The 144179-nt window shown below is 43.7% G+C and overlaps 1 protein-coding gene across 3 annotated transcripts; it reads left to right on the forward strand.

Moving 5' to 3' along the window:
* Nucleotides 1-2269: 2269 nt before the first annotated feature.
* On the forward strand, nt 2270-58434 carry CGA (glycoprotein hormones, alpha polypeptide). Of its 3 annotated transcripts, none has more exons than XM_075340152.1 (5): nt 2270-2354; nt 46453-46601; nt 54611-54717; nt 55602-55789; nt 57337-58434. In XM_075340152.1, the coding sequence occupies exons 3-5, from the start codon at nt 54618-54620 to the stop codon at nt 57412-57414; spliced, it is 366 nt and encodes a 121-aa protein (XP_075196267.1). In that variant the 5' UTR covers nt 2270-2354; nt 46453-46601; nt 54611-54617; the 3' UTR covers nt 57415-58434. The 3 variants fall into 3 exon arrangements, with proteins under 3 accessions (XP_075196267.1, XP_075196268.1, XP_075196266.1); XM_075340153.1 differs by lacking the exon at nt 2270-2354 and adding an exon at nt 3738-3840; XM_075340151.1 differs by lacking the exons at nt 2270-2354; nt 46453-46601 and adding an exon at nt 46757-46826.
* Nucleotides 58435-144179: the final 85745 nt, after the last annotated feature.

Below are 144179 nucleotides of genomic sequence, written 5' to 3' on the forward strand. Positions count from 1 at the left end.
AGTGAACTGCAGAAAACAGGAACTGTCAGCCCGTGGATTCTGATTTACTTGCCAGTGTGACAACTAAACCCTTTCAAGATTTGTTTGTATTTTTATTTTAGGATTCTTCCATAAAAAATAAACACAAGCATAAATTATTTTCAATATGTTTTTTTAAATATGTAATTTTTCAGTTTACCGTATATTTTCCATTTGAGGTTATTTATTATTTTTATTAGTATTGTTTCTATTGGGAAAAAAATGAAAGCTTTACTGACAAACTGGTAAAGCTTTGAACACTAAAATCCACTGAACCGACAGGTTTAGGGCCCATGCACATCCAATATTATGGATCTGTGTTGTATGGATCCATAATAAGCTGCAAGAAAACTGCCATTGGTCAAAACTGTAACTAATAAGATTTTTTTTTCTAATTTGCAGTAGAAAAATGGAAACCTGAATTATTTTAATTGCTGTGGGCATCTGTTCCACTTATTGTCCATTCCAGTTTTCTACAAAATATTACTATATGACACTACATAGGGTACAATCCAATATGCTTGTGGTTAAATTGTACATTTTCTAGATCTGAAAATATCTTCTAGGAAAGCAATTAAAACATAATCTCTATAATGATCCAAAAAAAGCTTCCAATCAAGTTTTGTAAAAGTGCAATGACAAACAGAAAAATAAAGTCAAGTTTTTACAGAGCACTTCCCATGTATATTACCATTTAAGATGGATGAAAAAACGTAGGCCTTGATTCATTAAGACTGACGATTTTAACACTGGTCTTGATGAGGGGTCTGTTGGGAGTCAAACGCCAATGATTCATGAAGAGGCACATGCTTCTTTATGAAACAGGAGCGCCTGAGAAGTAGTGTACAACTCCATGTTCCACGCTAGAAATCTTACTCCAGTCACTGAAGTTTTCTGGCATAAGTTTTCTTGAATCAGATGAGCTGTGGCATCCTGCCCACATCACACCACGGACGTTCTCCAGCTCTGTCCCTTTTGGTGGAGCTGGGAGTAACACAAAAAAATGCGCAACTCCAAATTGCACAATTTTTTTTTACTTTTCAAAGATTTGGTTTACTGGTGTAAATATTTTATGAATCAGGACCTCACGGTTTGAAAGTGGTTACCGTTTGAAACTCACATGTCTTATCTCTGCCTAACTCACTAGGCCTACAGATTCCACTGCCCAATACTTCAAAAGCCAAAGATGCCAGGAGTGACTAGACCAAATACAAATAAAAAAGGAAACAGCAGCCAACTGGATCCACATTGAAGATATCCTCCATGCATCTACACGTATAAGAAGGTACTTACTATGTAGGGAACCAAACTAGTGTCCCAACACCTCTTAGAGCACAATGGAAATCTTACATATTACAAGTCTACTGCAACTGGCCTGTGAGATATCCAGGTAGGCCACCCCATGACCCTTGGAATCAATTGTGTCGAGCATGCTTACCAATAGCGATTACTTGAAAAAAGTTATACTTTCTGTCTAGCCAGGCCATAAACACTTCACATGCTAAACTAGAAAACAGTATTACAGCAAGATGAAGATCCTTCACAGGCCTTCTGCCAAGTAACGAACATTACATTATAACACGCCAAAGAAGCTTTTAGGGTTAAGAAATGGTTATTTTTGAAGATGTTTTTCTATATCGTAGTACCTGTCCCAATGAAACCAGCAAATGGATTATGTGCTTTTAGGAGAACTCTTGCTTGAAATGGGCCCATTGGTTCCATGTGTCATGTTTTCACTTTGCAGGATCTGGCGTGCCAATTTCTTTTCTCATTAAATCCGGTTACATAAAGAAGGCAAGGCTGCAGAATTTCCTTATCCTAAGCTCATACAGCAGCAGAGTAATGCAGGCTGGGCACAAAAACCCTCCCGAACCAAATGCTGTTCTGCTCTTTCTTCCTTGTTCTGTCAGCAGTATTCCATTCACACGTCTTAAGGCCAAGTAGCCTGCAAGTTTGTGCTTCCAATATTTTCAGTCTTTGTAGAAACATACTCATTATTGTTTTATTTTGCCATTTTCTTTCCAAAGTGGGAAGAACCATTGTAGTTTCAGCAACCCAAAGTTTCAACTTCATCATTAATGGATTCCAATTTATTGCTGATGGCATAGACAAAATGCATAATTTTCCCTCCTCTTCAATTACTTCCTAGGAGCAGGCACCATACGTATGAAGCAAGCTGGTCTATCCCCTTCTGTTTCCTGATCTCCTGATACTGTGTCAGAGAGAGGTGGGGCCACATATTTCTGGTCTTCAGCAGTTTCCATTACACACAGGGCTGGAAAGGATGACGACCTGAATGGCAGAAGAACATGATAGCTGGGGAAACTGCAAACAAGGCAAGGTCTGAGAGATTGCAATGCAAGGAAGAGCAGGAAGATTTCTTTGTCTAAAAGGGTGAAGAGCAGTCTTTCCACTTTACTGGAAAATTTCCTGATTTTCTCATAGACTTCAGTGCTGTGCTCAGGAAATAGCTTGAAAGTGAATATTCTGCTTGTTAAGGAGGTGTTTGGGTGGTCGAGAGAGGAAGACAGAAGACTGCAGAGTAGACAGAGAGTCGGTAATGAAGTGAAAGAGCTGGGCTGTAAAGGAAGGAGTGGCTACCCTGTGGAGAAGGAGGAACACAAGGGAGGGGCTGTGTGACATGGTGGACAACTATAGAGGGGATAGTAGTCAGTAGGGGCCTAAACTGTTCATAAAGAATGGAATCTGAACTTCCTTTAAAACAGATGCTTACGAGGGCAAGTACAATACATCCAGTATACCTATTGGTCACAATTTAGGACTGTTTCCAACCTCAAGATGTGAAGTGGTTTTGAGAACTCCTCAAACGTCTTAAAAAAACAGCTATACATAGTGAATGTTCAATATTTTTATGCGTAAACACAGTTTTAGGTATTCAGTTATTATTACACGCATCTACGATGCAATTCTAACTCTTCAGCTAACACGAATATGTGGAAAACTAACCTAGGAGACGTTTACAGAGCTGTATATGTAGACCACCCTCCAGGCTGCACATTTGAGGGGAAAAAACAAGACCCTGTAGAAGGGAGACAGAAATCCTTTTCTAAATCAAAGACTTCCATCCATCTGTCTGCTAGGACTGGGTTCTAGCTTTGGACAGAAAACTGATCACTAATATGGCTGTGTCAATATGAATTTATAGAGTGCAAGTATAGGAGAGAGAAATTGGGTATCATGTTTAATATGTATAATGAAAATTGGAAAGAAGGTGGTTTCGAAATGGACAGTTAGTCAGACAATGGGTTAAATATGACTAAAGAGATCAAACATCTCATTGGACCGAAGAACGGCCATAGTGTAGGAAATCTCACGAGTCTGAAGAGGTTGATGACATTATGCCTGCTTGTATTGTTTAGAGGCATTGTGATACAATATTTCCGTGTGATGCATTCTTAGCTTTTTTTCTGATGGTTTTGTTTTCATAAATAGAAATATTTAGATCTCATAAAATAAAAAATCAAAACAAAATAATTCTCCCCATTAGAAGAAATCTGTAAGTAAAGACGTACAAGGAGCCAGATTTATAAAGGCTTTTCAGAGCTTTAAATAGAATCACTGTGGCTAGCTGATCTGGGCAAGGACGCAGCTTCAATATCTCCCAGCAGCTTTCCCTTCTCCGCTCTCTGGCAGTGCACCAGATCGCTGGCGCAGCTTGTCATCTCAAACATGTTGCTTAAAAAACAGAATTAAAGAGCTGAGGTTATAGCTTGTTACAACCAGCCCGTGTCACAGGCTGTACATTGATTTCCTTGATCAATCTATTGCTGACTGCATCTTTGAAGAGCAACTAAATGAGTGGTAAGAGAATATGACAAGTGATTTTGCAAATTACTAGATCTGTCCCTTTTTTCATGCTGTCATATTAGTAGACAGCATATCTGGAGGAGCTGAGCAGATTAATAGATTGTTTTATCAGAAAAGATTTTGTATAACTGGTTATTGCTTGATTAAAATCCAGCATCATGTACAAACGGCTGTCAGTCTTTCAGCGATACTGCACTACAGACTAAGGCTCTGATTAACCAATGCTGGTGTTTTACATGTGAGTCTTAATGAAGAGTTTCTAAGAGTAGAGATACGCGAACCTAAGGTTCGGTGTTCTGTGTCCCTACCAAATACAGATTTTACCAAAAAACAGTTCGGCTTCGGAGTTCGGGTGCTTTATGTATGCAAACCACTCTGTCGAGCATCTCTGTGCTCAGGTACGTTCGGTGCTCAGCAGAGTGTGAGCCACTTGCAGTGTTTGAACGGTTCGCACTTGGGGTAACAACAGCATGACTGGATGTAGTGTGCACCAAACAAAAAAAAAATGGAAAATCCCTGCACACCCGTCTCAGAACTGATCTGTTTATGGCTGACTACATGTGACTAGAGAACTGAACTGCCCAATTAGAGACTTCAATTGGGGTTCAGGCCAAGTCTGAATCCCAAACTGAACTTTATCTACAGTCCAGCTAAACCCAATGAACGGAACTTCCACGGGTTCGCTCATCTCTAGCTAGGAGTAGTGCACTTCCTAATGACTGGTGCATCTTTCAGCCATAATACACTTCTGGCCCCACTGCAAGAAATGTTCTCGAGTCGCTGCTTGGAGTACATTTCTATTGTAATTTACTCTATTTTAGTGGTGTAAATTACGTTGGATTTGTTGCCCGCCTTCTGCCCATTTTTCATAATGTCAGCAGAGCTGACCAGGACTGGCGTGGAAATATTAAAAGTTGCAACATTTTTGCAAATCTGAATTATGCAAACGTTTTGCAACATGTCAAAATTACTTTGAGTATGTTCATACTTTAACTTGTGATCCATTAATTTCAAGTGTTGTGAAAGATCTGCTCATCATTTATGGATCTATGCTCTTTGCACGATTAGTAGGCAACTCGTAATTTGTACTTTTGATGATTCATTTTGTTACTGAACAATTGTAGTTTTGTCGGTCAATTCAAAAGAAACCTAATACCTGAATGTTTAAGAATTTAAATGTGAGATTTTGTCTTTCTTAAAGGGAATCTGTCAGCAGGTTTTTGACACCTAATCTGAGAGTAGCATAATTTAAGCAGGCTTTACACGCTACGATTTCGCTACAGCGATCTCGTTGGGGTCACGGATTTTGTGACGCACATCCGGCCGCTGTAGCGATGTCGTAGCGTGTGACCCCTAGGAGCAATTTTGGATCGTTGCAAAAACGTCCAAAATCGCTCCTCGTTGACATGGGGGTCTGCTGCCAGTTATCGCTGCTGTCGCAGGGGCGAAGTTGTTCCTCGTTCCTGCGGCAGTGCACATCGCTACATGTGACGCTGCAGGAACGAGGAACATCTCCTCACCTGCCTCCGGCCACAATGCGGAAGGAAGGAGGTGGACGGGATGTTACGTCCCGCTCATCTCCGCCCCTCCGCTTTCATTGGGCGGCCGCTTAGTGACGTCGCTGTGACGCCGAACGGACCGCCCCCTTAGAAAGGAGGCGGTACGCCGGTCACAGCGACGTCGCTATGCAGGTAAGTATATGTGACGGGGGTGCCAGATTTTGTGCGCGGCGGGCAGCGATATGCCCGTTTCGCACAAACGATGGGGGTGGGTCGCATGCTAGCGATATCGGGCCGGATATCGCAGCATGTAAAGCCACCCTTAGAGGCAGATATCTTGATTCCAGCAATATGTCACTTACTGGACTGCTTGCAGTAGTTTTGAAAATTCCCTGCTGATTACACAGTGATTTTATCATTAGAGGACTGGTTGGCTTGCTGCCAGGTAGTCAATCATATTTATGAGCTCAATATAACTTCACCCCACCACTGATTGTCAGATTTCTGTGTACACTGTATATGTGCAGAAACCTCCAATTAGGGCTGTGGGCAAGGTTATAGAGCTCCACATTCAAATAACTGCAAGATCTAAAGCAGAAAAAATAGGGAATTTATCAAATTGACAGCAAACAGCTCAGCAAGTGATAACTCGCTGGAATCGGGGTCTCTATCTCTACATTATGCTGCTCTCAGATGGGTTAGAAAAAGCTGGTGACAGATTCCCTTTAAGACAATATATATGCAAAATTATTAGACAACTAAGATTGTGCAAAATTATTAGGCAACTAAATGAAAAACGTAAATTTTCCCATCTCAATAAGTGAGAATAATAACCAAACAAGTCAAAATATACAAAAAAATATTACCATGCTTCTTTTCAACAACAGTTATAAGCGTTCGATCCAACAACTTTTTCTTAATCTGTTGACATCTTTTTGGTCAGCACCAACCACAGCCTCCCAGATGCAGTTCAGAGAGGTATACATTTTTCACCGTAAATCTTCCATTTAAGAAGGGCCCAGAAATTCTCAATAGCGTTTCAGTCAGATGAGAGGAGGGTCAATTCATTATTCCCTAATCTTTAAGGCTTTTAATGGCAGCCAAGCAGTAGGGACTTCAATGCATGCAATAGAGCATTGTCCTGTATAAACATCATACTTTTCTTGAATGATGTAGAGTGTTTCATGTATCATTGCATGAAGAAAGTATATTCTATAAACTGGCAGTAAGTTTAGGAGTTGACTTTGAGTCCATATTTATGGAGATCCAACTAGCTCATATTTAATAATTCCAGCTCATAGCACTACCCCACCTTCATCCTGCTAGTGTCTGAGTTAAACTGGACATCTATTATTGATCCAACCACAGGCCCATCCATCTGGTCCATAAAGAATTATTTTCATCTCATCAGTCCATAAAATCTGTCTTCAGATATTTCTTGATGTTTCTACTTTAGTGTCTTCTTCGGTGGTGGTCGGGTGTCAGCCTTCCTTACCTTGGCTATGTCTCTAAGTACTGAACATCTTGTAGTTCTTGGCACTCCAGGGAAGTTGCAGTTCTGGAATATGACAGCACTGGAGTATAAAGGGTCCCTTGTCGGTTCATCTTTGATTCTTCTCAAATCTTTAGCAGTTAATGTGTGTCTTTTTTCCCTCAACACATTTTTTTTTTACCATGTTCACTATTTGGAAAAAAACTTTTCATGGTTCTGTGATCACGCCCCAATATTTGAAACATTCCTACAGTTATGCATGCCTATGTAAAACTTCTACCATTTTTTGACTTTTCAGATCTAATTGTATCACTTTTTTTGGTCCATTTTGCCTGAGGACAATAAGCTATCTAATCATTTTGCATACCTTGATAAAGAGTGTTGATATCCTTAAGGTGGTGTCACACATAGCGACGACGACAACGACGTTGCTGCTAAGTCACCATTTTCTGTGACGTAGCAGCGACGTCCCGTCGCCGTCGCTGTGTGTGACATCCAGCAACGACCTGGCCCCTGCTGTGAGGTCGCCGGTCGTTGCTGAATGTCCTGCTTCATTTTTTGGACGTTGCTCTCCCGCTGTGAAGCACACATCGCTGTGTGTGACTGCGAGAGTGCGATGAACTGAAGCGAGCAGGGAGCAGGGAGCCGGCGTCTGGCAGCCTGCGGTAAGCTGTAACCACGGTAAACATCGGGTAACCAAGAAGCCCTTTCCTTGGTTACCCGATATTTACCTTAGTTACTAGCGTCCGCCGCTCTCACGCTGCCAGTGCCGGCTCCCTGCTCCCTGCACACGTAGCTGGAGTACACATCGGGTAATTAACCCGATGTGTACTCTGGCTAGGTGTTACGGTTGCTGTGGCACTGGAGACTATGTTCGGATTTCTTGCTACTGCACATGTGCGAGCACTGGAGACTATGTTCGGATTTCTTGCTACTGCACATGTGCAAGCGCTGGAGACTAAGTCCTATCTTGGAGCCATTGCACATGTGCGGGTGACATCATCGCTGACACGAGGTCACATGTCTCTGACACCTTCTAAGCTGATTGGCCGCTGGTCATGTGCTTGTGACACGTGGTCACATGTCTCTGACACCTTCTATGCCGATTGGTCGCAGGTCATGTGCTTGTGACGCTTTGCTCGGTGATAGGCCAGCGTGACATCATTGCTGTAATTCTGGCAGCGGATTGGCTCTGGTGTCCTCCATCTTGGATGAGGCACAGAGTCTATATAAGACCCTGATGCACGCCGCCCGGCGCTCAGTCCTCTTGGTTCCTACATAGGGGTAGACGCTCTGTGCATGTCCCTTGCGGCACCTATTCTATCTAGGTGAGCGTTATCGGTAGGGTAACGCTCTTGTACCTTGCAGCTTATGCTGTGGTCCGTATCCTCGCACCTTAGTGGAGCGGACATAGGCAGGTGCTTGCTGCACATGGTCTGACTGGGCCTTGTGGTTCTACTTTGAGGTGAGCGCTATCGGTAGGGTAGCGCTCCTGTACCTTTCAGCCGTACTGTTGTCCATGTCCTCGCACCTTAGTGGAGCGGACATAGGTAGGTTAGTTGGTCGTTGCCTTCTAGGGTAACGCTTCACTACGCTGCCTCCTGCAGCAGTCCGTATCCTTGCACACTAGGGGAGCGGTCATAGGCAGGAGTTTCAAGCTAGCAGCCTTGCTGCTGTCCGTATCCTTGCACCACAAGTGGAGCGGACATAGGTAGGTGCCATATTGCCACACTACACCTAGTCTCTGTGACTGTTAACTGAGACAGGTGCTTTCACGCTCACAGACTGTGAGACTTCTATGCACTTTTATTTTGTATTCCTCACTCTTTTGCATTTCCACTCCTATGTTATTCTAATAAGGTAGTCGCTGTGACTTAAACAGTATACGCCACAATTGGTCTTGGTGACACTGTGACGCAACAGTGTCAGTACCGCTTTGGTGGTAAAGGTTTCCCCTATCCTCTGCCATACTCTGCAGCAGAGCTCTGCACGGTCGACCCTGACTGTCGGATAGCCTTCCATTCCCTTATTATCCGACAGCCCCCGTAACACTAGGAGTGCAGGGAGCCAGCGCTAAGCTGTGTGCTCTCACGCTGCCAGTGCTGGCTCCCTGCTCCCTGCACACGTAGCTGGGAGCCAGCACTGGGAGCGTGAGAGTGGCGGACACTAGTAACCAAGGTAAATATCGGGTAACCAAGAGAAGTGCTTTCCTTGGTTACCCGATATTTACCTAGTTACACTTCCACGCGTCGCTGCTGGCTGGGGGCTGGTCACTGGTCGCTGGTGAGATCTGCCTGTTTGACAGCTCACCAGCGACCATGTAACGACGCAGCAGCGATCCTGATAAGGTCAGATCGCTGGTCGTGATCGCTGCTACGTCGCTATGTGTGACACCACCTTTAGACCACATCCTCCCTCACTGCACAAATACACATCACCTGATCTGCTTCATCCAGGTTTATGTAGCTTGGAGTGGAAAATCTGCAGAAAAATGATGATATGGTCAACATAATCACTTGCCAAATAATTGTACACATAGTATACAAGATACCACATGCAAAGAGGGCAGCATGGATAAAATGACAGGTTTTATTCAATTAAGATTTTTTATTTAATTTTCCCTATCATACATTAATTACATTGAATCAAAATATCCCCTTCTCATCCCTTTCTCTTTAGAAATTACCCCAGGATTAATGTGGATAGGAAAGTAACATTTATTCAGAGACACTGTATATAATACAGTTTGCTGAGAAGAGTTGTTCTCAAAAGGATTTCCTTGATGTTTAAAAATGGAATTTCCCTGTAAATATTGCATTTTGTGATTGTTATCATAATAGCAAGGACAGATATATGTACAAGTAATAAAACCACGAGGAGTTAGAAAAACATTGTAAGGATAAAAGGGTAATGTTCACATATGTATTTCCTGAGCCAACTAAGCCTAATTTAGAAGAGTTTCTTTAGAAGGAAGCTTGAATTTCCACTTATTAGGAGGATGAAAATGTATAAATAATTATTTTGTCACCATGTCTTTTACAGTTTTACATTAGGAACCCAGTTGACAAAATAATGCACTTCTGTAATTTCATTAACAATGTTGTGTAATATTTGCCCTCTAAAAGAGCGCTATGAGATTATAATTGTTGAGGAACAGCGGAATACTGAGATGCTAAAGATTAATTCAGTGTAAAAGTAATCAATTTTCTTTCCAAAATAAACACTATAAGAAGTGCAGATGCACCTGAGCACGTTACATATTGACAGGCCCAGACAACATTCATCCATGGGCATTAAGGGAGCTAAGCTTAGTTATCACTAGAATTTTGTCTATTATTATCTGAGTAGACCAGGAAGCTCAGGCCAGTGAGGAGTAGGGAAGCCTGAAAACAAATGCTGTGGGGATCACTGAGAGTATTAGTTATTTTATTAATTTTAGGCAGTCTGAGTTATTAGCAAAATAATTTATATTTCTAGATTGAAAGCAAACATAATAGACAAAGGAAAGATTTAGATATTCTGGTTAAAAGAAAATATTTTTTCTCATAAACTGTGGTAGCTAAAAGTTTTGAGTCTGACACTAAGTTTGGTTTTCAGAAAGTTTGCAATTTTATTAGATGCCAGAAAAATTAGCTTTATTACATTTCAACTGAATTTCAGCACTGCACCAAAATCACATGCTTACATCATTTCATTTATCTTTTCTTTAGCTCAGGAAAAAGTGTTAACAAGGACAAGGCAGCTGATACCACTCTGACATGCTAATTGAATTATGAGAGCTTTAAAAGGAGACTGGAGCTTGAAATCATTATTTTCTGCCACTAATTATTAGTCAATTCCAAGGAAATGGCTTCAAAGGTAATGACATTGCTGCTTGAAACATTGCACTTAAATCAACCATTTATAACATCATCAAGAACTTCAAAAGGTGGTTCAGTTGCCGCGAAGAAGTCTTCAGGCCTCCCAAGAAAGTCCAGCATGCAGAAGGACTGTCTCCTAAAAACACATTCAGTTACAGGATCCGGTCAAATACCATGCAGAATATGTTCAGGAATGGCAGGAGGCAGGTGTCAATGTATCTGCATGCATAGTGAGAGAAAGGATTTTGGAGGATGGCCTGGTGTTAAGAAGGGCAGAAGGAAGTCAGTTATGTCCCAGACAAACATCAGTGACAGACTGACATTCTGTAGGAATTACTGGAATTGGACTGCAAAGAAATCGGTAAAGTTGTTTTTTATGATGATTCCCACTTCAGATTGTTTGGGACATCTGGAAGAATGATTGTCCAGAGAACAAAAATTGAGTACTATTAGGAATCCTGTGTTTTGGCAACAGTAAACCATTTTGTGACCATTCATTTGGGTGGATACTTTTCATTCAAGGGAATGGACTCACACCCTTTTGCCTAAAATACCGGCATAAATAAAGAACCTATCTAATCTAACTACCTATATATCTGCCAAGGATAACTTTTATCAACGATTCAGGAGAAAGTTGATGATCAATGCTTTTTCAAGCATGATGGAGACCATGTCACAAGGCAAAAGTGATAATAAGTGATAAGTGAGCCTGCTTGTCATTGCTCAACACTAGATTGAACATCGGGTTGCTGGGACACACTTGTTACTCGATTGAGTATCACTGATGCTCAAGTGAAATCTCGAGCCCTTGCTCTGCATGTTTTGCGACTGTTAGCCAATCAACATGCAGCTATTGCAACCATACACGTTAATGCCGTAGCCATATTGGCAACTGGAATTACTCTTATTGGCCTGCTGCATTGGGTCATCGGGTCTTATATGAGATCCAGGGTGCGATGCTCAGCACACTGTCCTCTGAAAGCAGTTTAGGGAGAGCTGATGTAGGAGGGAGAGCTTAGATTAGAGCAGACATATAGGCAGTGTTGTACACTAGCTCCCTTTAGGGCCTTTCATATGGCAAAAATGATGTTTTTAGCCTTATTTAACTTAATAAACAAATAAATTTAAAAAACTACATGGGATCTTCCCTATTTTTGATATACAGCCAAGCAGACAGCTGTGAGCTGATATCAGGCTGGGAAAACCCTTCCCAGCCTAAAAATATAAACCCACAGCCGCACCAGTATTATCGCATCACATTAGATGTGCCAGTTCTGGTGCTTGCCTCTGCTCTTTCCAATTGCCCTGATGCATTAACAATCAAGGTAATATTTTTGGGGTTGACGTCAGCTGTGTAGTGTCAGCTGGCATCAGGCCTAGGGGATAGTAATGAAGAGGCAAACTGTATATCAGACACACCCATTATTAACCCAGTAATTGTAAAGTAAAAAAAACACGGACACACAGAAAAAAAAATAGTTTATTTGAATAAAGGCTCCACCACCCTTGCTCTCATTTACCAAACTATTATTTAAAAAAAAAATTCGACGAAGGTAATCCATGGTGTGCTGGTCCTAGGATGTCCCAAGAATCAGTACTCCAGCCTCTGGAGTCTCGTTCGGAGAACGACACTCCAAAGGTCACTCTTGGTCAGCGCCAGACTCGGAATTTCTCACATGTAATGACATCATTAACTCAGTGATGTCAGCGCGCATGAGAAATTCCGGGTCTGATGCTGACCAGGAGTGACCTATGCAGTCTTGTTCTCTGGATTTTTTAAAGATAACAAATTGGTGAATGTGGATAGTGTGGGGGAGTCTTTATTCAAATAAACTATTTTTTCCTGAGTGTGTTTTTTTCACTTTACATTTACTTGGATAGTAAGGGGGTATCTAATAGACGTCTCTTCATTACTAACCTCTGGGCTTGATTGCAGCTGACAATTCACAGCAGACGTCAACCCTCCAAAATATTACCCTGATTGCCACCGCACAAGGGCAATTGGGAAGAGCAGAGGCAAAGGGCCAGAATTGGTGCATGTAATGTGATGCACCAATTCTGGGTCAGCTGTGGACTGGTACATTTAGGCTTGAAATGACCAAATTAGCATGTACTTTCTCAGCCTAATACCAGCCCACAGCTGTCTGCTTTACCTTGGCTGGCTATCAAAAAAAGAGGGGAACCCATGTTATTTTTTTAAATTATTTATTTACTTCCCAACAGCAAATGGGAGTCAGAGATGCATCCAGGCATCTTCCCATGCTGTTACCATTCCATTTGAGCCCTATTTCCATCAATTTGAGCCCTATTTCTTGTCCCCCCAGCCCTCCTAGGGGGCTGCTGGAAAAATGCTTGAATTTCCCCTTATACTGATTACTCAAATGTAGCCCGTCAAAGCATCAGACCTGCTTGATTCGGGGAAGAAGCACTCGAGCAGTGATGAGTCATCACTAGTGATAACTAAGTGGCTGCCTAGCTTTCAGTCCCATTGAGCCGTTGTCACTTGTCAAAAAGTGAAGGACAAACAAAACCACAGAAAATATGATAATTTACCATGCACTGATTAAGCAGATATAAGCTGATATCCAGAATGCTAGGGTGAATTGCAGAAGTCTTGAAAAATAAGGGTCAACGCTGTAAATATTGAGTTTTTACATAAACTTGATGCATTTGTCAATAAAAGATTACAAACTCATGAAATACTTATATTTGTCCTTACAGTAACCATAGAAACATCTGTTTAAAAGGTCTAAAAACACTGAAGCAGCAAACTGTGTGAAAACCAAAATTTGTGTCATTCTGAAATCTTTTGCCCATAACTGTTCATACAGATACAAAGTATTGGCACATGACATCTTTCCAAGGACTCTACAAAGGACCAGGAGACATTAATGAAGTGTTGAGAAAAGATGATTTAGATGCCAGTATATTAAAGGGTTCTTAATCTTTACTGATAGAATAGTCAGATTATAGAGTGCTTTTCCCCATGAAGTAGGGGAAAGAAAGGTGTAAAAATTCCAAAACTTACCAGTGGGGCTTCTCAAATATTTTCTATATGTGCTTTGCCAGGCAATCCATGTTTATGCCAAGACCTTACCAAAAGCTATTGCAGTGCCTGTATCACTCCCAGCAGCACCTGCAAAACTGTACCATGCCGAAGAATGTTATTCCGACCAGCAGCACCACATAATAGTATAAAACAACTAATTCAATGAGGTAAACATACCCTCTCTGGAACTAACCAAATACCATGATAGAGCACAAAATACAGTGCTTTGACTTTCAGCCCCCCATGAGTCAATACTTTGTAGTGCCACGTTTTGCTGAAATTACTCCTGCAAGTATTTTAGGGTATATCTCTTTCAGCTTTGCACATCTAGAAGCTGAAATGTTTCACCATTCTTCTTTGCAAAATAGCTCCAGCTCAGTGAGATTGGATACAGATTCTAAATGTGATTTCGGTCTGGACTTTAACTGGGTCATTCACATACATGAATAGGCTTTAATATAAACTTTTCCATTCTACCTCTGGCAGTATGTTTAGGGTTGCTGTCCCACTGGAAGGTGAGTATATGCCTTAAGGCCCCATCACACGCAGCGACGTATCTAACAATATATCGCCGGGGTCACGGATTCCGTGACGCACATCCGGCATTGTTAGCGACGTTGTTTCGTGTGACACGCACGAACGACCGTTAATGATGGAAAATACTCACCAAATCGTCCATCGTTGACACTTTGTTCCTTCTTAAAAAATCTTTGATTGTTGAGCATGCAGGTTGTTCGTCGTTCCCGAGGCAGCACATATCGCTATGTGTGACACCGAGGGAACGACGAACTACAGCTTACCTGTGGCCGCCGGCAATGCGGAAGGAAGGAGGTGGGCGTGATGTTACGTCCAGCTCATCTCCGCCCCTCCGCTTCTATTGGGCGGCAGCTTAGTGACGCCGCTGTGACGCCGCACGAACCACCCCCTTAGAAAGGAGGTGGTCCGCCGGCAACAGCGATGTCGCTAGGCAGGTAAGTCCGTGTGATGGCTCCTAACGATATTGTGCGCCACAGGCAGCGATTTGCCCGTGACGCACAAACGACGGGGGCAGGTGCTTTCACCAGCGATATCGACAACCCCTTTAATCTCAAGTTTTTTGCAGTCTCTAACAGGTTTTCCTCCAGGATTGCTCTGTATTTAGCTTCATCCATATTCCCATCCTCTCTGATCAGCTTCCCTTTTCCGGCTGAAGAAAAGCATCCCCACAGCACGATGCTGTCACCATCATGTTTGATGATGGGAATGGTACTTTCAGGTTGATGTGCAGTATTAGCTTTCTGCTACTCAAAGTGTTTTCCATTTAGCCGAAAATGTTCTACTTTGGTCTCATCTGACCAGAGCACCTTCTTTCACATGTTAGCTCCGTCCCCTACATGGCTTTTTGCAAACTGCAAAAGGGACTTCTTTTGCCTTGCTTTCAAAAATGGCTTTCTACTTGTCACTCTTCCATAAAGGCCAGATTTTTGAAGTATATGATTAAGGCTAAGGTCCCACAAGCATTTTGCATCTGATGCGAGAGTATTGGATGCATTATGCTAATGACCCCTGGCTCCTGCTCTTCTGCGAGTGTAAGGGGTACTTCACACACAGCGAGATCGCTACTGAGATCGCTGCTGAGTCACGTTTTTTGTGACCTCATTAGCGATCTCGCTGCGTGTGACACTGAGCAGCGATCTGGCCCCTGCTGTGAGATCGCTGCTCGTTACACACAGTGCTGGTTCGTTTTTTTATTGTTGCTCTCCCGCTGATAAGCACACATCGCTGTGTGTGACAGCGAGAGAGCAACAATCCTGAATGTGAAGGGAGCAGGAGCCGGCGTCTGACAGCCTGCGGTTAGCTGTAACCAAGGTAAACATCGGGTAACCAAGGTGGTTACCCGATATTTACCTTCGTTACCAGCCTCCGCAGCTCTCACGCTGCCAGTGCCGGCTCCTGCTCCCTGCACACGCTAAGTTAAGCGGTGTGAGCTGGTAACTAAGGTAAACATCGGGTAACCATACCCGATGTTTACCTTAGTTACCAGTGTCCGCAGCTTCCAGACGCCGGCTCCGTGCAAGCGCAGCGTCGCTTGCACGTCGCTGCTGGCTGGGGGCTGGTAACTGGTCGCTGGTGAGATCTGCCTGTTTGACAGCTCACCAGCGACCATGTAGCGATGCAGCAGCGATCCTGACCAGGTCAGATCGCTGGTCGGATCGCTGCTGCATCGCTAAAGTGTGAAGGTACCCTAAGCCGAGTGTCATTATACTGTGATGTGATCCTGCGAATCACAGCTGCAGTTGAGAGGGAGGGACTAATCTCCATTATCAGCTGATGTGATTATCGCACTGCACTTCAGTGTCATCTGAGTGCAGTGCGATGTTTCTCTTGTACCCATAGACTTGTATAGGTGCGAGTGAAAATGGGCAAAAAAATTACACACAGGTTTACTAAATGTGTGACTTATGGAGACAATTTGTGACTCAGAATTATATTTGGGGGTAACAGACTACAGGGGGCATAATATAAATGTATGTCCCAATTTTCAGCTTAACATTTTTAAAATATTTAGAAAACCATGTATGATTTCCTTTGCAATTCACAAATATTTGCTACTTAGTGTTGCCTATCACATACAATCCCAATTAAATAAATGTAAGTTTGTTGGTGTCACATCATAAAAAGATTATGGGGTATGAGTATTTTTTCAAGACACTGTTCCTTCACAACTGTGCAAAAAAAGCAATGGAGCACAAAGTACATGTCAGTATTGCTAAACATAAAAAGTGAAGCAGTATTGACAATAGAAATAGCAATACCCAGAGAGGGCATTTTATCTGCTGAGCTCACACCGGAAGCAGGATTTATTTATTTTTTATGCTTTGCTTAATAGTGCCAATATCTTCCGCAGTACTTTTAAGGCATCATCATCACTGTCCCCGTACTGTGCGCCTGCTGCGTACTTCTCCATAGTCAGTGTGCATGTGCAGCAGCATGGTTAGGATTCGGGCACTGCTCCTTGTTGCCAAGTCTTTGCTGTCAGAGTCAGGGAACTGCTCAGTAGGCAAACTGAGGTGGGGCGTAAAGGTGTACTAAGCTCTTGGCCACACCAAGGGTGCACCAAAGCCCCCTAATCTACATATGGAATATAAAACATCTTCAAACTAATTACAAAAATAAAATTGATACTAAAATGATCTTTATAGGGACTATGACCCCTAAATATCTGTTTTTCTAGTTTAATTTTCATTTTGGGGGTGACTGACTCCATATCAATACAAATAGGCTGAAGACATGGCGAGAAAAACGGAGCGAGTGGAATGTGATAAAAAATCTCATTCCACCCGGACCCATGTTACTCTATGGGCCCTTTCCCATCAGTGATTTTTTTTCTCAGCCCTAATCGGACCGAGAACACAATCGCAGCATGCTGCTGGGGGAATACGATTTGTTTTCACTCACACCCATTCAAGTCTATATGGTGTAAAAGAAACATCGCATTGCAGTCGCATTACATCGGTCTAATGCAAGTGCAGTGCAAGAATCGCATCAGCTGAAAATGGAGGAGATGGTGAGATTAGTCCCTCCCTCTCCTCCGCAGAACCCGCTCTGTACTCCATGGCTGTGCTCCGATCGCAGGATCGCAGTGGCTCGACAGTCGCATGACACTAGGCTTAAGGGTACTTTACATGCTGCGACATCGCTAACGATTTATCGTCAGAGTCACGGTGTTTGTGACGCACATCCGGCGTCGTTAGCGACATCGCAGCGTGTGACACGTACGAGCGACCTTTAACGATCGCAAAAGTGGTAAAAATCATTGGTTTTGGAGAGGTTGTTCAAACACCAAATATCGTTGTTTGGGCACTAGCGATGTTGTTCCTCGTTCCTGCGGCATCCCACATCACTATGTGTGACACCGCAGGAGTGACGAACATCTCCTTACCTCCGTCCACCAGCAATGAGGAAGGAAGGAGGTGGGCGGCATATTGCAGCTGCTCATCTCCACCCCTCCTCTGCTTTTGGACGGCTGCCGTGTCACGTCGCTGTGACGCCGCACATACCGCCCCCTTAGAAAGGAGGCGGTTAGTCGGCCTGAGCGACGTCGCAGGGAAGGTAAGCCCGTGGGACGGGTGTTAGCGATGTTGTGTGCCATTGGCAGCGATTTGCCCGTGACGCACAACCGACGGGAGCGAGTACACTCCCTAGCGATATCGGTACCGATATCGCAGCGTGTAAAGTACCCTTTACCCTGTCGCTTATCCATGTTATGTAAATAAAAGCTTATAACCTGACTTTAAATTCATCCATTGGTTTTATAAATTACTCTTTTGAAACCTGAAACCCTCCCAAATTTGGTTTAGGTTATTAAAATAAAGTTGCTGCAAAGCTGAAATATTGATCATTTAATGAACACAAACAGGTCAGATTTTGGCAAGAGAAAAGTTTTGTCGCGTTGTCATATAATGCACCCAATCATAGTTTACATTCTCACCTGTGCTCACTAAATGATCGCTTAATTAGTGTGTGTGTATAAAAGGAAACCCAGCACCCCAGACCTTCACTTGAACTGCAACTTGATCTCTGACAACATGCCAAAAATCCACCCTGCGACCAAAGCCTTGATTATCAAGAGGCTGAAGACAGATCCAATGCAGAGGTGGCTGGCACCTTTAATGTGTCTCAGCATCAAGGACAAAGAATTAAAAAAATATTTGAAGAAACTGGAGATGTTTTTGACAAGCCCAGGTATAGCAGACCCCGCAAAACAACTGCTCAGGGGGAATGTTTGTTGGTTAAAAAATCTCAAGCCAGCCCCTCTTCCACTGCAGCAGAGCTTCAACAGGCCTGGTCACCTCAAGTCCCTGTGTCAACTAGAACAGTTTGTAGGATTCTGTTTCAAAATGGCCTCCATGGTTGAATCAGTGCCCAGAAGCCAGCACTGAACAAAAGGCAATTAAAAAAACGTGTGGCATTTGCCAAGTCCCACAGCCTGCTAAACAGATGGATGCTGGAAAAGTGGCAGAAGGTAGATTTCTCTTATGAATCTAGTTGAATTACACCAAAGCCGCTGCAAATACTGCAGGAGACCTACTGGAGCCCATATGGAGCCAAAATACACCCAGAAAACAGTTACGTTTGGTGGTGGAAAGATTATGGTCTTGGATTACATTCAGTATTGGTGTGTGTGAAACATTTGAAAGGTGGAAGGCAATATTAATAGCCTAAAATATCAAGAAGTATTAGCTACCTCTTACATTCCCAATCATAAAAAAGGTCAAATTCTGTAGCAGGATGGTGCTCCATCTCATACATCCATCTCTAAAACAAAGTTCCTCCTGGCAAAGAAGATCAAGGTGCTCAGGGACTGGCCAGCCCAATCACCAGACATTGAGCATGTTTGGGGTAGGATGAAAGAGGAAGCTTGGAAGACAAAACCAAAGAATCTAGATGAACTCTGAGAGGCATGTAAGACTGTATTCTTTGCTATTCCTGATGACTTCATCAATAAATTGTATGAATCATTGTTGAACCGCATGGATGCAGTCCTTCAAGCTCATCGAAGTCACACAAAAAATTAAATATGGCTCTAATAGCACCACAACTTCATTCACCAATATTATGCAACATATCTTTGTATTAGAAGTTAATTATTTGTTTGAATTTCACATTACTTTCTGTGGGCAGCAAAACTTTTGTCTTGCCAAAATATGACCTTTCTGTGTTCATTAACACTAGAATTACTGAGGTAGTCATTTTGACTACTTTGCACCATGTATTTCTATATAGGTGTCACGAGTCCAGTAGTTCTAGTGTTAAATGATCAATATTTCAGCTTTGCAGCAACTTTATTTTTTTAACCTAAACCAAATTTGGGAGGGTTTCAGCTTTCAAAAGAGTAATTTATAAAACCAATGGATGAATTTAAAGTCAGGTTATAAACTTTTATTTACATAACATGGATAAGCGACAGAACTTCTGTCAGGGAGTATATCTGCAGGAGAAGGGACAGTGTTTTATAGCATCACAGTATCTGCTAGTGTAACATTATACCAACAGTTTTTTTCAGGGCTAATTCAAATAGATTCTATACTATTATAATACTGATGTTAGCTGCAATTAGTGTAGGGTTAGGTACTAGTGTAGAGATAGTGTATTTATAGTATATGAGGCATTTAGGCAGTCTTTGATGCTGCAACTAACAATACTTTTTTAGGGCTAATTTAAATACATTCTGTTCTCTAATAATACCACTCTTAGGGTACCGTCTCACTAAACGACGTACCAGCGATTCTGACCACGATATGACCAGGTCAGGATCGCTGGTGCGTCACAACATGGTCGCTGGTGAGCTGTCATTTAGGCAGATCTCACCAGCGACCAGTGACTAGCCACCAGCCAGCAGCGACTCGCGGAAACGATGCTGCCGAGTCTGCGCTTGGTAACCAAGGTAAATATCGGGTAACTAAGCAAAATGCTTTCCTTGGTTACCCAATATTTACCCTGGTTACCAGCGCACATCGCTTAGCGCTGGCTCCCTGCACTTGTAGCCTGGGTACACATCGGGTTACTAAGCAAAGCGCTTCATTTAGTTACCCGATGTGTACTCTGGCTACATGTGCAGGGAGCCAGCACTGGCAGCCTGAGAGCGGCGTACGCTAGTAACCAAGGTAAATATTGGGTAACCAAGCAAAGTGCTTTGCTTGGTTACCCGATGTGTACCTTGGTTACCAGCGTCCGCAGCTTCCAGACGCCGGCTCCCTGCACATTCAGATCGTTGCTCTCTCGCTGTCAAACACAGCGATGTGTGCTTCACAGCGGGAGAGCAATGAGCCAAAAATGAACCAGCACTGTGTGTAATGATCAGCGATTTTACAGCAGTGGCCAGGTCGCTGCTTAGTGTAACACACAGCGAGATCGCTGATGAGGTCACTGGTACGTCACAAAACCTGTGACTCAGCAGCGATCTCTCTAGCGATCTCGCTATGTGAGAAGTACCTCTTAGTCTACAGTTAGTGCAGGGTTAGCTTCTAGAGTAGAGATAGTAGATTAGATTCATTTAGGCAGAGTTCATTGCATTATACTCCTTAGTGCAGCCAAGTGCAACCAATAGTCCTTTTCAGGGCTCATTTCAATACATTCTATTCTCCAATAGGCCATATCAAACTGAGTAGCCAAACACATGCATCATCTAGAACTAGCTTCCTGTTCCACATTGCGGCGGGGTGTGGGATGCCCACTGTTGAAGCTAGATCAGTGGGAGCAGGTTGTGGGTTGGATGGCAGATAATGTTTCCAGTCTGTTTTCCCAGCACCATCTTGTCTTCCAGATGGTCCAGTCTCACTACCAAGGGTCTTGACCACATAATCATTACCCTGCTCCTCCTTCCTCCCACCATAGCGAGTCCCAAGAGCAAGAGACCCCACACTTACATGTTGCGCCCCTGAGGCTTCAGTCGCCACAGGGTATGGCACCTGATTTTAGGTGCTGTGCTCATCCCGGATTCCTGGGTGATCAGTGCCGGTTATCTCACAACACCACATCCCATTATTAGCTCACACATTAGATCAGGGCTGGGGCAGGTCCCATTAATGCATTGCAACCAGTAACCTGGGTATGGTACTTAATCCCCATGCACTGTATTTAGAACCATCTAGTGGGTGGAGCTTAGTGGGCGGAGCTAAGTTGGTAAGTGAGAGTTGACAGTTGAGTGAGTCAGACAGGAGTAGATGCAGAGAGTGAGGAAGGGACTTTGGTCCAATGAGGATCTCATTTATTGACTTCGGTTGAAAAAGTAGTACGGTCGCTGGGAAAGTACAGTATGGTACTCACGGGACCGAGCACAGATGGGATGTAGAGCCCTCGATTAGGGAACACTTTAGGCTCGCCTAATAAATCTACCAGGAGAGAAGATTTTACGTTTCTCGGCCTACCAAAGTGTCTGGGGCACAGCAGCAGACCTAGAACCTGGGAATTGGGACAGAGGTCCAACCCATTGAGAGGTTTGCGCTGCCTGCATACGGACCGGAACTTTTTACACAAAAGACCAGGAGGGGACCCCAAGTAGCTTCAAACCACGGGGACCAGGAAACAACAAAGTGCTTTGAGGAAGGGCCCACCAGTCACAATACCAGCACCGGCATCCGAGGAATTTGGGATCGCCTGGAGCCCATCCTGGTGGAGACCAGCACCCTGCGGGCAATCAGACAAAATGTGAGAAAAGACATCTTGAACCGCAGCCCTTGTGTCGCCTACTTCCCGCGCCCTGTCAGTCCTGAAGAATACAGCTAGACGCACTACAACTCCCAGACATCCCGCTCCTGCTGCTGAAGTTTACTTGATCCCTACCATTGATTCTCCTAACGTTTGCCCCAGGGTTACCCGTTCCACCTGTGAGGAGCAGAAATACCTCAGCTGCCATAACACCATCCCCGGGGGTCCCACAGCCACCCCTGGAAATTGCGCATTGTTTTTTACCGCCATTTCCAGGCGCTTTACCCGGCTCTTCCAGCAGCCGTGATGGCGGTGGCATGCAGGGTAATTCTCAAAAGGGGTTTTTCTCAGCTTGTACTAAGCCTGAAATTCATGGTGTCATGCCAAAGTAGACATGGCCACCATGAATTTCTCGTAAACAGTAAAAAAAAACCCACAGCACATAGAATTTTTTTTTATTAGAAATAAAACAAAACATTTAGAGACTCCATTTTTATTATAAAAAACTCCTTAGTCCGACATAGTCCACAGGGAGAGCCATGTCAGCTCTGCTTCATCGCTCTGTATAGACAAGCATCTATGGAGAGAGATAAGCAAGGAGAGTGTGCGCTGTGCCAGGTAATACCGTGGGAGACTCGCACAGTGACAGTCAAAGTTCAATCGAGTCCAGGGCTCATGGACTCGGGTGAGCCCTGACATCACTGCGAACACGGCTGAAAACAGCCGAAGACTGCCGAGTGACGAGCAGTGCAGTGAATACCCTCGGAAGGTAATGATCGGACCCAGAAGCAAAAGCAGCTGGGAGACAGAGTCTGCAGGATACGTCACGGCAGCAGTAAGTATAATCATAATGTTTTTTAATAGTGTGCTTTTTTTTACAGCCCCTGGACCCAAACTGGACCTGAACTGTAACACAAGCTTCCCAGATAGCTCCTGTTCGGGATTGTGTGCACGAACACTACGTGTTCGGTACGGAACCCAAACTTTACAGTTTAGGTTCGCCCATCACTATTTGTTAATATTATTTGTGTTTTTATTAGATTAGCACTATTACATTGATATTACTATTATTATTGCTATGTATTGTATTGCTAATATTATATCTCTGGTAATATATTATACCTTTCTTTATAGTACTACAATACTACTTGTACTTTTATAATTAGATTGTTAGTATTACTATCGTAATTATTATATTATAACTATTATTACAGTATATGTTATATATGGCTAATGAACTAATGCTGTGATGCTCTCTATCCCTAAAGGCCTAAAGGTGTGTTGATACAGAAGAAGATTTAAACCACTGGACCAATTCATGTCACAGAAAATAATTAAGTCTTGACTCCAGGATAAGACGATTAGTCCTAGAAGCCTGTGTCTAGTCCGCTAATGTTATTTATAGGTTTTATCAATCATTATCATATAACTATTGTTATCATTATGGCTCTTATAATTGTCATGTTATATTCCATAACAGTACATTTATTAACATTATACTAGTCTTCTATTACTACATTTTCATTCTACTTAACCCATCAATTTTTAGACTTGTATTATTAGTTTTAAAAAAGAAAAACGGTTTACTTACAGCGCCTTAGATAAAATTTCAAAGTTTAAGATAGCAGCTTGTGATCGAAACAATTTGTTTTTGTCTTCTTTTTATTCATTTTTGGCTTTGAGTGCCCAGAAATTTTATATATTTGTATGAATTAAATGTGGAAAATTTATCTACGAAGCTGGAACTAAACCCTTTTGCTTTTTCTTTGACTTGGTTACGTTGGATCAGGACAGAGCTCTATGCACTGGGACTACATTGAACTTTAATTGTAAGCTGGCTATTTTACTATCCTGCTTTCTCCATTATTACATTTAGTTTTTCTATTATCATAGCTATTACCAGTGGTGCAACTAGTCAACTAGTGTCCTATGAGTCCCAGGGTAAGACCTAGGTCCCCCCCACAACTACTAAGTCAGAGGCGTATCTAGGGGGTACTGGCGTGGCATTTGCCCCGGGCGCAACTGTGAGGGAGGCGCTGTCGGGCTGCCTGATTCAGTGCTGTGAAAGTCTCCCCGTGGGCTGCGGTTGCCGCTCTGTAATGGGGGCCGCCATTCTCTGAGTCTGAGTGTGACAGCCGCTTTCATAGAAGCTACAGCGTGCAACTCCCACTGCTCAATTGTCCTTGTATCTGTCAGACGCGAGGACAATTGGAACCATGACGCCAGCGCTGACTTCCGGGTCACAGCGGTGGCTGTCATGGGATCAGGTCAGCTGATCACACTGCTGACCCGGAAGTCAGGGCCGCAGCGCAGAGAGCGCTGATAAGTACTCCAGTGTGGAGCTGAAGACATGGACGGAGGAACATTATGGGATGAGGGGGGAAGTATCTATGCACACGGAATGGGGGAACAGAGGGTGGGGAGGGGGAAGACAGACACATTATGAGGGGATAGAGGTTGGGGAGGGGGCAGTATCTATTAGACAGTATGGAGGAGAGAGGATGGGAAGGGAGCAATATCTATAGACACAGTAGGGGTCAGGGGGAACGATCTTTTGACACAGTATGGTGGGAAGAGAGGTTGGGGAGGGAGAAGCATCTTTGAGCACAGTATGAGGAGAGAAATGATGAGGGGTGATGTATGAGGAGAGAAATGATGAGGGGTGATGTATTGCGAGAGAAATGATGAGGGGTGATGTATGGGGAGAGAAATGATGAGGGGTGATGTATGGGGAGAGAAAGGATGAGGGATATGTATGGGGAGAGAAATGATGAGGGGTGATGTATGGGGAGAGAAATGATGAGGGGTGATGTATGGGGAAAGAAATGATGAAGGGTGATGTATGGGGAGAGAAATGATGAGGGGTGATGTATGGGGAGAGAAATGAGGAGGGGTGATGTATGGGGAGAGAAATGATGAGGGGTGATGTATGGGGAGAGAAATGATGAGGGGGTGATGTATGGGGAGAGAAATGAGAGGTGATGTATGGGAAGAGAAATGATGAGGGTGATGTATGGGGAGAGAAATGATGAGGGGTGATGTATGGGGAGAGAAATGATGAGGGGTGATGTATGGGGAGAGAAATGATGAGGGATGATGTATGGGGAGAGAAATGATGAGGGGTGATGTATGGGGAGAGACAGGATGCGGGGTGGTGTATGGGGAGAGACAGGATGCGGGGTGGTGTATGGGGAGAGACAGGATGCGGGGTGGTGTATGGAAGAGGGAGGATGTGGGGTGATGTATGGGGAGAGGGAGGATGCGGGGTGATGTATGGGGAGAGGGAGGATGCGGGGTGATGTATGGGGAGAGGGAGGATGCGGGGTGATGTATGGGGAGAGGGAGGATGCAGAGTTATGTATGGGGAGAGGGAGGATGCAGGGTGATGTATGAGGAGAGGGAAGATACGGAGTTATGTATGGGAAGAGGGAAGATGCGGAATTATGTATGGGAAGAGGGAGGATGCGGGGTGATGTATGGGGAGAGGGAAGATGCGGAGTTATGTATGGGAAGAGGGATGATGCGGGGTGATGTATTGGCAGAGGGAGGATGTGGGGTGATGTATGGGGAGAGGGAAGGTAAGGTGAGGGGTGATGTATGGGGAGAGAGAGGGTGAGGGGTGATGTATGGGCAGAGGGAGGGTGAGGGGTGATGTATGGGGAGAGGGAGGGTGAGGGGTGATGTATGGGGAGAGGGAGGATGCGGAGTGATGTATGGGGAGAGGGAGGGTGAGGAGTTGTATATGGGCAGAGGGAGGGTGAGGAGTGATGTATGGGGAGAGGGATAGTGAGGGGTGATGTATGGGGAGAGGGAGGGTGAGGGGTGATGTATGGGGAGGGGGAGGGTGAGGGTGATGTATGGGGAGAGGGAGGGTGGGGATGATGTATGGGGGGAGAGAGGGTGAGGGGTGGTGTATGGGGAGAGGGAGGGGTGACATATACAGACATGGTATGGGGAGCAAATGGGAAAGAAATTTTGAGGACACAGAATAAAGAGTGACATGGTATGAGGAGCAAGTGGGCAAGATGGGGAGTGAGGCGGAAAACTATATGGACACACAGGATGTCGTGAGGAACACAGTAAGGGATGAGAATAATGTGAGGGGGCACAGAATAGAGACTGGGTAGTAGAGGGACGTGGTATGGAGAGGGGGCAGAATTGGAGGACAGTGTGAGGCCATAGCAAGGAGAGGGTGGGATGAGAAGGCACAGTATAAAGACTGGGCCATATAGGGTGATACAGTGAGAGGACAGTGTGAAGAGTAGTGTGGAAAGGAGAGGGAGTGTGGAGGGCATGTACCATAAGAGGGACAGTGTGGGTCATATTTTGTGCAGAGAATACAGTGAGGGGCCATTACTTATTCTGGGGCACAGTGTAGGGCAGATATTTTTGAATAGAAGTATTATAATCATTCTGCTATTTTAGGGGCATTGTTATGGGATGTGCTGCAGAAGACCGGAGAAGAAGGAAATCTGAAGGGATGAGATGTGAATGTGAAAAGTCATCATGGCGTCAGGACAAGGTGAATAGAAAGAAACGACTCAGAGGCAACATCATCTATAAGGTACCTGAATGTAAATGTTTATTTGTGATACTAGGTCCCATTATTAGGCCTTGGTACCACTTGCGCATTGTTTCTGATGTGAGCACAATGGGACTCCCACTGATCAGCTGTTCTTGCTGCAGGTGGCCGGAAATGCTTATTTCTGAATCTGCTCCGTCCTCTGATAGTGTCCGCGGCCGGGTCCTCCACATCCACCACTTTGATTTTAATAGGAGACTGCTGCCACTATCAGAAGATGGAGCAGATCCAGAACTGAGCACTTCCAGGCATCTGCCACCACCGGCACGGCACCTAGAACAGGCGATTGGCGGGGGTGCCAGGTGCTGGATGCTGACCAATCAGACATTGGTGATCTATCCTAAGGAGAGGCCTTCAGTGTTAAAGTATTGGACAATTGGACAATCTCTTTAATAAAGTCTTGTGCCGTCTGACAAGTTAAGGGTTACTATGTTTTTATTTATGTTGTTAGGAGCATTAAAGGGGTTGTCCAAGTTTGTGATGAGTCTGCAGTCACTCCTTGTGTCACTCTATGTGACTGCAGACTTCTGAATTCTCACAGTGTGCACACTGCACGATGTCAGGATTCTCTGGTGCTGGCGGTGACAGTGGGAGGTTACGAAGCTGCAAGTATGCGATTTACATAGATGTGGTCCCATGCTGAACAGACATGCTCAATGAAAATTAATTGACTGAGGCTGGACACATCAAACCAGAATGTGGCCAGAAGTCTACAAATCTCATACTTGTGCTCACATGATCATCCATTCTCGTCACTGGCACCGGAGTATCCTAAACGTGTGCAGAGCATGCATTGTAAGAATTCAGAAGCCTGAAGTCACGAATAGATTCACTGCAGATTTTCATCTCTAATCTGGACAATCCCTTTAATTACAAAATTAAGTAGTGTAGTATCCTCAGTTCTAACAGCGCGTAATATACCCACTGTCACAATTCAGCTCTGCTTGCTGGTCACCACATGGCCACTCCACTCATACAGTCATATGAAAAAGTTTGGGCACCCCTATTAATGTTAACCTTTTTTCTTTATAACAATTTGGGTTTTTGCAACAGCTATTTCAGTTTCATATATCTAATAACTGATGGACTCTGGAAAATCTGTGGGATGATTTGAAGCGTGCTGTCCATGTTCGGCGACCATCCAACTTAACTGAACTGGAATTGTTTTGTAAACAGGAATGGTCAAATATACCTTCATCCAGGATCCAGGAACTCATTAAAAGCTACAGGAAGCGACTAGAGACTGTTATTTTTTCAAAAGGAGGATCTACAAAATATTAATGTCACTTTTATGTTGAGGTGCCCATACTTTTGCACCGATCAAATTTTGTTTAAATGCGGATTGCACATTTTCTGTTAGTACAATAAACCTCATTTCAATTCAGAAATATTACTCAGTCCATCAGTTATTAGATATATGGAACTGAAATAGCTGTTGCAAAAACCCAAATAGCTATAAAGAAAAAAGGTTAACATTAATAGGGGTGCCCAAACTTTTTCATATGACTGTATGTGATTTTCATACTTGCATGTGACAACTGGCTTTTCTTCATACGTTTCTCAATGAACATTGAGAGAATTATTGAGAGAAGCTCGTCCTCACGTGACTAACTGTGCAAATCGAAACAGCAGAAAAAAAGTCTTTAAATTTGCCTTATATTACATCATATCCCATGGCCCAAGAACCACCAACACCAAAGTAAGTTGCACATAGAAAAACTTTAATTGGTTGGGTCAAGCATATAAATATTACATGGGATATAAAAAAATTGTGACAAGTAAGAAGGTTAAATGACACATAAGAGCGAATAAAGAACCCCATGTGGGGCTACATGGATCAAATTAGGTGCACACAAAAGGGTGTACTCCCAGCAGGGCCAGTGTAAGTGCCTTTTACAAAACGCAGGTTCACCTAATCAAGAACTCTAGGCACATTACAAATAAATGAACAGGAATATATTCCCAGCAGAGCCAGTGTAAGTGCCTATACAAAAGATAAATTCACAGTCAGTGACAGAATAACACTTTAATAGATGACAATATTGTAGTATTGTCATCTATTAAAGTGTTATTCTGTCACTGACTGTGAATTTATCTTTATCTAGAGTTCTTGATTAGGTGAACCTGCGTTTTGTAAAAGGCACTTACACTGGCCCTGCTGGGAGTACACCCTTTTGTGTGCACCTAATTTGATCCATGTAGCCCCACATGGGGTTCTTTATTCGCTCTTATGTGTCATTTAACCTTCTTACTTGTCACAATTTTTATATCCCAAGTAATATTTATATGCTTGACCCAACCAATTAAAGTTTTTCTATGTGCAACTTACTTTGGTGTTGGTGGTTCTTGGGCCATGGGATATGATGTAATATAAGGCAAATTTAAAGACTTTTTTTCTGCTGTTTCAATATGTCCCTGAAGTTGTTGCCTTTTACCTTATATAAGTCTGCTTTAACTGTCCTGGTTGTTGCTAACTGTGCAAATCATATATGAGTGACTGGTCACATGACGACCACCCAAATTGCTTGGTGGGGATGGGGGGGGAGCGCCAAACTGAATTCTTGCCCCGGGTGCTGGAAAGCCTAGATACACCTCTGACTAAGTTGTTGCTCTGATGTGGGCCCCTTTGAGTCTGTTAAGATCTTTAAGTAGGATCTGTAGTCTGCAGATTGTCTACGTCATATGCGGTGAGTAACTTGTGGCATTAGGAGGAAGGAGACCTGATCGGCATTAGCGTGATCCTTGGCTGTTGACTGCAACATGGAGTGGAAATAACGGTGAAGCTATAGACTAGTGATGGCCAACTTTTTGAGTTCGGTGTGTAAAAATTTGTAAAAATAATGAGCATAACTTGGGTGGTGTGTCACTTCTAGAAAAAGCCATAATTTTGTGATATTTGAAGCTCTAATAACAAAAAGTTATATTTTAATATTTGTATGGTATTTATTAATAAAGCAAAAAAAAATATTTACCTTACTTGCTTAGTGACTTTTTTGTTGCTGAATTTCATTGACTAAATCTTCACTTGAAGGTTGGTATTTCATACACTTCAAGCCTAAGCCAGCCCCTCCCTCCCCATCAGTCATTATTTCCTCTCTCCCTTCTTCCCCTCAGCAGTCATTATCTCCTGACCCCCTAGCAGTTGTTAGCTCCTCTCCCCCAGCAGTCATTATCTCCAGACCCCCCTCGGCAACAGCAGCACTCTATAAATGTGCTAATGTGTGGACTTACTGCAGCAGTCACACTGGCGCAATTTAATGCCGCCCAGCTGCTATGGCGCCTATCTTCATGCTCCGCTCCAGAGGGTTAGAGAGAGGTGTGTTATATACTGTGTGGTATGTAAGCATGCCTCACTAAGGACCCTGATTAAAAGGTACAGAACACAATAGTTAAATCACCGGTGGCCACATCCATATCTATAAGACAAGCCTCGGCCGCTGGTGATTTAACTAGAACTGCATGTGTGGTCCCCCTTGGCTGGTCATTTCATAACCATTTAGGGCTACACATGCAGTTCTAGTTAAATCACCGGTGGCTGCGGCTTGTTTTATAGATTGGGATGCGGCCATCTGCCTCTGCCGTGTGTCAGCAAGAATGCCTCAGCATGTCACCTCTGACATGCGTGTCATAGGTTAGCCATCACTGCTATAGAGCAATCATTGACATGAGGGGCCCCAAATAGTAAGAGCTGTAGGACAGGACTCTAGTGGCCAAGCCCATAACCGTCAAAGTAACCAGTTAATACTGATTGGCAAGTGAATATAGTCGGCTTGCCCTGGCGGATTCTCCCCAATCGTCTGAGAGCATGCGTCTCTGCTCTGACATATTGGCAAAAAACCCATATCACCTCCACTACTAGGAGAAAAGCCGTAGAAAGGGAAGTGACTGTCACAAATTCTACCGTTATGATGCACTGGGTTACACTGGGAGTCAAAGGACTAGTTACAGTTAGGTCCAGAAATATTTGGACAGTGACACAAGTTTTGTTATTTTAGCTGTTTGCAAAAACATGTTCAGAAATACAATTATATATATAATATGGGCTGAAAGTGCACACTCCCAGCTGCAATATGAGAGTTTTCACATCCAAATCGGAGAAAGGGTTTAGGAATCATAGCTCTGTAATGCATAGCCTCCTCTTTTTCAAGGGACCAAAAGTAATTGGACAAGGGACTCTAAGGCTATGTGCGCACTAGAAATGTGAAGCTTCTCAAGAAAATTTCTTGAGAAACTTCTGCCAGTGAAAGATTTCCGGACCTGCGGAAAAAATCCGCACCAAATCCGCATGCGTTTTTGCCACGGATTTGCCGCGGATTTGCCGCGGATTTGCCGCGGATTTACCGCGGATTTACCGCAGGTTTGTCCCTGCAATAAATAATAAAGATAATCGATAGACAGATAATGGATAGAGGGAAAGATGGATAGATGAATAGATAGATAGATAGAGGGATAGATAGATAGATGAATAGATAGATAGATAGAGGGATAGATAGATAGATGAATAGATAGATAGATAGAGGGATAGATAGATAGATGAATAGATAGATAGAGGGATAGATGGATAGATAGATAGAGGGATAGATAGATAGATAGATAGAGGGATAGATAGATAGATAGATAGATGAGAAAAACCTATATAATGTTCCACCTCCCTGCATTTTCTAAGCTAGCACCCTTTAGTGACTTTCATGTGGCACTTAGGCTACTTTCACACCTCCGGTTTTTACTATGCGGCACAATTCGGCACTTTGCATGAAAATCGCAACCGTTTTTTTTTTGCTGCCGGTTGCGATTTTCCTGCATAGACTTTAATTAGTGCCGCATTGTGCCGCATGACCTTGCGTTCCGTCCGTTTTTTGCCGCATGCGGCAGATGTAGCCGATGCGGCGGCCGGATGGAACGTTGCCTGGCACGTTTTTTCGTGCGGCAAAAAAAACCGCATTGCGCCGCATTCGGCCGATGCGGCGCATTTTTCAATGCATGCCTATGGCGGCCGGATGCGGCGCGATGCGGCAATAACCGCATCCGGCCGCCGCATGCGGTTTTTGCCACTGCGCATGCTCAGTAGCATGCCGCAAGCGGCAAAAACCGGACTGGCCGCACAGGAAAAACTTATGCAAAGGATGCGGTGTTTTCACCGCATCCGTTGCATAGCTTGCACAGCCGGATTGAGCCGCAGAGCTCAAGCCGGATGTGTGAAAGTAGCCTAAAGGGTGCTTAGCCTTGTATTTAGCCATAAAATAAATAAATAATTAAAAAAAAATGACGTGAGGTCCCCCCATTTTTTGTAGCCAGCTAGGGTAAAGCAGACGGCTGCAGCCTGCAGACCACCGCTGGCAGCTTCACCTTGGCTGATAATCCAAAACAGTGGGCACCCCACGCTGTTATTTTAAATTATATAAATAATTTAAAACAAAAAACGTGGGGTCCCCCCCATATTGGATCACCAGCCAAGGTAAAGCGGACAGCTGGGGTCTGATATTCTCAGACTAGGGAGGTCCACTGTTATTGGACACTCCCCAGCCTAAAAATAGCAGGTCGCAGCCGCCCCAGAAGTGGCGCATCCATTAGACGTGCCAATCCTGGCGCTTTGCCCCAGCTCATCCCGCGCCCTGGTGCGTTGGCAAACGGGGTAATATATGGGGTTGATGCCAGATGTGTAATGTCACCTGGCATCAAGCCCTGGGGTTGGTGAGGTCAGGCGTCTATCAGATACCCGACATCACCAACCCAGTCAGTAATAATTAAAAAATAGACAACAAAAAAAGTTTTATTTGAAAAAACACTCCCCAAAACATTCCCTCTTTAACCAATTTATTGAAAAGAGCACAATCAATTCCACGTCCTGCGTAATCCAATAAGGGGGGGGGCACGGCAATCCATACCATAGTCGCTGTCCCAGTCAATGAAAAACAGAATGTTCCCCATTGGCTGGGAGAGCAATGCAGTGACCTGAGCTAACATCAATAGGTCAGCTCAGGTCACTGCAGGGGATGACGAGCGCTGCCATCAGGAGCATAGATGAGATTATTACCTTCTGTGATCATCTCCTGTACTGCTGACGTCAGCGCTGTGTGAGACTGTGACCGGGGTTATCTATGACGGCCGGTATGTCTCGCCCCGGTTGTGCTCACTCCATGATAGGAAGTGAATCCACTATAGGGTTAATGCTGTTTCCCTACAGGCTGAGGGAAGGGTTAAATAGAATCAGGAACAAGGGCAGGTGTGCCGGGTGTGAGGGGGTGAACAGAACTCCCTGAGTTTTTCTGCTGGAGAGGCACATGTATTGTGTTATGGACTTTTGTTTTGGACATTAAACCGTGTGCTGTGAACCTTAATGCCTGGATCCCGTGTCTTCTGCTGCGCAGCCGACCACGCTACCTCACATATGGTGGAGAATGCGGGCAGCAGCCGGTGAGGTGTAGCATCCATTCCTGGTGACCCAGTAGCACATGTCCTGGATTCGAGCGGCTATACTACAGCCCAAACCCGGCGACGCCATGGAGGACATACTAAAGCATTTGGCTCAGGCTAATGCACAGCAGCAACAAACCAATGCACACCTGCTCCAATCCTTGCAAATGCAGGAAAAAAAAATTCCAAGAACAGATGGATCAGGCCAATGCACGTCAGCAGCAATCCTTGCAAGTGCACCAAGAACAGATGGAGCAGGCCAATGCACGTCAGCAGCAAGCCTTGCAATTGCAGGAAAAAAGGCACCAAGAACAGATGGTTCTCCTGGCCAAGTCGATCCGTGCCAGACCGGCAGGAACAACCCCGGGACCGGATGACGACGGCAGCGTCCGGAAAGCGGTGAGACAAGCGTTGCAAAAGATGACCCCGGGTGATGATGTGGAAGCGTTCCTGGCGGTGTTTGAGCGGGTGGCCGAGCGGGAAAAGCTGCCGACCCCGCAGTGGGCTGAGGTATTGTCACCCTATCTGACGGGGGAACCCCAAAAAGCGTACCTGGACCTCTGTACCGAGGACGCCATTGACTATGTGACCCTGAAAGCCGAAATACTGGCTCGGTTGGGGGTGAATACCTATGTACGGGCTCAGCGGGTAAATCAGTGGTTCTTTGAGGAAGCCAAACCTGTACGCTCCCAGGCCTATGACTTGTTGCATCTTGTAAAAAAGTGGTTGCAGCCTGACACTCTGAGCCCGGCGCAAATGGTGGAAAGGGTAGTAGTGGATCGTTTTGTGCGCACTTTACCCGTCACCGTTCAACGGTGGGTCGGACAGGGTGACCCGAGTACCCTGGACCAATTAGTGTCTCTGGTAGAGCGGCATGTGGCTACACAGGACTTGATACGGGACACTGAGACTTTGCGTACCGCCCGTCGGTCCGGCCCCTCCAGGCCTAGGGCCAAGGACCCACCGCTGACAACGGTGCAGGAGTCCCCTACCGTCCCGTCTGAGGCCGTGGCCACCATTCCTGAGGTCCGGAAGGTTCTGTACCCTAAACGACAACCCGTCAAGGGGGTTTCCGTCCCCATTAGATGTTGGCGGTGCCAGCGGGTGGGACATATGGAAGCCCAGTGTCCACTCACCACGGAGCCCATGGATTGTGGGGTTACCCGGCGGGGTTCAATGTATGCTCAGGTGGTGTGTACCGCTGACCGGGTCTCCCCAGAGACGGAGCCCCACTTGTGCCAAATACAGGTGAATGGATGTCCGGTTACAGGATTGTTGGATTCCGGAAGCTTAGTGACCCTTGTGCGATCCACCTTGAGGGCTAAAGTAAAGACCACAGGACGCACCGTGGGGGTGGTTTGCATACATGGGGACCGCCGCGACTATCCCACGGGGATTGTCACCATCACAGCACCTTGCGGGCAGGTGCAACATGAGGTGGGACTTCTTACCACTCTTCCTTATGACGTGATCCTAGGAAGGGATCTGCCCTATTTTTGGACTTTGTGGAGGGGACCCCCTAAGTCCCCTCAGATATCGGTTGATCCGGGACCTGAGCCCTACAATCCTGAATCCGGGACACCTGCCGTAGGGGTCACCATGTTAGGGACAGAGTGTGAACCCGGTAGGTCACCCCTAGAGGTATTGGCAGGAGAGGCTGAGACGGTCGAGCCCATCCCGGAGTTGGAGGCGTCCCCGGATACGTTTGGGACAGCCCAACTCCAGGACCCTACGTTGATACATGCCCGGAGTCGGGTGACAGTAGTTGACGGGGTGGCACAGCTGCCCGGTGCCCAGGTAAGGTACCCCCATTTCGCTCTTAAGCAGGATTTACTCTACCGGGTAGATGAAATACGGGGCGTGGGGGTAGAACAGTTGGTGGTGCCCCAGCCGCATCGCCGGCGGGTCCTCGACTTGGCTCATAAACACCTGATGAGTGGCCACCTAGGGGTCAAGAAAACGCAGGAGCGAATATTGCAAAGGTTCTATTGGCCCGGGGTCTTTGGGGAGGTAAAACGGTTCTGCGAAACCTGCCCGGAGTGTCAGCTTACCGCACCCCTGACCCATTTTCGCAGTCCGTTGGTACCGTTACCCATTATAGAAGTCCCGTTTGAACGGATAGGGATGGATCTGGTGGGGCCCCTCGTAAAGTCCGCTCGAGGGCACCAACACATCCTAGTGATCGTTGACTATGCCACCCGGTATCCCGAGGCGATACCTCTCAGACATACTGCAGCAAAGCTTATAGCTCGGGAGTTGTTTGCTGTGTTCTGCCAGGTGGGGTTGCCCAAGGAGATCCTTACGGATCAGGGGACCCCATTCATGTCTAAAGTGACCAAAGAGCTATGTCGGCTACTCCAGATCAAGCAGTTGCGTACGTCTGTGTATCATCCTCAAACGGACGGTTTAGTCGAGCGTTTCAATAAAACCCTGAAAACCATGCTTAGAAGGGTGATTTCAAAAGACGGGAAAGACTGGGATATGATGCTTCCCTATTTGATGTTTGCCATACGAGAGGTGCCACAGGCATCCACGGGGTTTTCGCCTTTTGAATTGTTATACGGGCGACATCCCCGGGGATTGTTGGACCTGGCAAAAGAAACATGGGAACAAGAGCCTACCCCCCATAAAAGTGTGATTGAACACATTTTAGGTATGCAGAACCGCATAAGCGCGGTCATGCCAATTGTGAAGGAGCATTTACAGGAGGCTCAGGCCGCGCAAAGCGGCCGCTACAATAGACAAGCCACCGTGCGGACCTTTAAACCCGGGGATCGGGTGTTGGTATTAATCCCCACGGCGGAGAGTAAATTCCTGGCTCAGTGGCAAGGCCCCTACGAGATAAAGGAAAGAGTCGGGGTGGTTAACTATAAAGTATTGCAGCCCGGTAGGCGGAAACCTGAACAAATATACCATGTCAACCTTTTAAAACCTTGGCAGGAACAGGAAAGCCTGATGGCTGTTTTTTCCCCACCTCCCTCCTCTTCGGGTCGTTCACATCCGGCTCCAGCGACCTCCGGAGAGGACGAACCGGAAGTAAGGATTGGAGAAGCCCTCACCAAGACTCAGAGGCGAGAGGCCAGACGGTTGGTTCAGCAGAACCCCGATGTCTTCTCCGAGCTGCCCGGTAGGACCAGTCTGATACGACATGATATTGTCACCGAGCCCCACCTGAAGGTACGCCTGAAGTCATACCGGGTACCGGAGGCTCGACGACAAGCCATATCGGAGGAAGTAAAGACAATGTTACGCCTGGGGGTCATCGAAAAATCCCGGAGTGAATGGGCTAGTCCGATTGTCCTAATACCAAAACCCGATGGCTCCTTAAGGTTCTGCAATGACTTTAGGAGATTGAACGAAATATCCAAGTTCGATCTCTACCCCATGCCCCGGGTGGATGAGCTGATTGATAGGCTGGGACAGGCGCGATATTTTACCACGCTCGACCTGACCAAGGGGTACTGGCAGGTGCCACTAACAGAGTCCGCCAAGGAGAAAACCGCTTTTGTTACGCCGGAGGGTCTCTTCCACTATGTTGTCTTGCCTTTTGGGTTACATGGCGCTCCGGCCACGTTCCAGAGGTTGATGGACTTAGTGCTGGAACCCCACCAGGCGTATGCATCGGCGTACCTTGATGACATCATTATTTACAGCTCCGATTGGCAGACCCACTTGGAACAGGTACAAGCGGTGGTGGACGCGCTTCGAACAGCCGGATTGACAGCCAATCCCAAGAAATGTGCGTTGGGACTCACGGAAGCCCGCTACTTGGGCTACGTGATAGGCCAAGGAGTGATTAAGCCCCAAATTAACAAGGTTGAGGCGATCCGGAAGTGGCCTAGACCCCTGACCACGAAGCAGGTTAGGGCCTTCCTGGGTATCGTGGGGTACTACAGGAGGTTTGTAAAGGATTTTGCGGGACTATCAGCCCCCTTGACGGACCTTCTCAAAGGCAAGAAGTCCGTCATGGTGCACTGGACTCCGCAGGCCGAGGACTCCTTCCGGGCCCTGAAGGAGGTCCTGTGCGGACAGCCCGTTCTGGTCAACCCTGATTTCCGGAAGGAGTTCATTGTACAGACTGACGCCTCGGAGGTCGGCCTGGGGGCAGTGCTGTCTCAGGTGGTTCAGGGGGAGGAACACCCCGTCACCTTCTTGAGTAGGAAGCTCACCCCTCCCGAGCGGAATTATAGCGTAGTGGAGAAGGAGTGCCTGGCGATCAAGTGGGCCTTGGAGTCCCTACGCTATTACCTGCTGGGACGGCAGTTTCGCTTGGTGACGGATCACTCTCCACTGGTCTGGATGAGGTCCGCCAAGGAACGGAATGCCCGGGTTACCCGGTGGTTCCTTTCTCTGCAGAACTTCCGGTTTACGGTTGAACACCGGGCCGGTAGGTTGCAGGGCAACGCCGATGCCTTGTCCCGCGGCCCGTGTTTGATGGCTGGAGTTCAACCCCGCACGCTTGAACTGAGGGGGGGGGGTATGTGAGACTGTGACCGGGGTTATCTATGACGGCCGGTATGTCTCGCCCCGGTTGTGCTCACTCCATGATAGGAAGTGAATCCACTATAGGGTTAATGCTGTTTCCCTACAGGCTGAGGGAAGGGTTAAATAGAATCAGGAACAAGGGCAGGTGTGCCGGGTGTGAGGGGGTGAACAGAACTCCCTGAGTTTTTCTGCTGGAGAGGCACATGTATTGTGTTATGGACTTTTGTTTTGGACATTAAACCGTGTGCTGTGAACCTTAATGCCTGGATCCCGTGTCTTCTGCTGCGCAGCCGACCACGCTACCTCACAGCTGTCACTGACTTATCGCGAGAGCCTGTGACGTCACCGCTAGTGACAGTCTCGGGCCGCTCGCGAGACGGGCATAGACAGCAGTGACCGCGGTGACGTCAGGAGGCAGGAGATCGTCACAGCAGGTAATGATCTCACCTCCTGACAGCAGCGATCGTCATCCCCGCGGCTCCCAGCACTGCAGGATGTCAATGTCTGCCTGCGCTGCCGCGTGACAGGCTGCTGACACTGCGGGCAGACACTGACACTGCAGTGCAGGCAGCCGCGAGGCCGGAGCAGGACACACACTGCACGGGCACCTGGAGGTCGCACGGAAGTGCTTCTGTGCGGCGTCCAGGGAGTGTGACGTGTGTTTACTCTGCTCCTCTTCCTGGCATAATGACATCGCTTCCTGCAAAACCGCAGGCAGCGATGGGCATTACCGCAGGTAAATCGCGGCTATTCCAGTGGTATACCGCACATCATTGCTACCTGCGGAATACCCCCGGAATACCGCAGGTACCTGCGGAAATTAATGGACATGCACATTTTCTCAAGAAAGTTTCTCGAGAAAATTTTCTCAAGAAATTTTCTTGAGAAAAATCCGCACAGTGCGCACAACTATTTTTTTTTCTCAGTGAATTTCATGGGAAATGTCTGCACAAAGATTGCAGACATTTCTCAAGAAATTTCCGGGGCAAATCCGTGGGTAAATCCGCGGGAAAAACGGTCTAGTGCGCACATAGCCTAAGGGCTGCAATTAACTCTGAAGGCGTCTCCCTCGTTAACCTGTAATCAATGAAGTAGTTAAAAGGTCTGGGGTTGATTACAGGTGTGTGGTTTTGCATTTGGAAGCTGTTGCTGTGACCAGACAACATGCGGTCTAAGGAACTCTCAATTGAGGTGAAGCAGAACATCCTGAGGCTGAAAAAAAAGAAAAAATCCATCAGAGAGATAGCAGACATGCTTGGAGTAGCAAAATCAACAGTCGGGTACATTCTGAGAAAAAAGGAATTGACTGGTGAGCTTGGGAACTCAAAAAGGCCTGGGCGTCCACGGATGACAACAGTGGTGGATGATCGCCGCATACTTTCTTTGGTGAAGAAGAACCCGTTCACAACATCAACTGAAGTCCAGAACACTCTCAGTGAAGTAGGTGTATCTGTCTCTAAGTCAACAGTAAAGAGAAGACTCCATGAAAGTAAATACAAAGGGTTCACATCTAGATGCAAACCATTCATCAATTCCAAAAATAGACAGGCCAGAGTTAAATTTGCTGAAAAACACCTCATGAAGCCAGCTCAGTTCTGGAAAAGTATTCTATGGACAGATGAGACAAAGATCAACCTGTACCAGAATGATGGGAAGAAAAAAGTTTGGAGAAGAAAGGGAATGGCACATGATCCAAGGCACACCACATCCTCTGTAAAACATGGTGGAGGCAACGTGATGGCATGGGCATGCATGGCTTTCAATGGCACTGGGTCACTTGTGTTTATTGATGACATAACAGCAGACAAGAGTAGCTGGATGAATTCTGAAGTGTACCGGGATATAGTTTCAGCCCAGATTCAGCCAAATGCCGCAAAGTTGATCGGACGGCGCTTCATAGTACAGATGGACAATGACCCCAAGCAAACAGCCAAAGCTACCCAGGAGTTCATGAGTGCAAAAAAGTGGAACATTCTGCAATGGCCAAGTCAATCACCAGATCTTAACCCAATTGAGCATGCATTTCACTTGCTCAAATCCAGACTTAAGACGGAAAGACCCACAAACAAGCAAGACCTGAAGGCTGCAGCTGTAAAGGCCTGGCAAAGCATTAAGAAGGAGGAAACCCAGCGTTTGGTGATGTCCATGGGTTCCAGACTTAAGGCAGTGATTGCCTCCAAAGGATTCGCAACAAAATATTGAAAATAAAAATATTTTGTTTGGGTTTGGTTTATTTGTCCAATTACTTTTGACCTCCTAAAATGTGGAGTGTTTGTAAGGAAATGTGACAATTCCTACAATTTCTATCAGATATTTTTGTTCAAGCCTTCAAATTAAACGTTACAATCTGCACTTGAATTCTGTTGTAGAGGTTTCATTTCAAATCCAATGTGGTGGCATGCAGAGCCCAACTCGCGAAAATTGTGTCACTGTCCAAATATTTCTGGACCTAACTGTATATCAGGAGCAACATCAATGGGAACTAAGACTGTGTGTGAGCATGGTTTGTACTGAAGAAATGATCTGTAAGTTATGTGCCAGCTATCTCATGTATGAAGTTGCTATTGAGAAATTGTAAAGAGTTGTTTAAAAATGAGCATTTCATCATCTGGTCCTAGCAAGCTAAAATCAGCTGCAGGAGACGGCCTGTGCTTGTGGATGGCCCACACGACACAAGTACATACACCTATCCAGGACCATGTCTTTGATATAGCGTGCTGGGGCATCTGGAGTCAATTACTTGCCCACAACTGCCACCCACTTTACAAAAGCAGTAAAGATAGATACAGAGAATCATTGCCGACACAAAGCAAAAATAATTCAACAATATTCTTCAAATACATAAACAATAAGAAACTCACAAATGATTGTGTTGTCCCCCTCAAAAATGATCTTGGAGAACTGGTGGAAGAGGATGATGGAAAGGCCAATCTGCTAAACGCCTTTTTCTCTAATTAAGTATTTACATAAGAAAATCCTATGACACACGATATGATCAGGCATACTAGAATTTATCCATTAAATGTCACCTGCTTAACTTAGCAGGTGACATTTAATGGACTAAAACATCTAAACTAGACAAAACACAGAGCCTAAATGGCATAAACCCAGGGGTGGACGCTTGCCGTTGCAGAGGTTGATACCACAACTGAGTCCGTACTGGAGGGAGCCTGCTCACATCAGTGCCTATTTCATCTAGATTAATATTCGAGGATGAACACTCAGCCGAAGTGTTTAGCAGTGCAGAGGCCCATTGGCTCTCTGTACGTTTACAACACCATCTGCCAATCAGAGGCCGGCAGCTAATGTCGGTGAGCATGTCACAAGCTGTGCATGTCAGTGACATCATGCACTGCCAATGGCAAGGATGCCAAAGTCAGATGCTGGCCTCTCTGCTGGCTATGGAGAAAGCTGCATGTTGCGGGAGTGGGGAAGATGAGAATAATCTTTTATTTTTTAAATGTGTAAAAGAGCAGCAGAATGGGGGACATTATAAAAGTAAATGGAAGAGGTGGGGGGACATTTCTTACAGAATAAAGCCCAGGATGGGGACATTATTATAGAAAAGGGCCCACTATGGGGACATGATTACAGGAAAGGGCCGGAGAGAGGACAATATTACAAGATGGGGCCCATGATGGGGAATGTAATTACAAGGGAAGGGCAGGATGGAGGACATTATTACATGGGGGTTATCACATATATCTTTATAGAATCTAGAACACTGCAAAGGCCCATGCATCTGACCAACATGCAGATAGGGGCCCAGGTTCAAAACTGGGACTATCCTGCTGTAGCTATGCCACATTATACACCTCAAAGTACTGCAAGAATTAAGGACCATGATAGAGAGCCTATTATTTTTAATATTCATAGATTCCATAATAACAGGGTCTGTGCCACTGTACTTGCGCATAGCAAATATGGAGACAAAGGGGACAAATTCTGAGCCTGAAAATTATAGGCCAAAAAATTTAACTTCTCCTTTGGGCAATCTTTGAGGATTTTCTAGAAGATGCTGTTCTAAAGTATCTCAGTAAAAATAACCTTATTACCCAACATAAACATGGGTTTATGAGGGATTGGTTTTGTCAAACTAATCTGATCAGCTTCTATGAGGAGGTAAGTTCCAGACTGGACAAGGAACCCCGTGGATATTGCCTAGCTGAACTTTTATTTAATACAATATCAAACAAAATATTGGTAAATAAAATGAGAGAAATTGAACTAGGAGAAAATATATGTAACTGGGTTAACAACTGGCTCAGTGGTAAGAAACAGATGGTGGTTATTAATTGAACAAACGTGGATTGGGTCATAGTTAAAAGTAGGGTACCACAGGGGACTACAATGGTATCTAAACGTATTGACATTTAGATACCATTTTTTTCATGGCAGTGGTCTTAGGCAAAACTGTTAGGGAGACTAGAGATGAGTGAACCTCTTAAGCTTCAGTTTGCCAAGCTGAACCAAACAAGCGGTGCGTTCGTTGAACCTTTATCGAACCGAACTTTGAACCATTATTGAACCTTGCCAAACCCTATTGAATTCAATGGGAAACCAAACGTAAGGCAAAGAAAACATCTTTGGGAGGTAGGAAAGCTTCCAAAACAGCAAACATACATATTACAGTGCAGCACCACTGGTTTGGCATAGCCATTAGTGTCCTAGACTATTTACATAAGAAATATAGAAGTGGATGAGAGACAGGTGTAGGGCTGGTGCTCCCATACCCCTGCCAGTACAGACAAGAGACCACTTTGAGACCTAGCTAGTAGTCTCAACATTCAAAATCCTTTCATGCAGACAGCAGTACAGTAGCATCAATTGCCCCCTCCACAAAGGGCATTAAAAGAGCAGGGAGGTACGGTCCATGTGCAGCACCCAGGGGGAAGGGGGGGTTAACCTTTTACTCGTCGCCGGGCTGGGTGATGTCGAGTCTGGGGATGTCACGGGTGGCCTGCCGGCTTCGTGCCCACAATGAATGGGGAGTAAGAAGTGGATGATTGTCGTGACGCCACCTGTGGTACGTGGCCAGGGATTAGCTGCCGCTGCTGTCACTGTCCTCTGGGGCAGATGGTAATAGCAGCAGAGATGGTATCACTCCCCACAGATGGAGCGGGCCCTGGGGAGGATGATGAGAAGAGTAGTAGTGGTGGCGGTGGCTGTTGGCGACAAAGCACGGGGTGCCGGCGTCGGTAATAAGAGTCCGAGATGGCTGCTGCAGTTCCAGGTGTCTTTACTCACAGTTCCTTAAGTAGCCCGGTTGCTGCTGCAGAATCACTGGTCACCGCTGTGATGGGCCCCGTTGACTTCGGATAAGTTTGAAGAAGCCACCGGTGTTTGGAAAGTGTGCTTTTTAAGAGTTGTTCCTTCAGTAGTGATGAACCCAGGCTGAGCATTCCGCTCCAAGCCTAGGCCCCGTGGAAGAAAAAGATGAGGAGAAGATGGTGTCATGTCCCAGAACTGAAGTCCTGGATAGACTAGTGATTCTGTGAGTTTGCTCCTATTTCTACCCCAAGTGGAATCCACCCCCCAGGAGGCTGTCCTAGTGACCGGGACAGTCTCAAGCTTTGTGTTGGCCAACCCCCTGCCTACCCTAGTCTAGCTCCCCAGTGAGAAGGCTCCTAAGCTTTATGTAAAGTGAGAATGGGGAACACTGGGGATTAAACCCCTCCTTACCCGAGGTGAATATCGCACCTTAAATAAGGTGCAATACTCTGTGGTGACTGGAGCCTCAGGGGCGCCATACATGCCACACACAGGCTGTGGCCCGGAATTTTAATTTTAAAAATGAAGACATGTTTGAGTGGCAGGTGTAGGCCTGTTCCTCCAAGAAGCCTGTCACTACCTACAAGACACAACTCTGAGACCCTATAGGGCATTAAAAGAGCAGGGAGGGACAGTCAATGCAACACACAGGCTGTGGCCCAGCATTTTAATTTTAAAAATGAAGACATGCCTGAGTGGCAGGTGTAGGCCATGGGACTTTATGATGTCCCTTTATATTATGTTATATACAATGTTGCTCCTTTTTATACAGTATATTCCCTTATATTTACAGTATTTATGGTATGTATTAATTTGGGGTGTAATGAATTGTAATGAATTGGGTCAAACAGCATACACTGTGAGTCAAATGAACAAAAAATCATAGTCAGCTCACCCCTCTTCACTCTCAGACTCCAACCGATGCAAGGAACGCCCTGGCCCGGGCGGAAAGACAGCTTCAAAAAGGCAGATATCCAGCATCAAGGAGAGTAGTAGATTAAAACTTGCTTTTATTTGGACGAGTAAAAACAAAATGTAGTCCAGTAAGCACAGAGGCACAAGTATTAGGCGGTTTACACACCTAATACTTGTGCCTCTGTGCTTACTGGACTACATTTTGTTTTTACTCGTCCAAATAAAAGCAAGTTTTAATCTACTACTCTCCTTGATGCTGGATATCTGCCTTTTTGAAGCTGTGAGTCAAATGGTATGGATTGAGCGATTAATAAATGCACAAAGTACAATAATTTTTTTGTGCAGCACAAAATGAGGGTTGCTTTTTCTTTCTGGGGGTGTGATGAAGGGGGCACAATTTGTCACTTAGTCCCAGCCCTATCAACATCTTAAGGTGTCTTCTTTTGTATCTTTGCTATTGGGACTCATGAATTAACTTAAAACAAAGATATTTCTTAGGAGCTGTAACTTTCCCAACAGTAATTGAAAAGGCTGGTGTAAATGGACAGTGATTTGGTTCTAAAACTGTAAGAAGGCATTATATAGATATTGTCTTCATGAGACCACTTTTTTTATTTGTGCACCATGTTAAATAATATGATTACATGAGCTCTTTCTAGATGTAATCATAAGTAAACAGTAAAAAAACTAACAAGTACAATTTAGTTGCATGATATGAAAATCTTCATTATGCGTCAGATTCATGAAACATTTCGAGGGACCCATCACTGCAACTATTTATTATTTCGTACTTTATGGACAAATATACAATAGTTTTCCACTCTTTCATTTGTTGCAAATGTTACTGACCTTTCATTTCACTTTTTTTTTTTTTTTTTTTTTTAAATGAGTGATTTTCAAGAATGTTGTCCCACTCTCCTAGATCTGTAACACAGGTTCTCTCCCCAAAGAGATTGTTGTACTGACAGGCATTCTTCTAGGCAGAGCTTCTGGCATAACCTAATAGATACTTATGGTAGATCTGCGGTCCATTGTGAGCGCTTGTCTACCATAGAAAAACATAATTACCCCACAACTGTGATGGTCAATGCTGGGCATTGAGAATGTGTAGCATTAAGGGGCACTTTGCACACTACGACATCGCAGCTGCGATGTCGGTGGGGTCAAATTGAAAGTGACGCACATCCGGCATCGCTGGCGATATCGTAGTGTGTAAAGCCTTTTTGATACGATTAACGAGCGCAAAATCGTCGTAATCGTATTATTGGTGTAGCGTCGGTCATTTCCATAATTTGGAATTGACCAATGTTACGATGTTGTTCCTCGTTCCAGTGGCATCACACATCACTGTGTGTGAAGCCGCAGGAGCGAGGAACATCTCCTACCTGCGTGCTGCGGCTCACGCCAGCTATGCGGAAGGTAGGAGGTGGACGGGATGTTTACGTCCTGCTCATCTCCGCCCCTCCACTTCTATTGGCCGCCTGCCCTGCGATGTCACTATGACGCTGCACGACCCGCCCCCTTAATAAGGAGGCGGTTCACCGGCCAGGGCGTCGCAGGGTAGGTGAGTGCATGTGAAGCTGGCGTAGCGATAATGTTCGCTATGCCAGCTATCACGATGATATCGCAGCTGCGACGGGGGCGGGGACTATCACGCACGGCATCGCAGCATCGGCTTGTGATGTCGTAGTGTGCAAAGTGCCCCTAAGAGTTGCAATCTTCTCTAGTGCTGCTATTAAAAAGTGCCCCATTGTCACATCTCTACCTGGACCAGCTTGTGCAACATCTTCTCCTTTAACAAGGCGCTGTCATGTTCATTGTGTGGACAGCGCTGGGGATGGGAGAGACATCATGGCCAGAATCTCTGGGCATCAAGAGCTCTGTCCAGCCAGAAATACTAGTGTGGCCAGGACCTGTATAGCTATTCAGTATGGCAGCATGAATTTGTGAGCTATCCTGAAGGAGTAAATTAGCTCCCTGATCTGGCCAATGGGACAGCATAATACCACACTTAACTCTCAGCATACTGCTGTAAGTTGCCAATTCTGGTTCACCCGTTTTTCATATATTGTTCAGCCGGTTTGATTCCCATTTCTGATCTTGTCCCATTATTAGACTATGCTTCTCCCTGATGATTCTGTTCCTATTCTGAATATCCTGTGAATGCTGCTGATTTCTGACCACCCTATTCCAGCTCGCTCCATGGGCCAGCGGCCACTATGTGGACCCAACCCCGGGGCCCCTATGCAATTCCAGACGTCTGTGCAGGTATTAAAGGGAAAAGGCCAGAATACTCCTGGGATCTGCTGTATGGTGTGAGTAGTGCAAAACCTATTGTGCAAGCCCTATTAAGTGATCCCTGACACTCAACAGGACACGTGATCTCAGCTACCTGACTGGAGTAACTTCAGGAGCAGGACCCAGCAGATTGTCCCAGAAGCAGCATTTTTAAAGGGTTATCCCATGTTTTGAAAAGTGTTGCATACATAATATAAATTTTGATCATGGATATGCCTTCAACCAGAAAGCAGGGTTCTCGTACATCTACGTGAGTAATTAATAGTACCTATTTCGTTCTTAAAATTATTCTGGTCCATTGACAAATAAAAGCAGGAGTTTAGTTGGTTGCCTTGCCCAACTATTCCACTTTATGCACAATTTTAATATAATGTTTTACACCACTGGGTTTGCAGGAACTAGCCACCATTGTGTATATAGTTCTTACAGCTTTCCAGAATCTGTTACGACACAGGTTGAACCAATCCATCACAGCCTCTAACAGCAGCTACGGCACCAGAACGAGCAGTCTTATATTTCTTGCCTATGTAATTTAAAAATTTATTTTCCAGACCAATCTCTACACAGTTCTAAATTGTTTAACCTAAACCTGCCACAAGTAACACATCACAGGAAGGACATGATGCAAGCCGAAGATTCAGAAATTAATTCTGTGCCTGTACATCTTGATAACAACCTGACACCGGTAGCGCAATAGCAGGTAAATTTAATATGAATTTTAAAAACACAAAATGATTAAGTGGATATAAATTTAATTACTTCAAGAGCTACTCAGCAGTCAACAGACAGGGACTTGATCCCAAGCTTATCTGGTACATCTAGTGTTATTGGAGCAGGCAGATATAAAAGGGAGAACAGAATACACTAGACAGTAACTGCAAGAGAAATCCTGACTTCTGCTGTACCCCTGCCCCTGAGGATACAGGTACAAAATGACTTTCTTACTATTTTGTATGAGGCATATATTGCATATAGAGCTCTCATTTTAGTAGTCACTCTTTGATGAATAGGACTTCACCTAGTCAGCGGGAAAACTGTGAACTGTTCTAAATGGGCTGTGGGCAATTTGCCTGAAATCATACATATATACTCAGCAGGTATGAAAGATGTGTCTAGGGTGTATTTACACAAGTAGGTTATGCAACTTTATTTTTTTTTGAAACAGTAATTGCAAAATTGCAGGAAATAATCTCATTTTGTCCATATGATGAATGCATTTTTCAGCCCACATTACGGCCTAGTGTCCCTGTCTTATAGTAGATTGAATGACCCATACTGATATTGGAGCCTCATAATGGCATGAAAATACATCAATATCACACTTGTAGGAAACCGAACTTTGTCATGATTTTGCAGTAAACACCAAAAGCCACAATCCATATAAACGGGCTACTACACAAAAATCAAGAATAAACCCAAGGAAATGCAAGCACATCAAGTAAAAAAAAATCTTTTTATTAGTAAGATATTAAAAAGTCAGAAGGCATATAGGTGAGTCAGAAAAGGTAAGGAAAACCGTAGAAAAATTAGGGGACACCTGGTTAATATTACTAAGAGTAAAAAGTAAACAACGTACCAACATGCAGCTCATAAATCAATAATCAACCTAGCATATTTATGATATAATAATAAGGTTATTATTATTATTTATTTATTTATTATTTATTATAGCGCCATTTATTCCATGGCACTTTACAAGTGAAAAGGATAGACATAAAAACAAGTTCAACAATCATGAACATTACAAAAACAGACTGGTATAGGAGGAGAGAGGACTCTGCCCGCGAGGGCTCACAGTCTACAGGGAATGGGTGAAGGTACAATAGGTGAGGACAGAGCTGGTTGCGCAGTGGTGTACTGGACTGAGGGTTATTGTAGGTTGTAGGCTTGTCAGAAGAGGTGGTTCTTTAGGTTCCTTTTGAAGGTTCCACTGTAGGTGTGAGTCTGATATGCTGGGGTAGAGCATTCCAGAGTATGGGGGAGGCACGCGAGAAATCTTGTATGCGATTGTGGGAAGAGGAGATAAGAGAGGAGTAGAGATTGTGTGATTGGATTCCAGAATGGTATGCCTCCTATGGAAAAATGCCAGCAGTGGCAAAACGCTTGCAAAGATACCAAAGAACGTAAGGTATAGGAAACCAGTCCATTTGCTAGAAATGTTACCGTGTAGAGAGGCAAAAAATAGCCTAAGGGTAAATCAGTAAAACATAATGCATTAAGTAAAGATGGAGCCAGTCACATGGAGGAGTAGAAAATCAGTATCCCACTGCCCCCAAAGCGCATTTCACATAGAAATGCTACATCAGGGAGTTGATACTTTGTTTACTTTGTACACTTCGCAATATTTGCCAGGTGTCCCCCAATTTTTCTACTCTTTTCCTTACCTGTTCTGACTCACCTATATGCTTTCTGGGTTTTTAATGTATTATGAATAAAAATATTTTTTTACTTCATGAGCTTGCATTACCTTGCTTTCTTTGTGGGTTCATGACTTTGCAATAGCTATGCCACAAAAACAACATATGTACAAACCACCTAAGGCTCATTCAGACGTGCGCATTATCATGTACGCATTCTAGCTGTGATTTTCACAGAACATGTACCCATTATAGTCTATGTCACAGTTAGCAGGTTGATGTTTCTTTTTCTGGATGGTGTGTCTTTGCAAAAATCACAGAAAGTTCATTTTTTCCAGAAGCACAGATGAAAAATACCATTACAAGCCTATTGGGCTGTGAAAATCACAGACAGCTCATGGCTGGCATCGGTGTGCTGTCCGTGACTATCACATGTATAGGAGAAGCTTTGTCATTTATTTATTTATTTTCTCACTGATTAAACACGGATAGTAACAACTAAAACGCGCTCCAAACACTGATGAAACTCAGATCAAAAAAACTAATGAAACTTGGATCAAAAACACTAATGAAACTAGGATCAAAAACACTAATGAAACTCGGAGCAAAAACACTAATGAAACTCGGAGCAAAAACACTAATGAAACTCGGAGCAAAAACACTAATGAAACTCAGAGCAAAAACACTAATGAAACTAGGATCATAAACACTAATGAAACTAGGATCAAAAACAATAATGAAGCTAGGATCAAAAACAATAATGAAGCTAGGATCAAAAACACTAATGAAACTCAGATCATTGTTTTTGCAGACTTGAACCAACACAGACGTCTGAATAAGGCCTTTTATAAACCTCTGTAATGCCGTGTATCTAGGCAAAAACATCTCCATAGATAACACACAATGCAGAGCCTAAAGGACGTTTCACAGTGTCCATGTTGATCTATACAGGGTGGGCCATTTATATGGATACACCGAAATAAAATGGGAATGGTTGGTGATATCAACTTTCTCTTTCTGGCTCATTAGTATATGGGAGGAGCGAAACGTTTCAAGATTGGTGGTGACCATGGTGGCCATTTTGAAGTTGGCCATTTTGGATCCAACTTTATTTTTTCCAGTGGCAAGAGGGTCATGTAACACATAAAACTTATTGAGATCTTTACAAGAAAAACAATTGTGTGCTTGGTTTTAACGTGACTTTATTCGTTCATTAGTTATTTACAATTTTATGACCACTTAAAAAATGTGTTCAAAGTGCTGCCCATTCTGTTGGATTGTCAATGCAACCCTCTTCTCCCACTCTTGACACACTGATAGCAACACCACAGACGAAATGCTAGCACGGGCTTCCAGTATCCGTTGTTTCAGATGCTGCGCATCTTGTATCTTCACAGCATAGACAATTGCCTTCAGATGACCCCAAAGATAAAAGTCTAAGAGGGTCAGATTGGGAGACCTTGGTGGCCATTCAACTGGCCCATAATGACCAATCCACTTTCCAGGACACTGTTCATGTAGGAATGCTCGGCCCTGACACCCATAATGTGATGGTGCACCAAGCATTCCCATTTTATTTAGGTGTATCCATATAAATGGACCACCCTGTACTTAGAAATTAGACCCCCAGTTTAAGAGTTCATGCAAACGGAGTAAAAACAGCTGTATAGCTTCTAAAAAGCCATGGATAATCTTGACTATGTTATCCTAAATGATGATAAATAAAATATACTTTTTATAGAGTCTAGAAATATGGTAATTACAAGTTGTAATGGTGTGATACCAGGAGAAGGAATAGTTACTCTTTACATCACAATGTTTTTTGAAAAAAAAAAACAACAAAGGAAAAAAAACAAGCAAACAAAAAACCATGCTAATAAGCTCTCTTAACATTTGCTTGTTAAAACTCCAGAATTGCCGGAAAACATTCTTGAAAAGCCTGTCTACAATGATCAAGTAGATCAAGCTACTCTTCCACTTATTTACATGCATGTAGATTACTTTGTGACCATTAGGTGGCAGTATATCTCTTCTTCAATGTTCAGGTGAGCATCCTAAAAAAATAAAACAGCCTACAAATATTGATTTGTAATAAGATATGTAGCGCAAATCTGAGCACATCACATTATTTGGAGTTTATTAGTTATTAGGCAACTTCTCAGACACATAAATCGTACAACTTTGTAAGCTATTTGTTTTTTCTGCCTATCGACAGTATACAAATACAAGACATTCGTTTTTATAGATCTGAAAAATGTAATTTATTTAAAAAGTCAAACACATCCAATGGCGGAATGCTATCTTTAGTAATATAAAGGATAAAGTTTATAGATGAATCATATAATGGCTTGTTATAAAGTAAGCTACTGCAAGCTCTCAGGATTTAATATATTGTAAAAGTGCTGTGCAGCAGAGAAACAGGACAACTCATACAAGTCTATAGTTAGGTAAAATACAAGAACAGCATGTGATGTCTGAAAATAGGTAAAAATATATTTGATATAATCTGCATAATAACATAATACTAAATGTAGAATAAAAACAATGAGCAGATACTCTGCAGTAAGTAAATAGTAATAGTACATGAAAATAACATATGGTACTTAGTTGACACTATATTGATCAAAACAGTGTAAAAGCCATTAACCACAACAAGGTGTAGCCCAAACCGGATAGTCCCAAAGCCATTAACCACAACAAGGTGTACCCCAAACCGGATAGTCCCAAAGCCATTAATCACGAGAAGATGTACCCCAAACCAGATAGTCCCAAAGCCATTAACCACGACAAGGTGTACCCCAAACCGGATAGTCCCAAAGCCATTAATCATAACAAGGTGTACCCCAAACCGGATAGTCCCAAAGCCATTAATCACGAGAAGATGTACCCCAGACCGGATAGTCCCAAAGCCATTAACCACGACAAGGTGTACCCCAAACTGGATAGTCCCAAAGCCATTAACCGCGACAAGGTATACCCCAAACCGGATAGTCCCAAAGCCATTAACCACAATAAGGTATACCCCAAACCAGATAGTCCCAAAGCCATTAATCACGACAAGGTATACCCCAAACCTAATAGTCCCAAAGCCATTAACGACAACAAGGTGTACTCCAAACCGGATAGTCCCAAAGCCATTAATCACGACAAGGTGTACCCAAAACCGGATAGTCCCAAAGCCATTAACCACGACAAGGTGTACCCCAAACCGGATAGTCCCAAAGCCATTAACCGCGACAAGGTGTACCCCAAACCGGATAGTCCCTAACTCCAGTATCTCACCTTGCTACGTGCCAGCAGGCTTCAAATTAGACGGGTGGCAGAGCAGGACCCAGGCCTAAATATTTCACACCTGCCCATGAAAAGCCAAATAGACAAGATGCACAGCCCCAAAAAGGGGAGCCACTCACTTATATGTACAAAATAGAAGAAACTAAGGCAAAAATGAAGAAATGGGCACAACTGTTGGTATAAGTGCAATACGTAGGTGAACATTCACACTGTGTCCATTAAAAGACAAAACTTAGGATAAAAACCATAAGAAAATAGCCTGCAGTAAATAGATGAATAAATAGTAGTGTATGTAAATAACAGTGGACAAAGACCCTGTGCACACAGTATGTTTTTATTTGTGTTTGTGATGCATTTTTAAGTGCAGTTTTGTCGCAAAACTGGATGCAAATCATTATGCCAGCAAAGTCAATAAGAATCCTGAAATTTTGTGCACGTTGCTTTTTTTTCTATCCCTTACAGATTTGGTGCAGAACTAAATCTACAGCATGTCAATTCTTTCAGCGTTTTTACAGTGCTTTTCCTCCCCAAAATGCATAGAAAACACGTGGAAAAAACGCATTACAAACACGCGGGTCCAAAAAGGCTTGTTTTTTTCTGCCAAGAGACAGAGATTTGGTGCAGAAATTTCTGCAACCAAATATTCAGCAAGCACACATAGCCTTAATTTACATGATTTTGATCAAAATAACATAAAAGCCATCCCACTGCGACAAGGTATACTCAATAAGGATGACCCCTACCTCAAGTTGTTCACCTCTATGCGTGTAGCAGGCTTTAAAATAGAGACAGAGGAGGACTCTGACCTGACTATTTAAGGCTATGTGCGCACTTTGCGTTTTTACCCGTGTTTCCGCTGCGTTTTTTGAGGCTGCGTTTTTGTGCCAAAACGCATGCGTTTTTGTTTTCCAGCAAAGTCTATGGGAAAAGATGAATTTCTGTCCGCACTTTGCTTTTTTTTCTGCAGCGTTTAATTTGCATATTTGTGGTCAAAAACCATGCAGAAAAAGAAGCAGCATGTCAGTTGTTTTTGCCATTTCTGCAGCGTTTTGCAAACATTGCAGTCAATGAGAAATGGCAAAAACCAAGAAACTTCAAATTTCCTGCGTTTTACCTGCTTTTTAGGTGCAGAAAACATGCGTTTTTGACAAACAAAACGCATGCTTTTCTAACATTAAATTAATGGAATAATATGTCCCTTTACACACACATAATCAGACAAATAAATTAAAGAAAATTATGATTTTCTTGCTATTTTTGGAATTAATATGATAAAACCGCTATATTTTCAAGAAATATATTTTTATATATTTTTATATATTTATTTATATTTATATTTTACATATATATATATATATATATATTATATAACTATTTTCTTTAATAATTCTAAAATTATCTATGTTTTGCTTTTTTTTCTCTTTTTTCATTCTGTTTGACTATTTAATCTTTATTTAGCAGTGTCTTGATGTTCAAAACGCATCTGTGAATACGCATGTGGAAATGCATGGAAAAAGCGCTAAAAACGCATCTAAAACGCGGTAAATACGCATGCATTTTTAGCGCTAAAAAATGGTTAAAAGCCATTTTGTCAAAAAACTAAGGGCTTTAAAACGCGCAGAATAAACTGCAGGCACTACAACGCAAAGTGCGCACATAGCCTAACGCCTGCCCATGGAAAGTCATATAGACCTAATGCACAGCTCAAAAAGGGAGCCATACCCTGTATATACAATATACAAAAAACTAAAGCAAACCCAAGAAGTAAACTGGTTGGTATAAGTGCAATGTATAGTTGGCTATTAATAGACAGAAGCTAGGATAAAAACAAAATGAGCAAATACCCTGCAGTAAATAAATGAATGGTAATAACCGTTCATGTAAATAACATAGGGAATGTAGTGGACACTAGTTTGATCAAAACAGTGTAAATATCATCCCACCGCGATAAGGTGTACAGAATCAGGATGGACCCTAACTCTAAGATCTCAACTCACTATGTGCCATGGGCAGGTGTGAAACAGTCAGGTCAGGGTCCTGCTCTGCCCCTATGTATTTTTAGGCCTGCTGGCACATTGCGAGATACTAAGTTAGGGGACATCCTAAAAATGTACACCCTGTTGTAGTGGGAAGACTTTGGCACTGTTTTGATCAAAATAGTGTAATTTAAGAGCCCTATGTTGTTTACATGCACTAATACTATTCATTTATTTACCATACTTATTGCGGGGTATTTGTTCATTGTTTTTATTTTAGGTTTTGTTTGTTAATGGCCACATTGTGAATTTGCATGTCTATATTACACTTATACCAACAGTTGTGCCACCCCATTTCTTTGAGTTTGCTTTAATTACATAATACTAGTAAAATGAAGATCAACCTGTCAGACGATTCATACTGCCCAAATCATGAGCAGCATGAATAAGACATTGGCTGCATGATTGCGGCCAGGTATATTTTTCTCTGAAACTCTGAAGCATAAGAACATCCCAGCACTGCTCCAGGTCTCTTGCCATGGGACATACACTGACGAGCAAAAGGGTAACAATGTTTTGAACCTTTGACTTTCATGATTCATATCTTCATATCTTTTTACATTATATATATACATATATATATATATATACATATATATATATATATATATATATATAAAATGTAAAAGGTATATCAAACTGTATTATTCATTATATAAACAAAGGTTGACATACAGGAAAAACACCTAAGAGATAGAGACAAAACCAAAAGGAGGAGTCAACAGATAAGATACCTGATATATAGAAAGGATATTCAAAAATGGTGCACAATCATGGAGCCTGCAATGAAAGTGATGTAACGGGAACGCAATACGTACAAATCAGAGAGACAAATGACCTTCACTCACAAAAAAGGGAATATATATATTTATTTTCTTTGTAGGACACATTCATTTTTCTGCTGTTTATAGCCATCATATAGTACATGTTATTGATTGTTGCATTTGTACTTTTTTTTTGCTGACTTTAATTTGGTATGGTGTATTGATATGTGATATGAAACTATTTCCCATTTTTTTTTCCAGGAAGACTATGGATTGTTATGGCAAGTACATAGCAGCTGTCCTGGTGTTTGTCGCAGTCTGTATGCATGTCATTCATTCCTTTCCTGAAGAGAACCTATTGGCTCCAGGTAATGATGTTTGTCATCTATTTTTTAAATAGTTAATAATAAATCCATATATTCTGAAAGCTACACCTCCCCCAATTTTCCAATGAAATGTAACCCAATCCTGACATTAACAGCTGCTCAAGGACTTTGGCAGATCTATCAATAGTTTGGTTAATGAGACGTAAACTAGTATTAATAGGCAAATTAACAGTTAATAAGACTAAAAATATATGTTTATGGACTCAGTTCAATAGTACACAATGAAGCTTGTCTATATGAATTGTGTTTAAAGCATAACAGCAAAATAAAATAACAGTATCAATGGCACTAGATACATTTATAAGATTTATATCGATGACAAGAAAAGCGACAATATACAAGGTGTATCGCAAAAATCCAATTACCCAACAAATGTAAAGAAATGCAAAAACAATTATACAGAAAATAGAAGCAAGTCTCTATTTTCATGGAAGAAAAGGGAAAACAGAAGCATGAACTGTTTATAAAGAGACTGGTGAGCATAGAAAGGGCAGAAAAGGAGAGAAAGGAACCAGGTGAATCTCATGTGAATATGGAATCCAACACTCCCGTGTCTCCCGCGGCAAGTCAGAAAATGTAACATTTATCATTAGTCAAGATGTTCCTTATTTTAAAAGTTCAAAATGTAACCATTTTCCAAGATCTGGTAACTGCTCGAAGCAAATGTTTTCTGACAGTGTGACACATTAAAGATATTTTTCATGAATTGTGAGATATTTTAAAGAATAGGACTCAACATGAGACGACTCAAATTAGTGACAGATTTCATCCTAGGGATGTGGTTCATGAAAGGCCCCACTGTTTTGTAATAGAAATATTAAAAGCTGACTTGGCTTGTAATAAAACTGTCATTTTCTCTTTGCCAGGTTGTCCAGAATGCAGACTGAAGGAAAATGATTTTTTTTCTAAAAAGGGGAAAGGACCAATATTTCAGTGCAGTGGATGCTGCTTCTCTAGAGCTTACCCTACCCCAATGAGATCAAAGAAGACAATGCTGGTGCCAAAAAACATCACTTCTGAAGCCAAGTGCTGTGTGGCCAAAACACAATACAGGGTAAGGGCTTTGGTAAATGTACTGTCACACGGAGTTTTGCACAAACTTCGCCGACTGTCATGGCAGCTTCGGGCTTTGTTCAAATTGCAAATTCTGACACGCCACCCGATGATTTGTCTGGTGTCTGGGATCAACACAGGGTGACTCAGGCATCAATCTGCCATGTGCTGATTCATAGGCAGGTTAGCAAAGAGTCAATCTCTGCTGGTCTACTTGCTCCTTTGATCACATGTCTTTGGGAAGCCTATCACATCTGCTCCCCTCCTATTTATGCTAGTTGAATCCTTTCACCCATGCAAGCAATAGTTTGTCTATTTTGGTGTGGTCTCTCAGACTTTCTGGTGAAAGTTATACTTTTTGCTTGGTGCGGTTGTGGAGTTTACTCCTGTTTTTTGTAGCTTCCTTCCTGCTCTTAGTTGTCCTCCTGAATCTCTTATTATCTTTACCGTTGTGTACATGCTGTGTGACAGAGTTTTACGTTTCCCTTGTCTGTATGTATCTGTGGGTTTCATCACACTACTTTCCAATCCCTTCCAGGGAAGAGGGAGAATCAGTTCAGGACTGGTCATGAGCAGGGCCAGGAAGGAGATTCAGGCATCTCCACCATCAAGAGAATTCCTGAGAGTAGGGATAGCATACGGTCCCCTATCTTAAAGGTACCTTAGGAGCACTGGTTCCCTGCTATCCCATAGTCATCGTGACATGAACGTGGGTTGACAACTAACTTTTAAGAAACTTACAGCTGGTTCATTATGTGATCCAAGTTAAGTATGCTCAAGGGCCTATGCTGTTCATATTAGCTACACAGTGACAGTGCCTATTTACTGTTAAAGGCCCACACTTTAATTTTATCTTACAGCTTAACACAGAAAACGTGTAGCTGTATAATATAACAGAAAGGGACTTGGTGACCTGTCTACATGGCTTTCCTATGTACATTGGTCCATTAAGAGTTATTTCAAAAGTCACAAGTTGTGCCCTATCCATAGACTATGGTATAACTTTCTGAATGCTTGAGGGCCCATACACCTGCACCTTCAGAAATCCCCAGATCAGGGTTCGACAACACCAATAATTGGACTTTGTAGCTCTGTCTGGAACGTAGCAAAGGTGCGCATGAGTTTTGTGCAAGAATTTGTGATTTTGGTAATATCCCCTTAACTAATATAAATCTGGGGAATCATATTCTAAATATTCCCCTCTGTAAAGTCAGGATATGTACAAAAAGAAGGTGTAACACAGTATAGATGACAGAAATCATGAGTTCAGAAAATAGTCTAGCGTCTATTGGTTCCTGCACAGGTGTACTGACTTTGGCCACATCTGAGCACTGCGCATGCATCAGATGCCATTGGACTTTTCTCCACACTCTTCTCTGATACATTACATACAGGGATATGAAGATTAAAGGTGGAGACCTAGGACTGCACCCTGAGGAAGCTTGACAGCAGAAAAAAAGAAAAGAAGTCAGAAAATGATACACTGAATGAGTGAATTCATCATTTACACAGTATCATTGATTAACATTGATTTCTTTAATTTTACAGGTGACGTTAATGGACACTGTAAGGATTGAAAATCATACTGCTTGTCACTGCAGTACATGCCTATACCACAAATCCTAAATGTTACAGCTTACATGGAAAGTCACTTCAAACATCTCTTTTGTTTAGTTTTTTTATAACTTCAGTAACATTCCTAGCCCAATGAGTCTGCACGTCAGTACATTTCTTCTTACTCGCTATAATTGCTTTCAGTGCATTCAAATAAATTGGAAAATGCCTTTCTGCATAAAATAAGATAGAAATGATATTTTATTTTAGGTTTCTTGGCTTTATGGGGAATGTGGTAATGTAAGCCTCTGATGTGTGTTTTGTACATCTCCATAACTTGTCGTTGTCTGCATTTGCAAATTATGGCGCAATATTTCAGGGAAAAACTGGATGATACAGACATAATTCTCAAGGGGGGTGCGCAACAAACATTTGAGTATGCACACACGTGTCAACCATTTACCCATCAGGGAAGAGTTTTCAGCAACTTGTAACTCTCCAGCTGCTGCAGAACTACAACTGCCAGTATTCCCCTATGGACTGGTTGAAGACCACCTCTATAGGTACATACTATCTGAGTCTCAGCCATCCCAATGTTGTACATTTCTGGTAAGTTCACATGTTCAACTTCTGTAACCTAAGGGACATTTTCAATATGACTTTTGCCAACTTTTGTCAAACTACATTATCAATTTTTAACATTCTTTTTAATTGAGGATTTTTGTATTATGGGTAGTCCAATTATGCCATTGGTAGTGGAGTCAGCATGTAACACAGACATATTTCCCGATCAGGAAAAAGTAATGTACCATAATATTATGTTTGAAAGAAAACTCTATAAGAAATCGCTAACCTCGTAGTGCAAACACTGTACAAATATCTAAGCATTTACATATCGTTTAATCCTCAAAACGCTGATCACTTATACTCACCATCTAATCATCTCAAAGTGTGACATACATTGTCACATTCAGTGACCGTGTCCCTTTAGTCTTACGTTTGACAGATCAGATTTTACCAGTGGGAATATTCAGGTTAGCCATGTTTTGCAGTCTTCTGATGCATATATCATTAAACATCATGTGTCATTATCATATGTCTTTGCTTTTTTACTGTACTGTATCAATAGTTACAAATCAGTAAGGTACATTAGAGCGAAAAACTCGCCTTTACAACTCTTTTTACTTGAATGCATGAAAAAAAAAGAAAAAAAACCTCAGGTTGACGTCTCCTGTTATTTTATGTTTGTAGTTCCTATGCAGATGTATTTATTTCCAGGGGAATATAAAATATACACATCTATGTAGTGTCATGCTTTCAGGGATGGTGAGCGCATTTAGACCAAAAGGAGTCTGATGTACAACGAAAAAAACAGTAAAACAACACCACAAACAAGGGGGGACACCGGTGAAACAATAACAACAGAGGGCCCTGGTGTCTGTGAGAGGGGTAGATTGGACACCTCCTATCCTCACCTGTAACTGTCCCTACTCTCCTAGCCACTCCCTATACAGTCTCCGCAACTGTCACCGAGCAGCACCCTGAGGCCCTGGGAAACCCTATAGATGCCCCGACTAGTAAGAGGCCGGGGAGGTACACTAAATCCACTGCTGCACTAATAAGATAAAAAGGTAGGAGAGGCAAGCAGGGGAAAAACTGCAACACAAAAGGATAAAGGTCGACTTGGAATGCTTCACCACAGCTCCTTCCACCATTGGGGCCAGTATACAAATTATTATTATTATTATTATTAATATTATTATTTATTATTATAGCGCCATTTATTCCATGGCACTTTACATGTGAAAGGGGTATACATAATAGGGACAAGTACAATCATAAACAATACAAAACACAGACTGGTACAGGAGGAGAGAGGTCCCTGCCCACGAGGACTCACAATCTACAAGGGATGGGTGAAGATACAGTAGGTGAGGGTAGGGCTGGTCATGCGGCGCTGTATCAGATAGAGGGTTACGGCAGGGCGTTCCAGAGTAAGGGGGAGGCATGCGAGAAATGTTGGATGTGATGGTGGGAAGAGGAGATGAAAGGGGAGTAGAGAAGGAGATCTTGTGAGGATCGAAGGTTACGTGCAGGTAAGTACCTGGAGACTAAGTCAGAGATGTAGGGAGGAGACAGCTTGTGGATGGCTTTGTAGGTCATGGTTGGGGTTTTGAACTGGAGTCGTTGGGCAATGGGCAGCCAGTGAAGGGACTGGCAAAGAGGAGAGATCGCGGAGTAGGTGGGGGACAGGTGGATTAGTCGGGCAGCATAGTTTAGAATAGATTGTAGGCGTGCAAGACTGTTAGAAGGGAGACCACAGAGCAGGAGGTTGCAGTAATCCAGGCGGGAGATAATAAGGGCATGTACTAGGGTTTTTGCAGCTTCTTGGGAGAGGAATGTACGGATCCGGGAAAATTTTTGAGCTGGAGGCGGCACTTTGTGAAGAGGGCTTGGATGTGTGGCTTGAAAGAGAGATCAGAGTCTAAAGTTACACCCAGGCAGCGAGCACGTGGGACTGGGAAAAGTGAGCAGCCATTGACATTGATGGATATGTTAGGTGGGGGGGTTGAGTGAGGAGGAGGAAGGACAATCAATTCTGTTTTGTCCAAGTTCAGTTTTAGGAATCGAGCAGAGAAAAAGGATGAAATAGCAGACAGATATTGTGGGATTCTGGTTAGTAGGGAGGTGATGTCAGGTCCAGAGAGATAGCTCTGCATACCATCAGCGTAGAGGTGATACTGAAAGCTGTGGGACTCTATGAGCTGTCCCAGGCCATAGGTGTAGATGGAGAACAGCAGGGGTCCTACAACTGAAACTTGGGGACACCGACAGATAGGGGGCGAGATGAGGAGGTAGTGCGAGAGTGGGAGACTCTGAAAGTTCGGTCGGTTAAGTATGAGGAAATCCAGGATAGGGCCTAGTCTGTGATGCCCAGAGATGAGAGAGTTTTGTAGTAGAATGGAATGGTCTACTGTGTCAAAGGCAGAGGACAGGTCCAGGAGGAGGAGGACAGGTAGTGTAGCTTGGCTTTGGTGGTTATTGCTGAGTTAGTTAAATGAGTTTACATAGTTACATAGTTACTTAGGTTGAAAAAAGACCTAGGTCCATCTAGTTCAACCTTCCTCCACCAGTTCTACATTTAGTCACCAAGTCATTTATAATCAACAATGTTTTGTGTACTGGGGAAATCAGCCAGCCCTTTTTTAAAAGCTGTTATAGTATCTGCCATTACTACCTCTTGTGGTAGGGTATTCCACAGTCTGACTGCTCTAACTGTAAAGAACCCTTTCCTATTTAGCTGTTGGAATCGCTTTTCTTCCACTCGCAGTGAGTGCCCCCTGGTCCTTAGTACTGTCTTTGGAAGAAATAAGTCATGTGCCAGTCCTTTATATTGACCACACATGTATTTATACATATAAATGAGATCTCCTCTGAGACGTCTTTTTTCTAAGCTAAACATATCTAACTTTTTCAACCTGTCATCATATGGGAGGCCTTCCATCCCTTGTAATAGTCTAGTTGCCCGCGTTTGAACTGACTCTAACTTCTGAATGTCCTTTTTAAAATGTGGAGCCCAAAACTGGATCCCGTATTCCAGATGTGGCCTTACAAGTGATTTATAGAGGGGTAACAATACGTTGGGATCACGGGATCTAATCTCTCTTTTTATACACCCTAAAATCTTGTTTGCTTTAGCAGCTGCTGCTTGACATTGAGTGCTGCTGCTCAGCTTATTTGTAATGAGAATACCCAAGTCCTTCTCCTGTTCTGTAGTCCCGAGTTTACTTCCATTTAATGTATACGCAGCTATAGGATTACTCCGTCCTAGGTGCATTACTTTACATTTATCAACATTAAATCTCATTTGCCAAGTATCTGCCCATTCTGACATCTTATCCAGATCTTTTTGTAATATTGTACTATCCAGGTCAGTTTTTAATATCCTACATAGTTTGGTGTCATCGGCAAAGACTGACACTGTACTATCAATCCCATCCACAAGGTCATTAATAAAGAGATTAAAAAGAATTGGTCCAAGCACAGATCCCTGCGGCACCCCACTGCTGACTATAGCCCATTTAGAGAATGTACCATTTATGACTACTCTTTGTTTCCTATCTTTTAGCCAATTCCTTACCCAGTTGCATATTGTGTCCCCTAGTCCTTGCTTCTGGAGCTTTAGAATAAGGCTATTATGTGGTACAGTATCAAATGCCTTTGCAAAGTCCAAATAAATCACATCAGCTGCATTACCAATATCCAGGTTTGAACTTACCCCCTCATAGAACCCCAACAGGTTCGTTAGACACGACTTATCTTTCATGAATCCATGCTGTTTGTCAGTTATCATATTATTTTCTGCAATATATTTTTGCATGTCATCCCTTTAAAATGCCCTCAAAAACTTTGCATACTACTGGTGTCAGGCTTACTGGACGGTAGTTGCCTGGATCTACCCTCTTACCTTTCTTAAATATCGGTACCACATCAGCAATCCTCCAATCCTGAGGCACCAACCCTGTTGCAAGTGAGTCTAAAAAGATGAGATACAGCGGTCTGTCGATTACGGAGCTCAATTCCCTCAATATTCGTGGATGAATGCCATCTGGCCCTGGGGATTTGTGAATGTTTAATTTACTCAGACGTAGGCGTACTTCATCTTGTGTTAAATTAATTATATCGGGTGGTGAACTTTGATTTTTTACTTGTTGAATGATCCCTGGTACAGTCAGTTACTTGGTGAATACAGATGAGAAATGCCTATTTAATATCTCAGTCCTTTGTTTGTCCTCTATAACTAACTTGTTATTATATTTTAAGGGGCCGATACTATCCTTTGTTTTCCTTTTGGCATTAATGTATTTATAAAAGATTTTGGGATTTATTTTAATGTCATTGGCGATTTTTGTTTCAGTAGCTAATTTTGCTTGTTTGATTTCCTTTTTACATTTCCTATTGATATCTTTATACTTCTGAAATGCTATTTCTGTATTCTCAGCCTTTAAGATTTTAAATGCCCTTTGTTTTTGTTTTATTATACTTTGTACAGTCTTATTTATCCATAGTGGTTTCTTTTTATTCCTGGACATTTTATTACCAGAGGGTATACGTTTTTTACAGGACTCTAGTAGTATATCCTTAAACTTACCCCATTTATGTTCAGTATCCCCAGTTATTATGACTTTGTCCCAATCTACACATTTAAGCTCTTCCCTTAATTTGTTGAAATCAGCTTTCCTAAAATTCCAGGTTTTAGCATTCCCCCTTTGAAATGTTCTATTGAATATTATGTTGAAGCTTACCATATTATGATCGCTGGTGCCCAAGTGCTCCCGGACCTGTAGATCTGAAATTGTATCCGGTCTATTTGACAGGACCAGATCTAGCAAATTATCTCCCCTGGTCGGTTCACCTACCATCTGAGAGAGGAAATGGTCTTGAATAGTAGATAAGAACTTACAGCTTTTAGCAGAACCAGAAGATTCTATGTCCCACTGTATGTCTGGATAGTTGAAATCCCCCATAATAAGAACCCGATTATTATTATTAGCTGCCTTTTCAATTTGTTCCAGCATTTCACCCTCTATTTGTTGAGGTATGTTAGTATCTTCAGCAGGGATTGCTAGGTAATACCTCTATTTAAACCTTAAGGGCGTGACTACAAAGCTACGGCAAATGAAGCACTCAGCTAAAGACTGCTGAAGAAACTGCCAGCAGCAAAACTGACATTAACCGTTTAGTCTCCAAAAACAGGGAAGCTACATTCCCATGATTAGCGTTTGGAGAATTTTTGATGTTGCACTTTTTCTGCAGCATTTTTACACCTATTAGGCTACTAGTGCTTTTTTATTGCATTTTTGAGTGTGTATTTGATGCTACATTTTTTTTAATGTTTTTTGTATGTTATGCTTTAAATGAAACTGCTTTGCTTGACAGTGGGGGGAAAAAAGTATTTTGTCAGCCACCAATTGAGCAAGTTCTCCCACTTAGAATCACAGAATCATAGAATGGTAGAGTTGGAATGGACCTCCTGGGTCATCTAGTCCAACCCCCTGCTCAAAGCAGGATTCACTAAATCATCCCTGACAGATGTCCGTCCAACCTCTTTTTAAAAACTTCTATTGAAGGAGAACTCACTACCTCTTGTGGCAGCCTGTTCCACTCGTTGATCACCCTCACTGTCAAAAAGGTTTTTCTAATATCTAATCTGTGTCTCCTCCCCATTAGTTTCATCCCATTGCTTCTAGTCTTTCCTTCTGAAAATGAGAATAAAATTGATTCCTATACAGTGTGACAGCCTTTAAGATATTTGTAGACAGCTATTAGGTCTCTTCTCAGTCTTCTCTTTTGCAAGCTAAAGAATCCTAAATCCTGTAACTGTTCCTCATAGGACATGGTTTGCAGACCAGTCACCATTCTGGTCACTCTTCTCTGAACTTGCTCCAGTTTGTTGATGTCTTTTTTTCAAAAAGATGAGAGAGGCCTGTAATTAACGTCATAGGTAAACCCCAACTATGTGAGATAAAATGTGAAAAAAAATCCAGAAAATCACCTTGTCTGATTTGGCAAGATTTTTTTTGAAAATTATGGTAGAAAATAAGTATTTGGTCAATAACAAAATTTAATCTCAATATTTTGTTATATATCCTTTGTTGGCAATGACAGAAATCAACCGTGTAATCTTCATAAGGTTGGCACACACTGTTTGTGGTATGTTGGCCCATTCCTCCATGCAGATCTCCTCTAGAGCAGTGATGTTTTGGGCCTGTCGCTGGGCAACACGGACTTTCAACTCCCTCCAAAGGTTTTCTATGGGATTGAGATCTGAAGACTGGCTAGGCCACTCCAGGACCTTCATATGCTTCTTACAAAGTTTTTACTTACAGTAAAAAAGGCAGCAGTTGTACACTGCCCAGGCCAAAAACTAATACTCTAGCAGGATGCAGCTAAACCTCCACTAAGTGGAGGCATCACAAGTGCAGGAAGAGCAAATTACACACACACTTCCAAAACATGGAGGGGGCGATTGTTGGATGATAAAACTGCACATGTGGCGCCCATGAGGCTTCAGTCGCCACAGAGTATTGCATCTGTCTTGAGGTGTAATGATTATCCCGGGTAAAAGGAGGTTAACCACTCGTTTTCACTTACACAATACAATTACATAAACACCTAGTTAGCCAGCCAGCACTTACATTACTCAGGAAGTCAGGCTGGGGAATTCCTGGGCAGGATGGGTCATCCCAAGGATGGCGGCTGCCTGGGAAGTTAGCGAACATGCTTAGTTTCACTTTAGAAGGAGTTTGACCTCAGAACAGTTTGGGAGCAGAAGAGAGCAGGCAGCCTTAGGAGAGCAGCATTTAGCAGACTGGTCCTGGGGATGGGAGGCTGGAGGAATTAGTCCCAGGACCAGAGGCCATGACACCGCACTGAGTTTGCACAGGACGGACTGAGAGAAGCAGGAGATGACCAAGTGGAGCTTTGAGACAGAGGAGCAACTCGATAGCCAGAGGGTGAGCCCCTAACAGCCCTTTCGGGACCGGCGCCAGTCAGAGTGCAGAGCCCTCGATAAGGGGAACCTTCATGGACTCTAACAAATCTGCAGGGAAAGGGGATTTTACGTCCCATTGCCCACCACCACAAGTCAAGGGGCACAGCAGCAGATAGAGACAGGAGCCATTGCCACGGTCGGGTCCATAACAAGTTTCGTGCTGCCTGCGTAAGGGACGGCAACTAAAGCCAAGGACACTGGGGTCCCCAAGTAGCTTCACGCCACAGGGATCCACACTACAAAGCGCAAGGAGGAAGGTCTCACACGCTTCACAACACCGGTGGTGACCTCTGATTCATCCGGCATCGTTTGGGGCACATCACAGCAATGAATGGTACTCTGCGGGCGCAGCAGACGAACTGTGAGTAAAACACCTGGAACCGCAGCCCCTGTGGGAGACTCTGATTTGCAGGCACCGCCGCCTTGCGTTTCGGCACCAACGGCCCTTCCCCCATCACCACTGTCCTCCCTGGGGCTCGCTCCACATGTGGGGAGCTGGACTATCTGAGCTGTGGTAACAACAGCTCAGGAGGAGAGCGTCATCTCACAGCGGCGGCTAGTCCCTGTCCGCACACCATGGGTGGCGCTGCAAAGCAAATCCCCATTCCCTCCTTTTTGACTCTCTCTTTGCCTGTAGCCGAAGGGGCCATGGAGCCGGGTCAGGCCATTCACAGCAACCCCAAAAAATCACTGGCCCGCGGACAAGTTATGCCCTGCAGGTCCCGTGAGGTGCTACACACACTGATGGCTTGCATAGAGCGCTGTTCATACATGCAGATGCACAGTCACAAGCCCGCAGCCTATTAGTCGACGCCCATACTATTAGATCAGGCGGGGTGCCAAGCCGTACTCCATCTGTGCACCATACAGGGACAGGAACTCTAATATGCAAGGCCTTACAGAAAGAGGCCTGGCTGCATCATGTATAAAAAATATTTGAGGTTTTAGTTGGTATTGTGGCCAAGTACGGAAGCCTACAACCCTCGTCACAGGACCTCATGCTTGTAAGTCCCTACACTATATATAAAAAATAGCAACATAAAGATGCATAAATATCCCCCAAAAATTAAGCATTTACTTACAGCAAAAAAGGCAGCAGTTGTACACCGCTCAGGCCAGAAACTAAACTCTAGCAGGATGCAGCTAAACCCACACTAAGCGGAGGCATCACAGATGCAGGAAGAGCAAATCACACACACACTTCTAAAACATGGAGGGGGTGATTGCTAGATGATAAAACTACACACTGATGGCTTGCATAGAGCACTGTTCACACATGCAGATGCACAGTCAAAAGCCTACAGCCTATTAGGTAAATAAGCCGCGGAGACACCATCACGTGTTTCTGCGTTGAGAAACACGTGATGGTGTCTCCGCAGTGGATATGTTGATCTCCCTAAGGTCAACAATGCTTGCTTAAGTAGTCTTTTACTAGGCATTGCCCCCACTAGCCAGATTCCTACTCCACACTGATGAGGGGCAAATACCCCGAAACGGCTGTCTGTGGATGGATACCATGTTTGGTATAGGTGGTCTCCTTGACTGGAGACTGCCCTTCCCGTGGTTGTTCCTTCCCGGTGAAAGACCTGGCTAGTTTCCTGCCAGCGTTGAGAAACACGTGATGGTGTCTCCGCGGCTTTCTTATTTGCATACTTCCCAGGGGGCAATGCTCTAGAATCACTGCGTTGAGAAACACGTGATGGTGTCTCCGCAGTGGATATGTTGATCTCCCTAAGGTCAACAATGCTTGCTTATGCAGTATATTAGGTGACTCCCATACTATTAGATCAGACAGGCTGCCAAGCCGTACTCCATCTGTGCACCATACAGAGATAGGAACTCTGTAATACAAGTAGTTGAGAAGAACTTGGGGCACTGTTAACTAAATAGCGCTTTTTTTCCAGATCACACAAAATCTAGTGTGCTGTCATATGCTGGTTACAAAAAACTCCAGGCAACTCCTTAAGCTAACCGGGGTGCTCAATCAGAATTAAAGACATATCCAATACTAAAAAAAGGAGAATTGACGGCACTCACCGGTATATGCTGTGCAGGAAAAAACTTTATTTTTCGGTGGAGGTTACATGGAAAGGTTTGCAGGGAGGGGAGGAAACACCAAACCCATCAGACGGGTTTGGTGTTTCCTCCCCTCCCTGCAAACCTTTCAATTAACCTCCACCGAAAAATAAAGTTTTTTCCTGCACAGCATATACCGGTGAGTGCCGTCAATTCTCCTTTTTTTTATATTGAAGACAGGAACTCTAATATGCAAGGCCTAACAGAAAGGGGCCTGGCTGCATCCTGTACAAAAAATATGAGGTTTTAGTTGGTATTATGGCCAAATACGGAAGCCTACAACCCTCAAAGCCACTCCTTTGTTGCCCTGGCGGTGTGCTTGGGATCATTATCATGCTGAAAGACCCAGCCACGCTTCATCTTCAATGCTCTTGCTGATGGAAGGAGGATTGCACTCAAAATCTCACAATACATGGCCCCATTCATTCTTTCATGTACACGAATCAGTCGTCCTGGTCCGTTTGCAGAGAAACAGCCCCAAAGCACGATGTTGCCATCCGCATGCTTCACAGTAGGTATGGTGTTCTTTGGATGCAACTCAGCATTCTGTTTCCTCCAAACATGAAGAATTGTATTTCTACCAAACAGTTCTACTTTGGTTTCATCAGACCATATGACATTCTCCCAATACTCTCCTGGATAATCCAAATGCTCTCTAGCAAACTTCAGACAGGCCCAGACATGTACTGGCTTAAGCAAGGGAACAGATCTGGCACTGCAGGATCTGAGTCCCTTTCAGCATAGTGTGTTACTGATGGTAGCCTTTGTTACGGTGGTTGCAGCTCTATGTGGGTCATTCACTAGGTCCCCCCGTGTGGTTCTGGGATTTTTGATCACTGTTCTTGTGATCATTTAGACCCTACGGGGTGAGATCTTGCATGGAGCCCCAGATCGAGGGAGATTATCAGTGGTCTTGTATGTCTTCCATTTTCTTATTATTGCTCCCACAGTTGATTTCATCACAACAAGCTGCTTGCCTATTGCAGATTTAGTCTTCCCAGCCTGGTGCAGGGCTACAATTTTGTTTTTTGTGTCCTTTGACAGCTCTTTGGTCTTCACCATAGTGGAATTTGGAATGTAACTTTTTGAGGTTGTGGACAGGTGTCTTTTATACTGATAAATTGAAACAGGTGCCATTACTACAGGTAATGAGGGGAGGACAGAGGAGCCTCTTAAAGAAGAAGTTACAGGTCTGTGAGAGCCAGAAATCTTACATGTTTTTAGATGACCAAATAGTTATTTTCCACCATAATTTTAAAAAAAAATCTTGCCAAATCAGACAAGGTGTTTTTATGGATTTGTTTTCCCATTTTGTCTCTCATAGTTGTTGTCTACCTATGATGTCAATTACAGGCCTCTCTCATCTTTTTAAGTGGTAGAACTTGCACAATTGGTGGCTGACTAAATATTTTTTTCCCCCACTGTAGATACTTCCTAGTATTTGGCTTTGACAAAACTTTTCATGTGTGCGTATTACAAGCATTTTTAGTGCGCTTCCACAAGAGAAACGCACAAAAACGCATATAATTTTTAAGCCTGCGGATTTTACTCATCTAATGTAATTCAATAGGGAAAATGCATAGATAAAACTCAATGTTCCTGCAAAAAAATGATGTTGCAGATTTAAAACACGCACCTCAGATCAGTTTACACTGAGTAAAAAAAGATCAGTGGAAACAAGATTTCTATAAATCCCAAATAATTTATTGAAACTGTAAAAGGCTGCGTTTCTGATGCAGCAAAAATACACAGCGTCAAAAACCACTAAAAACTCCTATAGGAACACAGCCTAAAGTTATGCAGTTATGTTGCCTGATAATATTCACTAACATACAACTGATGAGTTAGAGAAAAGTAAAAAAGATTACTTGTTGTTTGGTACCACTGAAACCTATAAGTTTGTGCAGGCGCTGTAGACACAAAATGATTATTATTAATTTTACTGACAAAATTCCATTATCTTTTTTATGCTTTGGAAAAATGATGAATTAAATTGTCAAGGTGAAGAAAGCCTTTAAGTAAAATAATAAAGCAAATCCCCAATAGAAATAATTCCTAAAGATAAGATATTCTCATATGCATTTTTAGGCCCTGACATCAGTCTTAATGGACGAGACAAGTTGCACCTAATTCATTAAGATGTGCATACCACTTATTAAATTAGACGCGTCTTATTAGTGCAGTGCGCCTCCAGTCAGGGACTGAAGTATATCTCTAGAGTTAATTATGCCATCAAAGTGGTGTAACGTTTTATGAATTTGATGGGCATCTGTGGCTACACCCCATGACAATCTCCACCCAAATTGGTATAGTTGACCTGTGCTGGCGTGAAAACTCCAAAAATTGAATAATTAGTTCTCAACTGAGTTGCACAAACATAGTGCGACTTAGGGTATGTTCACACAGGGCTTTTTTAGTAAGTTTTTGCTGCGTTTTTTAGCTGCAGATTTGCCTTGGTTTTATGCAAATCCATGCTAATAAAAAGCTGCTTTTTACAGTACCAGCAAAGTCTATGAGATTTCTGAAATCTCCTGCACACACACAAACACCTACAAATTTTCCCTGATTGTTTTGTCAAATACCTACATTTTTGCTGCAGATTTCAAAGAATGAGCATGTCAATTCTTTGCAGCGTTTTTGCAACATTTTTTCATTGATACAACCCATTTTGTAGAAAAAACGCACCAAAACGCACCAAAAGCGCATAAAAAACGCCACTAAAAATGCACCAAAAACGCAGATAACTCAAATGAGATTTTCTGCCACAAGATCAGGTTTTGGTCAGGGGAAAAAACTAACCAAAAAAGCCCTGTGTGAACATAGCCCTTTGTGGTTTTTTCCACAGAACTCTGGTGTAAACACCTTAAGGCTATGTCCGCACTTTGCGTTCTCGTACTTGCAGTTCTAAATGCACGTTTTTGCCTTAATTGATTTTGCCAAAGTTGCCTTTTCCAGAAATTTAGCGCTAAAAACGCATGCGTATTTATTGCGTTTTAGATGCGTTTTCAGCGCTTTTTACATGCTTTTTCACCTGCGTTTTGACAGATGCGGTTTGAACATCAAGACACTGCTAAATAAAGTTTACACAGTCAAACACAATGAAAAAAGAGAAAAAAACCCAATACATATATATTTTGTGAATTAATAAAGAAAATAGTTATATTTCATGAAATTCTAGTGGTTTTATAATATTTAATGCTAAAATAGCAATAAAATCATAATTTTCTTTAATTTAATTGTTGGACTATGTGTGTGTGTGTGTAAAGGGACATATTAATCCATTATTTTAATGTCAGAAAAGCATGCGTTTTTGAAGTTAAAAACGCAGTGTTTCTGCAGCTAAAAAGCAGGTAAAACCCTGGAATTTTGATGTTGGTTGGATTTTGCTACTTCTCATTGACTTCAATGTTAGCAAAACGCTGCAGAAATGGCAAAAACAATTGACATGCTGCTTCTTTGAACGCATGGTTTGTGCCACAAATTATGCAAATTAATTGCAGCGTTTTAAAATGCAAAGTGGCGTCAGGAAATCATCATTTTCCATAGACTATCATGGAAAACCAAAACGCATGCATTTTGGCATGTAAACGCTTCAGCTCAAAACGCTGCGGAAACGCAGGTAAAAACGCAAAGTGCGGTCATACCCTAAGGGATGAATAAATGGATATCTGCAGTGAAGAAATCCGATCTTTGGTTGCTGAATCATCTTCCTCTAAAGTTTTTATGATGCCTTCATCCGTGCGTGCATCGAGGCAGAACTTGAAGTAGGGTCTTCTTCTTCTCCGCCTCCCCGCCTGCCTCTTATATCTTCTACAGATCCACTGATTATTCAGTGACCTAGCTTCTTTTTGAAATTCCACCGTCATGATTGCGCTGGGCATTTCATGTGCAGTGTGATTGTGTTGACAGTCTGCAGGTCTTCAATAAAATGGCATCAGATGCGGCGAACATGTGGACCGAGATTTCAGCTCAATGATCTCTTCATTAAGCCAAAAGCGCAATCTATTCCATCGGCACCATTATGTGGAAGACCATGTGTAGTGTGAGTCTTCAGACTATCTTCAATAAAATGGCGCTAGACTCGGCACGTGCGCAGATCAAGATTTCAGCTTAATCAAGAGGCCATTAATCTCAAATCTCAGTTTGCGTATGTGCCGCATCCGGCATTATTTTATTGACGACCTGCAGACCTACCGCAGAATCACACTGTGCACGTGCTACCCACTGCAATCATCGCAGTGACAGCACATTTCAAAAAGGAGGCAGGTCACTGAAGGGACCTTCAGAAGAAAGAGAAGAGGCAGGCGGGGGGGAGGAGGGGGTTACAAAGAAGAAGAAGACCTTACCCCCAAGTCTTGCTTTGATGTACAAGCGATGCACAGGTGACATCATCATGAATACTGTAGAGGAAGATTATTCAAGAACCACGGATGACATTCTTCACTGCAGGTATCCACTTAGGGTATATGGGTATATGTGCACGTTGCGTTCTGCCGTGACAAATATCCTGCAGCATTTTGTTACTACATGTGCGTTTCAAAACGCAGCCAAAATGCTGCGTTTTGGCTGCATTGTGAATACAGAATGGATGCAGAATTCATGCGTACTGGATGCTTGCTCTGCCATAGACAGAGTGGGAAAAGCATCCAAAATTCACAAAATAAGTCATATGCTGCTTTTTAGAACGCATCGATTTTGTAAAAAAATTTGGCATCCAAAATGCTGCATTTTAAAACACAACGTGCGCATTGAATTTGCTTAATTCTCATAGACTTTGCTGGGGAAGCAGAACACATGCGTTAACGCTGCAGTTTAAAACACATGAAATAATGCGCGCACATAGCCTTAATCAGAATAACAGCACCATTATGACTATGTATTTACTTTAGGGTTCTTTTCCATCTGCGATTTTCATGGGCGAGTGCAATCCGATAAAAAATCGGATTGCACTCGCACCAGTATTAATCAATGAGGCAGTTTACTCTGTCCTGTTTATTCTCCGTACGAATCGTGCTCTCGGTGCCATCGCAGCATGCTGCGTTTTGCAGCAAGTCTCGGCTCACGCGTGTGTAAAATCGCACTGCACTCGCATGTTATGCAACTGCAGTGCGGTGCATGCAGAGATTGACAACGGAGGAGATGAGAGAAAGTGCTCCTTCCCTCCATCTTCTCTGCTCCTGTGATGCAATCGCAAGATCGCATCACAGCCGCATGACCCTCGGCTGACACCGCAGCAGAGGGTCATTAGCATATCGCTTCCAATGCTCCTGCATCGGAAACGGTACGCGTGTGGTTAAGAGCCCATATAGTGGTAATACCTACTGACAGGTTTTCTTTAATTAATCGGCCCCTAAGTATTTATCTTTCTTTTTACTCCTGCTAAAAAAAAATGAAAGGAAATCATTATGAAAGGGGAAGTAGAAATATTTATTTTTAGGTTCGTACTTTACTTCATGTCATAGTTCAAATTTACTCACTAAAAAAAATTCTTTAAGTTTCTCTGATGGCAGCACATTAAGGATTAAAATTCCTCCTTCTCCCAGCTTGGGCAGAAAAAAGGAGGGTATTGGATGCAAAACAACACCAATTAATTAACTACTTGCATACTCCTTACATATATAAGCCACCATTTAAATATGAGCATTAAAATATTAATGGGGGAAAATGTGCTGCCTTTGGACTCACAGAGAGTAAATTTGATCTTTTTTTTATTGTCCTCAGGCAGGATATGAAGGGAAAGCAAAGCAGTAGAAAGAAAAACAAGGAGAGTTGGGAAGTTAGCTAGAAGCAGTTACAAGTACTTTTCTGCCAAAGAATTTCTCCCCAACAGTTAAAGTATCCAAACTATAATGTCTGATGAAAGTGCTGTAGGATTAGCAAATAGCCATTTGGCATATCTGGTTCAGGGAGACATAATTCTTTTCTCTCTAAGAAGTAGCTACTATGTGGACAAGCCAGGACGTCACAGGTACTACAACAACACACCCCATACCCCGGCTAGGCACATCGAGGTCAAACAAAAATCCTTGTTGCCTCCCTCCAGGGGCTGATGTCCACACCAGGGGGTGGAGCCAGGCGGTTGGCCCCACCCACCGAGGAGTTCACAGTCCTGGAGGCGGGAAAAGGAAGGGAGATCAGTTTTGGAGTTGGAGAAGTGAAGTGGTAGTGGAGGAGACTGACCGTGTCCGGGTACGTGGCCCGGGCACATACAGCAAGGTTGGCAGACGGTGGTGACCGTCTGCAGGAGAGGCTGATTGACGTGAACCGTAAGGGACCGGGGACGGGCGGTGGCCCGCCGGTACCGGATCGGGGAACGAAGAGAAGCCAGCACCATTCGGCAGGGCTTACGGACCCCGACCAGGCTAGGAGTCACCGTAAAACCGGTCAAATCCGTTAGCGAAGGGAACCTCCGGGGTTTCCCAGCAGTCAAGACCCGATTGAAGGCAACAGCTCAAACTGTGAAGGGAAATACAGTCACCGCCAAGGCTACAGTTCCCAGGGCCAGAGCTTGCGGGCAAAAGGGGCTCCCTCAGCATCCATCCAAGCTGGGGAGCGGGTTACCAGTGGGAAGCCACCAGAACCAAGAACATAACACAGGTGCAGGGAAAGGCAGTCACCAACAACCTACCGGGAGAAGAACAACCGCAGCCGTCTGTGGGACCCGTCCATCCATCCATTTGTTTTATCGGACACTTTGCATTCGTCATTGGCTAAGTGAGTACCACTGTGCCGTGCGGCACCGCGCTGCCCCCGCGACCCTGCACCTCACCAGGCCCCGTAACCCGCCTGCCGTCCCTACCTCACCGGGCCCCGGGACAACCAATCCCCCTACCCACGGAGGGGAAGAACAACACCCAAGCTGCTCCCTGTCATCGCTCCCGGGATCCCCGTCCAGAGCAGCAGTGGTGTCACAACCTCACCACAACCGTGGGTGGCGTCACGGACAATAAATCCCCAAAACCATTCCCCTTTTCACTCACGGGCGAGGAGCGCCGCTCGAGGCCCTGGGATCCGGCCCACCGCTCGAGCCACCGAGCAGCGAGCGAAGCAGCAGCAGTAGCCGGACCCGAGCAGTGGCTGAGCGCAGCGTCCCCTCCCCGCCCGCGACAACTACATATCTAGCCTGGACTTTCAGATTGTTGCTGAGGCCACACAATGATTTGTGTGAGTGCTCGCAAGACACTCGGCACACGCTCGCCGCACAGCGGGAGCTGAGTGTCATGCGAGTGTCATGTGACTGTGGTCCGATCATGCGATCAGACCACAGTTGTGGAGGGGAAGGCCGGATCTGCGGAGGGGCAGGCCAGAGCTGAGGAGGGGAGGGAGGGATTTATCTCCTTATCTCCTCCGTTGCCAGCTGATGCGAGAATCGCACTACTCTCGCGATACACCGGTGTAACGCGAGAGCAATGCAATGTTTCTCTCGCCCCATAGCCTTGCATGTCTGCGAATGGAACAGGATCGCATTCCACTCGCAGCATGCTGCAACTGTTTTCTTGATCCGATTAGGGCTGAGAAAATAATCACTCATGGGAGCGACCCCATAGAGTAATATTGGTCCGAGTGAAATGCGATTTTCCTTAGTATAATACAGTTTGATTTAGGGTTCTTGGGCAGACAAATTTCTGACCTGCTCTGCGCACTTAATTGCTGCAAGAAAAAGGGTTTTCCACGTTAAAGGACAAAGCAGCTAAAAGAGAGAAGCAGGACCTCAAAAATCACAGACCCTATAGCATTATGTATATGAGATCTCAAATTCTTCATGACTGGAAAAAAAAATTTGTAGAAGAGGTAACCTCAAACATACCGGCAGAAATAGAATTAAGTGGAAAAAATGGGCTTTTAAGGCATTAAACTTCAGAACAATATTGAAATCTGCTTGTAAAAATTGTAACGCGAATGATGCTCACAGAATGAGGTCTCCACTGCTTTGATCCAAGTCAAGAATTTGGACTAGATTTTCTTATACTTTTTGGATGTATAAGGTTTATGAGCCACAAAATCATAGAGACCTTTACTTGCAAGATTCCTCCTGACAAACTTCATTTTTTTAGTTAAAGAATCTATGAATTTCGATAGTGTGTCCCTTTTGATGAAGATAATTCCTTAGAGAAGTTTCCAGAATTTCCCTTTCAACATCTCTAACTCGAGTGGAAACCAATTCCTGTTGGGTCAAAATGGTAGTACTGCAATAGGCTTTGTCTTCTCCAACTTGATTTTCTGGAGTACCTTCAGAATAAGAAGCAGAGGTGGAAACACAAACAACAGGATTTTATTCTAAGTGATTTTCAAGAGCAATTGGATATCCTTCTTTGATTAGAGAGCAAAATTTGTGAACTCTCACATTCTGAGCTTTTTCAATAGCATCTAATTGAGGCATTCTAATTAGGAGTGTTACTTGCTTAAACACTTAAATATTCAGGCTCCATTCACTATGATTAAGGAAGTTCCCACTGAACAAATTTACATGGTGATTCAGGTCACCTTTAATGTGAACTTGTCTTAAATCTTGTACATTGTTCTACAGTATGCCGAAGACATGTTCTCTGCATTGCTGAATGAGAAGAGGACTCCTGGTTCCCCCACTCTGTTCACATATAATACTATTATAAGTGATCCACAAAATACTTTTGCCATATTCTCTGACTGTTTGAGGACTCTGATGGTTAACAGCCTGAGAGAAATGGTGCAGCACCACATTTATAGCTCTGAGTATGACCTTCAGGTTTGAAACCCTCTGAGGAAACAAGGTAAGTTACTCAGCCAAGATAAAGCCGACAGCTGTGGGCTGGTATTTCAGGCTGGGGAAGCCCATGATTAATTAATGGGACCCCCCAGCCTAAGCATAGCAGCCTGCAGCCACCCCGTAATTGTCGCATCCATTAGATGCGACAATCCCGGCGCTTTACCCAGCTCTTTCCAATAGGCCTGGTTCGGTGGCAATCTAAGTAATAAGGGGTTAATGACAGCGCAAAACTGTCATCAAGCCCAGAATTAGTGACTGGTAAGGGTCTAATCCTATAAGTAAAAGTAAACAAAAAAAATACAGAGAAAAATTCTTTATTTGAAATAGAATATAGCACCCTTTTTCCCCTCTTTATTAACCTCCAAAAGACCCTTGAAGTTCTACCATAATCAACATGAGGTCCCTCGACGGTCCTGGCTAGGCTACATCCAAGCCTGGAGAGAAAACATGTCCAATCTCTCCAGGCTCTGGGAAATACTGACAAGGAGGACCTAGCTGGCAGCAGTGGTTTGTGTTTATTTCTTTTCACTTATAGGATTAGTGATGGGGGTTCTCATACACCTCTACCCATCACTAATACTGGGCTTAGTGACTGCTGTTATTAACCCCTATTAGCCCAATTGCCCATGCACCTGGCAATTGGGAAGAGCTGGATAAAGGACCTGGATTGTCGCATCTAATGGATGCGACAATTACAGGGCGTCTGCAAGCTATTATTCTAAGCTGGGGGTCCCAATAACCATGGGCCTCTCCAGGCTGAGAATACCAGCCCCCAGCTGTCAGCTTTATCTTGGCTGGCTATCAAAATAAGAGGGACCACACATCGTTTTTAACCCCTTAACGACCGCGGGCCGTAAAATTACGTCCTAAATGACATAATCTTACTGCCTGCGGTCCTCCGGCGGCAGCATGCCGCGATCGGCACACATCTCAGCTGATTTTCACAGCTGAGATGTGTGCCTGCTAGGCACGAGCAGAATCGTTATCTGCTCGTGCCGATTAACCCCTTATATGGCGCTGTCAATACATGACAGCGCCATTATAAGCGCGATCGCGGTAATATTTACCTTACCGCCCGATACCGGAAGTCACGTGACGCAATCACGTGACTCCCGATAGTTGTCATGGTAGCACAGGGTCATGTGATGACTCCTGTACTACACCTGACTTGGTTTCACTTTCGCTGTGCCCGGGGCACAGCAAAAGAGAAAGACAGCGTATCTGCTGTTTACAGCCTTCCAGCTGTGATCAGCAGATACTGCAGAGCGATCGGAATGCTGATCGCAATAGCCCCCTAGGGGGACTAGTAAAATAAAAAAAAAAGTTAAAAAATAAGTTTTAAAAAATTAAAAAAAAACAAAAAAACCTAAACGTTCAAATCACCCCCCATTCGCCCCATTGAAAATGAAAGGGTTAAAAAAATAAAAAATATACACACATTTGGTATCGCCGCGTTCAGAAACGCCCGATCTATCAAAATATAAAACCAATTAATCTGATCAGTAAACGGCGTAGCGGCAAAAAAATTCCAAACGCCAAAACGACGTTTTTTTGTCGCCACAACTTTTGCGCAAAATGCAATAAGAGGCGATCAAAACGTAGCATCTGCGCAAAAATGGTACCGTTAAAAACGTCAGCTCGAGACGCAAAAAATAAGCCATCATTGAGCCTAAGATCCCGAAAAATGAGAACGCTACGGGTCACGGAATATGGCGTAAAACGTGCGCCACTTTTTTCGGACAAACTTCCGATTTTTTTTTAACCCCTTATATAAAAGTAAACCTATACATGTTTGGTGTCTACGAACTCGCACTGACCTGATGCATCACACCCACACATCAGTTTTACCATATAGTGAACACAGTGAATAAAATATCTCAAAAACCATAGTGCTATCGCACTTTTTTTGCAATTTTTCAGCATTTGGAATTTTTTTGCCATTTTCTAGTACACAATATGGTAAAACTGATGGTTTCATTTAAAAGTACAGCTTGTTCCGCAAAAAATGAGCCCTCACATGACCATATTGACTGAAAAATAAAAAAGTTACGTCTCTCAGAAAAAGAATGGCGAAAAAAAAAACCGGAAAGCGAAAAATCGGTCGGTCGTGAAGGGGTTAAAAATATATTTATTAATTTATTTAAATAATTGATAAAAACAAAGCAGCATGAGGTTCCTCTTATTTTGATACACTGCTGGGGGCAGCAGCCTGTAGCCGTGGCTTTATCTGTGCTGGTATCGGTATACAGGTGGACCCTACGCTATTTTTTAAGTTATTTAATTTATTTTACAGTGCAGTATACGGCCGCCAACAGCGCCTGTGATTGCAGCCACTCACACGTGCTGTTAGAGATGGTGGGGGCGTGGTCTACCAGCAACCAAGCAGTGCCGCCAGTGGTCTGGGAGAGCAGTGAATATGTTTGAGCACTGATGAGCGGACCCAGAAGTAGCGTTACTGCTGCGGGGAGGCTCAGTAAGTATATTGATACTGCTTTAACCCTTATTTTTTTCTTTATTATCAGGGTGGCCGAACCCGAACTGTAACACAGAAGTCTGTGTCTGGGTCCGGGACTCGAACACCTGCTGTTTGGTACGGATGCCGAACTTTAGAGTTCGGGTTTGTTCATCACTACTCAGATCTACTTATTTCTCAGGCCTAGACCTCATCATTTTCAAAATGTCTGCTGAATCATCACTCTGATCAACATAAGTGATCAGACAGTGCAGTCACAAACGTCACTTAAGGGAAGTGGTAAAATCAATAAAAATGTAAAAAAAAAAAAAAGTTTTAATAAATATGGAAAAAGCCCCCAAAAAGTTCAAATCACCCCCCTTTTTCCCCATTGAAAGTAAAACAATAATAAAATCCCCCCACATAGTTGGTATCACCACATTCAAAAATGCCAGATCTATCAAAATATAAAATCAATTAATCTGACTAAAGGTCGTAGTGAGAAGAAAATCAAAACCTTAGAGAGTTTTTTTGGTCGCCGGAACATTGCATTAATATTCAATAACTGGCGATAAAACATCGCAGCTACCCCAAAATGGTATAATTTCATATGCCAGCTCAAGATGCAAAAAATAAGCCTCCACACAGCCCCAGATCCCAAAAAATGAGAATACTATGGATCTCGGAAAATGGCGACAAAAGACTAAGGGCGGCTTTGCACACTACGACATCGCAGGTGCGATGTCGGTGGGGTAAAATCGAAAGTGACGCACATCCGGCGTCACTTGCGATGTCGTAGTGTGTAAATCCTAGATGATACGATGAACGAGCGCAAAAGCGTCGTTATCGTATCATCGCTGCAGCCTCCGACATATCCATAATTTCGCTGCAGCGACAGGTACGATGTTGTTCCTCGCTCCTGCGGCAGCACACATCGCTGTGTGTGAAGCCGCAGGAGTGAGGAACTTCACCTTACCTGCCGCCGGCTGCAATGAGAAGGACGGAGGTGGGCGGGATGTTTACATCCTGCTCATCTCCACCCCTCCACTTCAATTGGCCGCCTGCCGTGTGACGTCGCTGTGACGCCGCACGACCCGCCCCCTTAGGAAGGAGGCGGGTCGCCGGCCAGAGGGACGTCGCATGGCAGGTATGTGCGTGTGAAACTGCCGTAGCGATAATAATCGCTGCGGCAGCTTTCACTAGATATTGCACGTGCGACGGGGGCGGGACTATCGCTGCAGCATCGGTAACACATTGTTACCGATGTCGCAGCGTGCAAAGCCCGCCTAATTCCTTTTTTTTGTTTACAAGATTTCTGAATTGCACTTTTTATTGCAATTTCACTGCACTTGGATTTTTTTTCCCATTTTCCAGTACAATATGAGGCAGAATGAATGGTGTTATTCAAAAGTACAACTCGTTCTGCAAAAACAAGCCCTTATATGGCTATTTTGAAGGGAAAATAAAAAAGTTATGGCTCTTAGAAGAAGGGAAGGAAAAAACAAAAACGAAAAACTTCCTGGGCGATGTAAAGTGGAGGGGTCATTATAATGTAGAGTAGGGAAGTAGTAAATCTATTGTTAGTGTTTCTCTGCAGTGTGTATAATACACACACACAGCTCTGCCACATGAACACTACATGTACTGTACATTTGCAGAGATACACAGCTTTGATAGATGTACAATTACAGACATACACAGCCCTGCTACATGTACATTTACAGACATAATCTGTAGTGCGCTGCACATGAGGTAATAGACATAGCTAATCAGGAGAACTACACTACATTTCTAATTGGAGGTATTTGCTAATATTATTATTGTTACTACACCTACTACATATTGGTATGGGATCTTGGAGATGGGAATACCCCTTTAAGTTTTCTTTTAAGTATGTTAAATGCATGCTCAAAGGGGACTTGACCATTGCAGAATATTCCACTTCTTTGCATTAAAAAAATCTCCTGGGTTACTTATACAGTATGTTTTGGGTCATTGTCCATCTGTACTGTGAATCGCCGTCCAAACAACTTTGCTGCATTTGCTTGAATCTGAGCAGAAAGTAAAGCCCTGTACACTTCAGAATTCATCCAGCTTCTTCTGTCTTCAGTCACATCATCAATAAATACTAGTGACCCAGGACCATTAAAAGCCATGTATGCCCGGCTATCACACTGCGTCCACCGTGTTTTACAGAGGATGTGGTATGCTTTAGATCAAGGGTGGGCAATTAATTTTCCCATGGGGCCGCATGAGAAATTGGGATGGTTTTAGAGGGCCGGACTAATATAATTAACTCGGTTCTACATATATATATATATATATATATATATATATATATATATATATATATATATATATATATATACATATATATGTATATATATATATATATATACACACACAAACACGCATATATACTGTGCGTGTATAATATATATACACATACACACAATGTATACATACACACACAATCCCCATATACTACATCACTACACCCGCCACATACTACACCTGTAATATACATCAGTATACACTACACCTGTAATAAGCTACACCTCTATATACTATACCACTATATATTACATCACTACACCCCTATATACAACTGTAATATGCTACATCACTATATACTACACCTGTAATAAACTGCAGCACATCACTATATACTACACCTGTGATAACCTACATCACTACACCCCTATATACTACACTTGTATTATACTACATCACTACACCCCTATATACTACACTTGTATTATACTACATCACTACACCCCTATATACTACACTTGTATTATTCTACATCACTACACCCCTATATACTAAACTTGTATTATACTACACTCCTATATACTACACCTGTATTATACTACACCACTACACCTCTATAAATACCTGTATTATACTACACCACTACACCTGTAATATACTACACTACTACACCCCATATACACCTGTAATATACTACACCACTACACCCTTATATACACCTGTAATATACTACACCACTACACCCCTATATACACCTGTAATATACTACACCCCTATATACACCTGTATTATACTACACCCCTATATACACCTGTATAATACAGGTGTATATAGGGGTGTAGTGGTGTAGTATAATACAGGTGTATATAGGGGTGTAGTATAATACAGGTGTATATAGGGGTGTAGTATAATACAGGTGTATATAGGGGTGTAGTGGTGTAGTATAATACAGGTGTATATAGGGGTGTAGTATAATACAGGTGTATATAGGGGTGTAGTATATTACAGGTGTATATAGGGGTGTAGTGGTGTAGTATAATACAGGTGTATATAGGGGTGTAGTATTATACTACACTCCTATATACACCTGTATTATACTACACCACTACACACCTATAAAACTACACCACTACACCCCCCATATACCACACCTGTAAAACTACATTCCCATATACTAAACCACTACACCCCAAATATTTGTCAAAAGTTACCGCTCTCCCCCAGCCCCCCGCCTGCCCGCCCCCATTAACCCCGCAGGTTACTAGTAACCACTCACCTCTCTTCTTATCGTTCCCGTCCTCAGACACCTCCGTACGAGCCCCCCGCTGAGCTGCTTCTCCTTCACATGGCCAGGCTGCGCCGACGCTGTATTCCTAGGAGCCCCCGCCGCTGCCTCTCTCCATACGGCCCCCGCCTCTGCAGCTTCTCCTGCCAGGCGGGAACTTTTCAAATGACACACGCGTGCCGTACTGACGATATCAGGATGCGCGTGTGTCACAGAGAAAAGTGTCGGGCAAGGAACAGAGGAGAGATTCCTGCGTTCCGCTGCCTACACTGTGCGGAGCTTCAGGATCTGTCCTCTGTTTCTTGCCCGACACGCAGCGTGTGATGAGGGTCAGGGACGGCTCCAGGTTTTTGTGGGCCCCGGGCGGAAGAGTCCCAGTGGGCCCCATCAACACGCAGACACACATACGTACACATACATATTTAAAGACAAACTCACAAAAATACATATAGAACGGACACATCTATACAGCCATATACACTGACATACATAGATACACATTATACATGCCTACAGACACACAGCTCTGCTTCATACATACAGACACACATAGCTCTGCTACAGACACACATAGCTCTGCTACAGACACACATAGCTCTGCTACAGACACACAGCTCTGCTGCATACATACAGACACACATAGCTCTGCTACAGACACACATAGCTCTGCTACATATATACATAGCTCTGCTACATACATAGCTCTGCTACATACATACACACATAACTCTGCTACATATATACATACAGACACATAGCTCTGCTACATACACACATAGCTCTGCTACATACATACACACATAGCTCTGCTACATACATACATACATAGCTCTGCTACATACATACACACATAGCTCTGCTACATACATACACACATAGCTCTGCTACATACATAGCTCTGCTACATACATACACACATAGCTCTGCTACATACATACATAGCTCTGCTACATACATACATAGCTCTGCTACATACATACACACAGCTCTGCTACATACATACACACATAGCTCTGCTACATACATACACACATAGCTCTGCTACATACATAGCTCTGCTACATACATACACACATAGCTCTGCTATATACATAGCTCTGCTACATACATACACATAGCTCTGCTACATACAGACACACATAGCTCTGCTACGTACATAGCTCTGCTACATACAGACACACATAGCTCTGCTACATACAGACAGACATAGCTCTGCTACATACATAGCTCTGCTACATACAGACACACATAGCTCTGCTACATACAGACACACATAGCTCTGCTACATACATACACACATAGCTCTGCTACATACAGACACTCATAGCTCTGCTACATACAGACACACATAGCTCTGCTACATACATACACACATAGCACTGCTACATACAGACACACATAGCTCTGCTACATACAGACACACATAGCTCTGCTACATACATAGCTCTGCTACATACAGACACACATAGCTCTGCTATATACAGACACACATAGCTCTGCTACATACATAGCTCTGCTACATACAGACACACATAGCTCTGCTACATACAGACACACATAGCTCTGCTACATACATACACACATAGCTCTGCTACATACAGACACACATAGCTCTGCTACATACAGACACACATAGCTCTGCTACATACATACACACATAGCACTGCTACATACAGACACACATAGCTCTGCTACATACAGACACACATAGCTCTGCTATATACAGACACACATAGCTCTGCTACATATATACATACATACACATTGCTCTGCTACATACACACATAGCTCTGCTACATACATACACACATAGCTCTGCTACATACAGACACACATAGCTCTGCTACATACAGACACACATAGCTCTGCTACATACATACACACATAGCACTGCTACATACACACATAGCACTGCTACATACAGACACACATAGCTCTGCTACATACAGACACACATAGCTCTGCTATATACAGACACACATAGCTCTGCTACATATATACATACATACACATTGCTCTGCTACATACACACATAGCTCTGCTACATACATACACACATAGCTCTGCTACATATATACATACAGACAGACACACACGCGGCTCTGGGGCCCAGCACATACGGCACCGGGGAGGGGGGGGTTGGGGGGTTTGCAGGGAATACACCTAGAGGGGGAGAAGAGCCCATACAGCTCACCAGGGCCCATAAATCGGGGGGTGGGGAGGGCACATACCGCTCAGGTCACGGTGGAGAGGGGGCCCACACAGAGCCGGAAAGAAGCACTGTGCTGGGGGTCGCTGGCTGGCACTGCAACTCTCATCTGTGGGATGAGCAGGACGCCGGCCGGTAGCTCCGCCCACAGATGAAGTTCAACCAGGAAGTCTTTGCTCCTTAAAGGGATGGCGCCGCAGATTCCTGCCGAGGACTGCGGTCCCCGGAACTCGGCCCGGGGGCAGCAGAACTAAGGCGAGTGGGCCCCGGCCAAGGGGCACCAGAACTGACGAGGCCGAGTGAGCCCCCCCGGCTCTCCAGGGCCCCGGCATTTGCCCGGGCACTGATGAGGGCAATCTGACCACGTGCCTCCCGGAGCCTGGAGCTCCGGACAACAGGTCAGATTCCCCTCATCAGTGACCGGCCAGCAAGGACGCCCTGAGCCAGGCGGGCCGGTCACAGAGAGTAGGCGGGCCAGATGTGGCCCGCGGGCCGCCCCTTGCCCAGGTCTGCTTTAGATCATGAATCGTTCCAAGTCTTCTCCATGCTTTCTTCTTCCCATAGTTCTAGTACAGGATGATCTTAGTTTTATCTGTCTAAAGATTGCTTTCCCAGAATATGGCCGCTGCTTTGGATGTTTCTTGGCAAAGTCTAATCTGGTATTTCTATATTAAGACTTTTTAATGGTTTGCACATTGTAGTGAACTCTCTGTATTTGCTTTCATGAAGTCTTCTCTTTGTGATAGTTAGATACCGAAACAACTACTGTACTTCCTTGAGAGTGTTCTTCGCTTGGGTGCATGTTGTAAAGGAGTTTTTCTTCACTGTAAAAAGGATTCTGCGATCATCCACCATTGTTATCTTCAATGGATGTCCAAGTCTTTTTACATTTCCAAGCTCATTAGTGTTCACTTTTTTTGCAGAATGTACCAAACTCTTGATTTGGCCACGCCTATCATTTATGCTATCTCTCTGATGGATTTCTTCTTTTTTCAGCTGTTTCTGTCTGTCTGTTTCTCTTCCATTGAGATATCCTTATACCACATTTTTTGGGTTCACAGCAACTGCTTGTAAGTGCAAATGACACACCTGGAATCAGCTCCAGACCTTTTACCTGCCCAGTTGTGATGGATTAATAAGGAAAAAGCCCATGCAGTCCATTAAAGAGATTTTGAGATAATTGTCAAGTTAACTTTGTTTCCTTGAAAATAAGGTAGCTGCATAGTAAAGAGCTGTAATTTCTAAAATCCTTAGTCCAATTAGGATGTGAATGTCTTCAAATTAAATCTGAAAGTCTGCACTTCCCCTTCACCCCCGGACACAAGTGTATTTTTGTTTCTTCTTCCCCTTCTTCCAAGAGCCATAACGTTTTTATTTTTTTTGTCAATATAGTCATATGAATGCTTGTTTTTTTTGGGGGGGGTCGAGTTGTAATTTTTAAGGACTCCATTCATTCTGCGAGATGTGGTAGAAAAAAATGCAATTCCATAGTTGTTTTTTTGGTTTCTTTGTTTTCCTGGTTTACCGTGTTCACTATATGGTAAAACTCAATCAAGAAATAACATCTGGAACACCATTCTAAAGCCCGCTTTACACACTTCAATATATCTCACAATCAGTCGTTGGGGTCAAGTTGTAAGTGACGCACATCTGGCATCGTTTGTGATGTATTTGCGTGTGACACCTACCACCTACCACCTAGATCTGTGTGTCATTGGCATACGGATGATACTGAAAGCTGTGGGACTCTATGAGCTGTCCCAGGCCGAAGGTGTAGATGGAGAACAGCAGGGGTCCAAGAACTGAGCCTTGGGGGACACCGACAGATAGGGGGCGAGATAAGGAAGTGGTGTGAGAATGGGAGACGCTGAAAGTTTGGTCGGTTAGGTATGAGGATATCCAAGATAGGGCCAAGTCTGTGATGCCCAGAGATGAGAGAATCTGTAGTAGGAGGGAATGGTTTACTGTGTCAAAGGCAGAGGACAGGTCCAGGAGGAGGATAGAGTAGTGTCACTTGGCTTTGGCGTTTAGTAGATCATTGGTGACTTTGGTTAGGGCAGTTGCAGTAGAGTGATGTGGTCGGAAGCCAGATTGTAGCCGGTCAAAGAGGGAGCAGGAGGAGAGGTATGAGGACAATTCAAGATGGACATGCTGTTCCAGTAGTTTTGAGGCATAAGGGAGAAGGGATATGGGGTGATAGTTTGACACAGAGGATGGGTCAAGGGAGGGCTTTTTGAGGATGGGTGTAATTGAGGCATGTTTATAGCATGAGGGGAATACACCACTTGTTAGTGATAGGTTGAAGAGATGGGTTAGGGCTGGGATGAGGACTGTGGTGATGTTGGGGATGAGATGTGATGGGAGCAGGTCAAGTGCACAGATGGTTAGATGTGATCTTGAGAGTAGAGTGGAAAGATTGTTTTCTGTCATGGTGGAGAAGCTGGATTTGGAGGAAGAGTGCTGAGTAGCTATGATGAGGGGCTGTGGTGATTGTGGGCCAAAGATTGCTCTGATGTTGTCAAGCTTCTGCTTGAAGAAAGAGGCAAAGTCTTCAGCTGATATGAGAGGAGAGGGAGGTGGTGCTGGGGGACAGAGGAGAGAATTGAAAGTGTTGAATAGCTGTTTAGAGTTCTGAGAGAGATAAGATATGAGGGATGAGAAGTAGGTTTGTTTTGCAGCAGTGAGTGTGGACTTGAAGGTGGTGAGGGTCTCTTTATATTCAATGAAGTGCTCAGTGGAATGAGACTTCTTCTATCTGCGCTCAGCAATTCTGGAAGCCTGTCTCAGTTGTTTAGTCTTCCTCGTGTGCCAGGGTTGCCTGTTGATTGTACAGGTTTTGGTGTGTGTGAGGGGGCAGCTGATTCAAGAGCTGCAGAGATTGTAGTGTTGTATAAAGTTGCAGCAGCATCTGTATCGTGTAAAAATGTAATGTCTGTGAGAGGAAGAAGGGACTCAGAAAGTGCGTGTAAATCAAGGTGTTTGATATTTCTGTGAGGGTGTGAAACTTTGTGGAGGGGGGTTGCGTACTTGGAGAAGAGAGGGAGGAGAATGTGAGTAGGTTGTGGTCAGACAGGGGGAGAGGCGAGTTAAAGAGGTTAGATAGGGAACGGAGGTGAGTGAAGATGAGGTTCAGCGTGTGGCCATCTTTGTGAGTAGCTGCAGAGGACCATTGGGTGAGACCGAAGGAGGAAGCGAGTGTTAGAAGTTTAGAGACAGATGAGTGGGAAGTGTCAATGGGGATGTTGAAATCACCCATGATGATGGTGGGGATGTCGGTGGAAAGGAAGTGTAGTAGCCAGGTGGTGAAATGATCAAAAAAGGAAGTGGCTGGCCCTCGAGGGCGGTAAATGACAGCCAGTTGAAGGTTGGAGGGGGCGTAGATGCGTACGGAGTGCACCTCAAAAGAGGGAAGAGTAACAGAGGGTGGTAATGGAATTGGTGTAAAGGAGCATTGGTCGGACAGGAGCAAACCAACTCCTCCACCACGCTTGTTACTGGGGCAGAGGGTGTGAGAGAATTGGAGACCGCCATAAGAAAGTGCAGCAGGAGAGGCTGAGTCAGAGGGGGTAAGTCAGGTTTCTGTGATGGCAAGAATGGAAAATTTATTAGTGATGAAAAGATCATGAATGTAGGAAAGTTTGTTGCAGACAGAACGAGCATTCCATAGTGCTCCTGTTAGTGAGACTGGGGGAGCGGGGGCTGGGTGGATGGGTATGATGTTAGAGAGGTTGCGGAAATTTGTGATAGGTTGTGGATGAGGGTTTGAAGTGACAATAGGGATGTGGTGAGGAGGACCTGGATTAGGAGAGATATCTCCAGCAGAGAGAGTGTTAGTAGGTGGGAGCAGGAGAGGCCATGAGATGGTCTTGTGTGTCTGGAGACACTGGGTGAAATGTGGAGGAAGGTATGTGAGGGGAAGGTGAGATGGGTGGGGAGGATGGAGGGAGAGATGATTAGTTCATTACTGGGTTTAGGGATCAGAGGTGGCAGTAGAAAGTGAAGTAATATAGGGGTGAAAGAGAAGAAAAACACAAACATTGTTTACAGTGACTATGTTTCCAATTACCTTCCGGTCACTTCCGGCCCAATTCTGGCCTAATTCAATGCATCATACTTATATGGTGCATACTTGTATTTGTGCAGACGAAAAGTCTTGGGCAGACTTTTTAGGTGCCCCAATATATACATATACAAGTGCAATCAGCTGTGAAGGGGTGGGGTGCAGCAAGGACCTCTTGATCATTCAATCAAAGAAGCCAGATGCAGCATCACATAGGCAGAGTAAACAAAGGTCATAAAAGGAAGGTGGGGAACAGAGGGGGAAGTGGTCACAGTGAGAAGTTGGAGCATGCCAGGGAGATATTGAAGCAAAGAGAAAACAGGTCAGATATTTTAGGAAAGTAGAGTGGATGGTTTAACATACCAGGTATTAGCACACACAGCAGAGCAAAGGGGAGATCAGTTCAGTTCATGGGAAAGTAGAGTGGATGGTTTAACATACCTGTGGTAAGATAGACATGATGATTAGATGATGGCAGAGAAGTGATGATAGATGATAGATGACCAAGTGTATCATAATAATATCTCTGGCCTAATTCAATACATCATACTTATATGGTGCATACTTGTATTGGTGCAGATGAAAATACCTGGAGAACTATGAGAAATGCATTATAATACATGGAGGACTATGGAGGTGCATTCTAATACCCTTTATACTATATGGAAGGCTATGTGGGGGCCATTATAGTATTTGGAGAACTATATACAAGTGGGGACAAAGATACAAGAAGGGGATGGGAACGTTTTGCGCTTAGGGAAAAAGAGTCTTTACCTCAGCACCCAGCTTTCGCATGTTCTACTATACATCGTCTCTCAGCACCCAACTTTGCCATGCTCTGATATGGGAAAGCTGGGTGCTGAGGGAAAGATGTATAGCAGAGCATGGAGAAGTTGGGTGCCGAGGACAAGATGGATATCAGAACATACAGTTAGGTCCAGAAATATTTGGACAGTGACACAAGTTTTGTTATTTTAGCTGTTTACAAAAACATGTTCAGAAATACAATTATATAGATAATATGGGCTGAAAGTGCACACTCCCAGCTGCAATATGAGAGTTTTCACATCCAAATCGGAGAAAGGGTTTAGGAATCATAGCTCTGTAATGCATAGCCTCCTCTTTTTCAAGGGACCAAAAGTAATTGGACAAGGGACTCTAAGGGCTGCAATTATCTCTGAAGGCGTCTCCCTCGTTAACCTGTAATCAATGAAGTAGTTAAAAGGTCTGGGGTTGATTACAGGTGTGTGGTTTTGCATTTGGAAGCTGTTGCTGTGACCAGACAACATGCGGTCTAAGGAACTCTCAATTGAGGTGAAGCAGAACATCCTGAGGCTGAAAAAAAAGAAAAAATCCATCAGAGAGATAGCAGACATGCTTGGAGTAGCAAAATCAACAGTCGGGTACATTCTGAGAAAAAAGGAATTGACTGGTGAGCTTGGGAACTCAAAAAGGCCTGGGCGTCCACGGATGACAACAGTGGTGGATGATCGCCGCATACTTTCTTTGGTGAAGAAGAACCCGTTCACAACATCAACTGAAGTCCAGAACACTCTCAGTGAAGTAGGTGTATCTGTCTCTAAGTCAACAGTAAAGAGAAGACTCCATGAAAGTAAATACAAAGGGTTCACATCTAGATGCAAACCATTCATCAATTCCAAAAATAGACAGGCCAGAGTTAAATTTGCTGAAAAACACCTCATGAAGCCAGCTCCGTTCTGGAAAAGTATTCTATGGACAGATGAGACAAAGATCAACCTGTACCAGAATGATGGGAAGAAAAAAGTTTGGAGAAGAAAGGGAACGGCACATGATCCAAGGCACACCACATCCTCTGTAAAACATGGTGGAGGCAACGTGATGGCATGGGCATGCATGGCTTTCAATGGCACTGGGTCACTTGTGTTTATTGATGACATAACAGCAGACAAGAGTAGCCGGATGAATTCTGAAGTGTACCGGGATATACTTTCAGCCCAGATTCAGCCAAATGCCGCAAAGTTGATCGGACGGCGCTTCATAGTACAGATGGACAATGACCCCAAGCATACAGCCAAAGCTACCCAGGAGTTCATGAGTGCAAAAAAGTGGAACATTCTGCAATGGCCAAGTCAATCACCAGATCTTAACCCAATTGAGCATGCATTTCACTTGCTCAAATCCAGACTTAAGACGGAAAGACCCACAAACAAGCAAGACCTGAAGGCTGCGGCTGTAAAGGCCTGGCAAAGCATTAAGAAGGAGGAAACCCAGCGTTTGGTGATGTCCATGGGTTCCAGACTTAAGGCAGGGATTGCCTCCAAAGGATTCGCAACAAAATATTGAAAATACAAATATTTTGTTTGGGTTTGGTTTATTTGTCCAATTACTTTTGACCTCCTAAAATGTGGAGTGTTTGTAAAGAAATGTGTACAATTCCTACAATTTCTATCAGATATTTTTGTTCAAACCTTCAAATTAAACGTTACAATCTGCACTTGAATTCTGTTGTAGAGGTTTCATTTCAAATCCAATGTGGTGGCATGCAGAGCCCAACTCGCGAAAATTGTGTCACTGTCCAAATATTTCTGGACCTAACTGTAGGAAAGCTGGGTGCTGATAGAGGCATTTCAGATCATGGGAAACCTGGGTGCTGAGGGTAAGAGCCAAGTGTCAGCATCATTATCCCGTATCCCAAGTGTCAGTGTACATGGAGAGGAGGGGGCGGGGGGGAGCCAGTTCTAAACTTTGCACCGAGGCCCATCAAACTCTACGCCACTGTGTACCAGTGCTCAAATAGAAAAAAATTGGTTTGGTCTTACGATATGTTCTTGATGAAGAGGCCGTTCACAAATGACGAATGAGATCCTTGGCCGAGGTAGAAGACCCTATTAGCCCTGTCATGCCCCGTGGTTTGTCTCCCTTCCTTACAAGGACAATGCCTAGTGTGACCTGTCTCACTAACCGCCCGACGCATTTCATACACTTTGAACACTTTATCACATTATACAAGATTTGTCTGTATGGGAAGGTATTTTACACAGTTTTATTAAAAGTTATATTTTATTATTACTCTGTGTACCTGCTAGAGATATAATTATGGTTTGGATACAGTAGGTTGGCTTGATCAGTGTGTGAGTGTGCATCAAAGTCAGGGACACGGCCGATGACTAAGAAGGAGCTAAGCTCAGATTGAACATAGAACGGTATATTGAACATATTTTGCTAAAGAGCTAAAATGCAAAAACTTGTGTCACTGTCCAAATATTTCTTGATCTAACTGTAGTATTTCTGTCAGATGACCATATTAAAATATTAATGTAAAACTATGTAGTAATTATCCAGAAATGTCCCTCCTTATCCATATGTAAAAAAACATTTTAAAGGGAACCTGTCAGGTCCCATATGCGTTCTGACTTACAAGCACTGTGATGTGTGGCCTAGAATCCCCTTCCTACCCATCCCTATGTTGTAATATTGTGTAATATGAATGTATAAAAGAAAGTTTTATAACTTACGTATTCTCTATGTAAATGATCAAAGGGTCTAGTCCCCAGGGCGTCGCATCACCCCGTGGGCTTTTGCATGCATTGGATTTACATGAGTGACGTCACCGTCAGCTCCTTGAGATCCCGCACGTGCACGCTTGCCGTTCCCACATCCTTGTTATCCAGGTGGTTGCTTGCCGGCTTCAGATGCGCTCTGCGCATGGTCGGAACTGTAGGAGTCTTCTGAGCATGTGCTCGCGCAGGATGTCAAGGATCTGACGGTGACGTCGCTCATGTAAATCCATGGTATCACGCCCACAGGGCTGAGATACCATGGAAAGCATGCCAATGCCCAACGGGGTAATGCGACGCCCAGGGGAGTAGACCCTCTGATAATTTCCATAGGGAATATGTAAGTAATAAAACTTTTTTTTATACATTAATATTACACAATATTACAACACAGGGATGGGTAGGAAGGGGTTACTAGGCCAAACATCGCCCTGCTTGTAGGTCAGAACGCATGTGGGACCTGGTAGGTTCCCTTTAAAGGGAATCACTATCTTTGTATCTTTATTAAAAACTGCCCAAATGATCAAAAATAAAAAATAAAGCATACTCACCCATTGCAGCACTGCCCAGTTTTCCGGAGGGTCTCTGTGCTTCGTTTTCTAATTGATTAGACATGTGCCACTGCAGCCAATGATTGGAACAAGTTGGAACAAGATGTACAAAGTAGGTCTCTGAACATTCCGCTCTGACTATGTTGAAATCTCACCACTGCAGCCAATCAATAGCCACAGTCATGATGGGTCGGTCACCATTGTAGCTAGTGATTCACTTCAAAAGTTTTTCATTTCACGTTCAGTATGAAAGAAATCTAATTTTATTACAACTAAATCTTAACATTAATTTTTAAAAGCAATTGTTCTGCATTAGGAATATAACAAAGAAAATTGAGAAAAAGACATTAACATTTAGTCTATTGAAACAGCAACGAAAAAAACAAACCAAAGCAGAGACTTATAGTAACTATGGAGACTCGTGGAGTTTTTTTGCTGCTGCCAAAATACATTAATCCTGCAGCTGTAGCCTTGACTTGTATTCTTTGATGCTGAGGTTCTTTACTAAGTCACATACTTTAATACATAGCTTATTCATCGAAATGTTTTCTTTCTATTGATGAACCTGGAAAAAAAACGCACAATAAAAGGAGAAGAAAAAAAAGTGTGTATTGATATTGCACTTTGGCTCCTGTTCAGATTGAATACTCTTGACACAGATTCTCAACATAAGCACACTAGCCTCATCAAACCTAATTTTTATATGCATGTTGTATAGTGAAATATGGTGACAGATCCTCTTTAAAGTTGACCAGGGTCAACATCTGCTTTCAGTTTCAAGTTCAGAGTTCAAGATGCTCCTTACCCCTCTAAATGAAGAACTACCACATAGATTGAGAATTGCTCCATAATCATGCTGTGCATTCAGCAGTAATGATAGAGCCCTGGCAGGAGAGGATGCATGCTTCAAATCTTTTTAATGTCGATTTCATGACCTGCCATTTTAGAGTGAGTCATTATTCAAATGTCAGTTCAATCAGCTAGCACATGTCTCCAGAAGTACCACTTGTATTATTTTGCTCCTACGACATCTTGCCAGCATTGGTATCTAGCAGATTTTTGGAACCCATCTATCATGGAAAGGAAAATGATATGCCACAACTCATTGTACAAACTGTCAGCTTAAATCAGTTTTCTACATGCAAGCTTTGTGCTGGCCACTCGGGTGAGCGGAGTCTAAATAGCTCCCTAGTGTTCACCTCTTAACTTATATGCGGAGAACTGGTCTTTGTTTACTGGGCCAACGAACTGCATCTGCAGGAAAGTCTGGTGTAGTTGTGGGCAATGCAAACTAGCAAATTGTGCAGATAACGACAAACAAGGGCAAAATCAAAACCAAAAATAGACATTGATGGCAGTGTCTGTGTCCTGGAAGAATAAAAAAAGTAGTAAGGTAGAGTTTTCAAGTTTAGAACACTAAAATAACAGTCCAAGGAGAACACTTTGTAGTATATACAGTAGTGTCCGAAATTGTTCCAGAAAATGAAGTATTTCTCCCAGAAAATTCGTGCAATGTTTTTTTTTATACAAATGTTTCTTTTCTTTGTGTGTACTGGAACAACACAAAAAAAGAGGAAAAAAAAATTGTTGGTACCTTCAACTTCATATTTAGTTGCACACCCTTTGAAATAAATAACTGCAATCAATAACTTCCTATAACTACAGTTAGGTCCAGAAATATTTGGACAGTGACACAATTTTCGCGAGTTGGGCTCTGCATGCCACCACATTGGATTTGAAATGAAACCTCTACAACAGAATTCAAGTGCAGATTGTAACGTTTAATTTGAAGGTTTGAACAAAAATATCTGATAGAAATTGTAGGAATTGTACACATTTCTTTACAAACACTCCACATTTTAGGAGGTCAAAAGTAATTGGACAAATAAACCAAACCCAAACAAAATATTTGTATTTTCAATATTTTGTTGCGAATCCTTTGGAGGCAATCACTGCCTTAAGTCTGGAACCCATGGACATCACCAAACGCTGGGTTTCCTCCTTCTTAATGCTTTGCCAGGCCTTTACAGCAAACAGCCTTCAGGTCTTGCTTGTTTGTGGGTCTTTCCGTCTTAAGTCTGGATTTGAGCAAGTGAAATGCATGCTCAATTGGGTTAAGATCTGGTGATTGACTTGGCCATTGCAGAATGTTCCACTTTTTTGCACTCATGAACTCCTGGGTAGCTTTGGCTGTATGCTTGGGGTCATTGTCCATCTGTACTATGAAGCGCCGTCCGTTCAACTTTGCGGCATTTGGCTGAATCTGGGCTGAAAGTATATCCTGGTACACATCAGAATTCATCCGGCTACTCTTGTCTGCTGTTATGTCATCAATAAACACAAGTGACCCAGTGCCATTGAAAGCCATGCATGCCCATGCCATCACGTTGCCTCCACCATGTTTTACAAAGGATGTGGTGTGCCTTGGATCATGTGCCGTTCCCTTTCTTCTCCAAACTTTTTTCTTCCCATCATTCTGGTACAGCTTGATTTTTGTCTCATCTGTCCATAGAATACTTTTCCAGAACTGAGCTGGCTTCATGAGGTGTTTTTCAGCAAATTTAACTCTGGCCTGTCTATTTTTGGAATTGATGAATGGTTTGCATCTAGATGTGAACCCTTTGTATTTACTTTCATGGAGTCTTCTCTTTACTGTTGACTTAGAGACAGATACACCTACTTCACTGAGAGTGTTCTGGACTTCAGTTGATGTTGTGAATGGGTTCTTCTTCACCAAAGAAAGTATGCGGCGATCATCCACCACTGTTGTCATCCGTGGACGCCCAGGCCTTTTTGAGTTCCCAAGCTCACCAGTCAATTCTTTTTTTCTCAGAATGTACCCGACTGTTGATTTTGCTACTCCAAGCATGTCTGCTATCTCTCTGATGGATTTTTTCTTTTTTCCAGCCTCAGGATATTCTGCTTCACCTCAATTGAGAGTTCCTTAGACCGCATGTTGTCTCGTCACAGCAACAGCTTCCAAATGCAAAACCACACACCTGTAATCAACCCCAGACCTTTTAACTACTTCATTGATTACAGGTTAACGAGGGAGACGCCTTCAGAGTTAATTGCAGCCCTTAGAGTCCCTTGTCCAATTACTTTTGGTCCCTTTAAAAAGAGGAGGCTATGCATTACAGAGCTATGATTCCTAAACCCTTTCTCCGATTTGGATGTGAAAACTCTCATATTGCAGCTGGGAGTGTGCACTTTCAGCCCATATTATATATATAATTGTATTTCTGAACATGTTTTTGTAAACAGCTAAAATAACAAAACTTGTGTCACTGTCCAAATATTTCTGGACCTAACTGTATCAACAAGCTTCTTACACCTGTCAACTGGAATTTTGGACCAATCTTCTTTGCAAATTGCTCCAGGTCTCTCAAATTAACAGAAATCCATTGTAACATTGGTGAGATGTATGAAGGTTCTACTGCAGCAGTAAACTACAGTAGAAGAAAAAGTTGCAGAGAGGTTTGGTGCTGCACAGCAGAAACAATCCTCTATGTCAGGTCACAGTTTCCACATGGTCTCAAAACCTCTGATTGTGCTGGATAAAATAGAAGAAAGCAGCACTTGTGCAGATGATCAAAAGCAGGTGAATGACTTCCCCATATGTCAGATATATATATATATATATATATATATAAAAGGTGGCAGCAGGTCAGGACCAGGATGGAAGGTATTTGTCACCAAGATGGCAAGCCTCGGTGAAGTACGACTTTGAGAAGCAGGACCTATAATGCTGATTTGATGCCCTGGACTTGCCAGGTTGTCACAGGTAGACCCGTGCACAAACACCAGCCCCTATAAAGGTGTAACCAGCCAACCTAAAAACCCTGAGTCACCCCTCTCAGGTCTTGACGTTCACACCCGGGGGCGGAGCCAGGCAGTTGGCTACGCCCTCCAAGGAATTTGGATAGCCTGAAGTGGGAAAACATAAAGAGAGATGAAGTTAGGGAGGAAAGGAGAGTAGTAGCAGTGTGTCAACGTCTGTCAGGGATCTGGGTAGGAGTCCAGATACCCTGTAACCAGGAGGCAGATGGTGGTTTCCGCCTGCAGGAGCCGGGAAGACGGCTGGTGGAACCGTAAGGGACCGGGACAGGGTAGTGGCCCGCCGGTACCGAACCGGGGAACCAACTGGAAACCGGAGCACCAGGAGGGGTACTCAGACCCAGAACGGGGTCAAGAAGCCACTGGACCATGTCGAATTCACTGATTGAGGTCTGGGCCTTAGGTCCTTTCCTGTCCCAAGACCCGAAAGATGGCAACAGCCCACCGAGGGGGATAGAAAGCCACCGCACAGGCAGAGAGATCCCACGGGCCAGCGCCTGTGGGAAAATGGGTTCCCTGACACACATGAAGCCGGGGAGCGGACTACCGTTGCTGAAGCCTAGGCAGTCAAGTTCTACCACAGAGGGGCAGGAGAAAGGCGGGAACCACCAACCTGAGTAAGGGGCAAAGCGCAGCCAGCTGCGGGCATCGACCACCATCCTTTTTGGTTTACCAGAGACACTCGTGTATCTGTCATAGTGAGTACAACAGTGCCCTTGGGCTGCGCACCGCACCGCACCATCCCGCCCACACCTCACAACCACCGGGCCCCGGGACCATCACCCCCTGCCCACAGAGGGATCAACACCCAGCTGCATAACACCGTCCCCAGGAGCCTAGTCAACGGCAGCGGTGGTGTCCACATTCACCACAACCCGTGGGTGGCGTCACGAACTTACATCCCTAAATGCCACGGCCTCGGCCGTGAACCTTCCCCGCCAAAATCCCTACACATAGTGCCAGCTTTCTTTCAGAGCGACGTGACCCCCGGGTCCGGGAGGAGCTCGAGCTACCCACCGACGAGCATGGATCCGAGCGGCTCGGCAGCCGGCCGAGTCCCGGGGTGGTACACTGAGACTTGTTTTTAATGGACCCATATTTTGGGTCATTATTTTAGGAACAGCCATTAGGACTGGAAGAATCTGGCCATTCCCTTACTTCCAGATCCAGGATTTGAAACGAGCGATAAAGGGTAGTTCACCTGTTTCATTTGCTGAGTGGGACTAGTGGTGAAAACACTTCTGGTAATTCTGGTCTGAAAACAAGTGGTAAAAGATTAGAAAGCAATCTTGCCACATAGTGCAAAATAATATCAGCTGGTTCAACTGACGGCTTGTAAAAAGGTGTTTCAGTACCAAGATGCCACACAAGAAACATCTCATGGTGGGTAAAACCAGTTAGCTGTCTCAATATCTTTGCAACCCTATTGTTGCAAAACATATTGATTGTATTGGTTACAGAAGAATTTCTAAACTACTGAAGATCTCAGTGAGCACTGTGCAGGCCATAATCCAGAATCCATAATTTCACCATAAACACCATAGACCAGGTGCTACTCTTAAGATTTAAGACAGAGGAGCAAAAACAATTATCAGAAGAGTTGTCCAAGAGCCAAGAACCACCTGTGGTGATCTACTGAAAGACCTGGAAAGACCTGGAATCAGCAGGCGCAATTTTTTCAAAGAAAACAATAAGTAAAGTGCTCAACTTCCATGGTCTGTATGAACACAAAAAGGATGTTCAAGCGCCTTTAAAATTTACTGAACAAAATTTAGACAAGCCTGTGAAAAACTGGGAAAATATAGTCTTGTCAGATGACAAGAAAAGTGAACTCTTTGGACACCATGTTTGGAGACAAAAGTCACTACATCTCACCCCAAAAACACCATAACAGTGTAGTGTGGAGATGGGATCATCATGGAGTGGGCTGTTTTTCAGCATATAGCACTGGCAAACTTTAAATAATTGAAGGAAGGATGAGTGGATAAATGTACCTGCATATTCTAGATAAAAAATATGCTGCCATCTACCAGGATGATGACAATGAAACAAGGGTGAACATTTCTATAAGAAAACGATCTTGATCACATTGCCAAGGAAACTTTTAGTTGGTTTCAGAGAAAGAAAATAAAGCTGCTAGAATGGCCCAGCCAATCACCTGATCTAAATCCAATTAAAAATTAATAGAAAGAACTAAAGCTCAGGGATAATAAAAGGAGCCCACGGACCCTTCAGGATTTTAAGAGTATTTTAAAGAATGGTCCAAAATCACACCTGAGCAATGCATGGGACTAGTTTCTCTATACTGTACAGTAGGCATCTTGAAACTGTTATCACTAACAGAGGATTTTGTATGAAGTATTAAATACATTTCAGTAAGCATGCTAAATACTTTTTCCCCTTGTCATTTTTCATTATTACCAAAACAGTATTAAAACACGTTTAAATATTGGCTGCGCTGCTGGAACAAAGTCTCCAGCTGCAGTATTCTTTAAAGGTTCTATATTATCCATTATACATTTCAATCCCATACTGGCATCTTTATCAAGTCTAAAAAATCAACAGGTAACAAAAACTGATACATTGAGTAAAAAATGGGTGCCAAGAAGCCCAAACTAACACCCATGGAGGGGCTGATATTCAAATTAAAAAAAGGACATGAAGATAGAACCAAAAAGTGTGCAGAGTATAATAAATAACAAAGAGTTGATACAAAAAACTTTAAAACAAGAGAGTTTGTCTAATTTTCTGTAGTTAGGCACACTCTTTTTTCTTAAGTGTTTTACCAAATCTTTATGTTATTTCTTTTACTCTGCATACTTTTGGTCTTCTTCCTATCTTCCCGCCCCCTCTTTTTTGAATTTGAACCCCAACCCCTCACTGGATGTTACCTTGAGCTTCTTGCCACCCATTTTGAATTATAAATATCTCCATGTTTATTACCTGTTGTTTTTTTATACTTGATACAGATGCCACTATGGCATTGAAACGTATAGTGGATAATAAAGCACCTTCAAGAATACGCAACAATAGTTTCTTTCTAGCTCTATTGGTAATGTCCATCTGGTGGATTTTCCCCTAGCCACGGGGCAGTGCCCCACTGGCTGTTTAACCTTTATAGTGGTGGTGCCTTCCTACAATCACTCAAGATGAGCACATCCATTGTTTATACTAGCTCATATATTAGTGTTTTACCCTATTGTGCGCTTCTCCCTTCACAGTCACTGTCTCCTTTCTCATTACTACACGTAACTAAATTTATGGACATTTATTGTTTGATTTCTTTGCCTGTGTGGATTGGATGGATAGTTACCAACATCTGGTGAGAAATTCATGGCAATAGCACCTTTTGGCCTGTTTCACACGTCAGTGATTCTGGTATGTTTGTGCTTTTTTTAAAACGTACCAGAATCACTGACATACGCAGACCCATTATAATCAATGGGTCTGCTCACACATCAGTGATTTTTTCACTGAACGTGTCTCCGTGCAGCGTACACGCGTGGCCGTGATTCTGCACGGAGACAAGTCAGTTTTTTTCTGGCATCACTGATGACCCACGGACCACACTATGGTGTGATCCGTGTGTGATCAGTGAAACACGTACCAGAAAATCACGGACATATTAAATATTTTCAACTTACCTTGCCTGCGATTCGCTGTGCAGCCTCTGCTCTCGGCAGCTTCTGCCTGGCTCATGAATATTCATGAGAGCAGGAAAACCCGACCAGGAAGTAGGTGCTGAGAGCGGTGGGTGGACGCTGCAGAACCGAGGAGTTCAGCACCATGGACAGCAGGAGCGAAGGCAGGTGAGTAACGTCCATATTCAATCACGGATTGCACATGGACAACCCACGTGTGCCGTGAATCACGGAACACGGAGGGACATGTGCGTGTTTTACACGTCAGTGAAGAACGTCTGTGTTTTTCACTGACGTGTGAAACGGGCCTTAGAAATATATTCACTTGAAAATTGGTAGCCAGCCTAAAGCACACCTGTGCAATAATCATGCTGTCTAGTCAGCATCTTGATATGCCACACCTGTGAGGTGGATGGATTATTTTGGAAAAGGAGAAATAATCACTACCACAGATTCAGGCAAATTTGTGAAAATATTTGAGAGAAAAAATCCTTTGAGAAAGGGGAGTGAAAACAAAGTGTTGCGCTTATATTTTTGTTCAGTGTATATGTAGCACCCCTGAGACCCTCACGGCACTACAGAGAACTGCATTCTCTTGGGGATGCAGGACCTATCCCCCTGGGACCTGGAGTACCAGTGCCGATTCCAACAAAGCACGACCAAAATCCTAGTTCACCACTCCACACTGGGCATAGAGGGTTAACCAAGTAAGGGGATGGTCACCATGGGAATGAATCCCTGGGTATAGCCAGCCTGGTGGGAGGGGTCAGCAGTCAGTTATCGGTAGGGAGTTGAGTAGCACATAGGAGAGGTGTACGGATGTGCCTGAGCTGGGTCCATGTAACAGTGACCCCGGGGGCACAGGAGAGAGGTCACCAGGACGGGTACCGGAAATACACGAACGTTATTCCTTATTTGTTAGTAGTTTTTCGTTTGTGAACCCTCCCCAACCACACCTATTGCCAATCCATATCATACGCATAAATAGCCTGGGTCTCAGCTTCCCATACACGGTAAGTTTTTTTAACTGCATGAGAGGACACACACAAGCTAGGGACCCCAACGTAGAGAAATACTTTGGCGTAGTGTTGGGGCTCTATTGCATTGATCAATTCAGTAGCTAAATTTCTCTTGATTCATATGTTCATGGCAGTAATGCAGATTCCATTTTTCACATTTTCACTCTTACATATAGCTATTGAATTTTTCAAGTCAGTATTCACACAGCAGTTTCTGCTATTTCATGTATTCCCCTTACATAGTCACTGGTGTGCATACCTTATCTCCCCATAACACTGCAAATATTGACTTGCTGCATTAACTCATTCTAACTGTCAATATAACCTTTTGGTACTCATAATATGATTGCAATTATATTTCTGTATGTGATGTAAACATCAGACAAACACAATTAAAAACCAGAAAGCAACAGATCATGTGAAAATATAATTTTGGTGTCACTCTCAAAACTTTTGGCCATGACTGTACATACCCCTTGGCGCTGCAGTACTGCCAATCATCACAAGATGTCACCAGTTTCTGGTTCACTGTTTGTATAGCAATTTGACAGACAGTAGATCTGTTTTAATGGGGTGGAGCAAGGGAAAAATAGGAAAAGGGATTTCCTGATTTTAGGGTTGTTGTGTAGTGTAGTGGAAGCAAAAGGACTAAGACAACCAGAGGAGGTAAAAGAAGTGACCAGGCTTGGAGTGCAGATGTACTTCTTCAAAAGAAGACTGAAAAAAGGGGGACCCCTGCCAGGCAAGCTGTATGAAAGGGTGCGGACACAAGGTCAGGCCAGCGTGTAATGGGGACCTTTAGAGAGAAAGGGGGCGCTGGCTGAGGCACACTGGCACAGGGGCATCGGGTCTAGGAATTGGGAATAGCTGGACTAATATCCCCTTCCCTTCTTAACAGTGCAAGTGTGGTCGAGCCCCCTACAATGTAAAGTGTATGGTTATGTAAAGTGTAATGTGTTATGTGCTGTAAATGTGTTAGCAATATGTAGTGAAGTGTGTTAGTTATATATAGCAGAGTGAAGAATGTTAAGTAGTAGGTAGTGTGAGGTAAAGGTTTATGAGTTTTATGCAGATAGGCTTGTTAGTAACAATATATTAGCCAGATAGGCTGAAGGTATGGGTTTTGCAGATGTAGTGGTGTTGGACACTTATTGGTTGAAAGGGAACTTAGAGCAAGATATGAGGAATGACAGATGGCCAGTGCATTGGTTAGAGAAAAGGGCCTTGTGAGGTCCTAGCTCTGCAGTTGGGTTCCTGGAGTGAGGACGTGGCCTTGTACCTTGGGCCCATCTGGGAACCCGGAGATATCCTGCAAGGGTCCAGAGCCTATGGCTCACCTTGGGTCAGGCTTAGAAGAGTCCAGGGACTAAACGGCCATCAGGGTAAAGAACCTCGGATGAGCCAAAGGAGGTCAAGTGACTAGAAGCCATCAGAGGCAGTGAGAGGACCAAAAGTAGCCAAAGAGAGAAAAGGGGGAAGGAGATGCAAAGGCCCGGCAGCTGGAGGACTAAGTCCCAGTTAGCGGGTTAGGCCAAATGAAGTACCCCAGGAGAACGAGGCAGAAGGACCATAGGAGTATGGCCATATCTGTCATGATGGTGAAAGATCAAATAAACTGTTCTAAGTTGTTTTGCCAAGAGAACTTGTTTCAGACGTGTACCGCCCCAGCAGCGGTCGAACTGCTCGGATCTGGGTGTCGCTACTCGTGGCTCAAGGGTCTCCGGACCCGGGGGCTCAGGGTCACTCTAAAACGTGATGGGCGGTTATTTACAGGGGAATTAGATAGTTTGTGAAGCGACCCGTGGTGTGCGGTAATAGGTACTACCGCCGCTGCCGTTGGGATTACCCGGTGTGATGGAGTGGGGCAGCCAGATTGTGGCGCCCTGGACTAGCCAGGTCGTCACAGGTAACACACACACACCCCCACCCCCACTAGACAGTAACATTAGCCAAACACAAAATCCTTGTTGCCTCCCTCCAGGGTCTGATGTCCACACCAGGTGGGGTGGAGCCAAGCAGTTGGCCCCACCCACGGAGGAGTTCACAGGCCTGGAGGCGGGAAAAGTGACAGATTTGTCCTGGAGGTTGAAGTGAGAGGAGTAAAGTGGAGAGTGCCTGTGTTTGTGGCCCAGGCACTGACAACAAGGTTGGCAGACAGTGATGGCCGTCTGCAGGAGTGGTGAATCAACGCGTAACCATAGGACCGGGGTCGGGTGGTGGCCCGCCGGTACCGACCGGGGAGCGAAGTGAAGCCAGCACACACAGGCAGGGCCATTGGACCCTGACTAGGCTTGGAGTCGCCGTCAACAGTCAAATCCGAGTGTGACAGGAACCCCAGGGGTTTCCTAACAGCCAAAGACCCGTTAGAAGGCAACCGTCTGCACCGTGAAGGTATACAGCTACCGCCTAAGGCTAGAGACCCATGGGCCAGCGCCTGCGGGCAAACGGGCTCCTCCGGCATCCATACACCGGGGAGCGGACTACCGTTGGGGACCCATCGTAGTCAAACAGTACACAAAGGTGCAGGGAAAAACAGCCGCCATCACCTGTCCGGGGAGAGACACTGCAGCCGGCTGCGGGACCCGTCCATCCAGCCATTTGGTTTACCGAGGACTTTGTGCATCTCTTACTGAGTGAGTACACCCGTGCCATCCGGCACCGCGCCGCACTATCCCTGCAACCCTGCACCTCACCAACCCTGCCTCCCCGTCACACTACCGGGCCCCGGGACCACCTACCCCTACCCACGGAGGAGGAAAGCAACATCCCAGCTGCTCCCCACCATCGCTCCCGGGATCCCCGTCACCAGCAGCGGTGGTGCCCATCTTCACCACAACCCGTGTGTGGCGTCACGGACTAAATCCCCCAAACCAACCACCCTTTTTACTCATGGGTGAGGAGCGCCGCTCGAGTCCCCGAATCCGGCCCATCGCTCGAGCCACCGAGCAGCAGCCGCAGCAGCGCCGGACCCGAACGTTTGCGAGCGCAGCAGCGGCGTCCTCCCCACCCGCGACAAGATGACGTTACCCTCCACGGGTAGGGGAAGGTCCCGGGACTCTGGATGGTGGGATGGATTGCAGGGGGAGCGCAGGCTCGCGGGTAACAGGTGCTGATCAGGAACTCACTCAGAAGGAAAGCAGATGCTGACAATGTGGTAAACCAAGTCTCTGGGTGCCGCTGCCCTCTTGGGAGAGCTCGTCCGGGTTCCGTCCCCTGCAATACTGCCTGATGGTCCGGAGCCTGCCTTCGTGCACAGAATTTTAGAAGTGTTCAAGTGGCCTGTAAGCTTAAAGCTGTCCGGGCCCTGCTCAGGAGCTCACGCTTGGGAATCAGTAAGCTGCTTTGTTTGGAAAGTCCAATCCCTCTCTTTGCACTAGTGCCCCCAATCTCTGAGCTTCGTGGGGACAGTCCATAAAGGCTCAATCCTCCGCAGGATAATTGCCGGGTTGCTTGAAGCCTCTCCCCAACCTAGGGTCCAGTACCCCGACGTGCTTTCGGCCCCAGACCGGCTATTGGACTGCAGCTGCCGGCTGTCCTCCTCGACTAGCCAGGCACCCAGTCCCAATATCCCGCGACCGGGTCTCCGACTCCTCCGAGTCCAGACCACCATCTGCAACCCAATCTACTTCTCTCCTGGGAGCTCTAACTCCCAGCTTCCCCAAGCTCCTCACTGCTCGAGGGCTACCACTCAACTGACTCATCACCTCCCACCTCCCTGCCTGACCCCTACGTGGGTGGCCCTATTCCAGCTTAGCAGCCCACTGGTGTGCCTGACAGGGTGTGGTGCGAGGTGGGCTGATGGAGGCAGTGCTGCAAGTTGGGAACCCAGAACCATGGGGGGTTGAGTCCTGCACTGGGAGCTAAAGAGCGTGCAGTATCCTGTCACGACCTGACTAGTCCAGGGGTGTCACAAACTCCAGTGTCATGTGTTTATCTGCTACATCTACAACGGTGACTGGCTGTGGGGAGGTGGACGCTGTCCTGAAGAGAACAGCAAGTGTTGCCCTCCCCTTCGTAAGTAGTTTAAAAACACTGAGTCCCTCTGGCAAAGGAGTGTGGATCCTTCATGGCCCAGTGTCTGCACCTTTCTTCAGCAGTCTGTATGGAAGGAGTTAACATTATGTCTGCAACCATTCTGGAAGAGCCGATGTGTGTTAGAAGGGAGAGAAGACAATGTACTTGTTATTCCGATGGTGTGAAGATGCCTGAATATAAAGAAGTTAAATTTATTGAAATCTGTGTGAGTCTCTTTAATGGGAATGCAAGACGCAGCGGTACTGCACCATGTGCAGCAGAGGATAAAAAGAAGGCCTCCGGCCTAGAAGTACTGGTCCTAAGAGAGAAAGCTTCAACACACACACACACACACACACCACCATTGTCTGTAGCATGCCCTGCACAATACAATTATTATTATTATTATTATTTATTTATAAAGCACCATTAGTTCCATGGTGCTGTACATGAGAAGGGGGTTACATACAAAATACATATACAAGTTACAGTAGACAGACTAGTTCAGAGGGAAGAGGGCCCTGCCCTTGCGGGCTTACATTCTATAGGATTATGGGGAGGAGACAGTAAGTATGGGTCCTAAAAGAGAATGGGGTTAGATATGTTTTCAATAAAGGACTCCTGAAAGTTGTACATGTGCCATTTGGTATTACATTGCCTTTCTTGATGTAGCATATCTATGTGAGGCTTAGTTTCTGCACTTGGCATCCTTCATTCTTATGTCAGTAAGTATTAGATATCTTAAGAATGCTTTTTCTGGCACAGACAATGACTCAAAAATGTAAATGTACAGGCATTTACATTTATATTCTTGAAACTATTTACTCTCAGCTACAAAACATGGGTCACTTCTCTCTTCTTCCAGAAAGGAAACTCTGGGGGGCATAACACGTACTTTCTGTCAGCATGGCTGATCAGAGGTCTTAATGATATCATGCCTTACCTAGTAGTACTGATTAGAGAAGACAGGCTTTACTAGGCATTTAAGGAACCAGTGTGGGGATCTTTATTGAAGAAAATAGACCTCATACTTGTTTATGTAGGCAAAATTCAGCTCTGTAGCAGATAATGAGCAAAACGATGACAGAAAGCCTTACCATCATGTGATGTGTGAAGGTTTGTGGTATAATTGCAATGCTACTGCTGAATTCTGCCTTATAAATGTCTGTTCTCATCACTGCAGAACCAAAAATATCTTGGTTTTGCTAAAAGAAATTTTTTTAAATCTTATTTTCATGATGTATACGAGTTTGTAGCTATATCTGCGGTGGGAGGGGGCTTATTGTATTGCTCATACACCTTAGAGATTATGGTCAGCTGTGTTATGCCTCCTTCACACCTCTGTTTCTCTGGTAAGTGTGGCGTCCGTTTTCACTCGTTCACACGCATACCAATTAAAAGCAATGGGGATCTTCACATTTATGTGTCTGTGTGAAACACCTGCGTGTCCATGTGATTCATACGGAGACAAGTCCGTTTTTTGAAGAAGCACGGGTCAAATACGGATATCACACGGGTAGCATCCATGTGACCGGTACCGGAAAAAATGCATGATATTGAAATTAATGGTTTTTAATGTGTTTAAGATGTGCAAAGATAGATAATGTATATATATAGAGAGAGATAGAGCGAGAGAGTAGGGATGGGAGAACCTGAACTGTAAAGTTCTGGGTCCGTACCGAACACATGGTGTGCGTGCACATGGCCCAGAACACAAGCTTTCCTGGGAAGCTCGTGTTGCAGTTCGGGTCCAGGGGCTGTAAAAAAAAAAGCACGTTATTAAAAAACATTAAGATCATAATTACAGGTCCTGTGACACATCCTGCACTCTGTCTCCTGCCGCTGCTTCCGCATCTGATCATTGCTGTGCCACCCAGTATGCACCTCTGGCTAAAAGGACCTTCCGTGATGTCATACCCATGTGACCAGTCATGTATGAATGTTGTATTACCTCATGGGCTACAGACTGGTCACGTGAGTATGACGTCATGAAAGGTCCTTGTGCGACATGATGCGACTGTCACATCGCATCACATCATGACGAACAATCTCCCGACAGCAGCGGGTCAGCTGCGTTTATTTCCATGCAGCTGATGCGCTGCTGTCCAGAGAGCGTCAGGTGCGGGGTAATGCAATGTGAGACGTAAGTGCAATCATCCCCTCACTGTCAGCCTGCTGCATCACTCTGTGCAGAACGATGTAGCAGAGCTGACATGTGTTTCTTTGTTTCTCACTCTGTATAGACTGTGTCTGTGCACAAAGTGATGAAGCAGTGTTGAGTTTGCTCTCCCTGTGGATTACGTCGCACTAAGGATCTTTTTATAATAAAGATGGCATCTCTAAATGTTTTTTTTTGTTTTATTTCTAATAAAAAAAAATTTCTATGTGTTGGTTTTTTTACTGTTTCCTAGAAATTCATGGTGGCTATGTCTAATTTGGCGTGACACAATGAATTTCGGGCTTAGTACCATCTGAGAATACAAACCTGGTATTAACCCCTTTATTACCCAGCGTGCCACCGCCATCAGTGCCGCTGGACGAGTCGGGTAAAGCACCTGGAAAAGGCGCTAAGAAACAATGCGCCGTTTCCAGGGGTAGCTGCGGGCTACCGAGAATCCCAGCCCCTAGCTGCCTGGCTTTACCTGACTGGCGATCAAAATACAGAGAAGCCCATTTTTTTTTTTGCTTATTTAAAAAAATAATTAAAAAGAAATGCGTGGGCTTCCACTGCATTTTCTATTGCTAGCTAAGGGTAATCCAAGCAGCTACTGGCTGCTAACCCCCACTGCTTGGTGTTGCCTTCACTGGCAATGGAAAATCCAGGGAAGCCCTTTTTTTCTTTTGATGACCCAAAAGCCGGCAGCCATTTTAATGCCATTAATATACTCGCGGCTTCTGATAGGCCTGTTACAACAATCGCAGTTACCAGTGGGCCCCCTCTATATTCAGCACAGGGCCCACCGAGGACCTGGGGCCCACCGGGGGATCCCCAACTGTCTCACCAGGCCAGTCCAAACCTGATTAAATAGTTGGTATAGCTATTTAATAGAATTAATAAGTAATTTAAGAAAAAAATTACTTGGGGTCCCCCCTATTTTTCATAACCAGCACAGGTAAAGTGGCAGCTGTGGGCTGAAACCCTCAGATGTCATCTGAACCTTGGCTGGTTATCAAAAAAGAAGGTATACAAAACAGTTGTTTTTTAATTATTTAAATAATAACAAAAAAGTAGGGTCCCCCCCATTTTTCAGAACTAGCCAATGTCCAGCAGACAACTGGAGGCCGATATTATTAGGGTGGGAAGGCCCATGGTTATTTGGCCCTTCCCATCCTAAAATAGCATTGCTGTGAACTGCAGTGACCTCATGACTTCACTGTTCATCAGAGCCAATGGCGGTTCACATGCTACTGTGTGAACCACTTGTAGTGGACTGTGTTGACCTCATGAGGTAACCACAGTTCACTACCAGTAGAGATTCTCACACAGCACAGTGTGAGAGCTGGCAATGGCTGCTGTTCCACCCTATGGGGTTTGTTTGCAAAACATTTTTCATAGGCTGGACCACTGAGTCGGCAAATGTTGTGGGACCTCCATGTGGATTACAGTAGAACTTCTTTTTTTTAATACTTGTTTTTTAACAAATTGGTGAATGAGGGGCTTTGTCATGTCTTAATTTCTTGCTTAGTATACACCTGTTCACACTTGCATGTAAGGAAGTGCCATCAGTCTTTTACCATTTGGTTATGCCTTCTGATTGAGCACTCATACTCATCAGCCTTAGGAGATTTTAATTATTTATTTCAGGTTCCTAAAGGACCATAAATTTGAGGTTTTTATCCCAAAGAGAGGCATTAGTGTAGATAGGGACCCAACATTAAGAGGTACTCCTTGCTATTAGCTGTTGGGCTCACATAAAACTGGCCATTTTTATATTTTTTCTAAGCAGTAATGCACGTTCATAGACGTATTTGGGATTTTCTTCACCTGGCGCAAATATTTACTCTAGTAGGCCTGTTCTTGTATAAAGCTGAGGTGGATTAAGGTTTTATGCACCTGGGGCAAAAATTTGGCTCGGCACCCCCCCCCCCCAAGTGGTTTCAGTAATTGTCATGTAACCACTCATATGTGATTTTCATATGTACAGTCAGATGCCAACTATCTGCTCCTCCCAATTCTCACAATGTTCAGTGGAAAACTAATGCACCTGCTTCATTGATAGAAGCAGGAAAAAAAGCTAGTTGTCACATGACTGTGAGTATGAAAATTACATGTGGTCATGTGAAGACTGCTGAAATTGGCAACCAGAGCCAAATCCTGACAGAGAGTATTTTACACGTTGTTAGTCTTGGGCATGCTACAGTGCTTAATTTTATAATTAAAGGGGTTCCCCAGGTTTGTGAAGAAAGACAAATTCTCACAGTAAGCACTGCACACTTTCAGAGATCTCCCATACCAGCGGCAAGAGTGGCCAGCCATGTGAGTGCAAGTATGCGTGTCTGGCCTTGCTCAATTCACTTGTATTGAGTGATGCCACGCATGTCTAGTCAGCACACTACAACATGTATGCAAATCGCATACTTTATGTTTCATGACTTCCCCCTCTCTTTCGGGACCATAAAATCCTGACAGTGTGAAGTGCGCGTGCTGTGGCAATTCAGAAGTTTCATCACAAACTTGGACAACCCCTTTAATGCTCTTAACGTAAATGAAAATGTAATGACCCTAAACTTGTCAGATGGCATAATACTTTATTAAAATGGCCATGTATTATGTAATCTTTCAAGTTATGGATTGTTACATGTGTACAGGATCAAAATCAATAACAGCAAAAGAATACATCACCAGAACCCACATCAGTAAAGAAAAACAGCATCACAACCCTCACCAGTAAAGATCTACATTGGTATATAAAGATTTTGGCACCACTGGTCAAAATTATTGTTATTTGGAACTTTTAAGCAAGTTAAAGATTAAATTATTTCTAAAAGGCATAATGTTAAAGATGACACATTTTCTTTGTATTTTATCCCCCCCAAAAAATATTTCCATCTTTTACATTTGAAAAATTATAAAAAGGAAAATGGTTCAATGCAAACGTTTGGACACCCTTGGAAATTTGTGTGCTCAGATAACTTTGATTAAGGTTTCAGACCTTATTTAGCCTGTTAGGGTTATGGCTTGTTCACTATCATTGTTAGGAAAGGCCAGGTGATGCAAAATTCCCAGCTTTATAAAAAACCAGCCTCCTCTAACCTTGAACCAAAAGACAACAGGCATGGGTTCTTCTAAGCAGCTGCCTAGCACTCTGAAAATGAAAATGGTGGGAACCCTCAAAGCAGCAGAAGGTTATAAGAAGATAGCAAAGTGTTTTCAAGTTGGCCTTTCCTCAGTTCGAAATGTAGTTAAAAATGGCAGTTAACAGTAACAGTGGAGGTCAAAATGAGGTTTGGAAGGCCAAGTAATATTTCTGTGAGAGCTGCTTGTAGGATTGCTATAGAGTAGTGATGGGCGAATCCCCCAATGATCCTGTTCAGGAGACTCACACGAGTTTTTTGTAAAGTTTGAGTTCGGGTTCTGAGATAACGCGAACTTGCCTCCGAACCCCGAACTTGGACTTTACAGTTATGGGATGGGGCGGGGGCATCTGCAAAATAAAGAATATAGTTAATAATAAACATTGTCATTATTCTTACCACTCCCGTGACGCGTCCTGTAGACCCGCTCAGCCGCTGTCTCCCTGCCACTTCTGCTTCCGGGTCCGATCATTACCTTTCAGGGGGTATTCACTGTACTGCTCGTCACTCGGCAGTCTTCGGCTTTTTTCAGCCAGGTTCGCGGTGACGTCAGGTTTCACTCGAGTCCATGAGCCATGACCTCGATTGAACTTTGACTGTCACTGTGCGAGTCTCACATCGGTATCACCCATTGGTATCACCTGTACAGAGCGATGAGGCAGAGCTGACATGGGTCTCCCTGTGGACTGTGTTAGAATATGGAGTTTTTATTTATAAATAAAGATGGAGTCTCTAAATGTTTTTTTTTGTTTTATTTGTAATAAAAAAAAATTTCTATGTGTTGTGTTTTTTTTTTACTGTGTACTAAAAATTCATGGTGGCCATGTCTAATTTGGCATGACACCATGAATTTCGGGCTTAGTACCAGCTGAGAATACAAAGCAAGTATTAACCCCCTTTATTACCCAGCGTGCCACCGCCATCAGGGCCATTGGTCAAGCCGGGTTAAGTGCCTGGAAATGGCTGTAAGAAACAATGCGCAATTTCCAGGGGAGGCTGCAGGCTGTGGAGAATCCCAGCCCCAGTTGCCTGGTTTTACCTGACTGGCGATCAAAATACAGCGGGAGCCCACGCATTTTTCTTTATTATTTTTTTAAATAATAAAAAAAAAAAATGAATGGGCTTCCCTGCATTTTGATAGCCAGCCAAGGTAAAGCCAGGGAGATGGGGATGGCAGCTGTCCGCTTTATCTGTGCTGAGAATCAAAAATACTGTGGAGCGCTATGTCATTTTTTTTTTTAATTATTTATTTATTTTTACAGTACTGTGATGTCAGGCAATCACACAGACCCGGACAGAGAATGGATGTCTGTGATTGCCTGTTGGAGTAACCTGTATGCAGCTCATACATTGGTATGTGGCAGGAACTGCACAGAGCCATAAAGCTTAGGTAGATGCTAGAATGTACAGGCTGCTGACAGGTATGATGTAACTTGTCATGTGATGTGGCGTGTGGCAATCACAGATGCCCATTCTCTGTGCCAGGGCTGTGATTGCCTGACATCACAGTACTGTAAAAATAAATAAATCATTAAAAAAAATGACAGCGGTCTGCAGTATTTTTGATTCTCAGCACAGGTAAAGCAGACGGCTACGGGCTGCCACCCCCATCTGCCTGCCTTTACCTTGGCTGGCAATCAAAATACAGGGAAGCTCATTAATTTTTTTTTAATTATTTAAAAAAATAATTAAAAGAAAAATGTGTGGGGTCCCGCTGTATTCTGATCGCCAGTCAGGTATAACCAGGCAGCTGGGGGCTGGGATGGCGCATTGCAGCATGCAGCCACCCTGCTCCTGTCGGAAGAGTGTGCGCTGTGCTGGGTGATACTGATGCGAAACTTGCACAGTGACAGATAAAGTTCAATCAAGTCCATGGCTCATGGACTTGGGTGAACCGCGATGTCACCGAGAACATGGCCAAAAACAGCCAAAGACTGCCGAGTGATGAGTAGTGAAGTGTATACTCCCGGAAGTTAATGATCGGACCCAGAAGCAGAAGTGGCCAGGAGACAGAATCTGCAAGATGCGTTGTGGAACTGGTAAGTATAATCATAATGTTTTTAATAATGTGCTTTTTTTCACAGCCCATGGACCCAAACTGGACCCGAACTGTAACACGAGCTTTCCAGAAAGCTTGTGTTCGGGATCGTGTGCATGAACACTATGTGTTCGGTATGGATCCGGAACTTTACAGTTCCTTCAGGAAGATTTAGCAGACTCTGGAGCTGTGGTACACTGTTCTACTGTTCAGAGACACCTGCACAAATATTGCCTTCATGGAACAGGAATCAAAAGAAATCTTCTTTAGCGTCCATAAAATTCAGCATTAGAAGTACGAAAAAAAAAACCATCTAAACAAGCCTGATGCATTTTGCAAACATGTCTTGTGAACTGATGATCAAATAGAACTCTTTGGCCACGATCATCATGGGTACTGTATGTGTGAAGAAAAAAGGGCTCATAATTTCAGGAAAAGAATATCTCACAACCATTAAGCATGGGGGTGGATCAGTCATGTTGGAAGACGACCAGGAATCTCACAGAACTGGAAGACTTTTCCAAGGAACAATGGATGAAAATCCCTCAAAGACTCTTAGCTAGCTACCAAAAGCATTTACAAGCTGTGATACTTGCCAAAGGGGGTTCTGCTAGTTACTAACTATGCAGGGTGTCTAAACGTTTGCATCAGTTCATTTTCCTTTTTTGTTAATTTTTAAAATATAACAGATGACATTTTTTTTATTTTTCCTAAAAAAACAAAGGAAATGTGTCATCTTTAAATGTATGCCATTTAGAAATCATTTAATCTTCAGCTTGCTTAACTGTTCACAGTAACAGTAATTTTGACCAGGGGTGCACAAACTTTTACATGCCACTGTAAATAACGCACCTTTTTTTACTGCAAAGAGATCAGGTTTTTCTGCCCAAAAAAAGTACCAAAAATGCCCTGTGAGATTGAAGCCTTATATTTCATCTATCGGTGTTTTAACTTAGCACCATTCACAGCAGTTTGTAGTGTCGTGAACCAGTAAATTTGTCATTCTGTATTAGTTTTGACCTGCAGTATATGTAAAGAATTATGTATCTTTTTAGAATCTAGGTACACTTTCCTGCTTTTGTCCTCCATCATTAACCTTTTTGACGTTACGAACTACTGATGTTTGATGTCTTTTTCCCTGTTGTCCCTCTGGATCACAGAACAAACCTGCTTGCCTTTAGCTGACAAATGGAGTCATACCCTTTTCTTATACGCCCATAGAAATGCTAGAAATAAATTAGAGAATAGATTTGTCTTTTTTTCTTTGATTCTGTCATGCATCAATAGAGTCTAAGCTCTCTGTATTTTAATTGTTTGGTTACTATGGTTCTCATATATATATATATATATATATATATATATATATATATATACATATATATATATATATATATATATATATAAAGCTGGGAATTTGTCTTTGTTAAGTATGGCACCTAATCCAATGTGAGCTAATTGTCTTTATTTTGTTAGCTGTTGCCTCAAATTGCATTATACACAAGACCATAAAGTTTATCTACAATACAGCCCATTTTTAGAGATGAGCAAGGCCGCGTTCGTTGAACAGAGGCCGCGTTCAAATTCGAATCGGAGAGCCGTTCAACGAACCTCTCGAACCCCATTGAAAACAATGGGAGGCAAACAGAAACACATAAAAACACATTGTAAATGTACACATACAGTTAATAAACATTGCCATAACACTTACCTGTCCCCGCGATGCGTCCTGCACTTTGTCTCCCACCGCTTTTACTTCCGATAATCGCTGCATCCTCCCGGTAACCAGCACTGATGATAGGACCTATCGTGACGTCAAAATAGCATGTGACCAGTTACGTGTCTATTATCTCATTGGCTACAGACTGGTCACATGGCTTTGACGTCATGCTAGGTCCTGTCAGTACATCTCTCTGGTACGCGGTGATCGTTTGTGTATCTCCGTGTACCGGCGACACGCTCTGGCACACGGTCGACTCCCCATTCTGCTTCCCCATTCCGTTATTGACCGGCTGCCACAGCCGGTTAATAACGGAGATCACCGTTGCTATAGCAACGCGCCTGTCAGCGATGACGTCACCGCTTACAGCCAGCTCACTGATCACTCACGGAGTGAAAAGACTGCACGGGGAACAGCAGCGTCTTCCTCCCATGCAGCGCTGCTGATGTAGCAGAGCTGCATGGGTTGAAGGAGAAAGAAGACAGAAGACCATGGATCGTGGAGGGATAAGAGGGAGTAATAAACATGGAGTCTCTAAGTGTGTCTGTGTATTTATTTCTATTAAAGTATTTTTTCTCTGTGTGGTGTCTTTTTTTAACCCTTTATTGGAGATTCTTAATGGCCGGGTCAAACTTGCCTGACATTAAGAATCTCTGACTTAATACTAGCTATTAAAACAAAGCTAGTATTAACCCATTATTACCCAGCGAGCCACCGGCATCAGGGCAGCTGGAAGAGTTGTATACAGCACCAGATGATGGTGCTTCTATGAAAGCGCCATTTTCTGAGGCGGCTGCAGATTGCAATTCGCAGCAGATGGGCCCAGAAAGCTCGGGCTAACCTGTGCTGTGGATTCAAATCCCCAGCTGCCTAGTTGTACCTGGCTGGACACAAAAATGGGGCGAAGCCCACGTCATTTGTTTTTTAATTATTTCATGAAATTCATGAAATAATTAAAAAAACTGGTTTCCCTATATTTTTGGTTCCCAGCCTGGTACAAATAGGCAGCTGGGGGTTGGGGGCAGCCCGTAGGTGCCTGCTGTACCTGGCTAGCATACAAAAATATGGCGAAGCCCAAGTCATTTTTTTGGTGGGCAAAAAACTCCTGCATACAGTCCTGGATGGAGGTAGAAAGAGGTTTTTTGCCCAGCTCACCTGTGTGATGGAAGCCAGTGATCCTGGGCTGTGCACGGAGAAGAGGTTTGGAGAGCCAGTCCATGTGCATTGAAATTGGTTAAAGGATTTCACAAGCACAAAACTCCAGGCATTTTGTTCTTTAAAATAAAACTTCCTTTATTTTCTTATCATTAAAAAGTCCATGCTATGGTGGTCAAGCCCATGTCAGAGAGGACGCGTTTCGAACATCCAGTTCTTATTCAGTCTCTAAACCATCTAGTCACAGAACTGTTTAAAAAGGGCTGAACCCAAACATGTGATCAAATGCAAGGAGAGAGCAAGACAATTACAAAAACATTAACCCTTTGAGTTATATCACTCCATATAATGCTTATAACACTTATATATATACAAAGTATTTTTTTAGCCAGATTAATATGCAAAAATCAATTCATTTCTTTTATTTAAACCTTTCGGAAATCTTGTGCCCATTAAAAACATCCATTTTATTTCTCTCTGAAAGAGGATATCTTTCAAATTTCCACCCCTTCTAGGTAGTTGAATTTTTTCAATGGCATTGACTTTCATGCCTGTTAAATTACCTGCATGTGCGTCGCGAAAATGTTGAGACGCTCCTGATAATTTTCTGGTGGTGGCATTATTAACATCATAAATGTGTTCAGATATCCTCTTTCTGAGAGAACGACAAGTGCTGCCTATATATTGTAACTGGCAAATAGTACACGATATTAAATAAACCACATGGTCTGAACTGCAGTTTATGAGTGACATTATTTTATACGTTTTTTTATCTGTAAATGAAGAAAATTCCTTCACATTTGACATATAACCGCATAGTCCACACGATCTGTGGCCACATTTGAAAGAGCCTGTGCTGGGTAACCAATTGCCAGTGGTTTTTTCTTTTTTAGTGGAACCGCACCTATTCATATGATCACTAGGTGATAACATGGATCCCAATGTAATGTTCCTTTTTGAAACAAATTTAACTCCATTTTTTAAGATTTTGTGTAATGTGTCATCTGTAGATAAAATGGGTAAATATTTTTTAATAATTTTGATTACATCATAATAATTTTTACTGTATGTTGTTGAAAAAACAACTGACAATTCTTTCTGGGGATTATCTCTGGTTTTATTCATGTCCAAATATTGTGACCTACTCACTTTGATTGCCTTGGTTTTGGCTTTCTGGAGATTTTTCATTTTATACCCTCTTGCCAAAAACCTTTTTTCAATAGTGCTGCATTCTACCTCAAAACCATTTTGGGTGTTGCAACATCTTCTAGCACGGACATATTCACCTGTAGGGATGTTATTTATAACATGCTTTGGATGGCAACTTCCCGCATGTAACAGTGAGTTGCCTGATATGGGTTTTCTGTAAAGACTACAATTAATTTCTCCATTGTCACCCTTCCCATGGAATTGTATATCCAAAAAATTAATTTTTGATACATCATGAAAAAAAGTGAAAAAAAGATTATGGGCATTATTATTAATGTATGATATGAAATCCTCAATTTTTTTGTTTGGATTTTGCCATACAATGAGTACATCATCTATAAATCTCAGATATAATGCTATATCCGAGAAAAAAGGATTGCACTGATTAAAAATATATTGTTCTTCCCACCAAAACATAAATATGCCTGCTAGAGAGGGGGAAAACCGTGCGCCCATTGAACATCCCTGTAACTGAATATATCCTTTATTTAAAAAGGTAAAATAGTTGTTTTTGAGTAAAAACTCAGTTACGTCAATCAAATAGTCCTGTAATTCAAGTGAGTAGTCAGAATATTTTTTGAGCAAATCTTTCAACGCTAAAATGGCAAGAGAATGTGGAATGGATGTATACAATGATTGCACATCACAAGTTAACCAACTAAAATTATCCTGCCATTTCATCTGAGAAACAATATTCAACACATGTTTGCTATCCAGGACATAGCCAGGAGACATTTTAGGAAGAAATTGAAGGTGGTTATCCAACCACTCTGCTAGATGTTCAGTATAAGAATCTATACCTGAGACAATCGGTCTCATTTTTGGGGGAAATTGGTTTTTATGTGACTTGGGTAAGGCATGCAATAATGGTATTAAACAATAAGATGGATTAAGATAATCTCTCAATTTTTCATCAATTAAACCCAAATGTAAGCCTTCTTCTAGAATTTTTTCCAAGGATTTTTTTATATCTGCAGAGGGGTCATGATCGACTCTCCTGTAGGTATCACAATCCTGTAACATAGTCACTACCTCCCTTTCATAAAGTCCAGTATCCAAAACTACGACTGCCCCCCCCTTGTCAGAATTTTTTATTATGATGTTAGAGTTTTTTTGCAAGGAAATAATCGCATCCTTCTCAGTCTTAGACAAATTTTGAACCATAGGTTCTTGTAAATGAGAAAGAGCAGTTAACTCCTTTTCTACTATGTTCTGGAAATCAGTCATCTGATCACACCTCGAAGGTATGGGATAAAAACTGGGATTAGGAACATTAAAGTGGGAAACCGCACAGTGTGGATTGGGTCCGGCACCACTATCACTTGACAAATCATGCAAATCTTGTAAAGCCATTTGTTCTTTAAATGACATAGGAGAGAAAAAAATGTCAGCTGATGCATTTGAAACATTAGGAACATTAACCTCATTTTCATCGTGAAAGAAGTGTTTTTTTACTGTTAATTTTCGGATAAACTTATTAACATCTAGTATTGTTTTAAAAAGATCAAACCTCTTGTTGGGAACAAAATTTAAACCCCTTTTCAAAACACTAATTTCACTGCTGTTTAAAATGCATGCCGACATATTTATAACAGAAAAATTATTATTATCAATATTCATTTCCTTTTCCCCCTCGTGAAATGATTGTGTTGGTACACATGACTTTCTATGTTTGCGGCCGCTCCTCCTTGTTTTTTTCGATTTTTTTGAAAAAACGGCTGATTTTTCAAGTTTTTTGACACACTTGAAGAAGTGGATGGGGTGTCAAAATTATTATCGGACGTGTCAGTATTATAGTCTGTAGAGTCCACATCAGTCGTTTCAAAGTCCGTAGAAGAAAAATTGACACGGGTAGAATTGTTGCGTCTTTTATGATTTTTCAATATGGATCTGGGACCAGCTTGGAAAAATCTCCTGGAATTATGCCAATTGTAGATTTTATTATCCTCATAGTCCCTTAAATCACGAACAAACTTTTTTTCTTTGAATGCAGTGATTGTATCCTCAAGGGCAATGATTTTAGTGTTGATCTGGTCTTTCGTGGTCTTATAAGCATCCAGACCTGAATATTGTGCAAGGGAAACTTCAATTTCTTTAATCTTATTCTCCAACACACCTATTTTATTTCGTTCTTGTTCTATAATTAATTGAATACGTTTTTTGGAGCATTCAGATAAGATAGTGTCCCATTTTGCAACAAATTCTTGATTAAATTCAACTGTGGGTCTTTTGTTCAGCCGAAGTCCCCTGGGAACCATATTTTTGTCAAGATATGCTTGCAAGGTCTCACTGTCCCACCAGGTACGAATTCTCGCTGACATCACTTTTTCTAATTCCCACATAATTTGATTCATTTCTGTGTGCGTTTCCAAAGGGGTATTTTGCTTATTCAATGAAAACATTTTTGCTGCTCTCTCCATACGTAGTCTATCTGAAGTAACAAAAATCTGATTGCTATTAGCTTCATTCCTCTGGTCTTCCATTTTATGACACAATTTTTTATATAAGGAACTATAAGTCATGCAATTTCATCATATATAGTATACAATGTCTCTTATTGAAAAGATCCAAAACAATGATAATTGACTTACTGACAGTTCCTATTCATGAATCACAGGGAGCACGGGTATAGCAGCTCAAGGTGAAGGTAGAAAGAGGTTTTTTGCCCAGCTCACCTGTGTGATGGAAGCCAGTGATCCTGGGCTGTGCACGGAGAAGAGGTTTGGAGAGCCAGTCCATGTGCATTGAAATTGGTTAAAGGATTTCACCAGCACAAAACTCCAGGCATTTTGTTCTTTAAAATAAAACTTCCTTTATTTTCTTATCATTAAAAAGTCCATGCTATGGTGGTCAAGCCCATGTTCTGTGACTAGATGGTTTAGAGACTGAATAAGAACTGGATGTTCGAAACGCGTCCTCTCTGACATGGGCTTGACCACCATAGCATGGACTTTTTAATGATAAGAAAATAAAGGAAGTTTTATTTTAAAGAACAAAATGTCTGGAGTCAGATTTTTGTTACTTCAGATAGACTACGTATGGAGAGAGCAGCAAAAATGTTTTCATTGAATAAGCAAAATACCCCTTTGGAAACGCACACAGAAATGAATCAAATTATGTGGGAATTAGAAAAAGTGATGTCAGCGAGAATTCGTACCTGGTGGGACAGTGAGACCTTGCAAGCATATCTTGACAAAAATATGGTTCCCAGGGGACTTCGGCTGAACAAAAGACCCACAGTTGAATTTAATCAAGAATTTGTTGCAAAATGGGACACTATCTTATCTGAATGCTCCAAAAAACGTATTCAATTAATTATAGAACAAGAACGAAATAAAATAGGTGTGTTGGAGAATAAGATTAAAGAAATTGAAGTTTCCCTTGCACAATATTGAGGTCTGGATGCTTATAAGACCACGAAAGACCAGATCAACACTAAAATCATTGCCCTTGAGGATACAATCACTGCATTCAAAGAAAAAAAGTTTGTTCATGATTTAAGGGACTATGAGGATAATAAAATCTACAATTGGCATAATTCCAGGAGATTTTTCCAAGCTGGTCCCAGATCCATATTGAAAAATCATAAAAGACGCAACAATTCTACTCGTGTCAATTTTTCTTCCACGGACTTTGAAACGACTGATGTGGACTCTACAGACTATAATACTGACACGTCCGATAATAATTTTGACACCCCATCCACTTCTTCAAGTGTGTCAAAAAACTTGAAAAATCAGCCGTTTTTTCAAAAAAATCGAAAAAAACAAGGAGGAGCGGCCGCAAACATAGAAAGTCATGTGTACCAACACAATCATTTCATGAGGGGGAAAAGGAAATGAATATTGATAATAATAATTTTTCTGTTATAAATATGTCGGCATGCATTTTAAACAGCAGTGAAATTAGTGTTTTGAAAAGGGGTTTAAATTTTGTTCCCAACAAGAGGTTTGATCTTTTTAAAACAATACTAGATGTTAATAAGTTTATCCGAAAATTAACAGTAAAAAAACACTTCTTTCACGATGAAAATGAGGTTAATGTTCCTAATGTTTCAAATGCATCAGCTGACATTTTTTTCTCTCCTATGTCATTTAAAGAACAAATGGCTTTACAAGATTTGCATGATTTGTCAAGTGATAGTGGTGCCGGACCCAATCCACACTGTGCGGTTTCCCACTTTAATGTTCCTAATCCCAGTTTTTATCCCATACCTTCGAGGTGTGATCAGATGACTGATTTCCAGAACATAGTAGAAAAGGAGTTAACTGCTCTTTCTCATTTACAAGAACCTATGGTTCAAAATTTGTCTAAGACTGAGAAGGATGCGATTATTTCCTTGCAAAAAAACTCTAACATCATAATAAAAAATTCTGACAAGGGGGGGGCAGTCGTAGTTTTGGATACTGGACTTTATGAAAGGGAGGTAGTGACTATGTTACAGGATTGTGATACCTACAGGAGAGTCGATCATGACCCCTCTGCAGATATAAAAAAATCCTTGGAAAAAATTCTAGAAGAAGGCTTACATTTGGGTTTAATTGATGAAAAATTGAGAGATTATCTTAATCCATCTTATTGTTTAATACCATTATTGCATGCCTTACCCAAGTCACATAAAAACCAATTTCCCCCAAAAATGAGACCGATTGTCTCAGGTATAGATTCTTATACTGAACATCTAGCAGAGTGGTTGGATAACCACCTTCAATTTCTTCCTAAAATGTCTCCTGGCTATGTCCTGGATAGCAAACATGTGTTGAATATTGTTTCTCAGATGAAATGGCAGGATAATTTTAGTTGGTTAACTTGTGATGTGCAATCATTGTATACATCCATTCCACATTCTCTTGCCATTTTAGCGTTGAAAGATTTGCTCAAAAAATATTCTGACTACTCACTTGAATTACAGGACTATTTGATTGACGTAACTGAGTTTTTACTCAAAAACAACTATTTTACCTTTTTAAATAAAGGATATATTCAGTTACAGGGATGTTCAATGGGCGCACGGTTTTCCCCCTCTCTAGCAGGCATATTTATGTTTTGGTGGGAAGAACAATATATTTTTAATCAGTGCAATCCTTTTTTCTCGGATATAGCATTATATCTGAGATTTATAGATGATGTACTCATTGTATGGCAAAATCCAAACAAAAAAATTGAGGATTTCATATCATACATTAATAATAATGCCCATAATCTTTTTTTCACTTTTTTTCATGATGTATCAAAAATTAATTTTTTGGATATACAATTCCATGGGAAGGGTGACAATGGAGAAATTAATTGTAGTCTTTACAGAAAACCCATATCAGGCAACTCACTGTTACATGCGGGAAGTTGCCATCCAAAGCATGTTATAAATAACATCCCTACAGGTGAATATGTCCGTGCTAGAAGATGTTGCAACACCCAAAATGGTTTTGAGGTAGAATGCAGCACTATTGAAAAAAGGTTTTTGGCAAGAGGGTATAAAATGACAAATCTCCAGAAAGCCAAAACCAAGGCAACTAAAGTGAGTAGGTCACAATATTTGGACATGAATAAAACCAGAGATAATCCCCAGAAAGAATTGTCAGTTGTTTTTTCAACAACATACAGTAAAAATTATTATGATGTAATCAAAATTATTAAAAAATATTTACCCATTTTATATACAGATGACACATTACACAAAATCTTAAAAAATGGAGTTAAATTTGTTTCAAAAAGGAACATTACATTGGGATCCATGTTATCACCTAGTGATCATATGAATAGGTGCGGTTCCACTAAAAAAGAAAAAAACACTGGCAATTGGTTACCCAGCACAGGCTCTTTCAAATGTGGCCACAGATCGTGTGGACTATGCGGTTATATGTCAAATGTGAAGGAATTTTCTTCATTTACAGATAAAAAAACGTATAAAATAATGTCACTCATAAACTGCAGTTCAGACCATGTGGTTTATTTAATATCGTCTACTATTTGCCAGTTACAATATATAGGCAGCACTTGTCGTTCTCTCAGAAAGAGGATATCTGAACACATTTATGATGTTAATAATGCCACCACCAGAAAATTATCAGGAGCGTCTCAACATTTTCGCGACGCACATGCAGGTAATTTAACAGGCATGAAAGTCAATGCCATTGAAAAAATTCAACTACCTAGAAGGGGTGGAAATTTGAAAGATATCCTCTTTCAGAGAGAAATAAAATGGATGTTTTTAATGGGCACAAGATTTCCGAAAGGTTTAAATAAAAGAAATGAATTGATGTTTGCATATTAATCTGGCTAAAAAAATACTTTGTATATATATAAGTGTTATAAGCATTATATGGAGTGATATAACTCAAAGGGTTAATGTTTTTGTAATTGTCTTGCTCTCTCCTTGCATTTGATCACATGTTTGGGTTCAGCCCTTTTTAAACAGTTCTGTGACTAGATGGTTTAGAGACTGAATAAGAACTGGATGTTCGAAACGCGTCCTCTCTGACATGGGCTTGACCACCATAGCATGGACTTTTTAATGATAAGAAAATAAAGGAAGTTTTATTTTAAAGAACAAAATGCCTGGAGTTTTGTGCTGGTGAAATCCTTTAACCAATTTCAGTCCTGGATGGAGTATGCTGAGCCTTGTAGTTCTGCAGCTGCTGTCTACTCTCCTGCATACACTAGTGAATGGAGCATGCTGAGCCTTGTCGTTCTGCAGCTGCTGTCTGCTCTCCTCCATACAGACAGCAGCTGCAGAACTACAAGGCTCAGCATACTCCATCCAGGACTGTATGCAGGAGTATTTTGCCCCAAAAAAATTATGTGGGCTTCGCCATGTTTTTGTATGCTAGCCAGGTACAGCAGGCAGCTACGTGCTGCCCCCAACCCCCAGCTGCCTATTTGTACCCAGCTGGGAACAAAAATATAGGGAAGCCCTTTTTTGTTAATTATTTCATGAATTTTATGAAATAATTAAATATAAAAAATGACAATTTCTGTGGCAAGCCAGGTACAACTAGGCAGCTAGGGATTGGAATCCACAGCTCAAGGTGCCCAAGCTTTCTGGGCACCCATGCTGCGAATTGCAGTCTGCAGCCACCCCAGAAAATGGCGCTTTCATAGAAGCACCATCTTCTGGCGCTGTATCCAACTCTTCCAGCTGCCCTGAAGTCGGGTGGCTCGCTGGGTAATAATGGGCTTAGGCTAGCTGTATATTATCAACTGGCCCTAAGCCCGAAATTCATGGTGTCACGCCAATATTAGACATGGCCACCATGAATTTCTAGTACCGATAAAAAGAACCACAACACACAGAAAAATATTTTTAATATAAATAAAACACAACACAATTTGTGACTCCATATTTATTGAAATAAAGAACCCCCCTCTGCAGTAATCCTTGGTCAAGGGTCCTGCACCATCCAATCCGGATCCAATATCATTTGATCGGTTTGCTGGAAGGCAAAGCGATCAGATGATGTGTCAGGTTCAAGGGCTTGAATCACATGACACAGCAGCTGATTGTATAAACTTTTATACAATCAGCTGATGCATCAGTGCAAAAACAAAAAACAAACTACACACTTCAGTGCAGACTCCTATCCGACAGCATCAGCTGATAGTATAGCCGGCCGGGTGGTAAAAAGCCAGCCACACCGCTCGACTTATAGTGTCAGCTGATGCTGTCAGGTGACCGCATCAGTTGATCATCGCCAGGTCTGAGAAAGAGAGAGAGAATCATATAAATCAAATAGAAAACCGGTTTTAAATGCCGCGCTAAAAACCACAGATGCTGTAGATAAAGAGATTTCCTTTATTTCACAGTTCTACGCGTTTCAGAGACATCTCCGTCTCCTTCCTCAGGAAAAGAAATCATATTTCCTGAGGAAGGAGACGGAGATGTCTCTGAAACGCGTAGAACTGTGAAATAAAGGAAATCTCTTTATTTACAGCATCTGTGGTTTTTAGCGCGGCATTTAAAACCGGTTTTCTATTTGATTTATATGATAACCTGCTTTCCGGGGCCGCTGCTAAACCACATAAAACCACTCACATGCGATCATAGGGGGTTGTGACTGGCACAACCCTACCAGGTGAGTGTATCTCTTTCTGTTCTGTCTCTCTACCCTCATACCCTGTAAGACCCTATTGCGCTTTTCCCCCCCTACAGCTTTACAAAGAGAGAGAGAAAGAAGAGAGAGAGAAAAAGAGAGAAAAAGAAAGAAGAGAGAGAAAGAAAGAGAGAAAGAAGAGAGAGAAAGAGAGAAAGAAGAGAGAGAGAGAAAGAAGAGAGAGAGAAAGAGAGAAAGAAGAAAGAGAGAAAGAAGAGAGAGAGAAAGAAGAGTGAGAGAAAGAAAGAAGAGAGAGAAAGAGAAAATGAAAGAGAAAAATAAGAGAAAGAGGAGAAAGAAGAGAAAGAGAGAAGGAAGAGAGAGAAAGAGAGAAAGAAGAGAGAGAAAGAGAGAAAGAAGAGAGAAGAGAAAGAGGAGAAAGAAAGGAGAGAGAGAAAGGAGAGAAAGAAAGGAGAGAAAGGAGAGAGAGAGAGAAAGGAGAGAAAGAAAGGAGAGAGAGAAAGGAGAGAGAGGAAGGAGAGAGAGAGAGAAAAAGAGAGAAAGAAGAGAAAGAGGAGAAAGAAGAGAAAGAGAGAAGGAAGAGAGTGAGAGAAAGAGAGAAAGAAGAGAGAGAAAGACAGAAAGAAGAGAGAGAGAAAGAGAGAAAGAGAGAAAGAAGAGAGAGAGAAAGAGAGAAAGAAGTGAAAGAGAGAGAAAGAAGAGCGAGAGAAAGAGGAGAAAGAAGAGAAAGAGGAGAAAGAAAAGAAAAAGAGAAGGAAGAGAAAGACAGGAGAGAGAGAAAGGAGAGAAAGAAAGGAGAGAGAGAGAAAGGAGAGAGAGAGAAAGGAGAGAAAGAAAGGAGAGAGAGAAAGGAGAGAGAGAAAGGAGAGAGAGAAAGGAGAGAGAGGAAGGAGAGAGAGAAAGAGAGAAAGAAGAGAGAGAGAAAGAGAAAAAGAGAGCAAGAAGAGAATGAGGAGAAAGAAGAGAAAGAAAGAAGGAAGAGACTAAGAGAAAGAGAGAAAGAAGAGAGAGAAAGAGAGAAAGAAGAGAGAGAGAGAAAGAGAGAGAGAAAGAGAGAAAGAAGAGAGAGAGAAAGAGAGAAAGAAGAGCGAGAGAAAGAGGAGAAAGAAGAGAAAAAGAGAAAGAAGAGAGAGAAAGAAGAGAGAGAAAGAAGAGAGAGAGAGAAAGGAGAAAGAAGATAAAGAAGATAAAGAAAGGACAGAGAGAAAGAAAGGAGAGAGAGAAAGGAGAGAGAGAAAGGAGAGAGAGAAAGGAGAGAGAGCGAGAGAGAGAGAGAGCTACAGCTGATGTCCAGCTCCTCCCCTCAGTGCATAATTAAATTATCATTATAAATATATTATAAATATAATGAAAATTAAAAAAAAAAAAAAAAAAAAAAAAGAAACTCTTTACCGGGACTAGAATTCGCAACCTCATGCTTCATAGGCAAGCACTCTATCCCCTCAGCTACTGCCTGTTAAGATAGAGATAGGCAGTAATTTGGTAATTTTGAAGTCTGGATTGCTGAAGTCTCAGCTGACCACGCGATTCACTTGATTGCTACGTGGAGCTGATAGAGCACTCGTGTTCTGTAGGAGAGCTGACAGTGTCGTGTGGATTACGTCGGACCTGGAAGGGCGTTGGAGGATTTTAATAAAATTCTGAAACAGCGTGTTTTTTTGTCTTTTATTCCAAATAAAGGATTTTTCGCGGTGTGTGTTTATTTACTTTCATTTTATAAATAGATAATAATTATAATTTAAAAATTAAAAAAAAAACAAAAAAACCTAGAACTCGCGACCGCATGCTTCTTATGCTCTATCCACTAGTCTACTGCTTATAATGATAAAGATAGGCGGATTTGGTAATCTTGACTTCTGCATTGCTGAAGTCTCTGCTGACCGCGCGATTCACTTTATTGCTACGTGGAGCTGATAAATAAGAGCACTCGTGTTCTGTAGCAGAGCTCACAGTGTCGAGTGGATTACGTCGGACCTGGAGGGGTATTTGTGGGTTAATAAAGGGGTGAAAGAGGGTGATTTTTTGTCTTTTATTCCAAATAAAGAATTTTTCGGTGTGTGTGTTTCTTTACTTTCACTTTAAGTTTAATTATGGATGGTATCTCGGGGAGACACCTGGCATGATTAAACTCATTATTACCCGATTGCCACTGCACCAGGGCAATTCGGGATGAGCTGGGTAGAGTCCCCCAGGATAGTCGCATCTAATGGATGCGGCTATTCCAGCCAGCTGCTGGGTGATATTGTTAGGCTGGAGGGCTCCCAATACCGTGGCGCTCACCATCCTGACAATACCAGCCTCCAGCCGTGTGGCTTTATCCTGGCTGGTATCAAATATGGGGGAACCACATTTTTTTTTTATTATTTATTTATTTTACTGCACAATATAGACCCGCCCGCCGGCGGCCGTGATTGGTTGCACTGACAAAGCTGTCACTCAGCTTGGTGACGTGTCTGACTGCAACCAATCATAGGCACCGGTGGGCGGGGAAAGCAGAGAGCAACTAATTGACTAATGAAGTGGCAGTCATTTTCTAAAGAGGAAAAGACACCGCAGATTTGTGACAGACGTGGAGCGAGACGCCCGTGATCGGTGAGTAGGAAAAGGAGAGGGATTGTGCTGGGGACGCAGGATGCATGCAGATAGCAACATGTGCACATTGCCTTACTGTGAAAAGCCACGTTTATGGTGATCGAACCATTCTCGAACGTAACTTGAACTGTCGAACTTTTAGCAAAAAGCTCGAGTTCGAGTTCGATCTTGAGCACCCCCCAAAATCACTCGAACATGAAATTGGCGAACCTCGAACATCGCTCAACTCTACCCATTGTCCTAAACTGCATATTTGTCTCATCTATATTAACCCCTTCAGCCCCAAGCCTATTTTGACCCTAAAGACCAGGCCATTTTTTGCAATTCTGACCAGTGTCACTTTATAAGGGTATGTGCGCACGTTGCTTTTTACCTGCTTTTTACCTGCTTTTTTGCTGCTTTTTCTTCTGCGCTGTTTAATGCCAAAATGGATGTGTTCTTCTATTCAAGCAAAGTCTATGGGAATTTGGGTTTCTTGTTCACACTATGTTGTTCAAAATGCTGCCTTTTTGTGGCAGAACTTTGGTCAAAAACTCAGCTTTTCAAAGAAGCAACATGTCAATTGTTTTTGCCATTTGGGTTTTGCACTGCAAAGCTGAGTTTTTGACCAAAGTTCTGCCACAAAAAGGCAGCATTTTGAACAACATAGTGTGAACAAGAAACCCAAATTCCCATAGACTTTGCTTGAATAGAAGAACACATCCATTTTGGCATTAAACAGCGCAGAAGAAAAAGCAGCAAAAAAGCAGGTAAAAAGCAGGTAAAAAGCAACGTGCGCACATACCCATAGTGTGAACAAGAAACCCAAATTCCCATAGACTTTGCTTGAATAGAAGAACACATCCATTTTGGCATTAAACAGCGCAGAAGAAAAAGCAGCAAAAAAGCAGGTAAAAAGCAGGTAAAAAGCAACGTGCGCACATACCCTAACTCTGGAACGCTTCAGCGGATCCCGGTGATTCTGAGATTGTTTTTTTGTGACATATTGGGCTTCATGTTAGTGGTAAATTTAGGCCAATATTTTTTGCGTTTCTTTGTGAAAAAAATGGAAATTTCGCGAAAATTTTGAAAATTTTGTAATTTTCAAACTTTGAATTTTTATGCTCTAAAACCAACGAGACATATGTCACAAAATAATTAATAAATAACATTTCCCACATGTCTACTTTACATCAGAACAATTTTGGGGAAAAAAAAAATTTAAGGAAGTTATAGGGGTTCAAAGTTTATGAGCAATTTCTCATTTTTACAACAAAATTTACAAAGCCACTTTTTTTAGGGACCACATCACATTTGAAGCAATTTTGAAAGGTCTACATGACACAGAACACCCAAAAGTGACACCATTCCAAAAACGGCACCCCTCAGGCTACTCAAAACCACATTCAAGAAGGTTATTAACCCTTCAGGTGCTTCACAGTAACTAAAGCAATGTGGAAGGAAAAAATGAACATTTTACTTTTTGCAACAAAAATGTTAATTTAGCCTCAAATATTGCATATTCACAAGGGTAGCAGGATTAAATGAACCCCCAAAGTTTGTTGGGCAATTTCTACTGAACACGCAGATACCTCATATGTGGCGAAAAACCACTGTTTGGGCGCACGGCAGGACGCGGAAGGGAAGGAGCGCCATTTGACTTTTTTGAACAGAAAATTAGCTGGAATCGTTAGCCGCACCATGTTGCGTTTGGAGAGCCCCTGAGGTGCCGAAACAGTAGAGCTCCCCAACATGTGACCCCATTTTGGAAACTAGACCCCTCATGGAATTTATCTAGATGTTTATTGAGCACTTTGAGCCTCTGGGGGCTTCACAAAAGTTAATAGAGTTGAGCCGTGAAAATAAAAAAATTTTTTTTTACCACAACATTGTTACTTCAACCAGGTAGCTTTTTTTTCACAAGGGTATCAGGAAAAATTGCACCATAAAATGTATTGTGCAATTTCTCCTGAGTACGCAGATACCTCATATGTGGTGGAAATCAAATGTTTGGGCGCACAGCAGGGCTCGGAAGGCAAGGAGCGTCATTTGACGTTTCAAACGCAAAATTGTCTGGGATAATTAGCGTATTCCATGTTGCGTTTGGAGACCCCCTGAGGTGCCGAAACAGGGGAGCTCCCCCACATGTGACCCCATTTTGGAAACTAGACCCCTCATGGAATTTATCTAGATGTTTATTGAGCACTTTGAGCCTCTGGGGGCTTCACAAAAGTTAATAGAGTTGAGCCGTGAAAATAAAAAACATTTTTTTACCACAAAATTGTTACTTCAACCAGGTAGCTTTTTTTTCACAAGGGTATCAGGAAAAATTGCACCATAAAATGTATTGTGCAATTTCTCCTGAGTACGCAGATACCTCATATGTGGTGGAAATCAAATGTTTGGGCGCACAGCAGGGCTCGGAAGGCAAGGAGCGTCATTTGACGTTTCAAACGCAAAATTGTCTGGGATAATTAGCGTATTCAATGCTGTTTGGAGACCCCCTGAGGTCCCGAAACAGTGGAGCTCCCCCACATGTGACCCCATTTTGGAAACTAGACCCCCATGGCATAGAAAAAAAAACCAGATGGGTGGGGGCGGCAGATGGGGCGGCAGCAGATGGGGGGGCAGCGGCATATAAAGGGAGCATCTGTGATTGTGAGACGGTGGCTGGGATAGGGTGGGGGCGGATGGGAGAGGGCGCAGTGGATGCAGGAGCGGCAGAGGATGGGGGGAGGGGGGGAAAGGGGGGGGGATGGGGGGGATGGGGAGTGGGAGGTGAGATTGGGGATAGTTACCCTACAGGATGGATCTAGGCAGCTGGATCACAGGAGATGGAGGCAGCAGATCGGTGAGGGTGAGAGGTGGGGGAGGGAGTGCAGCGCAGATCACGGAGGAGACAGGTGAGCAGAGCACAGATCACGGGGGTGAGAAGTGAGGGAGAGCGAACAGCAGATCACGGGGGTGACAGGTGAGGGAGCACAGATCACGGGGTGACAGGTGAGGGAGCACAGATCACGGGGTGACAGGTGAGGGAGCACAGATCACGGGGTGACAGGTGAGGGAGCACAGATCACGGGGTGACACGGGAGGGAGCACACATCACGGCGGTGACAGGGGAGGGAGCGCACATCACGGCGGTGACAGGGGAGGGAGCGCACATCACGGCGGTGAGGGGACGAGCAGCCGATCACGAGGGAAAGGGGCCGGGCAGCAGATCGGGGGGACCGGTGGCACTGTGGCATATGGAGGGCGGCGGATCGGGAGGTGTGGGGGTTCGGGTGGCAGATCGCGGAGGGCAGCGGCGGCGGCGGATCAGAAGGTGTGGGGGTGAGTGTGCGGGCAGCAGATACGAGGGGTGGGGGTGCGGGTGGCAGATCGCGGCGGAGGACAGAGGCAGATCGGGAGGTGTGGGGGTGAGTGTGCGGGCTGCAGATACGAGGGGTGAGGGTGCGGGCAGCAGATACGAGGGGTGGGGGTGCGGGTGGCAGATCGCGGCGAGGGCAGCGGCGGCGGCGGATCGGGAGGTGTGGGGGTGAGGGTGCGGGCAGCAGATACGAGGGGTGGGGGTGCGGGTGGCAGATCGCGGAGGGCATCGGCGGCGGCGGATCGGGAGGTGTGGGGGTGAGGGTGCGGGCAGCAGATACGAGGGGTGGGGGTGCGGGTGGCAGATCGCGGCGGAGGGCAGCGGCGGCGGCGGATCGGGAGGTGTGGGGGTGAGGGTGCGGGTGGCAGATCGCGGCGGAGGGCAGCGGGGCGGCGGATCGGGAGGTGTGGGGGTGAGGGTGCGGGCAGCAGATACGAGGGGTGGGGGTGCGGGTGGCAGATCGCGGCGGAGGGCAGCGGGGCGGCGGATCGGGAGGCCGGTTTCATACAGTGCAATGGCAGCGCGGTAACTTCCGGGTTCCATGCTCTGGCTCATAACAGCATGGGACCGGAGCTTGTCGCCCTGCCATTGCACTGTGTACACTCACTGTGCTGGCGTGCTGCAGGGACGATGACGGGGGCGGTCACCGGCAACAGGTCCACTGTGATTGGAGAAATCGGTCACAAGGCCGATCTCTCCAATCAGAGCTACTGGAGCTGGGGGAGGGTGACCAAGTGAGGTCACCCAGCTCCAGCCAATGGCCAGTGCTATAGCTGCACTGGCCAGGGCTGGATTTCAATGTTTCAGTCCCTTTAAGTGGCTGGAACATTACAGTGGCTGTGATTGGTTGAGCGGCGTTCGTCAGCCAATCACAGCCTCCGTAGGTCTGGGGAGGAGGCACCACCCCTCCTGAGGTCAGGTACAGGTCCCCTCCTCCCCGAATCTGCGGTTTATGTTAACCGATCGCAGTCACCGGAGGCTCCAGTGCCGCGATTACGCCATGACGGAAAGATCCGTCCTTGGTCGTTAAGGCCCAGGGCACCATGACGGATCTTTCCGTCCATGGTCGTGAAGGGGTTAATGGAATCTGTTATCAAGTTGTTTTTTTGTCTAATCTGAAACCAGGAAAATGTACAGCCGAAAAACCCTGATTCCAGTGATTTGTCAGTTACTAGGTAGTTTTGATAAATTATTGTTTTATGAGTAGGAGATTATCACTACAAAACTAGTAAACCTGCTGCCAAATCGTCTTTCATATTCATTAGCTTTGTATAAATTTCAGTTTTATGTCTATGCAGAGTGTACACAGCTGTCAATCAGTGTTGTAGGCAGGGTTAGACAGAGCTCAGGATTCAGAGAACTGGTAGATCTGCAGCAGATAAAATTGTGATTTTCTCCAAACTACATCACTGGAATTAAGGTGTCAGATCGTACATCATGCTCTCATATGGGATAGCAAAAAACTGGTGACAGATTCAGTTTAGCTGTAAAAGAAAAGAAAGAACAAAGTATGTGTGTCGTCCCTGCATCTGCAGATGGGCTGCTCGGATCCGGATCCGTGGTGGCTCGAGATGGCTCCGGACCCGGGGGTCGTACGGCTCCTCAAACCAAGGGTGGTTATGTACAGAGGATGGTGTGGAAAGTTCATGATGCCACCCGTGGTGCGTGGTAAGGTGAAGTACCACCGCTGCAATTGGGAGTACCCGGTGGCGATGGTGTGGGCAGCTAGGTGTTTAACCCCTCCACGGGTAGGGGGATGCCCCGGGACTTGGTGTAGGTGACGGGGAGGTGTCGTTGGGACGGTAAGGGCCACTTGCGTACTCACTCAGTCCAATAAGGCTGACACCGACAACTGTAGTAAACCAAAGTTCTAGACACCACTGCCGCTGAGAGGGAGCACGCCTGGTTCCCGTGCCCGTTGGTGTTGCCTGTTGGCCTGTGACCTTTTCCCGTGGCACCTTGTCTTCTAGTTGGTCCCTTTAGCCTGAAACTAATTGGGTCCCGCTCCTCAGTATGGCTAACTGGGTGAGCTTGCTCTCAGGGTTCATGCTTGGGAATTTCTGGACCGTGTAGGGGGAAATATAGAAAAGCAAGTTTCGGCACACTCAAATAAGAAAATATGAAATTAAAAAAAATTTTGCAGGTGCTTTTATTGCAAGGCAAAAAGGTTAATCAATTACACCGACGTTTCAGTTCATAGAGCTTTTATCAAGTTAATGCTAACAAGGTATATAAGGACATAGACCATACATTAGATGGATCAATTGGATCAAAACGTTGTTGTTGAATGATGCCTTGGCAATAATCCTCAGCGGAAAACGGAGAGTTTGGGAGCTGAAGAGCATGAATCGCCTATGGCGTCACAGAGGGGTATTTTAATGCCAACCGTCAATACAAGCTTAGTGCAGTAGGGATCCAATGGAAATCCTAAAGGTAAGTGTGTAATAGTGAGAATCTCTCCAGGTTGATTGAACCATAAAATGCATATCAGAGATCCACATTCAAATCAGGCTGTGGTATGCTTCAAGGAGACCATTGGAAATGCCTATGAATGGAGTCATTGGGGAACAGGGTGTGCACGTCTTAAACGTCAGGGGACAGCAGGAGATAAAGTCAACATTTGAATGTGGATCTCTGACCTGACAACCTCTCTCCTGTGCCCCCGGCTCACCTCTGCACGAACCCAGCTCAGGCACGTCCGCATACCTCTCCTGTGTTCTCTATACTCTGTACTGACTGCTGACCCCACCCAGTAGGCTGGTTAATCCCAGGGACTCGTTCCTTTCCATGGCGACCATCCCCTTACATGATTAACCCTCTATGCCCAGTGCGGAATGGAGAACTAGGATTTTTGGTTGTGCTTTGGTGGTATCGGCACTAATACTCCAGGTCCTATGGGGTAGGTCCTGCATCCCCAAGAGGATGTGTGGCGCCCTGGACAAGCCAGGACGTCACAGGTACTACACCAACACACCCTCCACCCCGGTCAGGCACACCTAAGTCAAACAAAAACCCTTGTTGCCTCCCTCCAGGGGCTGATGTCCACACCAGGGGGTGGGTCAGGCGGTTGGTCCCACCCACCGAGGAGTTCACAGTCCTGGAGGCGGGAAAAGCAGATCAGTTTAGTTTGGAGTTTTAGGAAGAGAAGTGGTAGTAGAGGAGACTGACTGCGTCCGGATGTATGGCCCGGACGGTACAGCAAGGTTGGCAGACGGTGGTGACTGTCTGCAGGAGAGGCCTATTGGAGCTAGCCGTAAGGACCGTGGACGGGCGGTGGCCCGGCGGTACTGGACCAGTACGCAAAGAGAAGCCAGCACCAACCGGCAGGGCTTACGGACCCCGACAACGCTAGGAGTCGCCGCTGAAATTGTGAAATCCGTTAGCGAAGGGAACCTCCGGGGTTTCCCAGCAGCCAAGTCCCGATTGAAGGCAACAGTCCAACCGAGAGAGGGAAAGGCAGTCACCATCAACCTGCCGGGAGGAGAAACACTGCAGCCGTCTGTGGGACCCGTCCATCCAGCCGATTGTTTTACCGGAGACTTTGCATTCATCATTGGCTGAGTGAGTACCACCGTGCTGTCTGGCACTGTGCTGCCCCCACGACCCTGCACCTCACCAGGCCCCGTAACCCGCCTGCCATCCCTAACCCTCACCGGGCCCCGGGACAACGAACCCCGCTACCCACGGAGGGGAGAAAACAACATCCAAGCTGCTCCCTGTCACCGCTCCCGGGATCCCCGTCCAGAGCAGCGGTGGTGTCACAACCTCACCACAACCGTGGGTGGCGTCACGGACAATAAATCCCCGAAACCATTCCCCTTTTCACTCACGGGCGAGGATCGCCGCTCGAGTCCCCGGGATCCGGCCCACCGCTCGAGCCACCACCGAGCAGCAGCAGCAGCCGGACCCGAGCAGTGGGTGAGTGCAGCGTCCCCTCCTCCGGCCACGACAGATGCAGTTCCTTGTAGTGCCCTGAGTGGATCAGGGGCACTACAAATTTAAAATTTCAAAAGATTTATTCATATCTAGCTGCAGCCTGTCAGTGGCTGCAGCAATCACTGGATGCTGATCCCAACATACAACAGTTTAATTTGTACAGCCCCTAGGAAAAAGGAAAAGGGGGACATGACAATAAGCAGGAAAGAAATAAATCTATTTTTATCCTATCTAGATAAAACTAAAAAGTAAATAATTTCACGTGAAGACTTTGTGATCATTTCCTGCCATCAATCTTTTATCTTTCACATTTCACAGTTGCCAATATCGGTGATTTTAATAATGATGTGATCAGCGCTATTTTTAGCATTAATCAATGATTTTCCCTCTCCTTTACACTGGCACAATATCACTACCATAATTGATGGTTGTAAGTGGGCCTTTGGGATGGTGTTCCAATATTCCAGCTGATATTTATATAAATGGCCATCTGTCTATGAAAGGTTTTAATTGCTATTAATTTCATGACTACTATCTCTCAACGGCATCTTTTATTGACCCTACTATAGATACGTTTTTAGGGAGAATTTAGAATGCACCATGGATAATACTGTACTTACATATTCATAGGCTCAAAAGTAATTGAACCGACTAATGTAATTATAAATATAAAGATTGTTTTTAATAATTGCATGCATGTTATTGCAGTCAATGACTGCCTAATGAATGGTGCTCATGGACATCAGTAAATGCTTAGTATACATATTGACTTAGCATTGAAATTGCAACTCAAAACAGGGAAATTCATAGATCTATCGAAATCACAGTGATAAAAAATGGAAAATGTATTCCCAATTTATTCAGAATTATATATCTTACATAAGTCCCAGACACAGAAATGCACACTTCATTTCATATTCGTCCAACTGTCATGGCACTCACATGATGCAGGTTGGCAATCTTTTTGGCAGAGAGACCGCTATCGATGAGCTGGATCATGGGTCCCCAACTCCAGTCCTCGAGGGCCGCCAACAGTGCATGTTTTCAGGATTTCCTTAGTATTGCACAGGTGATAATTTAATCACCTGCCCAGTTGATGATTCCAACACCCATGCAATGCTAAGGAAATCCTGAAAACATGCACTGTTGGCGGCCCTTGAGGACTGGAGTTGGGGAACCCTGAGCTGGATGATGCTGTTTCTCTTTTTTTATGAAATCTTCTTCATGTCTGCTCCTCGATTTGAACCAGTGACCTTTCACTTGGAAATCAACCTAATAACATATATTACGGAATGTGTGAACAGGTTGTAATTTGTAATATACAGGAAAACAAAATATTTTTCCTCCACTAGGAGCAAAACAGTAACAATGCAGTGACATGACAAGAATCTGCATAACTAATCATATACTAAATAGTGCAAGTCAAATTTATGTATGAGATAGCCAAGATGATTGCCTATAAAATGAAGGTAGTCTTAACGTTTGAAGCTGTAGTGAATGGTGAGATATGGAGCCTGAAAGTCAAAAGTTCAAAATATTGTTGCCCTTTTGTTCATCAGTATACGCAATGAGAAATAAGTCTGGAGATGCTGCAGCTCCTGGTGGCAGGTTTAGGTCACACAGAATCTTCAAGTAGCACAACGAAGATGGGACCTGGCATTTTCGTGTTGAAAATTGACTCCTGGAACAGTTTGGATAAATGATCATACCACTGGATCTGAATCTGTTCAATGCAGAGCTGTGTGATAACCTGCAATGAAGGCAGGAGTGGTCCTGCTACTGTACATTATGCTACCTCACAGCGTAATTTCTCCAGAAGGCCTTTGTTGCTCACATCGTCACCAGATGATCTTCAGCGATGAGTCCTCCTTTTGTCTTGGACACAATAATAGCCAAAGATTGGTCCCAACCAGGAAGAAAAAGCCAAGAAAAGGCCTTGATGAGGGAACATTGCACAGGTCCTACTCCTGGGAGTGTTATGTGCAAGGAGCCGGATCCCTCTAGTCTTCATTCCAGGTAAACTAACAGCTCAGCATTACATTGAATTGGTCATGGAACTAGTTGTACAACCATTTCTTTAGTGTCCCAGAAATCATATTTAAACATGAAAACACTAGGCCACATGTTGTTTTGTTCTACTGCGAGAAGCCTTCCATATTTATATAGGTGGAAAAAATACCTAGGTCCATAAAGTTCAACCTTCCTCCACCAATTATACATTTTGTCACTAAATCATCTATAACCTACAATGTGGTGTGCACTGAGGAAATCAAAGCCCTTTTTTTACCTCTTGATAGCAATTCAAGGCATGTATGCACGTGTGTTTCTGCACATAGCGCTCATACTTGAAACGGAAAAAATTGAGATGTTTTGAAAATTTTGTTTCCCTTTTGATATCTTTTGCATATCATTAACATATCTATCGATCCATAATTCCACAAATTTTTCTTCTTGGTGTTGAGAGAAGGTGTTGCATTTTTGTTTCAATGTTGTTGTGGTATTTATAGATATATTGACATGCTTTGTTAGACCTTTACTGAAGCCTTCTTCATTGCAGTTTAATGAACTGCCTGCTGACAGTTCTCCGTTAAGGCTGGAGTCACATGTAAGTGAGAATCGCATCTCAACTCCCAGACTGGCCGTGGCTCTCATGACAGGAGCCGGTCAGCTTCGTCTATTTCTATGCAGCAGACACGCTCCTGTCAGGAGAGCTACCGGCCACTTCCGGGAGATGCGGTACTCGCGCGAGTCACACTCAAGTGTGACTGTAACCTAAGTAAAAACCAATCACATTGAAGTCACATTGACTGACTTGGTCATTAAAGAATAGTCCATAACTTTAACTTAAAAGGAATTTATCACCAGGTTTTTGTTACCTCATTTGAGAGAATTTCAATGTCAGGACAGGAACCCTGATTCCAGCAGCGTCCCTTACTTGGCTACTTGCTGAAGTTTTGATAAAACAGTTTTAGCAGCAGATGATCACTAGGGGACTAGTAAACCACTATGTAGTCCTTAATATTCATAAGCTATAGTGATGCGGAAGCACTACGATGCTCAGGTGCTCGGTACTCGTAATGAGCAATTGGATGCTCTGCTAGTCGTGTACCGAGTATAATGGAAGTCAATGGGCGACTCCAGCATTTTTCTGGAATACCTTCTGGAAAAATGCTTGTGTTCCCCATTGACTTCCATTATAGTCGGCACACTAGTCGCGACCCCATGTGTACTGAGTGGTGATGTTATCTGATCTGGGTATGCAGAAATGACCAGCAGCTTCTGGGAGGAATCAGGTTCATTTTCTCCTGTTATCAGTGGTCCCAGTAAGTTACACTTCTTGTACCCTAAGTTTCTTGCAATGATCAACATTAAATTAATTTGACCAAATGAAATTACGGTATATTTATTTAATACCTTATTATGATTTTCTTTAGGTGACGTCTCTTTTACCCTTTTGTTGTGAAAAGTAATATTTTTCTCTGTGAAATAAGCACCTTATATAAAAGCCAGATGGCCAAGGCACACATCGATTCATTATGTTTGTTCCTTTGCTTTTTATTGCTTTATTTTATTGTATGAGATATTTTGTGTGCTGTAATCTTATTTCCAGAACACAATTTAGTGATTAATGTACCCTTCATACAAAATAATTCACTGAATATTAACTAAAGCAGAATGACATAAATTATGTTTGTTTAGATTTGGATGAAATATGAATACTGCAGCTGATCAGCAGCCGTGTACTGTCTGCAACCATCACATGATGCTCCTGACTCATGTTGATGAAGAGGATGGTTCTGGACACAGCAATGACTGGAGAAGTATTGGAGGTTTTTTAATATTTTTTTTCTTCTCACATCCCTAGGCCCATTAGCTCATTAATAGGGGGATCTCTAGTATAGCTAAAAATATGACCCTTTTACTTAGGCTGCTTTCACACTACGTTTTTTCAACATGCGTCATGAATGTTTTTTTGCTGTAAAGGCGGATCCTGCTTTTACAGCAAAAAAATACATGCAAATGCATGTGTTATTTTGCAGGATCCTGTCACTTTAAGTTTATGGGCGGGCATTGGAGTCATGTGATCGGGAGTCAGTGGAACTGAACGTGATATACTCGGAGCCGGCTTCTAAAAGCTGCAGAGGCTCGTAATCAAGGTAAACATCGGGTAACTTGCTTGGATACCCGATATTTACGTTGGTTAAGAGCATCCGCAGGTGCTAGGAGCCGGGCTCCCTGCTCCCTGCACACGTAACCAATGTAAAAATCGGGTAACTAAGAGAAGCACTTTCCTTGGTTACCCGATATTTATCTTGGTTACGAGTGTTCGCAGCTCTCAGGCGGGGGAGAGGGAGAGGGTGAGAGAGGAGAGGGAGAGAGAAGAGAGGGAGAGGGAGAGACAGAGAGGGAGGGGGCAAGAGGGAGGCGGAGAGAGACAGAGAAGGAGAGGGAGAGAGGGACTGATCACCCGAGGCTTCTGGGTTTCTGGTTTCTGGGCATGGTCAGTAGAGCAAGCAGGATCCTGTCTATCAGCATGCCAGCGTTCACATGCGTTTGCGTGCAGTATAGTTAGGATCCAGCAATTTGCAGTATTTGGACGCAGCTCAAAAACGCTACAAGTAGCGTTTTTGTAAAATGTTAAAAAACTGCAACTCGCTGGATCCTCACTATAACGCACGCAAACGCAGGTGAACGCATGTTGACGTGAGTCCATTGCAAATGCATTGAAATGAAAACGCATTTGCACTGGATCCGTTTTTGCGTTAAAAAAACGTTCATGACGGATGTTAAAAAAACGTAGTGTGAAAGCAGCCTTAGGAGCACGATCTATCTGCAGCAGCGTATCCAGGTGGGGCGAGCAAGGCATTTGCCCCAGGTGCAGCTGGCAGGGTGGCTCCATTGGGCCACTTGATGCAGTGGTCCAAGTTGTCTCCCCGGTGACTGCATTTTGCCGCCCCAACCCCATAGTGAGAGTCAGCCTTTTCAAAAGCCGGCTGTCAAGCTGACAGCCAGCTGGGAGAAAGTGCAGTGCTCTGGTTCCCAGTGAACAACTGTACTTGTGTCTTTCAGACGTGAGTTCCATTGAAGCCCTGACCACCACCACGTCTGGGTCATGACGACGTCAGCAGTGTGATCCGTTCAGCTGATCATACTGCTGACGCCACACAGGCAACTGACAGTCTGACAGCGTTGCTGATAAGTGCTCCAGCGAGGCTGAAGGCACCAAAGATTTATTGTAATTAGAGGATGGGGGAAGAAATTTTGGGAACAAGTATGGGGAGAACTGGTGGGGGAAATGTATACAGACACAGCGTGATGAGCGAGGGGGGCATGTAAACAGACATAGTAAGGGGGGAAATATATTTGAAGACTGTACTGGGAGCAAGGGGGGGGATTTGAGGACACAGTATAGGCAGCAAGGGGGCAGGATGGTTGTGGACACCATATGGAGACCGAGGGGGGTTATGTATGTGGACACAGTAGGGAGGGTAAAGGGGGATGGGTGTGGATACAGTATGGGGAGTAAAAGGTTGAATGGATGTGGATATAATATGAGGAGTGAAGTGAGGACAGGTGCAGAGGTAGTGAGGACAATATAGGATAAGAAAAATGTGAGGGAGAACAGAATAGAGACTAGGTAGTGTGTGTGTGGGGGGCAGTATGGAGAGGGTACAGCATGGGGGAACAGTGTGAGGCCATAGCAAGGAGGGGACAGTATGTCAAGGTGAGTGTTACGTCACCACCGGAGTCCGCTCCATCGACTTCTACTCCAATCGCTAGGTGACACTGTGTTCCTGCCGTGGATAGTGCTGGTGATGGGAGAGGAGTTGATGCCAGCGACGCCGGTGGGTGCAGGCTCCGCTCAACCACTGGTCTGGGTTTCCTGGGGATCTGCAGTGTCACTGGCTAACTGTAGGTGGCGGGTGTCTCCCAGCTGAAGTACCATCATTCAGCTACAGCCTATGGGAAGACACCACACCCTTTTTAATGCCCCTCCTGTCTGCTGACCTCTGCCAGAGATAGTTCTGATTCCTGTTCTGTGATTTCGTGTGGTGATTACCGCTTGTTTCCTGACTACGTCTCCTGCCTTCTGGTTTTGTACCTCGCTGCCCGATCCGGTTTTGACCTCTGCTTTGTTTTCTGATTACGCCCTTGCCTGCTGATTCTGTCCCTGTTCTGCAATTACTGGTTTGACCCTGCCTGACTACTACTCTCTCGGACTGCAAACCTGCCACAGGTAGTGATCACCTTGGGCCCTGTGTAATTCGAAATCCCTGTATAGGGGTTAAAGGGTTTCAGGGTTATAGGGGTCCTGCTTGGTGAGTGGCTTGTCCATTACAGCCCGTCTGAGTCTGTGGATCCAGGCAGGCGTTACAGTAAGGTGATTAGTGTAGAGACCTGATAGTATATGGGGACACAGAGTGGAGGACAGTGTGAAAATACGGCAAAGTATGGAAAGGAGAGTGCAGTGTGGATGGCATGTACCACAAGAGGGACAGTATGTGCTTCATGTATGGAACACAGTGAGGGGCAATTATTTATTCAGGGGCACAACGTAGGACAGATATTTTTATTTGGGAACATTAAAATTAGGGATGAGTGAACCACCGATTATCTGGGTCGACTCTTGAGCCCGAAAACGGAGTTTTATCTGTACACTACAGTTCAAAAGTTTAGGGTCACTTAGATATTTCCTTATTTTTGAAAGAAAAGCAATTTTTTTTCAATGAAGCTAACATTAAATTAAACAGAAATACACCATACATTGCTAATGTGGTAAATGACTATTCTAGCTGCAAACATCTGGTTTTGAATGCAATATCTACATAGGTGTATAGAGGCCCATTTCCAATAACCACCAAACCAGTGTTCTCATGGTACATTGTGTTTTCTAACTGTGTTAGAAGGCTAATGGAAGTTTAGAAATCCCTTGAAAACCCTTGTGCAAGTATGTTAGCACAGCTGAAAACAGTTTTGCTGATTAGAGAAGCTATAAAACTGACCTTCCTTTGAGCTAGTTGAGAATCTGGAGCATTACATTTAGTGGTTCCATTAAACTCTCAAATGGCTAGAAAAAGAGAACATTCATGTGAAACTCGACAGTCTATTCTTGTTCTTAGCAACTAATATAGCGCCCTGGAAAACCAGGTAGTTGAACATACAGTGCTTACAAGTAGTATTCAACCCCCTGCAGATTTAGTAGGTTTGATAAGATGCAAATAAGTTAGAGCCTGCAAACTTCAAACAAGAGCAGGATTTATTAACAGATGCATACATCTTACAAACCAACAAGTTATGTTGCTCAGTTAAATTTTAATAAATTTTCAACATAAAAGTGTGGGTCAATTATTATTCAACCCCTAGGTTTAATATTTTGTGGAATAACTCTTGTTTGCAATTACAGCTAATAATCGTCTTTTATAATTTTCAATTGGGTTAAGGTCAGGAGACTGACTAGGGCACTGCAACACCTTGATTTTTTCCCTCTTGAACCAGGCCTTGGTTTTCTTGGCTGTGTGCTTTGGGTCATTGTCTTGTTGGAAGATGAAATGATGACCCATCTTAAGATTCTTGATGGAGGAGCAGAGGTTCTTGGCCAAAATCTCCAGGTAGGCCGTGCTATCCATCTTCCCATGGATGCGGACCAGATGGCCAGGCACCTTGGCTGAGAAACAGCCCCACAGGATGATGCTGCCACCACCATGCTTGACTGTAGGGATGGTATTCTTGGGGTCGTATGCAGTGCCATCCAGTCTCCAAACGTCACGTGTGTGGTTGCCACCAAAGATCTCGATCTTGGTCTCATCAGACCAGAGAACCTTGAACCAGTCTGTCTCAGAGTCCTCCAAGTGATCATGAGCAAACTGTAGACGAGCCTTGACATGACGCTTTGAAAATAAAGGTACCTTACGGGCTCGTCTGGAACGGAGACCATTGCGGTGGAGTACGTTACTTATGGTATTGACTGAAACCAATGTCCCCACTGCCATGAGATCTTCCCGGAGCTCCTTCCTTGTTGTCCTTGGGTTAGCCTTGACTCTTCGGACAAGCCTGGCCTCGGCATGGGAGGAAACTTTCAAAGGCTGTCCAGGCCGTGGAAGGCTAACAGTAGTTCCATAAGCCTTCCACTTCCAGATGATGCTCCCAACAGTGGAGACAGGTAGGCCCAACTGCTTGGAAAGGGTTTTGTACCCCTTGCCAGCCTTGTGACCCTCCACGATCTTGTCTCTGATGGCCTTGGAATGCTCATTTGTCTTTCCCATGTTGACCATGTATGAGTGCTGTTCACAAGTTTGGGGAGGGTCTTAATTAGTCAGAAAAGGCTGGAAAACGAGATAATTAATCCAAATATGTGAAGCTCATTGTTCTTTGTGCCTGAAATACTTCTTAATACTTTAGGGGAACCAAACAGAATTCTTGTGGTTTGAGGGGTTGAATAATAAATGACCCTCTGAATAAACTTTTCTCAATTTAAAAAAAAAAAAAAAAAAAGAAATAACATTCTTTTTTGCTGCAGTGCATTTCACACATCCAGGCTGATCTACAGTCCAAATGTCACAATGCCAAGTTAATTCCGAATGTGTAAACCTGCTAAATCTGCAGGGGGTTGAATACTACTTGTAGGCACTGTATAAGCCCCCGCATAACACCCATCCCACGAAGGGTTAAATCAGCCGACCTGAAACCCTAGTCACCCCCTCAGGAAAGGACGGACACACCAGTGGGCGGGACTAGGCGGATAGGGAACGCCCACCTAGGGGTCTGGAGAGCCCGGGGCAGGAAAACAGAGAAGATTAGTTAAGGTAGAGTTCAAGTGAGGAGGGAAGTCTGGCAGGTGCCAGGGTCGGAGCCCTGACACCTTGGCTAGGTGGCAGACAGTAACCAGAGTCTGCAGGAGATGGGAAGACGGCTGCAGAGGTCCGTGGTGGACTGGAACAGGGTTGTAGCCTGCGGGAACCGACACCGGAGAACCAACCCGGAAACCGTGTGCACAGAGGGGGTACTTGAACCCTGACACCAAGAGCGGCACCGACGGCCTAGCTAATTAACCAATTGAGGGCAGGATTTTTGGTCCTGTCCCAACCTAAGTCCCGAAAAGTAGACAACCACCCACCGAGAGAGATAGGGGTAACCGCCAGGGCCTATAGATCCCAAGGGTCAGCCTCAGACAGGCACAGCTCCCAACCAAAGGACCGGGAGCGGAGTCCCGCGTTTCACACCGGGAAGTCCTACCTACAACACACTGAGTGCAGAGGAGACAGACTTTGACTACCAACCCGGGTGTGGGATCAGATACACCCGTCTGCGGCAGCCGGCCACCATCACCTTGGTTTACCACAGGACTTGTGTGCTTTACTTGATCGTGAGTAACATGCGCCGGCCCCTGCACTCACCATCCTCAAAATAATAGGGACACTGGGCCCCAGGACATCCATCCCTACCGACAGAGGGGTTAACATCCAGCTGCCAGCCCAATGTGCCTGGGAACCCCGCAGCGGCAGCGGGGGTGCTGCATCTCACCACACACTGTGGGTAGCGTCACAGACATTTTACAACCAATCCCATATAAATACGTCCCAATTTTATTCGGAGTGTCCGCGCGACCCCTGGATCCGGAGAACCCCTCGAGCCGCACCATAGATCCGGATCCGAGCAGCACCGGCTGCTGGCACGGGGGCGGCACACTAAGGATATCCCATGCAAGAAATTGCCAAGAAACTGGAGATTTCCTATAACAGTGTGTACTACTTCCTTCAGAGGAGAGCAGAAACAGGCTCTAAGCAGAGCAGAAAGAGATGTGGGAGGCCCCGCTGCACATCTGATCAACAAGACAAGTACATTAGAGTCTCTAGTTTGAGAAATCAACGCCTCACAAGTCATCAACTGGCAGCTTCTTTAAGTAGTAGCCGCAAAACGCCAGTGTCAACGTCTACAGTGAAGAGGTGACTCCGGGATGCTAGCCTTCAGGGTAGAGTGGTAAAGAAAAAGCCATATCTGAAACTGGCTAATATTAGGAAAAGATTAATATGGGCCAAAGAACACAGCCTTTGGACAGAGGAAGATTGGAAAAAAGTGTTATGGACAGTCAAATCGAAGTTTGAGGTGTTTGGATCACACAGAAGAACATTTGTGAGACGCAGAACAACTGAAAAGATGCTGGAAGAGTGCCTGACGCCATATGTCAAGCTTGGTGGAGGTAATGTGATGGTCTTGGGTTGCTTTGGTGCTGGTAAAGTGG

Source organism: Anomaloglossus baeobatrachus, chromosome 3, assembly GCF_048569485.1.
Source record: "Anomaloglossus baeobatrachus isolate aAnoBae1 chromosome 3, aAnoBae1.hap1, whole genome shotgun sequence".
Taxonomy (NCBI): Eukaryota; Metazoa; Chordata; class Amphibia; order Anura; family Aromobatidae; genus Anomaloglossus; species Anomaloglossus baeobatrachus.

Bases quoted from the DNA above. Each gene is read 5' to 3' on its own strand.
- CGA (XM_075340152.1), top strand. From the start codon at position 54,618: ATGGATTGTTATGGCAAGTACATAGCAGCTGTCCTGGTGTTTGTCGCA. The intron at 54,718-55,601 runs GTAATGATGTTT...TCTCTTTGCCAG, and splicing joins AGAGAACCTATTGGCTCCAG to GTTGTCCAGAATGCAGACTG. The intron at 55,790-57,336 runs GTAAGGGCTTTG...TTAATTTTACAG, and splicing joins TGGCCAAAACACAATACAGG to GTGACGTTAATGGACACTGT.